This window comes from Aquarana catesbeiana, linkage group LG03 (assembly GCF_042186555.1).
Source record: "Aquarana catesbeiana isolate 2022-GZ linkage group LG03, ASM4218655v1, whole genome shotgun sequence".
In the NCBI taxonomy this organism is placed as follows: domain Eukaryota; kingdom Metazoa; phylum Chordata; class Amphibia; order Anura; family Ranidae; genus Aquarana; species Aquarana catesbeiana.
Genome location: NC_133326.1, coordinates 600860103 through 601004281, shown reverse-complemented (window position 1 = coordinate 601004281; position 144179 = coordinate 600860103). Strand labels below are relative to the sequence as shown.

Sequence of the window (144179 nt, the reverse complement as noted above, 5' to 3'; positions counted from 1 at the left end):
AAGTCTGAGAATAAAAATTATAAAATAGACATATATTTATAGAAAATGCAACACATTCCGCCCTTGATTTTTTCTCTCAGATTCCACACAGAAAATCACTTCATTACTAACAAAACTCATACTAAACATGAATTTGTCTTGAACGCAACCTGCTCCCATATTTCTGCCAATGAAAAGCTGTTTCAGTCTTTAGCAAAAAAGTTAATTAGAAAGTTCATTAGAAAGTTTTTCAGAAACAAGTCCAGGCTTGTAACAAAGCGGATTATTTGTGCCTTCAGCTACAATCTTTCCTCTAATTGGCTTCTTGAATGGATCTCTGACTAACACTTTGCCACCTGCCTGCATCCAGTTATGACCCTCCCAAAGAATATTGGAATAGGGAGTAGAGGAAATATTCCGATATTTCCCAGAAGATCATTGCTGTTTATTTTGGAAGGTTTGATGTTATAGAGCCCCAGTTTCCACTCTTGCTGAGAAGTATCCACTAACCAGTCAGTGTTCCAGCCACTGTCTTGAAGCTCATCTGCCAATGTAAATATAACTTCAAACCTTCCAGCCAGATTCCCTCTCATTCCTAGATAGGCTTCAGCTTCAGATATGTCACTCTTGGTTTCTATGTCATGGGAAGCAGTAACATGGTGCCTGTTAAGCCCTGCTCTTTTCATTTTTTTGTTTCATATAGTTTTTAGATCACACCCCCTTTAATACATGTGGTGAGTACTACTAAATTTCTATCCTGAGGGATTCCCATTTTTTCATATTTTCTTGGTCTACACATTTTTTGGTTTTTATACCATTTATGGTAGAGTCCCGTCACTCTCTTTACTGGGAGTCACCTGGATTATAGATTTTACACCTGATGTGTATATTTGATATACTATCAAGGTGTATTATCTCTCACTTCGCCTTTCCCTCCCACTTTTTCCCCTTAGACTACCATTTCCTATATACTGGGATATGGATATTATGTGTTTTATACATGGATTATAATTAATATATTGAGTGAAGCCTGCAGTGAGGGGGGATCCTATCGCCTTCTTTCAATTTTGTGAGGAAGGTTTTATACATAGTCCCTCCCCCAATACAGATTCCCTGAATTTTATGTGCCGCTCTGCATTTTTGGATTGTGATTTGATTTTTGTGTTCTTGTTTATGTGGGTAGAGATACACTCCCTAATATGGCTTTCCGAATTGACACTGAAATGGAACAAGAAATTAGAGCAGTATTCAGCAAGGAGGAACAAAATGTTCCTAAACGTCAAAATGAATTTAGACAACTATTTAGGAAACACAGTAACTTGACTATCAAACATTAAAGAGAAAATGGAATATTATAGCATTGGAGGCATATTTAGAAGCACAAATGATACCACGAGGACGTATCATACCCGCTGAACATTTGCACAATGATCGATTTCTAAAGATATGGATTGATGAATCTGTTAAACATGGATTACATATGATAGAATTGATTATTCAGGAAGAGAAAGTGCAATTACAGGAACTTGAAATCCAGTTACAGGATAGTATCAAGCATTTGGATGAATATAGAAGAATTTGAGAAATTTAATGAAAGGTTAAAAAAGGAAGTTGAAGAATTCCAAAAAGAACAAAAAATAGGGAAACAGAAAAAATTCCAAAGAGACACAGTTGACTTTGAAACAGGAAATATACTGGATCTGGAGAGAAAGAGAGGAAGAAGCAGATCCCGTAATAAATCACGGAGACAAAACAGTAGGAATAATAGCCAGGAGCGGGAAAAAACAGTCACTTTTTTAGAGAAAGCACAAAAAACAAAGGAAAATATACCCAGGTGGACAAATCTAGAAGAAAAAGACGTAGGAGAAAAAGAAAGAGAACCACTACCATCAACACACAATCAGAAATCATCTAAAATGGGGAATTCTACTTCCCAGGACAACAGGGTGACAACAAGACTCCAGAGAAGCCAAATCTAAATGTCATCAATCTCACTGAACATGTGCTTAATCCTGACCATTTGTCTGTGTTGAGTAAAGGATTGGGGTTCTCCCCATGTAATAAAGGGAATTCCTTTGAAATATACAAAGATATATGTCTCTTTCTCAGACGGATCAACTTTAAGCTCATGTTCTTTGGAAAACAAAAATTAACTAAAAAAGTAAATCAAGAACAAACTTTCTCGGAGATGGAGGAATCCCAATTAGTTGATTACTTTGAGGGAAATATGTGGATTGATTCTGAGATGCTGGATGCTCCACCTACATCAGGCCTAGCTAATAAATCACAGAGGTTCCCTAGTTTTACCAATAACAAATATTTACAGATGTTCTTGGAGGCAACTACAGATGACATACGAACCAATAGATGGGATAAGATAGAACCAACTACTGATAATCTCTCATTCAATGAAAGGAAGGCTCTTCAAGAGTTAAAAACCCTACCCAACTGTATTATAAAACCTAGTGACAAGGGTGGAAATGTAGTTTTATGGTCTGAAAGTGATTATTTGGAGGAAGTCTACAGGCAACTAAATGACAATAGTTGCTATGAGAGATGGCCTGACAATCCCTTCCCTATACTTGTTGATGAAATCAACTATTGCTTAACCAATGCTCCGAAAGTTGGGTTACTTAACCAAAAAGAATTCTTATTTTTTCAAATTACTCAATATAATATACCAACTTTTTATATCACACCTAAATGTCACAAACATCTTAAAAAAAACCCTGGGAGACCCATTGTATTGGGGGTAGGGGGACCCCTTGAAAAAATTGGTAGATATATTGACCAGAGAATTAAACATCTGGTTAGGGAATTACCCTCTTTCGTACAGGACTCTGCTGATATACTACGAAAATTAAATAATATGGAGATCTCTGATGAGTGTTTATTGGTAGGTATAGACGTGGAATCCCTATACTCATCGATTCCCCACTCAGTGGGGATACATGCAGTATCCCAATGGTTGGATACTAGACATCCACTGGCAGGCTCACATAACAAATTTCTAATAGAATTATTAGAGTTGGTCCTTAACAATAATTATTTCATCTTTGAAGGAAAATTTTACCGACAAAAACGGAGAGTAGCAATGGGAGCATCCTGCGCTCCATCTTATGTTTGCATTTAGGCTGGTGGGAGAAAGAAGAGGTCTATCAGCATCCAGCCTTCCTCAAACACATTGCCATTTGGGCAAGATTTATTGATGACGTCCTGGTGGTGTGGAGGGGTACTATCTTGGAGTTTGAGACATTTATCAATGAACTCAATAACAACACCAGAAATATCTTTGTCACCTATAAGATTGACAGAGATCAAATTGAATTTTCGGATCTACTGATTCGTAAGAAGAATGGTAGAATTGTGACAAGCACATTCAGAAAACCTACAGCCGGGAATACCCTCCTCCACGCCACCAATCATCATTCCTGGCCCCTTATTAGGGGGATCCCAGTGGGTCAGTTTCTGCGGATTCGCAGGAACTGCTCAAACTATAGGGATTTCCAAACGGAAAGCAAGGACTTAACCCTTAGATTCAGGAAAAGGGGATACCCCAACTCCATTATAAAACAAGCCAAATTTAAAGCGCAGAGAAAGCGGAGGGAAACTATTTTGGGACTAGAGCAAGATGAGGAAGAAACAAACAGAACCCCACAAGAGAGAATAGGACTGGTGACTACATATGGCACCCACTGGAATCATTTGAAAAATCTACTAAGCAGGCACTGGCATTTGCTTATGCTTGACAACAAGTTAAAACATATTTTAGGGCCCCGACCTAATCTGATAGCAAAACGAGCACCAACAATAGGTGATGCGTTGGTCCATAGTGAATACACTCAGAAGAATAAAAGTCAATCTAGTTTATCATTCATCCCACAAATGGAAGGCATGCATGCCTGTGGGCATTGCTCGGTATGCAAATTCATTATGAAAACTAACACATTTAGGGATTCCACTGGAAAACATGAATTCAAGATAAAACCGTTTGTAAATTGTTCCACAATGTATGTTGTTTACCAAATTGTTTGTCCCTGCGGGAAGATTTACGTAGGAAAAACAATAAGAGAGTTTAGAAAAAGACTGGGTGAACACATCTCCAGCATATGTACTAAGGATGATAAATCTCTGATAGCAATTCATTTTAGAGACCATCATGGAGCTAAACCAATGGGTCTCAAATGCATGATTATCCACAAACTTGAGATATCAAATAGGAGAGGAGATTGGGACAACATGCTATTGCAAAAAAAAGCCAAATGGATCTTTTTATTGAATTCAATGACCCCCAGGGGATTAAATATAGATATGTCCTTACAGTGCTTTCTTTAGGAATCTATTAAACTACAGCCCCCTCTTGTCACTGTATTCACTGTTTGTCTTGTTACTCTTATTATCTGTTTTCTGTTTCTCGTTGCAGCACTTTATCAATGGTAGCTATACCCCTATTCTTCCCATTAAGGATATCTGTATAGATCTCTGTTCTCCATGTGCTGTATCAGCAGGTGCAGTGCTTCAGTTAAATCTTTTTTTCTCGCAGAGATCATGATGTCTTCAATGTAGTGAAACACAGAGAATTTTAAATGCAGGATACTTAAATCTCGGGCAATCAGTCCAAAACAAATTTTGGAGAATGAAGGTAGCCTTGCGGAAGGACAAGAAAGGTATACTGGCCGCCCTCCCACACCAAAGCAAACTGGTCCTGACACTCTGGGTCTATCAAAATCAGAAAGAAGGCATAAGCAAGGTCTATCACAGCATGATGTTCTTCTGCCTCTTTAGCAATTTTCTCAATGATTGAGATCATATCAGGTACAGATTTCAATGGAGGTGCCACTTTGTTTAGACCTCTGTAAACCACAATCATTCTATAGGTTTCTTTACTGGAAACACCGAAGACGAGAAAGGGCTCAGAGCACATCTAAGGATTCCTACTCTCAACAGTTTCTCTGTGGTCTCCAGGAAGTCTGTACTGCTTGAGACAGACTACCTTCTCTGGTGGAGGAATGAAGACAGGGGTCCATTTTGCTTGACCTCTAAACACAGCCTCCACTGCCCTAATCAGATATTCTTTATCAGGATACCCGAATGTGAATGTACCTTCCCCATTGAGTCTGAATAGACTGACCTTGAAGTACATCTATTCCAAGAATATTTTTGCGTAACTCTGATATCAAAACATTTGTCCAAAATTCTGCTGGTCCCTTGCCAATAGCCAATTTCACCCTTGTGCTAACTTCTGGTATGGTTTGCCCTCCCAAACCTTCTACATGAATCACTTCTCCTTTGTGATGGAAAGGATTTCCTTGCAAAAGTGTAACTTCAGCTCCAGTATCAACTAAAGCCACCACATGTGTAGGAGAAGATAACTTCCCTCACCATACAGTGACAGGTGCATAAGGACGTCAGTCTCCTGCTGTCATTGTCCTCACTACTATTACATTAGACCCACCTTCCTTTCATAAAGGATAAGGAAATTCCCAGTCCCCATTTTCTTAGTCTCTCTCCCCAGGATGAAGGGATTTGGGTTTGGGTTCAGGTGTAGTTTTGGGAACTGGTTTGGGGCTAACAGGAGGGATCTGTTCTGTTTCCTCTAAATCTAGGCTAATGTTCTCTTCACTAGAAGTAGTGTTTCTAACTCTGACAGTTTTCCACACTAACTGTTTCCTCTTCAGCAATTCTTCAGTAGAAATCCCATCTATCTCATCTTTAGGAATTCCTGCGCTTTAATAGGACCACCCACATTTTTTTCCTAGCGATAACTAGCCTGGTTTTCTTTTTACCTCCTGTCTTCTCTCCCACATTCACTTTCTTATTTTCAAAATATTTATTGGATTTTTCAAAAAAAGAAGTCATATATCGTACATTCGCTGAATCATAAATGCACATTGGTCATATCACATACAGTTAGACCCCTGTGGGGTAGGTATTACAAAAAGAAGAAGTATCACAATTGAAACACAGACAATAAAAAAAGAAATAATAAGTGTGAAGGGTTAGGCTCCGGACTGTGGTTTTAACAGATAATCTAAAGGAACAATACCATTTACCACAGGAAAGGAGCTAAAGAGAGGATAAATCTCTGGGTTAACCAAGGGGCGGCTGTAGGCGGCCACGGGGGTTCCGACGGCACCCCAAAAGGGAACTCACTGTGACCGGCGAAACCTCCTTTGGCCCCCCCCCCGATGCCCTGTAAACATTGCTGAAAAATAAACAACCAGCTAGAGAACAACATTATAGTATTAGAGCCCCTTATAGCCGGAACCAACAGGGAATAAGAGTGATACTAAGACCATCTGACTGTCTTATTCCAAGAGGGAATAAGAGTGATATTAAGACCATCGGACTGTCTGTGGTTCGGAACTTTACGACAGCTGAAAAGCGAGAAAGAAAAGAGTATAGAAAAGAGAGGGGAGGGAGGGAGAAAGAAGAGAGGAAAGGGAGCCAGCCCGCGGGGAGGCGCCCCGCAACCCCGTAGCAATCAGCTGAGTTGTGGATGCACACCCGGAATCAGGGAGATGCCAACGAAACTTGCCCAGGGTTCCCAAGTAGCCTCAAACCGGTCCACTGAGTTGTCTAGAATGCTAGCCAGCTTCTCTTGGGCCATGATCCAGGAAATTTTCCGGATCGTCGCCTTAAGGGAAACTTTGGGTTTCTTCCAAGCCTTGGCTATGGTGAGCTTAGCGCCCAGGAAAATAAAATGTATGAGTTTGCTGGCAAGCTTCGGGACCCTGGGCAAATTGTCATTTAGGAGAGCCATCGAAGGTGTTTTCGGGATATGGACCTTGGTGATTTTCTTTATCAGGAGGAAGATCTTGTTCCAGAATGTCCTCAGTCTTGGGCACTCCCAGAATATATGGACCAGTGTGCCCCTAAGTAAACATCCTCTAAAACAACCAGGGTCAGCCGAAGGGAACATCTTGGCTAATCTGTCAGGAGGTAGATACCACCTGGTAAAAACCTTGAGACTAGACTCTATCATGGAAATGTTCTTAATGCCCCTGTATGCCCTGAAAAAGGTGGTCCTCCATTTATCAAGATCCCACTGCATAGACAGATCTGCTTCCCACGCGAGCATATATGGGGTCTTGGTTGACTGGTTGGCGAGTGACTGATATATGACGGAGATGCCTCCCCTCTGCTCAGAAGACCCGCCGCACCAGAGTTCGTAAGGCGTGAATGAGTGGGGGGCCAATTTTTCCTCCCCGTTGTGGGCAAGGAAGTGGCGGATTTGGTGAAATCTGAATCTCTCCGAGGTAGGCATCTCCAATTTGCTCACACAAAAGGCCAGGGTAATAGGGCCTAAACTCGTATAGAAGTGTCCGATCCGGTACAACCCCTTGTCCAACCACCAACGGAATGCTTTGATGTCTAGACCTGGAACGAAGTCCGGGTTATTAAATATGTGAGCAAGTGGGTGGCAACTGGAGATCAAGCTCCGATTGTTTCTTAGAGAGTCCCATAATTTAAAGGAATGAGAAAGAGTTGGTGAGAGAATCGGGGGGCGTTTTCTAGGAGGGACCCACATTAGGAAGTCTAGGGTGTATGATGGTACAGCCTGTCTCTCTATTTGGATCCAATCTGGTTTTTCTGTCTTCCCATACACTATTGAAAGCTGGGCAAGTCTAGCCGCTTGATAGTACCAGAAAAGTTGAGGGAGACCTAAGCCCCCCTGAGATCTAGACAAGTATAAGGTATTTTGTTGGAGTCTGTGCCCCTTGTCTCCCCAGATAAACTTGATGATTTTCCTTTGGAATGTAGTAAGATGGTCTTTTACAATGCTTATCGGGAGGGCCCTGAAAAGGTAGAGGAGTCTAGGTAGTAAGGTCATTTTAATTGCATGAACTCTACCTAGCCAAGAGATCCCTCCCTTAGCCCAATTGCCTAGGTCTGACTCCAGTTTGCGGTAAATGTGAGGGAAGTTGGCCGAATAGAGTAGCTCTGTTTTCGCGGTGAGCCTGATCCCTAAATAGTCAATAAAAGTGTCGCTCCATCTAAACTCAAAGGCATTCTGTAGGGAGGAGACCACATGTGGTTTGAGGGAAATGTTCAGTGCGGATGATTTGGAGTAGTTTACCTGTAGGCCCGATATCCGTGAGAACTCCTTTAGGAGTTTGCACAGATTTGGTAGGGAAGTGATTGGTGATGTAATGAATAAGAGCATATCATCGGCGAAGAGCCCGCATTTGTGGATTTGTTCGCCACATTTCACCCCAGAAATATTGGGATCCGATCTGACTGCGATTGCAAGGGTTTCAATCGCAATGGCGAAAATTAAGGGAGATAGAGGGCAACCCTGTCTAGTCCCTCTTGCTATAGATAGAGGTTTGGAGTAATGGCCTTGTAAGCGGATTATTGCTCTTGGGGTGGAGTATAAGGCTTTTAGTGTCCCAAGAAACCTAGGGCCGAATCCCCATTTCTCCAGTAAGGAGAAAAGATAAGGCCACTCGATAGAATCAAAGGCCTTATGGAGGTCCAAGGAGAGGAGGAAACCTTCCTGTTTCGGTCCCCCTTCCCAATTCGATTGGAGGATGGAAACAATGTCTATTGCTCTTCTAATTTGGTCTGGTCCCTGTCTCCCTGGTATGAAACCAACCTGGTCCTTGTGTATAAAGAGATTAATAAAAGATGAGAGGCGGTCGGCCAGGATTTTGGTGAGGATTTTGAGGTCATTATTAATCAGGGAGATCGGCCTGTAATTTTCAACTTCCTCGTGATTTTTGTTTGGTTTGGGGATGACCGAGATAAATGCAGTGTTCAGTTGTGTGTCGAGGGGATTACCTGTTTTAATGGAATTGAAAAATTTAGCCAGGTACGGAGCTAGGATTTCTCCATATTGTTTGTAGTAAGGGACCGAGAGGCCATCTGGCCCTGGGGCCGATCCGGGCTTTAAGCCTTTTATAACCGTCCTTACCTCCTCTACTGAAAAGGCTCCTTCCATTAGGTCTCTGCAATCTGTGGAGATCGAAGGGATCTGCAGATTGTCTAGAAAGGCCGTGGTTAAAGGGCCCTTCCCTGTTTGTGGGGATTTGTAGAGATTTTCATAGAAATCATGGAAGGCTGACATTATTTTACTGGGGTTCGCCGTTGGGGGATGACCTGCGATTCTAAGTTTAGGGAAAGAAGAGGATCGGAATCTCGGGGTGAGTTTGGAGGCTAGCATGGAGCCGAATCTGTCCCTTTGGCAATAAAATTTGGCTCCACTCCACCTGATGTTTTTCTCTGCTTTGGCCGTTAAGGTGAGGTTCAGCTCAAGTCTAGTCGCATCTAACCTTTCTAAAAGGACCCTGTTTGGGTGTTTTTTGTGTTCAGCTTTTAATGTGAGGAATGTTTTTTCAAGTCGTTGAATATCTATTAAGCGCTCCTTTTTGTATTGAGTCGCGATCCTGATTAGGGTGCCTCTGATGGTTGCCTTGTGGGCAGCCCACAAGGTCTCTGGGGAGATATTGTCTATGTCGTTAAGGGTAAAGTATTCTTTAATGGAGTCAGCTATCTCCTTACAGTAGCGGGGGTCAGAGAGCAGGGATTCGTTTAGTCGCCAGTAGGAGCCACCTCGTCCCGAGATGACGTTTCTCAGGGTGAGGAGGACCAAAGAATGGTCCGACCAGGCTGTGTCCAATATTGTGGCTTTTTTGGAGAGGGGAATTAATGAGGAAGGAATCAGTATGTGGTCAATCCTGGCGTAAGATTGGTGGGGGGCGGAGAAGTGAGTGTAGTCCCTACTTCTGGGGTTTAATTCCCTCCAGATGTCTATAAGACCATGAGTATGTAGTAGTTTAGCTATTTTAGTGCTTAATTTCGTGGGGCGCGTGAGCTGGTCCTTGGGGGGTCTAGTTTTGTCCAATCTCTGGTCAAACGCCACATTAGAGTCTCCTCCCATAATGACCTTCCCTTCCAGAAGGGGTTCTATTGTACCGAGGAGTCCCTGGAAGAAGGATGCTTGACCCTTATTCGGGGCGTAGTATGAGATGATTGTGTATAGGACTCCTTCCAGGGTCCCCTTCACCACTAGAAATCTTCCCTCCGGATCCTTATAATCTGAAATATAGGAAAATTTGCTATTCTTGGAAAATAGGATTGCCACCCCCTTAGTCTTGTTAGGGGCATTCGCTAGGAAAAAGGATGGATAGTACGAGTGGAGGAACTTTGGGGTGTACCGGATGGGAAAGTGAGTCTCTTGAAGAAGAACTACATCGAGTCTTAAGGATTTATAGTGATCCAAGGCCAGTCTCCTTTTTCTAGGTGAATTTAGTCCCTGGACATTGTGTGAGGCCACCTTGAGATCAGTTCCTAGAGTAAGTGCGTCAGACATCTGAGCAGAGGGGAGGGGGACTCAAGATCAAGCAGTCACTCACCAATGGAAGTCTTCCATGCGTTTCGGGGCAAGATACGTATTGGGCGTCTTCTGTGTTTATCTCTGGGGGGCGTGAGGCTCCTACCCGCAGGACGGCTGGAAAAAAGAAGGGGGGTGAGAGGAAATAAAGAAAAGAAAAGGACAAACAGACACATAATAGCAATAATAGTAACAACATGGGTCTCAAAATATGACCCTTGGGATCTTGTGGAAAATTTCCCACAACAAACCCAAAACAAATCTTCAGTCCAGCTGGGAGGCCGACTGAAGTCCCAAGTCCAAAGGACACTTAGGTTCTTTAGAAATGGGAGGAGGCACATGGTATCCACCCCGGACCCTATCTTTATCACTGTAAAACATGGAAACATACACACTAACGTTAAAGTGCAACTGAAATAAAATTCAAACAGCCCTTAACTCATGGCACTACTTGCCAGGTTAAGTGGTACTATACCTTAATATTTAAATGAAAAAGGAGAACACCCCACCCGCCTCAGCACTTCCACCTCCCTCCCGACCCCAAATATGAGATGTCAGGGATCCTGGATGACCCTGGTTCTACTTTGTAGAGGGAGAGAGAAAAAAAAAAAAAAAATTGTACTTTAGGTCATCATTAGCTAGACATATGAGTAATCTTGCCCTGAGCTAGAGCGGGGTTTGGAACCAAGATCCCATTATTACTCAAACCAATCTACAGTCCGCTTATGCCTAAAGTCCCGGCAATCCGAACTTCTTCCGGGGAGCGTCTGAGTCCGCTGGACAGTTCCGCTGAAGGGAAGAATGTAGAAAATCTGGTGATGGCCGGGTACTTTCTATTCCCTGTGGGGGGGGGTTTTCGTTGTGGAAAAATAGTGCTATGAAGTGCATTGAGGGGTGTAGTTCTGAAGATGGGCTTATCAAGCCTTTGAGCCGTGGTGGGGTGTGGAGCTCCAGCTCCGGCAACTGTGTGGACCAGCACCCCGAACAAAAGTCCCTGCTGGGACATAGAAAGGAGAAGAGGCCAGCCTGGCCTTATGATGGTTTTCCCTCCTTGCTCCTCTTGGACGTATTCTTATTCCATAAGGGGGAGACAGGACTGCCTGGTGGGGGGCGTTTTGTCGAGCCTGATGAGGATGCAGAAAAGTCCATTGGGGCTTCCTGTGAGATGAGTTTAAGGGAAAGAAGCAGTTTTTCACCTTCTGGGAAGCTGGAAAAGGAGTGGGTTTTACCCTGCAGCGTGAATTTGACTGCGAAAGGGAAGGTCCAGCGATATTTAACGTCCCTTTGTGATAGGTTCAAGAGAAGAGGTTTCAGGGTTCTGCGTCTCTGGATAGTGGAGGGTGCTAAATCCGCGAAAATCTGGATCTGATGGCCCCTGTGTTGCAGTTTGGGGTTCTGACGGGATTGTCGCATGACTTCCTCCTTGGTCGCAAAAAAGTGTGGTTTCACAATTATGTCTCTGGGTGAGCCGTCTTGTCTGGGGGGACCGAGGGATCTGTGAGCCCTGTCTAATTCGAGACGCTGGGAGGGGATATTAGGAATGATTTCAGAGATAATGTCCTGAACCGTGGAGGGAATATCCGTGAAGGTTTCAGGGAGGCCTCTAATTCTGAAATTATATCTCCTGGACCTGTTCTCGAGTTCGTCTATCCTGGAAAGGGCCACATCTAGTTGTTCCTGAACAGACTGAAGGTGGGCTGCATTTTGGTTCGTTTTGGAGACCGTGCACTCCACTTTTTCCTCTATTGCTTCTATTCTCGAGCCTATATTTGATAGGTCAGCTTTGATAGTGTTAGTGATCTGGTGTGCTGTGGTGGCCAGACCTTTCTCCAGCAATGAGGAGAATTTAAGAAACATTTCTTCTTGCATTTGGGTTAAGTCATTTAATGAAAAGCCTGAGGGCTGATGAGCTACCCCTGAGAGCTGGGCCTGTATGGGGAGGGCCTGGGGAGACAACTCCTGGAGCGCCATGTTTGTGGAGCCTGTGGAGGCCTTTGCAGCGGCCTGAGGTTTCTGGGAGCTCTGATAGGGAGACTGAAGGGCCGGTGAGGGCCCCTGTGTAGCCTGGGCATAAGTGAGAGTCGGTGGGGTAAGTACTGGCCTGTGTTCCGGAGCCTTGGGGTGCTGAGCCGCGTGTGGCTGTGTGGATTCCGTGCTGGCGGCCATCTTGGGAATCCCGTCCGCTCCCGCCGTATCGAAAAGCGGGCCGAGATCTCTCCTCACCGGGGGGCCGGACATCTCCGCTGGCTCCTCGGAGGGTCCCTGACACGGGAGAGTTAGCTGGAAGCGGCGGGGAGGGCTGTATTCGCCGTAGTGCGGCTCTGCGGTCCGGGGTGGAGCGGAGCTCCTGGCTCAAGCAGCCATATTGGAACTCCCGCGCATGCGCCGACCCCACATTCACTTTCTTTTCTGTTCTTTTCTGCTTGTTTTCTTCCTGTCTGGCCTTGACCTTATCGACTGCCCTGACAGGTTTTGTTTAAAGGATAAGTTCACCTGTGTTCACTTTTTTTTTTCTAAATTACAGCTCCCCTATGTACCAATAGAGCATTCATGTACTTTTTTTGCAAAAATATCAACGCTTTCCATTAATTCTACATACACTTACTTTACTTGTCCTTATCCATGTTTCCAGACATATCCATTTTGTCTTACTTCCTGGTCAGACTATAGGTTATGACATAGGAAGGAGTTGACCAGCTGACCTCATTAGCACACACCCTGCATCATCCAACCACCCACTCCCAACTGCAAGTTTGTTAAATGAAATGCAATCAATCAGTGATCACCCTTCTCACTAAATACACAATATAAAATAAGATTGCATAGTGTATGGCCATCTTTATACAAGTACATAGAAGGGAGTGGACCAAAACACTCAGCTGTTAAGCCCCATTCACATCTTTGCATAGCGGGAACTCACATTCCCACGTGCATCTTTTTTTCTTGTGAGGGGAGAGGCGTTTTGGAGCATTTTCACTCACTACGCAAAAAGAAGCCCATCCATCTGATTGGGCTGCCTTGCGCGTAACAATCACCCCAAAGAAGCTTCAGAACTTTTTTTCAGAGCGGAGCTTGCTGGGTTTTTTACTGTGATTTTTGGTGCAGCGCATTTCTGAAATGCAAGGAAGCTCACAGATGTGAATGGAGCCTCATTGTTCATCAGCTTAGAGAGCAGAGCAGACATAAAGAGTTCCATATCTGGACCCATCCATTCTTGAAAGGTATTTAATCCAGTTACACAACCCATCTCACGTAACCTGGAAATATTGTCATGTATTGTTTTCCATGAGTAGGTAATTTCCAGATTAATAGGACTTACGTATACTCAGAATATCCCATCTCTCACTAGGTCTAACAGTGAAAAATTCACAGTAAACAGTTCTCTTGGGAATCCATCAGGAGGGCTGGTGAGTGACATGCACAGACCTGAGAGGACTGGGAGGATGCAGTCTGGGATGGGTGCAGAACCAGCGGTGTGGACTGTGGAGAAGGGCAGCCAGGAGGGCTGGCAGGACCTGGAGATGGGTTACTGGGCTCAGTAGCCACATGTAGGACAGCTAGCACCAGAGACTTTCTATTTTCTTGCTACACTATAGAGGCCCGTGGTCCCTGCCTGCAAAGGGCAATTGCTAGGGCCTGGCTGAGCCAGTGTCAAGCCTGACCACTTTGTGCTAGCTGTGCCTGAAGACTATAGAGGAAGTGATGTGCAGGAGGAAAAAGGAGTGAAGATTAAAGAGGAAGCTCCTTTTGTATTTTTCTCTACCTTCAGATGCACAATTAAGTGTTTGGGGCTTGTGAGGGTATACTGTACTGCTGCACTATTGTATTCTTTACATCAGGTACTCTGCACAACAGCTCCAGGAGATGCAAGTCCTGCTGTTCTACAAAATCCAAGCCTGGGCAGACCTGAGTGGAGACTGAGATGACGAGGTCGGCCTCTCTTCTATCTCCAGCCTAGGCCCCACTAGACATGAAACAGAAGGCGCTATAGGACAGGAGGAACATGAGGTGTGGGAACTTGCAGCAGTTGATGTGGTTCCAAGGCAGCAGGATAATCATCAGACCAAGAACCGTAACCATGCACAGTAGTTCAGTTGTGGTTAAGGAGGCACTCCACTTGTGGTGCGGGGCCAGGGTGTGTGGCTGGTCAGAGCTCTCAGCAGACTTGCAGCAGGAATGTTTATCGTGGTACAGAACTGCAGCAGCAGACAGCCAGGCAGACAGGCGGTAAGTCAGGATCAGAGACAGGGGCGTGGTCATCGGATAGCCAGGGTCATCAATAGGCGGGCAATGACGTACCAAATCAGGAGCAGAGCCAAAGTCAGCAACGAGCCGGGTCAGGAACTAGCCACAAGACAGAAGCAGAATCCGAGATCAGGTCAGGAGAAAGCCGGGTCAGCAACCTAGGGAACACACTAGAGGTACACAGGGAAAGCTGAAGACCAGTCAGCATAGAACATAGGCAGACACATCCTTAACTAGTCTGTCTGGCCCCAACATACAGTATATCACAAATGTGAGTACACCCCTCACATTTTTGTAAAAATTGTATTATATCTTTTAATGTGACAACACTGAAGAAATTACACTTTGCTAAAATGTAAAGTAGTGAGTGTACAGCTTGTATAATAGTGTAAAATTTGCTGTCCCCTTTGCTGCCCTGCTGGCAACAAAAGTGAGTACACCCCTAAGTGAAAATGTCCAAATTGGGCCCAATTAGCCATTTTCCCTCCCTGGTGTCATGTGACTCATTAGTGTTACAAGGTCTCAGGTATGGGAGGTCGGGAGCAGGAGTGTTAAATTTGGTGTTATTGCTCTCACTCCCTCATACTGGTCACTGGAAGTTCAACATGGCACCTCATGGCAAAGAACACTCTAAGGATCTGAAAAAAAGAATGGTTGCTCTACATAAAGATGGCCTAGGCTATAAGAAGATTGCCAAGACCCTGAAACTGAGCTGCAGCACGGTGGCCAAGACTGTGCAGCGGTTTAACAGGACTTGCCATGGTCGACCAAAGAAGTTGAGTGCACGTGCTCAGCGTCATAACCAGAGGTTGTCTTTGGGAAATAGACATATGAGTGCTGCCAGCATTGCTGCAGAGGTTGAAGGGGTGGGGGTCAGCCTGTCAGTGACCATACGGCGCACACTGCATCAAATTGGTCTACATGGCTGTCGTCCCAGAAGGAATCCTCTTCTAAAGATGATGCACAAGAAAGTCCGCAAACAGTTTGCTGAAGACAAGCAGACTAAGGACATGGATTACTGGAACCATGTCCTGTGGTCTGATAAGACCAAGATAAACGTATTTGGTTCAGATGGTGTCAAGCGTGTGTGGCAGCAACCAGGTGAGGAGTCAAAGACAAGTGTGTCTTGCCTACAGTCAAGCATGGTGGTGGGACCACTGCCTTGCTAAAGAAGCTGAGGGTAAGGTGATGGACTGGCCAAGCATGTCTCCAGACCTAAACCCTATTGAGCATCTGTGGGGCATCCTCAAACAGAAGGTAGAGGAGCACAAGGTCTCTAACATCCACCAGCTCCGTGATGTCATCATGGAGGAGTGGAAGAGGACTCCAGTGGCAACCTGTGAAGCTCTGGTGAACTCCATTCCCAAGAGGGTTAAGACAGTGCTGGAAAATAATGGTGGCCATACAAAATATTGACACTGTGGGCCCAATTTGGACATTTTCACTTAGGGGTCTACTCACTTTTGTTGCCAGCGGTTTAAACATTAATGGCTGTGTGTTGAGTTATTTTGAGGGGACAGCAAATTTACACTGTTATACAAGCTGTACACTCAGTACTTAACAATTTAGCAAAGTGTTATTTCTACAGTGTTGCCACATGAAAATCTATAATAAAATATTTACAAAAATGTGAGGGGTGTACTCACTTTTGTGAGATACTGTATATATACTGTATATCATTTAGTTAGGATTGCTGGATGGGGCACCGCCACAGACCCACTCCCATTGTGATTAGACACAGCAGGAGCTGATCTGCTAGACTCCATGTCCGCTGGCCAACACCAATCATTAGGCAGAGAGCCAGAACGGCGATCTTCCTATGTAAACAAGGCATATCGCCCTTCTGTCAGTAGGTAAGGCATTGATCCTGTTTTCCTGCTAAGCAGGAACATTGATCAATGCCTTCCCATAGTAAAAGCACCTCCCCCACAGTAAGAAAACACTGGTTAGGCATACAGTTTACCTTTTGATCACCCCTGATGTTAATCCCCTCCCAGCCAGTGTCATTAGTACAGTGACAGTGCATATTTTCAGCACTGATCACTGTATTAGTGTCACTGTTCCCCAAAAAAATGTCAAAAGTGTCAGTTAGTGTCCGATTTGTCCGCTGCAATATCGTAGTCCCACTATAAGTCACTGATCGCCACCATTGCTAGTAAAAAATAAAAAATAAATAAAAATTCCATAAAAATATTCCATGGTTTGTAGACGCTACAACCTTTGCACAAACCAATCAATATGCGCTCATTGGGTTTTATTTTTGCCAAAAATATGTGGCAGAATACATATTGGCCAAAATTGATGAAGAAATTCGATTTTTTTTACATTTTTTTATTGGATATGTTTTATAGCAGAAAGTAAAAAATGTTGTTTATTTTTTTTCAAAAAGAGTACAGAGGAGATCAAATACCACCAAAAGAAAGCTCTATTTGAAGGGAAAAAAAGGACATACATTTTTTTTGGGTACAGTGTCACACGACCGTGCAATTGTCAGATAAAATAATGCAGTGCCGTATCACAAAAAATGGCCTGATCAGGAAGGGGGTAAATCTTCTGGAGGTCAAGTGGTTAAAGATATATACATATGGTTTGGTCCCAGTTTCTTGGTGTAGCTACATATATCTGGTCCCCCAGCTGCTGATTCCTGATACTGTAAATATTGAGGTGGCAGTGTTTATTTTTTTCCAAGTCCATACTTCTCTTCTAACTTTGATAAATAGTAACCTGTGGGTTACAGTGCCATCTGTAGGAAGAGGACTCTAGGTACAAGCAACCAAGGTAATGGCTCCATCTAGTGGCCCAACCCCTTATCTGCCTAGCATCCAAAGAGGAAGAATCTATGTTACCCAACTTTTTTTTTCGAAAGACCTTGTTGTTAGATCTTTTATCATGTAACTGCCTGGAAGACAGATGGTATATCCTAAATCCTTATAGTCTCCTCAGTTCATTCTCGTGGCAGAGATTATGATTCACCATGACAGTCATGCTTTATCATAACAGTGGTAAACCTGCACAGTGCTTCCTACTGCGCTGGGAACTACACATGACAGATGGTTGTGACCTGTCTGCCACAGTGCTCAAGTTTCAGGCTGCAGAACACTGGTGTGCTATGTCTGTTAACCGATTCCATGCTCCTTAGGAATGAGTGTGCTTAATCAGATACAGGGCTGTGCTGCATTGGGTGTACTCCCTATCCCCTGTCTGCGTTCCTTAGTTATTGCTGTCTCTGGGGCTGCTTTGCGGATCCCTGGATCCCTCATTCCCTGTGTTGCCTCAGTACTGGGAGAATGAGTCACCATAGGCCCTGCACTGGGTCCAATTTCTGGGACAATGTGGCCATGACCTCCGTTTTTTGTTATGGTTATTTTGCCCTCTTCTCCGTTTTTTTCTTGGCTTCCAAAGAGTGCACAGTGGGATAAGGAAATGGACAGAGCCTGTAGCCTCATGGCCAGCATCCCTAATAGATTGTAGTGGTGGGGAAGTGCTTGAAAGGTGAGTTGTCCTTTCAAGAGAACACGTCTATTTTCCTTGAATGGAATAATTATCAGATTCACCAAACAAATGAGCTTAGCTCTACCCCCTGGCTATTATTTTCACGCAGCAGGTGTTTGTCTCCCAGCTGGACTCCTGTCAGCTCCATCTATCTGATATTTGAAAAAGTCAACGCTGGAGTTCATACATAATACTCAGAGTTAATTTATTGAAAATCAAGTGGTCCAGTATACAACAGAAAGCTACTGCATTTTGGCTTACGAAGCCTTACTCATAGCTCAGAGTTAAAGCGGGGTTCCACCCAAATTTTGAACAATATCTGTATGTATTCTCTTCCTTGCCTAGATGCTGACATGCCGTTTAAAAAAATGTAAATCACCGTAATTACCTTTTATTTTTCTATTCTTCTTTGTACTTCCTGGTTCTCCTCCCGTGGGAGTAGGCGTGCTTCTAGCCTCTCCCAGACTCCTGGGAGCTAGTCTCAGGCTTCCCAGGATGCCACTGAGCATGTGCGGGAACGAGCGGTGAATGCTGGGAGCACAGCATTCACCACATCCAGGAAATAAATGCTTGTGGGCTTCAAATGCCCACAAAGAAGATGGAAACCGCCTGCAGTGAATAATATAAGTTATTCTTTCCGACGAAATCTGACACAGGCGGACATATTACACACAATATGTGAGTATGTAATGCTGAGAAGAAAAGTTTGTGAATGAACTCAAAAAAAAAAAAAACGATAGTTAGGTGGACCCCTGCTTTAACGGCTATAAACTGGAGCACTTTATTTTTAATGAATAAACTGCGGATTATGTATGGACCCCCATGTTGACTTTTTCCAAACATCAAACATCATCCAAAAATTCTGATTCTTGCATAAGTCCACTGGTGACTGGTTCTCTTTACTGTAAATGTAATGTAACTCAAAATACATACTCACTAAAATAAGCTATGGATTAAAAAAAAAACATATTTCCTGGTCTAAATGCTACAGGATTTAATTTACATTTATTCCCAGGAGCAGGGCAGCTATAACACACATGAATCAAAATTAAAACCAGTGTCACGATCAGGGGTCAGGCTTGAAGACCAGTTGCTATAGCAGTAGTGGAACTACCACTGACCAAGTAGGATAGGTAAATGACACGGTGAATGACACGGGCTCATCTGAGGTGCGGGGTCTAAGTACTAACTGGTGTTCATCTGAGCTCCTGATGGTGGAGATGGATTTTGCTAGCGTGTTAGTACCAGGTCGCGGTCCTCGTAATCACCCCACCAGGAGGTGAGCAAGCTGTAGTCCAGTAGCGGATCAGCGGGTAGGGATCAAACAGAAGCATAGTTAGTAAACAAGCCAAAGGTCAATAACGAGTAGTTGCAGTTTGGGATCAAGCAGAAGCGTATCTGAGGAACAAAGGTTGATAACAAATGGTATCAAAATATGGACGGCAGCAGGGAAGACAGAAGCGAAATAGTGGCTGGAGATAGCACAATAATCTGGCAAACAGGAAGTGCAGAGACATGGCTTAAATCAGGAGGTTCATGGGAGGAGCAAGGAGTTCAAGAAAAACAATGTTCAAGACAGGATCATTCAAGGAATTGTCCAGGGAACTGTCCAGCATTCCAGGTAACTCAGCAAGAAGAGACATTTCCTCACAAAGCAGAAGTTTTGAGTTCAAACCCAGGCCCAAACAACCAGTATCTACTTTTTTGAGAAATTTTCTTTTGCTACAAAATGCAATCTGCTGGAACTAGCAATACTGCAAAAATTCAGGTACCATTTACCTGTGACAATCCATGAACTGCTTTCTGGGCACCACTCTGGGAACTCCTCTTTATATAAAGAGGGATCTCCCTTCATCCCCTCATGGAGTTAAGTTGTGTAACCAGCTATTTAACTCGCCACTATGAGAGCCTTACTGACCCCTGAGGATGTGGCACTAGACTATTGTATGGTGGCTAAGCTTCATGTAGGGCATAGATGCTTGTGCTCTGTCAGTATTGTTGAGTGTGTTGATATACCTGACAGGTCCCTATTACAGTGCCTTGAAAAAGTATTCATACCCCTTGAAATTTTCCACATTATGTCATGTTACAACCAAAAACGTAAATGTATTTTATTGGGATTTTATGTGATAGACCAACACAAAATGGCACAAAATTTTGAAGTGGAAGGAAAATGATAAATGGTTTTTAATTTTTTTACAAATAAATATGTGAAAAGTGTGGCGTGCATTTGTATTCAGCCCCTCTGAGTCAATACTTTGTAGAACCACCTTTCTCTGCAATTACAGCTGTAAGTCTTTTTGGGGATGCCTCCACCAGTTGTGCACATCTAGAGAGTAATATTTTTTCCCATTCTGCTTTGCAAAATAGCTCAATAGCTGTCAGATTAGATGGAGAGCGTCTGTAAACAGCAATTTTCAAGTCTTGTCACAGATTCTCAATTGGATTCAGGTCTGGACTTTGACTGGGCCATTCTAACACATGAATATGCTTTGAACTAAACCATTCCATTGTAGCTCTGGCTGTAGATTTAGGGTCGTTGTCATGCTGGAAGGTGAACCTCCGCACCAGTCTCAAGTCTTTTGCAGACTTATCTAAGATTGCCCTGTATTTGGCTCCATCCATCTTCTCATCAACTCTGACCACACCTTTATCCCTGACCTGTCTGATATGTTCCTTGGCCTTCATGTTGCTTGATGTTTGGTCACTAAGGTCCTCTAACAAACCTATAAGGGCTTCACAGAACAGCTGTATTTAAACTGAGATTAAATTACACAAATTTGGACTCTATTTACTAATTAGGTGACTTATGAAGGCAATTGGTTCCACTAGATTTTAGTTAGGGGTATCAGAGTAAAGGGGCTGAATACAAATGCACGCAACACTTTTCATATATTTATTTGTAAAAAAAAATTAAAACTATTTATCATTTTCTTTCCACTTCACAATTATGTGCCACTTTGTGTTGGTCTATCACATAAAATCCCAGTAAAAGACATTTACCTTTTTGGTTGTAACATGGCAAAATGTGGAAAATTTCAAGTGGTATGAATACTTTTTCAAGGTACTGTAAATGTGCCCCCGACTTATTTTCGAACATAGACTAGAATGACAAGCTCTAGAATATCTTTTTTTGTCTTCCTAATATGTACACTTTTTCTTCACTTACTTGATTCTATTTTCACCACAAGATGTCACTGGAACTTCAAATGACAATGTATTTCCACTGTTTTATTTGAATACTAGAAAATATTTATCTTTTGCTTCCCAAATATACAAATATACAAAAAGTCAGCTTAAAGGGGTTGTAAAAAAAAAACCTTTTGTGCTGCAGCACCCCCCAGACCCCCCCCCCCCCTTTTCTTACCTGAGACAATCGCTCCAGCGACAGGGACGAGCACAGCAGCTCCAGCCACACTGTCTCGGGTTCTCATTGGATAGATTGATAGCAGCGGGAGCCTTTGGCTCCCACTGCTGTCAATCAAATCCAGTGATCCGGGAGCCGGGGGGAGGGGCCAAGTCCTGCTGTCTGTGTCAATGGACACAGCAGCAGGACTCGGGAGCATGCCCTTAGAAAGTGGGGGACTCGAGAAGCGGAGGAGCCAGGAGCACCACAGGGGGACCCCAGAAAAGGAGGATCGGGGGCCACTCTATGCAAAACCCTTGCACAGAGGAGGTAAGTATAACATGTTTGTTATTTAAAAAAAACAAACAAAACAAAAACTAACCTTTACAATCAACAATTAAAGGTAGTGCAGGTATAATAAGACCCAAATCTAGGTAAGTTGTAAATTCTCCCATGCAGTGAGGATGTGCCCACACTGCGAGACTTAACTGCTTGTTTTTGTCTAGGGGGCATGGAAAAGTAGATTCAGTTACCCAATCCCCCACTCCTTCACGCTACTAGATTGGGAAAGTAAATCTCCACTCCGTCATGCTGCTAGTCCCTACAATGTCTTCTACCCCATGTTCCAGTGACCTAAGGTCCCCCTGATGATATCAAAACCAATGCAGGCTTAATAACCCTGCATTGGATGTGAGGATGCAGAGGGATAGTTCATCACCAGAGTGTGGGGATTGTCATCTATCAAAGGAGTTGAGGATCAGGTAAGTAAAACCCCTTTTACTCTCCCCTAGACCTAAATGAACAGTTAACCCCTGCATTTGGGGTGCAGCAGCAGTGCAAAGTAGAATTTTCTTTTTTTTCCGGAGTTGGACTTTAACATGTATTTGTATAAACCATACATTTATGCCTTTTTTTTTTTTTTTTTTTTTTTAATATGCTTGATTGTTGCCAGCTGTCAGTGAGCATGTGCAAAACTTGAAGTTATTGTATCAATATAGTATGAGATCTGTGTCAAGTGAAAGTTTATAATGAGGTAGAGGAAGACAAGCCCTGTGATGTGCCATATAAGAACCGGTGGTACAAACTTTGAAATAAATAGATGTGATTATGGAAAATATAAAACCTAATATAACCTTGTAATAGCAGATGCTGCAAGGTACCTGACCATACCCTGACTAATTAAACCCCCACCCCCCCAAAGATCCCTGATTCACAAAATATGGTGAATAAAGATCTTAACTTCAGCTCCCATATTTATTCCACAGTGCCATGGGAACATACATTGAATTGCAGAAAGAGAAGGATGCTTGAACTCCAGTTTGGAGATCAGGTTAAGATTTGCATAAAGCACACTGCTAGGGCACAAGAGGCACATTTTCCTTCCATGTACATACCACTGAATACCCTGCACCCAGCATGTTTAAAGCCCAAAAATGCACTAATCCTATTGAAAATTAAGATCAGCTTTTAAAATGGTATTATAATGTATGTAGCTCTACTCCTGTAGGAGCCGCAGGATAACTGTCCAAGTCTTCCCCACAGGCTTCTCCCCACAGCCAGGAACAAAGGCTCATTTGCTCATTTCTAAAATAACCAGTCTAATGCCGCGTACACACGGTCGGACTTTTCGTCTACAAAAGTCCAACGGACGCCGACGGACTAAAGCTGGCTGGTAATCCGATCGTGTGTGGGCTTCTCCGGACTTTCAGCAGACTTTTTCAGCCTCAAATCCGACGGACTTTAGATTTGAAACATGCTTCAAATCTTTACGTCGTAACTACGACGGACCCCGAAATCCGCTCGTCTGTGTGCTAGTCCGACGGACAAAAACCCATGCTAGGGCAGCTATTGGCTACTGGCTATGAACTTCCTTATTTTAGTCCGCTGTACGTCATCACGTACGAATCCGTCGGACTTTTGTGTGGTCGTGTGTAGGCAAGTCCGTTCGTTAGAAAGTCTGCTGCAAGTCCGCCGAAAGTCCGCCGGAAGTCTGTCGGACAGGCTGTCGGACTTTTGTAGACGAAAAGTCCGACCGTGTGTACGCGGCATAAGGGATGTTGTTTTTGTGGTTTTTATTTTTGGAGAACTTGGATAGAGTTGAGGGTAGTGGTGGGATACTCCCAAAACAAGAACTATATACAACTGAGGACTTAGGTATTCTTCAGGATAAGCATTTTTGAAGTCCAGGCTTGAAACAAACAGTAGACTTCAGCTTATTAGTACTTAGAGCCACAAGAGCAGAATCCCTTTAAGAAGGAGTTTAGGTGGACAAAGTTCTTCAGGACACCAGCACCTGACCAGACCCACACCTGACTATGTAGTACCAGAGGCGTAGCTAAAGCACAAAGATCCACAAGATCTCTTAAGTGTCTGTACTCACAAGGCCCAGGACAGCCTCCATCCTATTTCCAAGCGAAACCTTCATGTAATATCAGACAGATATCAGACAGATCCCCTCAGTCAGCTCCCTTTAGCTCCTGAGTCTCAGCATTCAAACTCCCTCAGAACGCCCACCTGAGGCATCGCCCACAGCAGCTTCTGCCTGAGCCCCTCAGGCTGGACTGATCCACTCCGGGAAAAAACCCTGAGCTCCGTGTGCTCACTGAACATACAGTATCTCACAAAAGTGAGTACACCCCCCACATTTTTGTAAATATTTTATTATATATTTTCATGTGACAACACTGAAGAAATGACACTTTGCTACAATGTAAAGTAGTGAGTGTACAGCTTGTATAACAGTGTCAACTTGCTGTCTCACGTGTGAATGGCCAACAGGTGTGTTAAATTTGGTGTTATCGATCTCACTCTCTCATACTGGTCACTGGAAGTTCAACATGACACCTCATGGCAAAGTACTCTCTGAGGATCTAAAAAAAAGAATTGTTGCTCTACATAAAGATGGCCTAGGCTATACAAAGATTGCCAAGACCCTAAAACTGAGCTGCAGCATGGTGGCCAAGACCATACAGCCGTTTAATGGGACAGGTTCCACTCAGAACAGGCCTCGCCATGGTTGACTAAAGAAGTTGAGTGCACATGCTCAGCGTCATATCCAGAGGTTGTCTTTGGGAAATAGACGAGGGCTGCCAGCATTGCTGCAGAGGTTGGAGGGGTGGGGGGTCAGCCTGTCAGTGCTTAGACCATACGCCGCACACTGCATCAAATTGGTCTGCATGGCTGTCATCCCAGAAGGAAGCCTCTTCTAAAGATGATGCACAAAAAAGCACACAAACAGTTTGCTGAAGACAAGCAGACTAAGGACATGGATTACTGGAACCATGTCCTGTGGTCTGATGATACCAAGATAAACTTATTTGATTCAGATGGTGTCAAGCGTGTGTCGCAGCAACCAGGTGAGGAGTACAAAGACAAGTGTGTCTTGCCTACTGTCAAGCTACTGGTGGTGGGAGTGTCATGGTCTGGGGCTGCATGAGTGTTGCTGGCACTGGGGAGTTACAGTTCATTGAGGGAACCATGAATGCCAATATGTACTGTGACATACTGAAGCAGAGCATGGTCCCCTCCCTCCGGAGACTGGGCCACAGGGCAGTATTCCAACATGATAACAACCCCAAACACACCTCCAAGACGACCACCGCCTTGCTAAAGAAGCTGAGGGTAAAGGTGATAGACTGGCCAAGCATGTCTCCAGACCTAAACCCTTTTGAGCATCTGTGGGGCATCCTCAAACGGCAGCTGGAGGAGCGCAAGATCTCTAACATCCACCAGCTCCATGTCGTCATGGAGGAGTGGAAGAGGACTCCAGTGTCAACCCGTGAAGCTCTGGTGAACTCCATGCCCAAGAGGGTTAAGGCTGAAAAATAATGGTGGCCACACAAATATTGACACTTTGGGCCCATTTTGGACAATTTCAGTTAGGGGTGTATTCACTTTTGTTGCCAGCGTTTTAGACATTAATGGCTGTGTTGAGTTATTTTGAGGGGACGGCAATTTTACACTGTTATAAAAGCTGTACACTCACTACTTTACATTGTAGCAAAGTGTAATTTTTTTAGTGTTGTCACATGAAAAGATATAATAAAATATTTACTAAAATGTGAAGGGTGTACTCACTTTTGTGAGATACTTTATACAGTTACCCAGCATGCTATCAGAACCTGCCTGTCTAGGACAGGCCAGGGCTTCATCAACATCCATGCTGCCATCTGCATAGCCCTACTCCTATCATCCAGAAAGCTCTCCAGTTCCCTGGATACAGAGAAAGCTATAGGCCAGACTGGCAGCAGCTGAACACACTGAGCAGCTCTGACTAGTAGATTGCAGCTTCATTGATTACAGTGATCAGAATATGCTTTTGCCTATTAAACCAATTACAACCACACTGACTCCAGAGTGGCAATCAAATTTACCAATTTCAAAAACACAACTAATACTAACTTATCTAATTCCTAGCACCTACCTAGGATGGTGCACATCTATATAAATGTATCTAATGAAATGCATTTGCCATTTATTTTAGAAATACTATCTGAAAACATATGTAGCACCCTCTAGTGTGCTACTAGTGTTAGTGCAGGCAAGTTTATTATGGCTCATGGTTAGTTTGTAAGTCAAAAATTGGGTCAGGGTTACTGCCGATCAGGCTGGATGGCTCCACAGAGGCAGGTCTCTGGTACCTCCCCCTGGATCTGGAAGTTTGGAGAAACTTCTAGAAGTTAGTGGGCGGAGGCCAGGAGAGCTGATTTTCATACTTGAGGGAACTTGGCAAATCCCCAGACAGAATGTATTGGCAGGGTGACTGAGTCAGCCCTAAAATATGGTGGGGCAATGTCAGCAGGGGAGTCAGGTGGAAGATGGAGTGCTGAGGAGTCTGACAGTGGCCTAGGAGGGACCCCTGGCTCTGGGGGGTAGGAGCTACGCCTCCAGGCTGGGCTTGAGTTGGCTTGGGAAGATCCAGATAGCATTACGATTTGGAAAGGCATTTTACCTAAGGAGCAGCAGGGAGCAAAGAGGACAGAGTGGGTACATAAGCACACAACCAGGGATTCAGAAGGGGAAAGATTGCCACATATAGCAAGCTTTAAGGAATACAGTGTTGTGCTTAACCCTTCCTATCCCTTGCCCTGGGAGACCTTCAGGGCAGCCAGGTGGGCTGGTGGACAAGCAGCCAGTAGTTCCTGCAGACAGTAGAGCTGGGAGCAGTTCTACAGAATAGGGGAGATACTCCTATATGCAGCTTACAATGTATTGTGCTATTTTCTAAGGGGGCTGACAGCTCCTAGTCCTCAAGAGACTTTTGCTTTTGACCATTAAAGACTGCTGAAGGCCAGGGGGGAGAACAGTCCAGTATCTTGTACATAGGAAGGAAGTTGTCCCCATCCATTGTTTCAGTCAATGTGGGCATCCCATAACGCCGCTCCTAATAAACTTGGTCATAATCCCACCCCTCATAAAACAACAAAACTAAGCTCAAAGACTCTTTCTTGTGTCTGGATGCGAGTGAAAAAACTATTATTGCCTGGCTGTACAGGAGTAGGGGGTAGTGCTGCACATAAAAAGGAGGATTGGATACTGATAGCTTCTGTTTGCATTTTATAGTCAGTAAAACTCAAATAATTTGAAGGCAATATTTAACATTTTCCTTATATTTATTTACTGCAATAAAATATACTTCAATTATACTGAAATGCAGAACTATTGAAAAGCTATTATCTGCATTGTTTTGTGTAGTCACCCTTAAAGCCCAACTCCACTTTTAAGCTTTTCTTGGGGCTTTCCCCACAGATGCACTTAAATCCACGGTCATCTGGCATTCTGGGCATAGTTCAATAAAACCTGAGCCTACTCATTGTATATACAGTACATCACACATATGCAACAGTACCTGTAACTACACTCTACAGAGTGCATAATGCACAGGGTGCAGAGCTCAGGAGTGCGTAACTTACAGACCACTGCACATAATGCAATAAAAAATTACCCCCACTCACCAGTAGAAAAACAGCCCTAATCTCCCCCTTCCCAGCTTAATCTCTGAGTACAGACCATCACAGTACGGACCTTCCTTAGTAGAGACCCCCCCAGCCTAACCTTTTGGTACAGACCTCCCCCAATATAGATCCTCCCTCCCAGCCTAACCTTTCAGTTCAGTTCCCTCAGTACAGACCCTCCCAGTACAGACCCCCCCAGCCTAACCCTTCAGTACAGACCCCCCCCCCCAATATAGAGCCTCCCTCCCAGCCAAACATTCAGTTCAGTCCCCCCAGTACAGACCCTCCCAGTACAGACCCCCCTCCCACCCTAACATTTAAGTACAGACCCCCCCCCCAATATAGAGCCTCCCTCCCAGCCTAACCTTTCAGTACAGACACCCCCCCTCCAATATAGAGCCTCCCTCCCAGCCAAACTTTCAGTTCAGTCCCCTCAGTACAGACCCTCCCAGTACAGACCCCCCCTCCCATCCTAACCTTTCAGTACATACCCCCCCCCCCAATATAGAGCCTCCCTCCCAGCCAAACTTTCAGTTCAGTCCCCTCAGTACAGACCCTCCCAGTACAGACCCCCCTCCCATCCTAACCTTTCAGTACAGACCCCTCCCAATATAGAGCCTCCCTCCCAGCCTATCCTTTCAGTTCAGTCCCCTCAGTACAGACCCTCTCAGTACAGACCCCTCCGAATATAGAGCCTCCCTCCCAGCCTAGCCTTTCAGTTCAGTCCCCTCAGTACAGACCCTCTCAGTACAGAGCCCCCTCCTATCCTAACCCCTCAGTACAGACCTCCTTTAGTGAAGATGGTTCAGTGAGGGGGGGGGGTCCTCCCTTTGGCTGTGTCCTGTGACTAGAGCCGAGGAGGAGCCTCCTCTTTGCTCTGAACTGTCACTGTCAGACAGGCAGAAGCAGTGATGCAATTCCTATGATACTAGCACTATAGCACTCCTTCTGCCTGCCTGCTGAACAGCAACAGTTGTATGGTGCAACCCAAAAACAATTGCCAGGCAGCTGGCCAGCACACCCCATAGGTATGTCATTGGTCAGCAGTGGCATCAGACGGCTGGTTCAGGCACATCTGCATTGCTGGATTGATGGTCCTCCACACCCAGGAATGAGGGACATATACTCACTGCACCCTCCTGCTGCTGCTGGGCTGGTTCACTGTACTGCTGTACTGAGAAGTTCTTACACATCATTACATGAGTAAATGGAAGTCGCGGGGTGGGAGGTAACTTTGTGTCCAAAGTATTAAAAGTTGGGTCTTTAACCAAAACTGTTATACAATCTAAAATCCTGACCAATACCCCATATTTTTTATACCCTTCAATGCCCAAAGTAACCTTTAGCACCTTTCTGATCCCAAATGACACCCTAAAAATGTCACTGTCATTCACCAACTGTAATCATTATTGTTAAAAATTACACAATCATGCCCTTATGTGATAGCACTAGGGCCTAGTGATTGACAATTTAAGTTACAAGCACTGCATTGGGGTAGAGGGGAGACAAAGAAAAGGGCCATATAAATGTAATCATGTGTTTTTGTATTGTGATGTACATGATCTGATATATATATATATTTGCAGAAATGTCTTTTCTTTATCATGTCAGAAATACCTAAAGTCAAGTAAACAGGTAAAAAGATTTATTGACTATCATTTTTAAGCTGATATAGGAAGGAATACTCTGTAAATGATGCGCTTTCTCCAGTCCAAAACTGGAGAAAAAAATGTAAATGGGTAGAAAAAGTAGTTATTGACCATATTGATCAGTCAGGTTTCATTTGTTATCCTCTGGAAATAAGCAATATGGTTGGTCATTTTGGGAAACAGCTCCACATTTTATTCTGTTTTTATTACCTCTAGTTTTTATAAGTAGATTATTTTAATATTGTAGTCCTGTTTATTGAAATGTATTCATTACATCTGTTGTCAAACTTTGGAAATTGATTTCCTGTAGTGCCACTGCAAGGCCATGAGAGGGCAATGTGCGCCTTACTGAATGTAATCTGCACAGCTAGGCATGGCAAGGACAGGTTAATTTTTGTTTGATAATGTTGAGCTTCATGCATTAAACCTGGAGGTGAGGAAAAGTACAGGCATGGCTCACAGCAGCCTTTGTGTTTTCTGCTTTCATTGTCTAGCCTACACTGCAGCAAAAGCTGCTGAACTGTTATGCCCTGTACACACGGTCGGACATTGATCGGACATTCCGACAACAAAATCCATGGATTATTTTCCGACAGATGTTGACTCAAACTTGTCTTGCATACACACGGTCGGACAAAGTTGTCGGAAAATCCGATCATTCTGAACGTGGTGATGTAAAACACATACGTCGGGACTATAAACGGGGCAGTAGCCAATAGCTTTCGTCTCTTAATTTATTCTGAGCATGCGTGGCACTTTGTGCTTCGAATTTGTGTATTTTTATAGCAAGCTCTTAAACTTTGTGTGTCAGGAATTCCTATGGAAAATGTGTGATGGAGCCTACACACGGTCAGAATTTCTGACAACAAGGTCCTATCACACATTTTCCGTCGGAAAATCCGACTGTGTGTACAGGGCATAAGAGAATCTCTGTGCAGTTCTTCTCTATCAGTGGTTCTTAACTTGAAAAATATATAGAGCCTTAAAGAGGAGGTCCAGCCCCTCCAAGAAAAATTAAACGTCAACAGCTACAAATACTGACTTTTAATATATTGACACTTGCCTGTCCAGGGAGCCGCAATGTCAGCACCCCAGCCGATCTTTGGATCAGCTGTCGGGTGCAGCCGCCGCCATTCCTGGTAAGGGAGCCCGGCATTAAAGCCTTTCGGCTTCACAGCTGATTCCCCACTGCGCATTCTAATTGGTCCAATGGCGGAGGAAGAAGGATGACAGGTACCTGTCCAAAGGTGGCAAATGTGGCACCAGAGGGGGGGGAGAAGACAGATAAGCGGAAGTTCCACTTTTGAGTGGAACTCCGCTTTAAAGTGGATGTAAACCCGAATTTTTTTTTTTTTTTTTATATCATACTGTAGAGTATAAGATTTCCTATCATTTGAGCCCAGTTCTTGCCACACAGAGTTAATCCATCTCTGAGCAATCCTCTTTTTTATTGTTCAGTGAGATAAATCTTGACAAACTGAGAAAAACTTTGTCAAATCCTCCCCCTTGCTGTGAGTGACAGGTGATTTACATATCTCATGCACTAGCCTAAGAGGCATGCATTATTTTTGAATTCCCTCCCCCACTCCTTTCTTCTCCAGCTCTCCCAGGATTGGCTGCTCCACACCTCAGCATGATTTGGCATGCTGAAGTCATGTGGTTACTTTCCTGTCTTTTCACTGGATGTTAGAGATCATAGCAGAAGTTCAGTGTTAGAAATACACAGGAGAAAATGCATATTGACAAGGGGAGTGTAGAGGTGGGTGGAGTCTACTGACATCATGACTCCACCCACCGACCTCCAGATAACAGACCCACCCACAGAATCTGCAGTTTTTCCAGTCTCATAACAGACAGAGGGGAGACATTTGACAGGTAGATACATGCAGGAGACATGTATATACTTATAGATAACCCCTATGGCAGTAGTTTAGAAAGGATGACATTGGGTTTACATCCACTTTAAGTGTGAACCCTGACATTTCCAGAGGGCTGCATAATGGCAATGCATTTTTGTGTGTTGCAGTCCATTGCATTGAAATAGGCAGCCCAAAATGAATGGCACTATCACACCAACATTCAAATGTTGGCCCTGCTGCATTTTGTGCTGTGCACCACGACAGACAGAAGAGAAATTGGGAAACAAATGAGCCCCATTGTTGTTATCAGTTGGTAATAGTAACTCCCAGCACTGGTGTCAGTGAGTGCGTGAGATGGTGCAGCGTGATGCAGCGGCAGAAAACACATAGAGTCCAGGTACAATAACACGAATATATTATGACAGAAGTCCAGTAATACAAACAGTCCCAGCAGAAAAGCAACCCGACTGGGAGCGCTCACAAGTTGTAACAGCAAAGCATCAGTAGAGTGATGGACCAAAGGTGCCGACAGCATCTGTCTCGAGGAGCAGAATGTTGCCTGGCCAGTCTGCACCCAAATGGGAAGGCTTCCAGGAAGGATGATGTGTCCCTGTACTTTCTCTACTCATTCGGAAACTTTTCCTGATGCTAAGCACTGTCCCTGACAGACGGGTGACCTGTCCCTACTCTAGCCACTGGCAAAATGCATGCCAAACCTGGGAGCCAGGGTCTTAAATAGACTCTGCCTGACCCAAGATGCCCGCCAAAATCACAAGGGGCGGCAACCATCCAATAGGATAGCTGCCTCCCTGTGACCAAGGAAACAGTAGAGGAACTAGGTTCCTCTCGACTTTCTCCTCTTCCTGCATCGCCGCTGTGGACGAGTGCCATCTGCAGTGGAGAAAGTAGACTGTACCCACCTACAGGTGCAGCAGGAAACCCCAACATTGTTTTCAATGACTGCAATATTTCCCATAACATTGGTGTCAATGACTGCAATAATAATTCCCAGCCCTGGTGTTCGTGGGTGTAGTAAGGACCTCCCAGCAATGGTTTCAATGACTGCAATAATATCCCTGAGCAATGGTGTCATTAGGTGGAGCAAGAAACCCCCAGCATTGGTTTTGATGACTACAATAATAAATAATATTATTTAACCCCCGCCACCCTTCTACATTATAAATTATTATGCATTATATTGGAACCCCTCCTCATTTTGTTTTTTCAGTACAGGGCTACCTTGACACCTTCCCACAGTGTTAAATCAGGCAACGTGACAGCATTAACAGGTCAGCACATGTACCTGACTTGACACTTATGGACTTCTTGCTTTGGGGCGTAGTAAAAGATATCGGTTCTAAGAGGAAGCTCCGACACAGTGGGCAGATTGAAGGAGTTCGCCTCACAAGAATTTATGTAAATTGATGCTAACCGGAATTTTTGTTTTGCTGTAAGTCGAGGATAGGATCCAGTAATATTTCAATGTCGATGGAGAGCATTTCAAGCACCTAAGAGATTAAACATTGTCGAAGTGTCAGGGATGGGTTTTAGTGATGTTGCAATAAGAAACTAAACATAACGTGATCAGTACTCTATAAATAATTTTTGCCATGTTCTCAATACCTGTAAAGTAAATTAAATGCTCACAAAAGGAAAAATAAATTAATACAATGAAAAGAAATGCCACGATCCGATCAGTATCGTGTGCTTTTGGCCCACCCTATATAAATGGTTCTTCCTCTTAACATTTTGTCAAAAATTTCTTATGGAGAGTAATAATCATAATTACTATCATCTCTATGTCATACTCCTGGATTGTACTTCTTATATGGAAATCTGCTAAATCTGAAATGTTAATATGTTGTCTTTCACAAAGGTAATTCGGAGTTCTGCCTTTTTCCTATAGCAGCCAGGAGGAAACAGAAAGTGGAAGAGAAACATGGTCCTTATGTGTGAATGAAAGCTATTTGTAGAAGCAGGCGCACAAAGCCTACAAAAACAACTAGACGTTTGTGTAAATGGCTTTTTAAAATGCTTGAGAGCGTTCTTTTATAACATGAAAAAGGTTTGATTGAGGTAATAAGATGTTTGAACATGTTCTATTTAGAGGAGAAAACTTGTGTTTGAATAGCTAGTGAAAACTGAAAACCCTTTACCTAAACTGAGCCCACTCAAGTTGTGCCTGGAGCTATGCCTACATTACCCCAATGAAAGAATGAACACGGCACCTACCCAGAAATGATGGTGTAATGGCAGGTGGCTCAAGCAGGTAAATTATAGTATAAACTGTATAAACCAAGACACCTAAGATTATATGGATTATTACCAACTGACTGCCAATATACAGGTACAGTAGCATAACAGGTAAAAGCTAACTCCAGCTTTCAGGCCATGTTTTATGTTACACCCATGTTTAAGGTGTTACGTGAAAATATGTTTAGAGTCCACAGCTCCCCACCCTTAAACTGTCCCACCACTTCCTTATAGAATCTGGGAGTTTTTATACCCACCAGCTCTTGTCAACCTTGAATTTGGCATGGCTCCACTCACACAACTGTGTCATCCATTTAAAGAGAGTTATTAATTAAAAAACTACCATGTGCCACTGCAGCAGAGGGACTCATAGTGTTATGGAAATGATTAAGAGCTCCAATCGAGCTCAAGGTTATCTGCTGCTGTCTCTAATTTGAAAAGTGTTGATATGCATGCATATAAAAGTAAACACACTGAGACACGCTCAGTTTCGTTACTGTTACACTTCTAATTTATTCAAGGCGGTGTTAATGTTTTATACACACAAATACGTCATTGCTATGTCAGTCTAATAGGTACATCTCATTGGTCAAGATAGAAAAGAAGATGGATAATTTTCATAACGAGGTTTGGCTCTCTTTGTTCTTATCTCCAGTTCCGCGTTCTTCTGTGTGTGGGAGGTAGGGGGTACACGCCATTTTGAGAAAATATAGGAACAGAGCAAATCTGTATACTTATATAATGAGTAAGGAGAAAAATATGTATGCACATAAGAAAATAGACATTTTCAGATTACTATTATTATTATCTACATCACATTCCTTCACAATCCCCCCTAAAATGACTATTTTCTCTTTTCTGTCCCTAATACTAAAGGTCCTACTTTTTAGCCTGGCCCTTCTCCTCAGCAACTCTTTTAGGCTGTATATAGAATTGGGCAGCAACTGTTCACTTCCCTCCTCGATACAGCTGGAGAGGTGCAGTCAGGCGCTATCTATCCCTATAACCCTATAGGATTGTGAGATTATGGACAGGGAGTGATTGTAGAGGAGTGAAGGGTTTGTCATCTTCCATCATAAGGGGGTCCTCTTCTTCTTGGTGGAGAAATATAGGTGTGCTATTGTCTACAGCCTTGCTCATTAACTTTTTTACAAAAGGTAGAATACAGCATATAATCAGGGCTAAAAGATCCAGGATTATTAATACCGTTACCCGTATCTGGGCGAGCACCTTCTGCCACCCACTCATCCAGCTAAAATATTGATCCCATGGGTCTGTGATACCTGAGTTCTTCTTCAACTCTAGTGACAGATCTTCTAATTTCTTTATAGCTAAAGTAACCTTACCATTTGGGCCAGTATTATCAGGAATGTATGTACAACAGGTTCCCGGTTTTTCCTATGATTTTACAAAACACCTCCTTTCCCCACTAGCACCATGTCTAAGGCCATCCGGTCCTGGAATGTCATGTAGGAAGTGGGGGCTAACTGATCAGAAATTCCCTGGAGGGCATCTTTAGTGTAATTTACAAATCTCTGTTGGTTATAATATGTGTAGTGTCAGGTCACCTAGAGGCTGGGTGACAGATGCACACCGTTGGGATCAGGAGTGCACCGCAAGGTAGTAGACCCTACGGCTGACTGCTGCGGATTGTACCCTGGGAGGTTCAGGAATCAGGTCTACTGGATCACTGACACAGATCCCACTGGGAGCTAGAGCATAGATTCCCCAGGGCGCGGAGTCTAAGAGCCAGCGGGTGTTCACCAGAGCCTCTAGTGGTGAGGATGGACTGCGCTGCAGTCTGGCTCCAGGTCGCGGTCCCCAGGGTCTCACAGCTCACGCTCACGGTAGACTACAGGAGATGAGGAAGGAGGGAGCTGGCTGGAACATCAGGGTCACAGGCAAACAGGGATGGTCGGGAACAGGCCAAAGTCGGTAACAGGAATCAGATGTAGGAAACACAGCAAGTACACATAGAGGCTAACACACAGTGGTTGATCAGCACTGCTGGCTTGCAGTGCACAGGTTAATATAGGGTTCCCTGATAGGGCCTGGGGTGGGGTCATGCTTAGAGGGGAGGTTACAAAAGCAGTCAGGTGAGGGTCAGCTGGTCTCTAGAGATGAACACATGGAGACAGGTATGCTGATCGACAAACTCTATTGCATAACCATGACATGTAGTTAATCCAATCTACATTCTTGCTGACAGTTGTTATGGGGATCAAAGACTCAAAACCAGCTTTTACCAGATCCCTGGCTTTAAACTCATCAGGGACCCCCCTTGTAACCCCTATGACATGTATGTATACATGAGGATCAAAGCTTCCGGAGAGAGCTGCTCGCTTCCTCCTCTGACTGTGTGCTGGGTCAGTGTATGTATCAGGGGTATCTTTGGTTAGGATATGGGGGCTTTCTATTTTCATCTTTTTTGTCTAATGCACTCTGTGGTCGCCCATTCTGGCCCTGTGTTCCAACCCACTGGCCCCCACAGAAACCACAACTCTGTCCCCAGTAACTGTCTGTGTGGCATACATATATGTCCTTACCGTCAGGGATATCACTGTACCAATGGCATCACCATGAAGGGTCAAACGGACAAGGTACTATGTCACAGTAATCTAAGGTAAAGGTGGTCACATGTGTACCTGAAGAGTTACACCAAAACGTAATTATGTTATCATTTTTGTGATGGCCACCTCCTGGGCCCCTCCCCCCTAGATCAAACAGAAAAAGGATATGCAGCACCCGAAAACACGCTCTCCTGCAGTGATAAGCGTGCATTCAGGTGTTCTTCCTGGCCAACTTGACTGAGGTGGCTGTGGTCAGCAAAACTTGGAATGGACCATCATAACTTGGCTCAAGGATCTCCAGACAGTAGTTGGTGTGTTCCTGTATCTAATTCAGGATCTGGAATGGAAGAAAACACCTGGACATGCATTCAGGTTAATTCTCGTGATAATGTGGTTACATAATTAGTCAACACATCAGACTGTAACTGTAACTGTTGTGGAAAGTAACAACCAAGTCTGGGAGCTGAACCAAACAAAATTTCATAAGGGGATAGGGCATGTTTCCCCCCGGGGGTGTGTCTGACACTAAACAGGGCAATGGGCTAACTGTCTGGCCAACTCATGTTAGTCTCTTGGGCCATCTTTAACATCCTGTTTTTAGTGTCCCATTCATCCTTTCTACCTTCCCGCTACTTTGAGGGTGGTATGGGATGTGTAGTGCCAACTGAACCCCCAGTGCTGCCCAAATCTCTTTAGTAAGGGTTGTTGTTAGGGCTGGTCCCTGATCTCTCAATATCACCTCTGGGACCCCAAATCTACATACTATCTCACTCAGTAATTTCTTAGCTGTGGTCCTGGCAGTCATGACCACTTCCACTAGGGCGTATTCGAATCTGCCACTTCTTGGCACTTGAGAATGATCAATTTGCATCCTCTGGAATGGGGTATAGGGCTTTTGCCAGGTGCTTCTTCTGTGCATTCTGGGTTACATTTGGTGCAGATAATGCATGATCTGCAGAAGCTGTCGGTCAGTGGAGTAACTCTTGGTGCAACACTTGTTGATAAGAGAGTTCATAAAAGTCTTTGTCAAGTGGGCAGCTCCATGTGCCCATTGCACCACGGCTGGGTACATACTCCTGGGTAGACAAGGCTTCTTGTTGCACTCGAATAGTCCATTTCTGAGAGTTGTTCCTCTCCGTTTCCAGCTTTCCTTCTTATCCGGACTTGCTGTTTCCTGTAGTTCTTTTAGATAAACTCTGTCCACTGGGAAAGTCTGTAAGGTAAGCACGGGGTGGTCTTCTTCTACCACCCTGCTGTCCACTTCCCGCGGACCACCAGCTGTCTGTTTGGCAGCTGTATTGGCTCGATGATTGCCTTAAGCTTCTTTTGAGTTCATTTTGTCGTGTGCTTTTACTCAGAATAGTCACTTGGGTTGGGAGAAGCAAGGCATCAATCAATTTTTCACAGGTGTTCCTGCAGCCATCAGGAATCCTCTGTCCTAGATAACACCATAATCATGGGCAATGCTGAAAGCATATCTTGAGTCCATGAATGTTGGCTCTTTTTCCCTCTGCCCATTTACGTGCTGTAGTAAGTGCTTATAGCTCTGCCTCCTGTGTAGACATCACCGGTGTTAAGGCTTCAGCTTGTAGAACAGTGTTTTCAGTGGTGACCGCGTGTCCTGTGCGGTCACGGGGGTAACAAGTCAAGACTCTACTCCTCCTCCTCCTTTCCCCCCTCGAGAAGTGGAAGAAGGGTGGTAGGGTTCAGTGTTTGACAACTTAATAGAGTAATGCTGTCCAGTAGGAGGGAACACAGGAGTCTCAAGTGTCTGGTAGTGGACAAGTGTTTCGGCTGGATCTTGGTTGAATATGGCAACAACGTCATGGGGAACAAGCAGAACGAGGCAGTGTCCGAGGACCAAGTTCAAAGTTTTGTCAAGCAAGTCTTGTGTAGCAAATCCAGCTCGCAGACACAATAGGCCTCCTCTTGCTACCGCATCCAGCCGACAGGAATAATATCCTATGGGGCGTAGGCTGATGCCGTGTGATTGGGTGAGTACACCTGCAGCATGTCCCAGACGTTCGGATACAAAGAGCTTGAGCGTTTTGTCGTAGGCTGGGAGCCCTAGCGCCGGGGGTGGCGCACTCAAGGGTTTCAAACTTTAGATATTTCTTCAGGAGACATCTGGAAGGGTCTGATTGCAGAGCATCAGTAGGAAGGCTTCTGGAATCCATGCTCTGCACTAGGAAATTAGTCCAAGGAAAATGACAGGTGTTGAGCACCACTGCAATTTGGGCTTTGAGGCTCTGCAGCCCTGGTTGGCAAGATAGCACAACAGGCTTTCTGAGGTGACTTCAAGAGGGGGTAAGTCAGCTGCACAAAAGAGAAGGTCATCAACATGTTGGAAGAGAATCACTTCCGGGTGTTCCTTTTGTCATGTGTCAAGGATGATAGCCATAGCTTTTGCAAACTGGCTTGGAAAGTTCTGTGCCCCTTGTGGCACAACTGTTTAGGTATGTTGCCGTTTCTTTCCGTGGATGAATGCGAAAAGGTACCAGCAGAAGGGGTGAGGGTGGACACTGAAGAAAACGTTTGTAAGGTCCACCTCTGTGAGGTATTTTGCAGTCAAAGGCATCCACAGTAGGTACCTGGTTCTCTTTTTAGGATTCTCTTCTTGGGGTTATTGTGGTTTCCGGGGCAATGAAGCGCCCTCTTTTAGCTTGACTGAAACTGGTGGCACCTTTAAGTTACCGTTGTCTCCCGGTCCTGTGGACCATAGGCACGCAGGGATTCTGTCAAGTACTTCCTGCAGTATTGAACTTGAAGTTTTTTTCTTCATTAAGTGTCATCAGGAGAGGCAGAGAACACAAAGCAGATGAGTCTTCTAAAGATAGGGGAGTATGTAACTTCACCCCCCTTCAGGCGTGTCCTGATTGAGGCCTGTAGTCTGGACAACACATCAGCTCCTAGTAGATTCAAGGGACATGTAGAGGACACCACAAATCTGGCAAGCAAATCAGGAAGTGGAAAGGAAAGAATTATTAGGCAGGTTCACCGCTCTCAACACACTTTTGGCTGCACCCCTGTCAATGAGGAAAGTGGTAGGTTTTTCGTCTGGGACATCTTGGGGCTCTGCATTCTTTTTTGAAGTGACCCCGTTTCCCACAGTTGTAACAGGTGATCCTTTCCCTGGTATTGGGCAGTGGTGGTGGACTAGTGTAGGTGGGATCTTCGTCATGGGTTACCATGAGGGGCGTTGGTTTTTTACCTTTTTGATTTTCTATACCTCTGGCCACCAACAATAAATCAGACATTTTCATTGAATAGTATTCAGGGCGGGCCACCATCAGGCCTTTTCTGATATCCTCTCTGAGCCCTGAAACAAAAGCAGTTGATAACATGTGTGTGTGTGCCTTTATGAGTCTAGCATGATACTTCTTCACAGACTCCCCTTTATCTTGGGTAATATCTTGGATTGTGGTCTTCTGATCCGTCAACTTCTCCTTTGCCCAGTCGTGGAGTTGTGCACAGAACTCCACGCCTGAGGTGTAGGAAGTGGCACTTGTCAGGCAGGCATCATTGAAGGCCATCTGCATGACTGGCCAAAAGACATATCCTGCTTTGATTTGGCATAGGCTGATCAAGTCTCTCCAGGCAGCTGAGTAAGTTTCTTGTATTTGCACTATCCTGTGGTAGAAGGGAATTGGCTGCTTCTCTGGGTCAGGCAGACTTGTCACTAAGGCCGCTGCTTGTGATAGAGTAAAAGCGACATACATCACTGGTGCCCCTTCTGGTAACCGAGACTGTTGTTGGGGCGGGGGCTGACAAGAGGCACTGTTCTTTACGATTGCCAGCATGTGTTTGAGATCCTCTCGGAACTGAGAGTCTGGAGCCGGATTGGGGGTTAAATCAGTGGGTGGCCTTGCTGCCTGCTGTCGGGCTTCCCACTCAGATGCTTCTTCATCATTAACATATCCGGCCTGGGAATGTGATGCTCCCGTATTGGGGAAGACAGGTGTGTGGTATGAACCATCTTGGTTTAAAACAGCGAGGGCTGGGTACAGGCTGTTTAAGCTTACTGGGTGTACCAAGATGGCCGCCGGCAGGAAGTGCACTGGACTGGGTAGAAAGTGAAGGCATGGGTGCACTAAGATGGCCGCCGGGCTGAGTTGTCACAGTGGGTTGTGCTTGGGTAGTGAGAAAGGAGTGGTTGTTAGACGGAGGGCAGTGCTGTCCCTCCCCTCCTTTGTTTCAGGTTCCAACATATTATCAGTTTTGTGATAAACATACATAATACAATCGCCATCTTTCTTAACTTCCTTTATCCAATTTTCTTTATCACACAGGATTTTTCTCCCTGTCTCTTCAGCAACATAACTTTCACCATTTCTTTCAACTTTGTTAACTATTTCAACATCTTCTTTGCAATATCACTTTCTTTTCCTTTTTTTAAAAGAGAAAAATCACTTTCTTTTTTCTCTCGTACAACCAAGGGGTTAATATTTTTCTCAGCGTTCTTATCAGCAAATTCCTTCGGTGTGGGCACATAAGACTAATGTACAGTTAATCTCAGAACAAGAACAAACACATCAGGGGTAGTGAGGAGCAACGGCCCGCGACCCAACAGATCCCCCGGGCAGCCCCCCTCCCCCTCTCGTGTATATCAAACAATAAACCACAAATACAATCACGACAGGACATTACACCTGCCACTCTTCGAACTGCAAAATTTCAGCAGGCTAAAATGACCACAAGGGCAGACCACCCTGCAAAATAAACACGTTTATAGACGTTTGCCACAAGGGAAACAATCTCATGCCAGAGGCCAAAAGCTCATCTGGAGATGAGACTACCCATTCACACATGTAGCACTTCAGGCTGCAAAGCCAGCAGCTGAAATTCCCCTCAAAGGTTCGTCGAACCTAGAGTAACAAGTCTACAACGTTTGCTACACGGGAAACAATCTCATGCCAGAGGCCAAAAGCTCATCTGGAGATGAGACTACCCATTCACACATGTAGCACCCTTAGACTGCTGAGTTTCGTAGCCCAAAGAATGGCAGACAGTGAACAAAGAATACAGTCAGCAGAAACCCATTGGCAGGTTCGTTAAAACAACCTCAGGCGAGGAAATACCTGCCTCTAAAACAGTCTCAGCATACCGACAGAATCCAGCCGTCAACCGAAAGATAAGAGAGTCGTACAGTGGTAAGAATATCAATCAACTCACCGGTACTGTTAGGGCTGCGCAAACCCCACTCTCATTAATCAGTTAACGCCCGAATGCTTATCGTGGTATAACTTCGACCGTAGCCTGAGATCCCGGGTTTCGGCACCATCTGTTATGGAAATGATTAAGAGCTCCAATCGAGCTCAAGGTTATCTGCTGCTGTCTCTAATTTGAAAAGTGTTGATATGCATGCATATAAAAGTAAACACACTGAGACACGCTCAGTTTCGTTACTGTTACACTTCTAATTTATTCAAGGCGGTGTTAATGTTTTATACACACAAATACGTCATTGCTATGTCAGTCTAATAGGTACATCTCATTGGTCAAGATAGAAAAGAAGATGGATAATTTTCATAACGAGGTTTGGCTCTCTTTGTTCTTATCTCCAGTTCCGCGTTCTTCTGTGTGTGGGAGGTAGGGGGTACACGCCATTTTGAGAAAATATAGGAACAGAGCAAATCTGTATACTTATATAATGAGTAAGGAGAAAAATATGTATGCACATAAGAAAATAGACATTTTCAGATTACTATTATTATTATCTACATCACATTCCTTCACAATAGGGCCTAATGGAGCACTTCTTATGACATGGTGTACATGCACACTGTCCCATCAGTACTCACCTGAGCTGGAAGAAGGGTCAACAGGTACCAGAGCATTGCACATGTGATCTACTGATATAAATAAATGCCCAGTTATTATTTTTTGCAATATTGGTGAATTGTTTTTTCCGCAAAAGGTGGAATTCTCATTTATCACATGATCTTATTATTATTATATTATGCTCATTATTATTTTTATGTGAACACACTAACACTGTTTTTAAATTAAATTAAAGCAGACTTCACATTTTGGAACTAGAATAGTGCAATGTATAATATTTTTTTTTATTTAGATATGCCTTAAATAACATTCTGAGGAACAAATACAAATGTCAGTCTTAGCAATAAAAAACATTTACTGGTCATAACAGTCTGTAATGAGTCAGTGTACATGTACGCCATCCAACACTAGGTCCTTATACAGTATGGGATCAGTAGTTTACAAAAGAAAGATAACATTTGTTTTGCTTTTTTGTCTCATAGGAAGTATCAAGGACACTGCATTTCTGGCAATATCTACAAGTATAGTTGTTCTGTATCTGTACTTGCTTAAAATATTCTTAGCCTGAAAAAAAAGAATGCAGCTACCACATCTCCCAAGGACTGGGAAGCTACAATATATAACTTCTTTGTTCTTAGCTTTAGTGTTCCTTTAAAATTACTCTTTAAAGGATCTAACGTTGGTTACAGAGGCCTTGTCAGGATATAAAGAAAACCCTAAAAGAAGGTGTCCTGCACTAGAGAGCTCTTATACTTCCCTCTCTGGTGGCCTGTGCCTCTTATCTTCACTCTGTTTCAGCATTGCAATCTCCCTCAGTTTCTCCAGCCGGGGCACAGGTATTCGACACACCCAGAAGTGTCGAGTGGAGTGGAGACTGACGGGGACTGCAGAATAGAGCAAAGGAGGCGAGTATAAGATTCTATCTATCTATCTATTACAAGGCACCTTCTTTTAGGGTTTTCTTTAGCCACTTAAGGACTGCCCCACTTACATATACTGTGGCAGGGTGGCCTTTAAGTGCAAAATCACGTACCTGTATGTCATTTTTTTTTCTTCGGGTCTGGGGCGCACGCACCTGCTCCCATTGTGATTGGACACAGCGAGAGCCAATCAGCGGGTCCGGCGATCATTCCGAGAGAGGCAGAGCGACGGTCTGCCTATGTAAACAAGGCAGATTGCTGTTCTGCTAGTAAGGAAGACAGAGATCTGGTGTTTTTATTAAGCAGGAACACGGATCTCTGTTTTCCTACAGTTAAACCATCCCTCACACAGTAATGCCCTGTACACACGATCAGACTTTCTGATGGAAAATGTGTAATCTGAGCTTGTTGTCGGAAATTCCGACCTTGTGTAGGCTCCATTGGACTTGTTCCATCGGAATTTCCGACACACAAAGTTTGAGAGCTGGATCTAAAATTTTCCGACAACAAAATCTGTTTGCTTAAATTACGATCATGTGTAGACAATTCCGACGCACAAAGTGCCACGCATGCTCAGAATCAAGCAGAAGAGCTGCACTGGCTATTGAACTTCATTTTTCTCGGCTCGTCGTACGTATTGTAAGTCACCGCGTATGTTTCCGACCAACTTTGTGTGACCGTGTGTATGCAAGACAAGTTTGAGCCAGCATCCGTCGGAAAAAATCCGATGGATTTTATTGTCGGAATGTGCGATCGTGTGTACAGGGCATAAGGAAGCACTCCCAGGGAACACATTTAACCCTTTGATTGCCCCTGATGTTAACCCCTTCCCAGTCAGTGTCATTTGTACAGTGACAGCGCATTTTTTTTTAGCACTGATCATTGCATTGGTGTCACCGGTTCCCAAAAAAGTGTAACTTAGTGTCTGTTTTTTTTTTAACCAAAAATATGTAGCAGAATACAAATTGGCATAAATTGATGAAGAAATTAGAATTTTTACATTTTTTTATGGGATGTGTTTTATAGCAGACAGTAAAAAATATTGTTTTTTTTTTTCAAAATTGTCTTTTTTTGTTTATAGCGCAAAAAAAAAAAAAAAAAACACAGATGTAAGCAAATACTACCAATGTTTGTGGGGAAAAAACATTTTTTTTTGGGTAGAGTGGCGCATGACTGTGCAATTGTCAGTTAACGCAACGCAGTGCTGTATCGCAAAAAATGGCCTGGTCAGGAAGGGGGGTTAACCTTCCAGAGCTGAAGTGGTTAATTCTGACAAGGCCTCAAACCAAAGTTAGAACAGTGGTTTTTGATCTTATATGCAGGGCAAATTTGATCATAGCAGAAGCAATGGCCAAAGTTCCATAGTAAACACAGTACTTTTAGATAACATAATGGATACCTATGCACATGCTTAGAGCAGTCCAATTAATATGTTATAACAGTATGAGGTAGGATTACTGCATATGTCTGTACATCTTCTCTATGCAACTACATGACTATGCAGCTGTAGGAGTTTACAGCTGTATTCCTTATTAGGGTTGCCACCTTTTCTACAAGCCAAACCCGAACACTTTAGCAGCGCACAGCAAATTTTTTTTTTTGTAGTACAAAAAAATTCATTACCTCTGTGTAATGCAATGTCCCCCCTTACATCAGAGTCAACAGCGTTTCCCTTTAAATCTGAATCGACAGAGTTCTGCTTTACATCTGATTCCGCAGCGTTTGTTCCCCTTTACATCTAAATCTGCAATTTCCCCTTACATCTAAATCCCCAGAGTTCCTCTATAGATTTGAATCTGCAGAGTTTCCCTTTGCATCTGAATCCACAGAGTTGCCCTTTGCATTTGAATACGCAGATTTCCTCTTTGCATCTGAATCCACAAACTTCCCTTACACTGTAAGGGGGGACTCTGCAGACGCTGATGTAAGGAATAACTTTGGGGACTCTGATTTAAGCAGGAACACTGAGTACTCTGATGTACGGAGGGGACTCTAATGTAAGGGAGAACAGTGCAGACTCTGGTACCAGAGCCCCTACTTAAATCATAGTTCCCAGCATTCCCCTTTAATCAGGGTTTCCAGAGCCACTCTTACATCAGAGTCTGCAGAGTTCCCCCTTTAAATCTGAATCCACAGTGTTCTCCTTTACATCTGAGTCTGCAGAATTTTCACTTACACTGTAAGGGCGAGCTCTGTGTAGTCTACAGTAAATGGGAACTCTGATGTAAGGGGTTGTCAGGAAAGACATGGGAATCCTCGTATGGAGAGCAACAAGAATACCCCTGGCTGTGGTCGTGTAGCTGGCGTGCGTGTGACTGTGCATCTGTTCCTGTATCTGATCCTCTGTTGCCGACCCTTGCTAAACCTGACTCTGCCTAAACACTGCACATACTGACCCTTGACTTGCCTTTGGACTATTCTTCTGTTTGCTCCCCTGGATTATCTTCCTTGCTGTTATTGAACCTGGCCTTGCTCCTGACTATCCCACTGCCTGTTTCTGTATCTTGATCTGCTCAAATGTTTGCCAACCTGGACTGTCTAACCTTGTCTTGACCTGCATACCTGCATCTCCACCTGCTGACCTGTGCCTGTGCCCAGCCTGGTCCTTCCACCTGTGTGCCCCTATCCAGCCTCCTCTGCATGTTGCAACGCACATCTGCACTTGTAGGCAGAAGACTTTACAGGCACTTGTGCCCCTCTGTGCTCTGGCGATTTCCTCTTACATTAACAGGGCTATTAAGCCAGAGCTGTAAGATAGGCCTACCTCTGCATTTCAGACTCCATCTCCAGGTACATTACGGGGTGCTCTGGGAACCCTGATTAAAAGGGGGCTCCGATGTAAGGGGGAACGCTGTAGACTTTGGTGTCAAGAGGGACATATAATAATTAGGGGGGGCATGTGTTTGTAGGTGTGGCATAGCAATAAAAAGGAAAATGCGGCGCGCAAAGCGCACCGCGGCAAGGAATGGGCGTGGTTTACGTGAAATAGTGGGCGTGGCTTAACTGGGCGTGGCTCAAAGGGGTGTGGTTAGAGTCTGAGATGAATGAGGGATGGAGAGGGAAAGGGGGAGAGAGGAATGAAGGGACAGCAACCCCAGATCCTACACAACAATAGAAATATGTGTATTCTAGAAAGTTTAACAATCAACAGATAAAGATACTCCAAACACCTGGTGTTAGCGCTTCAATCATCCCAGCACCATGATTGTTATGGTGTCAGGATGATTGAAGCGCATTATTACTATTATACATTGTAATATAGAATGAAATCATTCAACTCACCAGAATCCAGAATCAGTGGGACCCCTCAGCGTGTCACCTGCCACCAGATGCCATCAGGTGCCCCCAGCAGAGTCCGTCCTTACATCAGGTGCCCCCAGAAGCAGAGGCCCTCCTTACAGATCTGTGTCCCTGGCAGCGGAGCCCCTCCTTACATCTGGTGTCCCCAGCAGCGGAGCCCTCCTTTACATCTGGTGTGCCCAGCAGCGGAGCCCTCCTTTACATCTGGTGTCCCCCAGTGGAGAAGCCCCCCTTACATCTGGTGTCCCCAGCAGCAGAGCTCTCCTATACATCTGGTGTCCCCAGCAGCGGAGCCCTCCTTTATATCTGGTGTCCCCCAGTGGAGAAGCCCCCCTTAGATCAAGTGTGTCCCCCAGTGGAGCAGCCCCCCCTTACATCAGGTGTCCCCCAGTGGAGCAGCCACTCTCCCTCAGCAGTGGAAACTCTCAGGTGTCTGAGAAGCCCCCCTTACATCAGGTGTCCCCCAGTGGAGCAGCCCCCCCCGTAGTTCAGGTGTGTCCCCCAGTGGAGCAGCCCCCCCTTAGATCAGGTGTGTCCCCCAGTGGAGCAGTCCCCCTTAGATCAGGTGTGTCACCCAGTGGAGCAGCCCCCCCTTAGATCAGGTGTGTCCCCCAGTGGAGCAGCTCCCTCTTAGATCATGTGTGTCCCGCAGTAGAGCAGCCCCCCTTTAGATCAGGTGTGCCACCCAGTGGAGCAGCCCCCCCTTAGATCAGGTTTGTTCCCCAGTGGAGCAGCCCCCCCTTAGCCCCCCCTTAGATCAGGTGTGTCCCCCAGTGGAGCAGCCCCCCCTTAGATCAGGTTTGTCCCCCAGTGGAGCAGCCCCCTTTAGATCATGTGGGTCCCCCAATGGAGCAGCCCCCCCTTAAATCAGGTGTGTCCCCCAGTGCAGCAGCCCCCCTTCCCCAGCAGCGGAGACTCTCTAACAGGCAACCGGCCGGGTGGCTGCCAATAGAAATTGAGCCGGCCGGGAGGCTGCCCATCCCTCCACCCTGCCCCGCGCCACAGGTCAATTTCTATTGGCAGCCACCCGGCCAGCGTTCTGGTCTTCTGCAAAATGAAAACAAGGATTTCCCGGGACATTTCCCGGGAATCGCGAAAACCGGGAAAAGGGTCTGAATCCCGGGAATGTCCCGGGAAATTCGTGACAGTTGGCAACTATGTTAGAGCAAATTTATAAAATCCCCAATAACCTTTGAATATAATTATTTAGATATCCATGTTAAATCTAGATTGTTTTTCTAAGTCGCCTAACAATATTAAATTATTTTCAGGTAGGTGCATGCTTGTCTTTTTTATGTCAGCACATTGTGTTTTACTAATATACGCCTTTCACATGCTGTCTTGAAAAGCTATTAACCTGCCGTCTGTATGTATGACATAAGGTCAGCTTTTGTTTTCCAGCTGAAAGTGAAGCAGATGCTTCTGCAGCCCCACATGCCAGGGGATTGTCTTTGAAACCTAGTCTGTTTGTGGACCTTCATCCAAGCCATCACATAAACAAAATTATTGAGGTGAGGAAATGCTTGCTGTAATAAAGTGAAATTTTTGTTCCTACCAGTGAAGCTGAAATCAGGTTTGCAAAGACATTTCCATTGCTGTATAGCAACAGCAGGATTATTAACACACTACAGAACAAGCCTGGAATGAAAAGAGGACCTTAGGTGGAGGGTGAACATGACTGGAGACAGCTGTAGTGGGTGCACAGGATGTTGACATGGGAAGTGTTCAGGAGAAAGGAGAAGGGGAGTTTTTGGATTGGTCAGGGGGAGGAATGTAAAGTTAATTTTGACCCTGCAGAGGGGAGGGGGTTAGTCATTCATGGGGCAGCAGAGGCAGTGAGAGGTATAGGTAAGGTTTTTTACTGTCAGCATGGAGACCTTTGACGGCCTTATAGAACAGCTTAGGACAGCCGCAGAGGTGCACGGCAGGCAGTGGCTGAATTCTCAGCTCACGGTGTTGCTACAGGGGTCATGGCAGGGCTCAGCTCCACCAGCCCCCTTAACAGCGCGCAAGGAGGTCTCGGCCTCCTGCGCGTTTTAGACCGGATGAGACCCCTCGGGTGACCCGCCAATCCAGGAGCCCAAATTCGGACCCTCCAGCGCCCAGGAATGGCTGCTGCTGCTGGGAGGAATCCCCATCGTGGGTGAGCATCCCCCTCCATCCGCCTCCTTCTACAAGGGATCAGGACAGAGCGGCGCACAAGGCAGGGCATTCCCTTGTGTCTGGCGGCGCTCGGCATGGACAACTTGCATTTACTGGCGCTGGCTCCTCCCCCCAAGCGGCTGCGGCCATTGCTGGGGGAAGCAGAGTTTCCCATGGAGTCGGCGTCGGTGGCGGACTTGCGCCTGCCAGCCGGCAGCGTGCTCAACAAGGGAGAAATGCAGGAGTCGGCCGCAGTGCACAGAAGTCGCGGGCCGATGACATCACGGACGTGCGACTGGGACCTTCTACATACTCAGCGTCCCCTGGTGGACAGGAGGACCAACGAACGGAAGGTGAACTGTCAGATTCCGGATCGGATGGGCCTGGCGTGGCGCCAGTTTGGGACATCTGCAGGGATCCGGATCAGCGGCTGGTCGGTCGGTTTCCCCTGGGCAGCCTGGTAAGTCTCTGTCTATTATTGTCAATGTGCCTGTTATGTCTGTGTCCCACCCTCCCCTTGTTAGTTCCCCTTCTGGGTTATTGGTGGGGGGGTCCAGTTAGATCCCCCGCTGGGATGTTTGTGGGGGCTGGGCCTGTTTTGGCTGCAGGAGCTGGGCCTGTGGGGACTATGGGAGTGCTGCAAGCGGGCTTCCAGGGCATGGGCGCTGGTGACATGCTTGTACAGCATTTGCTGGCTGTGCTCTTAGGGTTTAGGGGTCCTGGAACAACCACGCCTGGGGCTCTGCTCTCCCCAGTTGCAGCATGGACAGTGGGGGGGTGGGCCGGGGGTGCTACGGCGCTGCCTGGTGTCCTCCCAGTGGTGGGGTCACCTCCGCCACCATTGTCTGGCATGGCGGTTTCGCTATCGCCGGAAGTGGTGGTGCCCACGCCTCCACAGGCGGTGGTGGCGGTTCCGCCGGCTACTGCGGTGGTGACAGGGCCGTCGCCATTAACAGTGGAGTCGTCAAAGGATGGGGTTCCTGTGACGGTGGCGTTGTCTTTGCAGGTGAGTACGAGTACAGTTTTTGGGGTTCCCCTGGCTAGAGAAAAAACGGAGGGCCCAACCACAGTCCTGAAGTTTTTGGGTATCATAATTGATACTACACTGATGGAGTGCAGGTTACCTAGTGATAAGCTGGAGGATCTTCGATCGACTGTGGCTACGGTGGCTAGGTGGTATAAGGTTCAGCTGAAGGAGCTGCAGTCCTTACTGGGAAAACTGAACTTTGTGTGTAAAATTATGCCAATGGGGAGGGTCTTTTGTAGGCACCTGGCAGCCGCGACTGTGGGAGTCAAGGCGCCACATCATTTCATTCGGTTAAGTCAGGAGCATCGGGCGGATCTGCAGGTTTGGGATTCCTTCTTAGACAAGTATAATGATAGGTCTTTTTGGTAGGGGCTGGCGGTTCAGGTGGCTGAGCTGGAGTTGTTCACGGATGCGGCGGGGTCGGTAGGCTATGCTGCTTATTTCAACGGGAAATGGTGCGTGGACCGGTGGCTGGTGGAGTTGGCGGGGTCGGCGCTAGTGCGTAACCTCATGCTGTTGGAGTTGTTTCCAATAGTGCTTGCGGTGGAACTGTGGGGCACGGAATTCACCAACCGGAGAGTTTGTTTTCATTGCGATAACTTAGGTGTGGTACAGGCCATCAATTCCCTGTCGGCTTCTTCTTTGCCAGCAGTGTGCCTGCTGCGACATCTGGTGTTAATATGTTTACGATTGAATATTTGTGTGTCTGCTGTACACATCCCGGGGGTGGAGAATGAGGTGGCTGATGCGCTTTCTCATTTACAGTGGGAGAGGTTCCGTCAATTGGCACTGGGAGCGGAGTGGCTGGGAGTCCCGTGCCCCAGGCACATGTGGGAACTCGTCTTGATACCGTGATGGCTTTGGTGTGGCGCTCGGTAGCGGACACTACGTGGCAAGGGTATGAGCGGGTATGGCAGGAATGGCTGGAGTTGGTGAGTGATGTCGGCGGTTGTTCCAACTAAGAGGAAAGGCTTCAGGTACTTCTGTATTTGCTGGGTAAGAATTGCGCAGAAGGGGTGTCGGTTGCCGCGGTTAATAGGAAGGTATCGGGCCTTGCGTTCATGTTCCAGCTGAATGGGGTGGAGGATGTCACGAAGGCGTTTATAGTGCGGAAGGCTTTGAGGTGTTACTGACGGGGGCGAAGTAATCCGGATTCCAGGAGGCCAGTGTCGTTGGGGATGTTAACTAACCTGGTGAGTAAACTGCCCCAGGTTTGTTTTTCTTCATTTGAATCACAGCTGTTCAGGACAGCTTTCATGTTGGCCTTTTTTGGGACCTTGAGGGTGGGTGAATTGGTGAGCCCCTCGAAGTCGGTGGTTGGGGGTCTGGCACTGTCAGATGTATCAGTAGCGGACGATTCGATTATGTTGGTCATCCCTAGATCAAAAACTGATCAGTTAGGTAAAGGGGCTAAGGTGGTGTTGGGTGCGGTGACTGGGCTGGAGTTATGCCCGGTAAGGTTTATCCGGGAGTGGCTAGGAATACGGCCTTCCGGTGGGTTTCTCTTCTGGTACATGACAGTGGTTTCGCGGTTTTCGCGATATCAATTTGTGTCCGTGTTCAGGAAGTGTTTAGTGGCAGGGGGTTTCTCCCCTTGCGACTACTCATCTCATTCAATTAGGATTGGGGCAGCTACGGAGGCGGCAAGGTGGGGTGTCAGTGACCAGATCTTGCAACGGATTGGTCGCTGGGAATCTCAACAATTCCAACTCTATGTTCGCCCTCATTTACTTTGAAGGGTTGTGGGGAAGGGTCTGGGGGTGGAGCCTGGGTAGATGGGTCCTGTCTGGTGTTGTTTGTAATGTCTTTATGTGGTGTGGTATGTTAATAAATGGGTGGTATGAATGAAGATTGGTGTGTGTGTGTTTATGTTTCCCTTTGTGTCTTTCTGTCTTTCAGGCCCGGTGTGCCTGATATGGATCAAGGGGCACTCATACGTCTATTGGGGAGCAAGTAGGGCCTTGGTCAGTTAGACATCAAAGAAATCCTGGACAGCCGTACTCCAAAAATATTTGCCTTTATTCAATAAAGTGTCATCCTCAGCTATGACTAAGCACTCTGTGTAGTTCGAAACGCGTAAGCTTTGTTCCACTTTGCTGTGACCTGTATTTTGGATGACACTTTATTGAATAAAGGCAAATATTTTTGGAGTGCGGCTGTCCAGGATTTCTTTGATGTCTAACTGCTACAGCATTGGCAGCACCTGGACTTCTAGACTGAAGGAGATGCCTCTTACTTTGATCTGACCCACCTGGAGTGGTGATACTCTCTCTCTACAAGGGCCTTGGTCAGACGGGAAGGAAGGCAAGGGAGGAAGCTTGGGTGCGGTGGATTGGGATTCCGGGCATGCTGTGGGCCCGCGTCCATGCTGTGGGCCCGCGTCCTTCCTGAAGTGCAGCGGTACGCTAGGCTGGATAGGCCCCCGGATGTGCTGTTGTTGCACGTAGGGGGTAATGATTTAAGTATCAGGTCCTTGAGGTATCTTATTCGGGATGTTAAATGGGATTTCTTACGTTTAAGATTAGCATTTCCGGAGACAGTGGTGGTGTGGTCAGATATGATTGGCAGGGCAACTTGGAGGGGTGCCCGGTCTGTTGAGCAAATCAACAAGACCAGGATAAAGGTTAACAAGGCTGTGGCCAAATTTGTGGTTTGCATTGGTGGATTGGTGGTCCGCCATTTCAAGTTGGAACAGGACATTGGTCTGTACTTAAGGGCCGATGGGGTACATTTGTCAGCCTTCGGGATTGACATGTGGTTCCTGGGGCTCCAGGATGGGCTACAGCAGGCCTGTCGGCTGTGGTGGGCCTCCCATACGTGAGGTGGTCACCGGTGGGAGTCTGTGACATGGGTCTCTGGTTCGTGTAGGTTGGAATGGTGGAAGCTAAACATGATATGGTGTGGGGAGGGTTGACTTATCTCGGTATGGTACCCTCCCTAGCTGGCAATAATGGGCTACCGGTCATCGGGCTGCAGTGGTATGAAGGTGGCAATGGTTCGTCCCTGTGCTAGTGGGATCATGGCTAGGAGCCAAGGATACTGTGGTGATGGTGATGCAGCCGATGCTGTAGATATACCTTCCTTCACGAACCTCAGACAGAGCAGGAGTTTAAAAAAGTTGAGGTTTATTATAAGTGTTTTATATATATATATATGTATATATATATATATTCAGACCCCCTTAAATTTTTCACTCTTTGTTATATTGCAGCCATTTGCTAAAATCATTTAAGTTCTTTTTTTTCCTCATTAATGTACACACAGCACCCCATATTGACAGAAAAACACAGAATTGTTGACATTTTTGCAGATTTATTAAAAAGGAAAAACTGAAATATCACATGGTTCTAAGTATTCAGACCCTTTGCTCGGTATTTAGTAGAAGCACCCTTTTGAACGAATACAGCCATGAGTCTTTTTGGGAAAGATGCAACAAGTTTTTCACACCTGGATTTGGGGATCCTCTGCCATTCCTCCTTGCAGATCCTCTCCAGTTCTGTCAGGTTGGATGGTAAACATTGGTGGACAGCCATTTTTAGGTCTCTCCAGAGATGCTCAATTGGGTTTAAGTCAGGGCTCTGGCTGGGCCATTCAAAAACAGTCACGGGGTTGTTGTGAAGCCACTCCTTTGTTATTTTAGCTGTGTGCTTAGGGTCATTGTCTTGTTGGAAGGTAAACCTTCGGCCCAGTCTGAGGTCCTGAGCACTCTGGATAAAGTTTTTGTCCAGGATACCTGTACTTGGCTGCATTCATCTTTCCCTCGATTGCAACCAGTTGTCCTGTCCCTGCAGCTGAAAAACACCCCCACAGCATGATGCTGCCACCACCATGTTTCACTGTTGGGACTGTATTGGACAGGTGATGAGCAGTGCCTGGTTTTCTCCACACATACTGCTTAGAATTAAGGCCAAAAATGTCTATCTTGGTCTCATCAGACAAGAGAATCTTATTTCTCACCATCTTGGAGTCCTTCAGGTGTTTTTTAGAAAACTCCATGCAGGCTTTCATGTGTCTTGCACTGAGGAGAGGCTTCCGTTGGGCCACTCTGCCATAAAGCCCCGACTGGTGGAGGGCTGCAGTGATGGTTGACTTTCTACAACTTTCTCCCATCTCCCGACTGCATCTCTGGAGCTCAGCCACAGTGATCTTTGGGTTCTTCTTTACCTCTCTCACCAAGGCTCTTCTCCCCCGATAGCTCAGTTTGGCCGGACGGCCAGCTCTAGGAAGGGTTCTAGTCGTCCCAAACGTCTTCCATTTAAGGATTATGGAGGTCACTGTGCTCTTAGGAACATAAGTGCAGCAGAAATTTTTTGTAACCTTGGCCAGATCTGTGCCTTACCACAATTTTGTCTCTGAGCTCTTCAGGCAGTTCCTTTGACCTCATGATTCTCATCTGCTCTGACATGCACTGTGAGCTGTAAGGTCTGTGGCTTTCCTAATCAAGTCCAATCAGTATAATCAAACATAGCTGGACTCAAATGAAGGTGTAGAACCATCTCAAGGATGATCAGAAGAAATGGACAGCATCTGAGTTAAATATATGAGTGTCACAGCAAAGGGTCTGAATACTTAGGACCATGTGATATTTCAGTTTTTCTTTTTTAATAAATCTGCAAAAATGTCAACAATTCTGTGTTTTTCTGTCAACATGGGGTGCTGTGTGTACATTAATGAGGAAAAAAATTGAACTTAAATGATTTTAGCAAATGGCTGCAATATAACAAAGAGTGAAAAATTTAAGGGGGTCTGAATACTTTCCGTCCCTACTGTGTGTGTGTATATATATATATATATATATATATATATATATATATATATATATATATATATGGTTATATATATTTAAATTGAGTTTATTTTTATAAAAATTGTTATTTGTTAATAAAGGGGCCGGATGGCCATTTAATCCAGAAGGTGTGTGGTGATCATTTTAATAAGTAAGGTAAGGCAAGTAGTGGAATGGGTTTTGGTTAAGGGGAGCATACAAAAATCAGCTATACACCAGTCATGTAAGCAATACACCTAAGCCAGCTAAGTAACAATTTATCAGTTTATTAGAAACAAAGTTAAAAGGCCAGCCAGGTTGAGACCAATCGGTTTGAAGCTTCAGTATGTTTCCAAGTACAAATACTTGAACTCTTTGCATCATAAACACTGAGTTTGCAAAGTTCTTGTTACCACAGTGCTCTGGTGTAAATGGGCCCATAGTCTTTAGATGCCAGCATACCTACCTATAGTCAGTTAAAGAGGAACAAAACTCTGAAAGCCAAGCAAAAGAAGAAAGATAGAGGGCAAAAGACTAGTCACCAGTATTGCCTGTGTTCTCCTAGCTGCTGATTTTACTTTTATTACTGAATTACCATGCCTTGTTCTGTACTCTTTTTCCCTGTGTAGACATGTGCGGTTCATTTAGTTCCAAATAAATATTCGGACACATTTTTTGTTATTTGTATATATCCGAATTCCTGAATTACAGTATAAACAAAGTTTACTGAATGCTCCGAAAAACGAAACAAAATTCAAATGAAATTCTAATTGAAATTCAAATAGAATTTTACCAAAAGATTTACTTTTTGTCCCTTCTGAAAAGCAGTGTACTTTAAAGTGAAAGTGTATGCTGTGACCAAAGAACCGTTTAATTTCATACTGCAGATATATGCAGGAGTACCTAGATCCACTCACATACCATAAAGTGCACTTCTTTTCAGAAGGGACAAAAGGTAAATCTTTTGGTGTACTGCTTAGGCACAATTACAATTTCTAAATGCTTTCTATAACACAATGAATCTTCACTTTTTAAGTTCAATTCCACTAGGTTTATTTTATGTGACAGATGGACAGGCTGTTACCGTGTTAAGATGTTGAGGTGATAGATGACATTAGGAGAGCCAGTTCTAGAGGTGAAAGTGTGCCACAGGTAGCCCAGCGCAGGAGTCTGATAGGTGACAGATTTTGCAAAATATAGGAAAGAGCAGTTTTTCAGTCAGTTTTTTTAGGGATGCTGATCTCTACATTTAGTCCAAGTATTCTTTAAAGGCCAGATAAACCACTTGCCGGAGGCGCTATATCAAAATGACAGCTATAGCATGGTCGGTCAATTCTGGGAGAGCGTCATATGCTGTCCTCCTGTGATCACACCCCCCTGCACGCTCGCTGCGATGCGGACTGGGCGCGCTCTGTGATCGCTGTGTCCTGCTGACACAGCTAATCACAGATCGGGGTAAAGAGCCAATCACAGTGGCTCTTTATCATGTGATCAGCTGTGTCCAATCACAGATGATCACAATGTAAATACACTTGTTTGTTATTGGCATTCCTTTCCTTGCACTGTCACAGCGCAAGGAAAGGAGAGAGCCGGTAACTGGCTAGAATGAAAGGGAACATTTGCACTGATAATTAGGGCACTGATCATCAGTGTCCTGATAATCAATACAGCCCCAACAGTTCCCATCAGTGATGCCAGTTAGTGCCCATCAGTTCTGTAAATCAGTGCTAATCAGTGCTGCCTTTTAGTGCCCATCAGTGCTGCCTATCAGTGCCCACCAGTGCTGCATATCATTGCAGCTTCATCAGTGCCCACCAGTGCCGCATATCATTGCAGCTTCATCAGTGCCCACCAGTGCTGCCTCATCAGTGCCCATCAGTGCTGCCTATTAGTGGCCATCAGTGCAGCGCACATTTAAAAAAAAAGTGTTGGTCTTTTTTTCATTTGTTTAATTAAAAAAAAAAAAACAGTGGTGATTAAATACCACCAAAATAAATCTCTATTTGTGTGAAAAAAAATATAAAAATTTCATATGGGTACAGTGCTGCATAACCACACAATTTTCTTTCAAAGTGCGACAGTGTTGAAAGCTGAAAATTGGCCTGGGCAAGAAGGGGGTAAAAGTGTTCAGTAAGCAAGTGGTTAAGATTAATATTTAAAGTCTAGGCTAAGGCTCCTTCCACTCTTTACATGAGGGTTTGGTGTGATGTGCGACCATACCTCCCAACATTTTGAGATGGAAAAAGGAACACCTAAATAACTAAAGTATGTAGGCATAGAACACACCCCCTGCCACGCCCCCCTGATGGAGAATTTTACAAAAAAAATATTTGTTATACCCTCAAGTGCTTTTTTTTACCACTTCTATTCCTCTTTACTGGCTTTGGAAATTTAAAAATGCAGTAATTTAGAAATTGGATCAAAGGTTTAGCACTTGGAAACACTTTTCAAAAGATTACAAGTGCATTTTATATACAACTTTATAGATCAGGGCAAAATGAGGGACAAATGAGTAGGAGAGAGGGACAGGGGGACTTTGTTCCAAATCAGGGACAGTCCTTCAAAATCAGGCACAGTTGGGAGCTATGAGTGTGGCTCTTGGGACTTCTTTTCCTTCCCCATTGACTTCTATTGAGCTTAGACGAGCTCTTTCCCTGCCTGCATTCCTAGTGGTTGTCAGCATGTAAGGACCTACTAGAGCCTGAAGCAGCACCCTTAATTTATTTGTATGGGGTCATATTGTAGTAGTTAACATACAATGCATTAGGGCAGCCCATTCATTTGAATGGGCTTCCTAGTGCACTAAAACACACTAAAAAAGGTGTATGTACCTTGTTTTTTTTTGTTTTTTTTAAAGGCAGTGCACCATAGCGCATGGTATTTTGGGTTGCCAATATGAATTAATGGCACTGCAGCATCAGAACACGCAACACACACATTTCCGTAATGCATGCATTCCTGCAGTGCAAATATGTGAACAGTATGACACTAGTTAGCAAAGCCTGTGATATAACACATACTGTACAAACTCAGTGGTAAACAGAGCCAAGGGAAGAAGACAAAAGAGATATTAACACCAACATCATCATCATCATCAGTGTTGTTTCAGTGCTTGCATACTAGTTATCTTATGTCACAATGCTACAAGAAACCATTGAGAAAAATCACAGTCACCAAGCATTTTTGTATTGGCATACTCCTAGGAACAGTCTGAGGCCTTGGAATGGTCCTTGGAAAAATGAACACATTACATTTTCTTCAATGTTTTGGCCCCTATGGCTAAACTAGATCACATCACAGTAAATGAAATGAAAGTTCTCAGAAATCCAAGGACAAAGCAAAGGTATTAAAATCCATTACCATAGTTTCAACAAAGCAAATGGAAACCCTATCTCCTGTCTAGAAATACTGTCACAGCACAAGAAATTTCTGTTCACTGGGATAAATCTAAACAGAAGAAGAAGAATTCCTCTATGGAGACAACAGAGAGAGATAAGAAAAAAATAGCATAGAAGTTACCAATATTGCCTGTGCTAAAAGTTCCATATTTCTATTCTCACCCTGACCCATTCAAATAAAAATGACAACACAAAATCTCACAGAGTCAAACAAAGGCAGGAAAGGGAATTTCCGTCTTTGTACTGTATTTTCAGAAGACTGGAGTCCCCCTGGAGCTTATTTCAAATATGTGTATTCCTAAAAATCCAGTAGATAACAGTGATACAGTGGAGGCAACTTAGGTTTCTGCAGTAGATAATGATATCCCAGAAAACAGCAATTGTTCACTTATATTATCATCTCAAAATATTCTGCTGACACTTTTTGTGTTTGTAGCTTCCTCCCAGCAGCTATTGATAAGTAATTTCCCACACTAGGGGACCTATATCGTCTCTGCTGAGAACCCTTAAGAGATATTCATTCCAAGCGCTGGCTACTTGTTAGACCTACAGCCCTATCAGGGAACTCTTGGTCTGCTAGATACAGAAAACTAACAGGGTTCCATCTGCTGTGGTTGACAACCTGGTCCCTTCAAGGTAGGGCCAACCACTTGGACTCAAGGCCTGCTACTAAGTAAATGGTGCAGACAGGAGACCCATCTCTATCAACATGCTGGCTGGCCCAACTCACAAGGGGATCACTATCTCTCACTGAGAACAAGATTTCCCAGGTATAAGCCACCCACCTTAGTGGGCAAGGAAGAGATTGAATCCATATTCTTTTCTGTTCTGTTCGAAATGTGAACCAGCATAATTCAACATAATTGATAATAAAGGAGATAATAAAGGAAACTCTTCATGGAGGAAGCTTAGTAATCTTTTCTTAGTTGTATAAAGTTCAGTCCCCTGCCCATGCTTCCTTTAACAAATGTTCCCCAACTCCCCTGATCTGACTCACTCAGAGCTAGGGAGAAGTCCAACTCCAACATTCTCCAGAAGGTAAGGCTGTAATCCAGTGTACTACATGGCCTCTGCTATTCAGACCCTCTTCACACCAGATGCGTTGGGGCTATGCTGGCAGCTATTTTCACCGCAACCCTAGCGCATAGACGTGCCAAATGCCTTGTTTCCTATGGAAAAGTACTTTTTTTCCACACAGTGGGCTGTGAATAACAAAGACATCGTAGAGAATAGAACTGTTTTGAAATGTCACACTGTCAGAAACCATGAATCAGACTGAGACAGAAGTACAGTTAAATCTCACTTGTTTAATAATAATAAAAGACAAACGGAGTAAACGTAGTCAAAACATAGCCAGAGTTCAGGAACCGGAACCGATAGACAAGTCAAAACGTCAGGGAGCCAGAGATGAGCGTAGTAGAACAGCAAGCAGGATCAGGAGCCAGAAGGAATGTCAGCCAAGTAAGTCTTTAACAGGAACACAGGAGAGTGTCTCTAGAGATGTGACAAGGCTAATGCACAGATCATCTGAGCTGGACGGCTTAAGTAGGCAGGACTGATGATCAGGATATCATCAACAGGTGAGCCACTGTGGAGAGATAGGAGCTGGCAATTAGCCGACAGCTGAGCGGCCAGCTCAGAGAAGGAAGGGCTGAGCCCAACCCTGACACACTCCTAACATTTCAATAAAGTTCTGTAAAGAGCAAAGGGTTGATGCTTTGGCACTGTGTCTCCCAGCACACCCCATGCTGGTGTGAATGAGCTCTATTCGTAACAAACAGTTAAAGGGCTTTTTAAACCAGCCATCACGTACTTCTTTAGTTGCTTGTATTTTAATGAAGTAATTCATTCTCAAATATCCTCAAAGATCCCAGCAAAGACTTCTAAGTTGTGACCTACCGTTCTAAGATTTTATTGTCTCTGTTGTCAACATTGAAACCATTTTCTCCACAATGCCTAAAGATTCAGAGATGAATGAGGGTTTGTTTTAAAGTATCACAACTTTTCCACACTTGCCTAAAATGCTTGCAATGACACATCAGGCCGTGAGGACACCACTGGCCTCCTTAGTACATAATGGTATCTTGGAGATCAGCAAAGATACTTTTATGTCATAAACAAAGGGCACATTGCTGAAAAGAAATGATTATAACACAACAAAGCATTTATAGTCTAATACAATATTTAAATCAGCACAGTCTTCTGATAGCACATCGAGGGCTGAAACAACTATCATCTGCTGCTGAGAACACCCCAGGTCATTGGGATATACAGTTACTAGGAACAGATCAGGTTTCATCACTCAAATTGAAGGTTCAAAATACATGTAAAAAGGCAAAGCAAACTGACTGGGATCAGGTTTTATGTCCAGATACCCATTTCTTTCATGTTAGCTGCAAGGAAAAAAATGACAGATGTGACTTCCAAGAGAACAAAACCTTTCAGACTCTCAGACATTCCTTAATGGTGCATCCTATTGTGGGCCAATGACAGATAAATCGATATTGGCCTCAGATCCTAAACATTCCAGCACTGATGGTTTCACAGAACAAAATATTGACAGTAGAATAAAAAAATATCATACTTTAAAGTCCAAAGGCACTGACATAAAAAAAGTTAGGTATTTCAGATCCCTCAGTCTCCACATTTCAGGAGCAGCACAAGCCTAAACCTCTGCCGGGTTAGCCCCCCCCCCCATATCAAAATTTCTGAAAAAATCTTATGCAGTTTGTTAGATCTTTGTTAGATCAGGTTAGATCAACCGTTGTTTGCGTTAGATCTCACACAGAAGAAGCAATATTAACAGTTATTTGCTGGGGGGCTAACCCGTCATCAGCCCCCCCTTATCAAAAAATTGACCAAACAGCTATTTTGGAAGCAATTTGTTAGATCCGGTAAGATCAAGTGGTTTTAACGTTAGATCTCACATAATTGGAGACTTATTAAGTGATTAATGAGGGGGTGCTGGCCCCCCCTTATCAAATTTTCTGTCCAAAAATCATTCAGGCTAATAGATATTCGTTAGATCCGGTAAGATCAAGTGTTTTTAACGTTAGATCACACATCATTTCAGAGATATTCCACATCAAAATAGAGATATTAGGTGGTACATATGGACGGGCTGGCCCCCCTTATCAAATTTTCTGGCCAAAAATCATTCAGGCTAATAGATATTAGTTAGATCCGGTAAGATCAAGTGGTTTTAACGTTAGATCTCACATAATTAGAGACTTAGTAAGTGATTAATGAGGGGGGGGGCTGGCCCCCCTTATCAAATTTTCTGGCCAAAAATCATTCAGGCTAATAGATATTCGTTAGATCCGGTAAGATCAAGTGGTTTTAACGTTAGATCTCACATCATTTCAGCGATATTCCACATCAAAATAGAGATATTAGGTGGTACATATGGACGGGCTGGCCCCCCTTATCAAATTTTCTGGCCAAAAATCATTCAGGCTAATAGATATTCGTTAGATCTGGTAAGATCAAGTGTTTTTAACATTAGATCACACATCATTTCAGGGATATTCCACATCAAAATAGAGATATTAGGTGATACATATGGACGGGCTGGTCCCCCTTATCAAATTTTCGGGCCAAAAATCATTCAGGCTAATAGATATTCGTTAGATCCGGTAAGATCAAGTGGTTTTAACGTTAGATCTCACATCATTTCAGAGATATTCCACATCAAAATAGAGATATTAGGTGGTACATATGGACGGGCTGGCCCCCCCCTTATCAAATTTTCTGGTCAAAAATCATTCAGGCTAATAGATATTCGTTAGATCCGGTAAGATCAAGTGGTTTTAACGTTAGATCTCACATAATTAGAGACTTATTAAGTGATTAATGAGGGGGGCTGGCCCCCCTTTATCAAATTTTCTGGCCAAAAATCATTCAGGCTAATAGATTTTCGTTAGATCTGGTATGATCAAGTGTTTTTAACGTTAGATCACACATCGTTTCAGAGATATTCCACATCAAAATAGAGATATTAGGTGGTACATATGGACGGGCTGGCCCCCCTTATCAAATTTTCTGGTCAAAAATTATTCAGGCTAATAGATATTCGTTAGATCTAGTAAGATGAAGTGGTTTTAACGTTAGATCTCACATCATTTCAGAGATATTTCATAAAAAATAGAGATATTAGGTGGTACAGAAGGTACATCCATCTTCAACCGTCTCTGGATGGTCTCTGGAACCTTCTTTGCATGGTTCTTCAGCGGGTGCCTGTAGTCTCTCCTCACACCTCCGTTCACCTCCCTGCCTCATGGTGATCTCTCCTCAGACCAACAAGCTTAAGTCTTTAGCTAGCCCCCCCTTCTTGCAAAGCAGGCTGGGCTTGGTAGTTCCACCCCCTGTAGAAATCAATAGGGCTGTATTGTGGGCCGTGGTCCCTGCCAATAGGGACACAGGAAGAGGAGAGGGAGGGAGAGAAATCCCCCACAGGGACTGACAGGTGTGCTCTCCCTCAGTGAGTGCCTGTGTTAGTGTCTATTCAGGAATGACGGTCGCTGGCAGGAATGGCGGGAGGTGCGGGACCATGGGTAATAGAGTAGCCCCCACTACACACTCCCCCCACCAAAGAACGTTTGGTCCACCAAAGGAGGTAAACTGTCTATGACCTGTTACATGCTTTTGATATACACACGGAAAAAAAAACAGGTTAGTGTGCACAGGAAACCATACAATTTACAACTGCATAAAACCCTGGCAGAGGAACATCCCAACAATTAGCATAGGAGGGGAGGTTAACTGGAATGGCCCAGCTAGATGTGCCAGGATCTGAGTGTCAGAAACCAAGAAATCAGGCCGAGACAGAAGTACATTTAAATCACACATGTTTAATAATAAAAGTAAAAAGAACAAACATAGTCAAAACATAGCAAAAGTTCAGTAACCAGAACGGATAGTCAGCCAAGCCAGAAGTCAGGGATCAATGTAGTGGAACAGCAAGCTGGATCTGGAGCCAGAAGGGATGTCAGCAAAGCAAGTCTTGAACAGGATCACAGGAGATTGCTTCTGTGATGTTGACCAAGGCGAAATCAGAGATCCTCTGGACTGGACGGCTTATGTAACAGCTGAGTAACTGTGGAGAGATAGGAGCTGGCAATTATCCGACAGCTGAGTGGCCAGCTCAGAGAAGGAAGGGCTGAGCCCAGCCCTGACAGTGAATTGGGATTGTCCACCACCAAATCTGCAGTGGAAGGGTCAGTTTCTTCAAGAGTCCTTTTTGCAATGAGAACGACCTCCTCAGAGCTTTCACCCAAAGTATCATATATTAGTCTTTTGGGTGGGTGAATAACCCTTCGCTCTCTCTGTTCTTTAGGTTTGGGGGTTACAGGAACACTGGTCTCTTCTTCTTCCTGCATATCAGCTTCAGCTTCCTCAATGAAGGAGGGTCTTCCAACTCTTCAAAAGGTGGACTTTGTGGTACAAACTCAGGAGCCTCTGGCCTGAAAGTCACCTCAGTCACCTTGGGAGGAGAAGAAAGGGGGGGCGGGTGGCAGGCCCTGGCATTTGAGATGGCCACAGACAATCTTTCTCTTCATCCTTGCTGTTTTCATCTTCAGCAAGGGGTACAGAGTGAGATCTAATCACTGGCTGGGATCTTTGAGAGGCCGTGGGTGTGAACTGTAAATCTGGCTGTGGTGGCACATGAACTGCTTCTGACAGAGGCAACAGATGATTGTGATGCTAAGTCTTCAGCAGGCCTGTGCTTCCCTCTGGCCGGATTTGATATACTGGGTGTCTGGGCAGATGCTTGCAAACGACATAGGGCTGCGACTTTCAGCAGTTAGCCAACTTGTGCTTGGCGGTGCTATTATAAGCATGCACAATAGCCACTATATGCTTGCTCCAGTGCTGCTTTTGTTCTGTCAGGGCATTGGCTCTCCAAGGCCTTGAATGCCAAGCTACAGGGAGGGTCCTCTAACTGGTCCCTCCACAGGTCTTTGACAGCTTGGGCAGAGCTTCATCCCCGACTTGGGTGACATTGCAATAACATCTGGGGACACCTACGGCTGACACTCCAACCTCTTCGGTCCTGGATCCTACTCCAGGTGGATGTTCTGCTCCTTGACATAAGGCTCGTACCCTTCAGGTGTCAGTTGGGCCTATTCTTCTGGAGGGTCTCTGGAACAATGGGGCTTTCTTGACAAAGCATCAGCGTCTTGTTTCCTGACCCCGGTCGATACTTCAGGCTGAAAATAAACCCTGATAGAGCAGCCAACCATCTGTGACCCGTGGCGTCCAACTTGGTGGTAGTGAGGATGTAGGTGAGAGCATTGTTGTCGGTCTTGATCACGAACTCCACTCCATACAGGTAATCCCTCAGCTTATCCACCCACTTCAAGGCCAGGAACTCTTGTTTGTGCATGGGATAGTTCTTCTCGGTGGGGGCCAAGTTCCGACTCACGTAGGCAACAGGCCGTAGATGGCAGTCATGTTCTTGATATAGCACCCCACCTAACCCATCTCGACTGGCTTAAAAGTGTAGCTCGTATGGCCTGGTTGGATCTTCATAGGCCACAACTGGAGCGGTTGTTAGGCTTCACTTAAGCTGCCTAAAACCTCTTCACACTTCAGAGTCAATTGTTCCTGAATGGACTCTCTGGGTTTTCTGGGCCCTCCAGCTGGTCTGACAGGCTTCGCCAGATCAGGGTCAGCGTCTTAGCGAATCCCTTGACAAATCTTTTGTAATAAGAGCAGAATCCCAGAAATGACCTAAGCTCAGTCACGTTGGTAGGCCTCGGCCCGGAGGTCAGTGGCCACTTCATCAGCAGACACAATGTGACCAAGATAGTTGACCGAGGGTTGATAAAACTAGCACTTTTCCAGAGACAGCTTCAACCCTCTCACCATGGAGTCTCTTAAGGACCTTCTGCAGAAACCTTTCGTGCTCTTCCAGGGTCTTGCTGAAAACGATGATGTCGTCTAAGTACACCAACACCTCGATCAGTTTCATGTCACCCACGGTCTTCTCCATTAGCCTTTGGAAGGTGGCTGGGGCACCAGACAGGCCTTGATGCATACGGTCAAATCCAAAGATCCCCTGCGTGGTAATGAAAATGGTCTTCTCCCGATCCTCAGGGTGCATGGGGATTTGGTAATACCCACTCTTCAAATCCAGCATGCTGAACCACTTCGCTCCTGACAGGCTCTGCAAGGCATCTTCTATCCTTGGGGTGGTATATTGGTCGGGAATGGTCCTTAAGTTCAGCGTCCAGTAGTCAATACCCAGCCTCAGTGACCCATTCTTCTTCTGTACCACCACTATTGGGGAAGCGTATAGACTCTGGGACTCGGATGATACCTGCCCTCTTCAACTCTGCCAGTTGTTCATGCAGATCCTCCAAGTCCCCTAAAGGAATCCATCAAACTCTTTTCCTGAACGGCTTATGCACTCGAAGAGATGGATCTGGTATTGGGCACTTTTTGTACACCCCACATCAAATTCACTCTTGGAGAATGCAGCCTGCCATCTCAGTAGCTGAGTCTTGGCCCTTTCTTTCCATTCAGGCAAAAGGGAATATTTTTCAGATAGAGCTCCTCCACAGAGATCCCATCCTTTGCTCCCCTCACCAAATCAGACGGCGGGACTGGGGTGGCCAGATTCACTTGTCCCAGCAACATCTGAGCCGGTATCTTCACTGGCGAAGCTGTTATGTTGCGGACACTAACCAAGATCTTCCCATGACTTCTTTGCAACCCTTTGGTTGAAACCACCTTGGGAATTATCTCCACTCCTATGTCTTCTCTCTGTCCATCTGATTCAAGGACAATGAAAGGGCCTGCTTGCTTCCAATTTAGCTTGACAGATGCTCGTAAATAGGCCACTTTACCCGGCTGTAACACCTTCTCACACTGGTCCAAGCGCCAGATCTTTCCCTTCTGTTTTTGTACCAGGTGCTGGTAGGCTTGTCTCAGCATGGGGTGCAAACTTGTAGTTGAAGTGCCCGGCTCCAGAACAAGAGGTGTCAACAGCCTTCTGACAAGATCAGTATTGGTCTCTATGATGAGAGAACTCTTACTGACCCCTGGTGGGGGTGAGGACAGACCACTGCCTGAGTTTCAAAAGTCTCGGCTTTCCCAGCCATGGAGGGATCGAAGGTCGGCTTGACCGGTAGATAGCTATCATAGGGGAAGTTCTGAGTCACAATGCCCCATATCTGTAGCTCTTCCAACTTCTGCAAAGGCAGGTGCTTGAGGTGCCTGTCATAGAAGTCTCTGTAGAGAAGAGTCACTTAAGCTCCAGTATCCAGAAGGGCCTTGGTGTAGACTCCCTTTACTTGGATGGGAACAACAGGAGAAGGTCCCACCAGCTTGTCAGGGAGCATGGAGGAAGTGGTGGCCCTGGCCTGTTCAGTGGTTTGTATCCACGCTCCTCTGGAGCCTGGCCCGGGAGCTGAGAGGGGGACCTCAACGAGGAACACCGGACCGCACACACCAACACCCTGCAGTGGAGGGGACTTCTATAATGTAGGAAATATATAAAATGTATCTATGATGATACAAGTAACAAAAAACGAGATGATATAAGCTGCAGATATCACCAAGGTGATTGAAAAAAGCACCTGGAAGATTACCTTGAAAAATGCATGTGATGTTTGAAACCACATAAATGGGAGAGGATCAAGGTTGCATGGGTTGTATCAGTACCAACTCTGAATACCATGAAGCAGGGAGTGAGATGCAGCCCCAGCATTGAACGTCAGCTCCCCCTCAGCGTCACGCAGGCACGACACAGTGGAGCAAAATCTCGGCGAACGCCAGAGAAGCTCACCACATGTCAGCCCAGCTGATATACCGGACGTCTGTGTGTGTGACGCCCAACCAAGGAGGTCACATGCACAGTGCCGGGGGCGTGGCGCCGATGCAAGGTGGAAAGATCCGCCCAGCCACTCACCCCCAACCCTGTGGAGGGGAGGTAGGAGGGCGGACACCAGCATGCATCGCAGATGGAGGTGCTCATGATTGTAGCCCATCGCTCTCTTATGGCGGATTCCTACTGGGTCCGGCCGTAATTCAGCATGCTTGATATGGAACGTCCTTTGCACTGACAGTTCACATACTTTGATCTTTTACTACTTTATATATTTTTTTACTCCCTGTGGCCAGACTGGGTCTGTGTGACTCATTGTCGGTGGGTGGGCAGATGTCCTGTCTCCCGGGAGCTGCGATGCATGCTGGTGTCCGCCCTCCTACCTCCCCTTCACAGGGTTGGGGGTGAGAGGCTGGGCGGATCTTTCCACCTTGCATCGGCGCCACGCCCCCGGCACTGTGCATGTGACCTCCTTGGTGGGGCGTCGCACACACAGACGTCCGGTATATCAGCTGGGCTGACATGTGGTGAGCTTCTCTGGCGTTTACCGAGGTTTTGCTCCACTGTGTCGTGCCTGCGTGACGCTGAGGGGGAGCTCACGTTCAATGCTGGGGCTGCATCTCACTCCCTGCTTCATGGTATTCAGAGATGGTACTGATACAAACCATGCAACCTTGATCCTCTCCCATTTATGTGGCTTCAAACATCACATGCATTTTTCAAGGTAATCTTCCAGGTGCTTTTTTCATTCACCTTGGTGATATCTGCAGCTTATATCATCTCGTTTTTTGTTACTTGTATCATCATAGATACATTTTATATATTTCCTACATTATAGAAGTCCCCTCCACTGCAGGTGTGTGCAGTCTGGTGTTCCTCGTTGAGGTCCCCCTCTCAGCTTCCAGGCCAGGCTCCATGGCTCACCCCTGGCTTTGTTTTGTCGCACAGTCCCAGTTTTGGCTATCATGTGAGTAACCCTTTTTGGCATGGCCCATTATGCCCAAATTTCCCCCTTTTCTGCTGATCTTGTTAGACCCTGAAACTATATTGCTTTTCTTACATTTTTTATAGAATTTAGATGCATCTGGCTCCTGAGGAGTGGATTGAAGTTCATGAAACGCAGCGTCGGGCCTACCTTTGATGCATCAAACACACATTGACCAATTTTCAGATGTTTTTTTACTTCACATGACTTTTATCTTGCTTGGGGGATTAAGATGCATAATTGTACCTACCCATGTCCTATGGTTGTATATACATAGCTTTATTGTCTATATGCGATTTTTTTATATTTAATGTATGCAATGCTTTTTTATGCCATGTTGATCATTGGTCCTTAATAAACATACATATGTTTGCACCTCTTTGAGTGGGATTGGGCTGCATCATGCGCACCTCATTCAAAGTCCCAACCTTCCCCCCTCTTTTTCTAGTATGGATATACGTGCATCGTTACCAAATATCCATAATATCCCTGTAATTATGGATAATCAAACATTAAAATCACTTGATCTTACCGGATCTAATGAATATCAATTAGCCGGTGATTTTTTTTGGCCAGAAAATTTGATAAGAGGGGGTCAGCCCCCCTCATTAATCACTTAATAAGTCTCTAATTATGTGAGATCTAATCTCATCCTTACGTACTACCACCTAATATCTCTAACGTTAAAACCACTTGATCTTTCTGGATCTAAGGAATATCTATTAGCCTAGATGATTTTTGGCCAGAAAATTGCACGTGGGGGGGCTAACCCGTCCACATGTACCACCTAATTTCTCTATTTTGATGTGGAATATCTGAAATGATGTGAGATCTAACGTTAAAACCACTTGATCTTACCGGATATAACGAATATCTTATAGCCTGAATGATTTTTGACCAGAAAATTTGATAAGGGGGGCCAGCCCGTCCATATGTACCACCTAATATCTCTATTTTGATGTGGAATATCCCTGAAATGATGTTAAAACCACTTGATCTTACCGGATCTAATTAATATCTATTAGCCTGAATGATTTTTGGCCAGAAAATTTGACAAGGGGGGGCCAGCTCATCCATATGTACCACCTAATATCTCTATTTTGATGTGGAATATCTCTGAAATGATGTGTGATCTAACATTAAAAACACTTGATCTTACCAGGTCTAATCAATATCTATTAGCCTGAATGATTTTTGGACAGAAAATTTGATAAGGGGGGGCCAGCCCCCCCTCATTAATCACTTAATAAGTCTTTAATTATGTGAGATCTAATGTTAAAACCACTTGATCTTACCGGATCTAACAAATTGCTTCCAAAATAGCTAACTGTTTGGTCAATTTTTTGATAAGGGTGGGCTGATAATGGGTTAGCCCCCCCCCCCAGCAAATAACTGTTAATATTGCTTCTTCTGTGTGAGATCTAACGCAAACAACGGTTGATCTAACCTGATCTAACAAAGATCTAACAAACTGCATAAGATTTTTTCAAAAATTTTGATATGGGGGGGCTAACCCGGCAGAGATCAAGCCTAATTATATTCAGAGCAAAGGATGTCCTACTTTAGGCCTTACACAATTACTATTTTACTAATATAGCAGCCAGGAGCGTGTTTACGTTTATAGAGCAGGCAATGATCACTTCCACAGCCCGCTAAAGGTACTGCCCTCTTTCCACCTAACTGCCCCAACTATGCACCCCAGGCTTCACTGTCCCACCTGCAGAGCCCAGACCAACATGGTGGGTGTCTGTGGGTGGAAAAAGGGAGACCAGTGAGAGTTAATTTACTGATTTCCTTTGATTGATGGGTATTACTGTACTTTGCTTCCAGGTCCGGCTGTCACTTTCCCCAGCTGCTGTGGCCAGAAAAGAAGCTAATGGAGAACAACCTGTGCTCCTATAGCTTCAGTGGATAGTAGTTGAGACATCAGGGATCCCCCCCCCCGCAGTAGTATGCCCTGCCACCCACCCTAAAAGTGGTGTCCTCTGCCACCTTCATATAATCCCCCCCCCGCACTTGGTGCCACAGGTACTATACTTCCCCCACTGTAGTGTCTTCTGCTCCTTCCTCCCCACACACGCACATGGTAGTGTCCTCTGACCCCCTCAAACAGTAGTGTTCTGTGCCCCCCTAAAGCAGTGTCCTCTGCCCCCCCATAGCAGTGTCCTCTGCCATCTCACTCAGCTCTGCAAGTGAAGGGAGAACGTTGCCGGCAGAGACTGGGAGAATGGCTCGGCAAAGACCTGATCGTGAACTACCTGTTGGCTTCTCGCGATCAACAGGTAGATCATGATCGGCGGGTTGCCGAACTCAAGAGGGTGCTACGTTTTTTACAATCAACTTTTGCTGTACCAAAACTAATGTAATAGGAGGACCTGCCTAAATTATCCTAACAATTTGTGTCCAAATAGGCAGGCCCTTGTACTACATAATTGTTGGTAGTTTTAAAGGAGATTGTACAATCGTATTGTAATGTGTGGTGGGCTTAAGGCAGTCTAGAGCATTTTTGCAGCAACACAACTTAGGCCTTAGATCTGCAGACGGTTGTCACTAAAGGTCTATCTGCTAGATTTAAAAAAAAAATACTTTTTCAATGTAATTATTTTTCATATTGTTTTTCAAATGTGCTTGTCATAGCCCCAGTGTAAAAACATCTTATCACATCTATGTGATATACAGTATACCTCACATATTTCTTCATTATTTAGTTTTGTGTTAGCTCCTTTTGCCATATATAAAGTGGTCCTAAACGCCAATGTTTTTTATTTAAAGTGTCTTTAGAACCTTAAGAAGAGGAGGAGCCAGGAGCACCATTGGGGAACTTCAGAAGAGGAGGTTCGGGGCTGCTCTGTGCATTTCTACAGAGCCTGTAAGTATAAATTTATTTGTTATTTCAAAAAAATAAGACTTTAGAACCATGTTAATACTATCCCAGCATTAGGGTAAAAAACCCTACTAACTGCTCCCCCCCATCCTTAAACACATCTCACTAGGGGAGGCCCGTCCATTAGGGGAACCTGAGTGCCGCCCCCTCATCCATGCATCCGGCCCCCATGCAGGATGCCGGATGTATGAATTCCAATGGGGGTGTGTGTTTTTTTGAAGCACGCGATTAGCACCACAGGCTCTAATAGGCTTCTAAAAAGGGTGGGCTCGGGTCGCAGGGCACTGTGAACTGAGCCCACCCAGTTGTGTAACAATAGCAAATAATTATTCTATTTTCACACTGATTCTCCTCCCATCCAATCAGGAAGTGGGTGTGAGACCTATTTCCCAATTGGCCGAAAGAAGAAGCTTTCCAATTGGCCACCAAGGAGGAGGGAGGAGACGGAAGCTATCAGATGCCCATGGAGGAGAGCAGAGGAAGGGGAAACCGAAGCCGCCCGTGATGCCCGTCGTCTGTCGCCCGAGTGAAGCGCTGCCTGCTATAGATGGGGTAAGTGCTCTGGCTCATTAGTGTGCCTGTACAGGTGTTCCCCTAGCACCCAGCTTGCTGGGGGGGCACTTGGAAGAAGAAGCTGCAGACAATGCCGGTGAGGGGCGATAAATAGGAGATAAGGGACATTCTCTATCATTGCACAAAGCAGGCATGTATAACATCTTTTTTATTTTAATTAAAAAAAACATTAGCCTTTAATATAACTTTAACTTAATTACACAACGTCTGCAGCTCCAGTTACTGAAGGAAATGTATCACAATGCCCCAAATGTCTTTAGAGCACATTTTATTCCAGAGATTTACAAGGCTTTTTTCAGAATGTTAGGGTTGAAGTAACATACAAATAGGGCTTTTGTGCAGAATTTGCATGTTGCGTTCTCTCCTCTGCAGTGTAAATCAAGGTGCATAACATTTTAGTCCCACACAAAGCATTTTAATAGGCTAAGAGAAAAAAAAAAGTTGGAGTATCGATTTTCTGCACAAGATGCTGCTTTGAAATCAAACAAAGGCCCTTTGATTGGTGCCAATAAGTATACGCCTTTTCTTCCCCCGCTGCAGAGTTATAACGCGTCCATTGCTGATGTGGTTTAAATTCACTTCCTCCACAGCACATTCCAAAATTGAAAATAAAGCATGCCACTGTAACACGTATTTCTTTCTTAAAAGATAACAGTTTGGAGATTTAGATTCCCAGGGCAGTCATAGTTATTTGTTCTGTAAATCCAAAGTCTTGCTCTCAATCACAGTTTAAAATGACTTATTTCTGAACGAAGTAGCAGGTCATGAAGTTGTAAAAATGTATTGGTACAGTACGTGTCGTGCTAATAATTGCACTAAAAAGGGCTTATGTGTAAAGGAATGAAAAATATTTCACTGAGCTAGCTAAGGCCACCAAGAACACATTTTTTTTGGGGTGGACTTTGTACAAATTAGACTGCAGTCTCCATTATTTTCAGGACAACACTCCATACTGCATTGTGGTGTCACTGCAACTGCACAACTGGCTTCGATCACGAGTACTTAAAATGTGTCCAGACTATGGATATTGAATTATTTACATATTCTTAACAAACAGTAAAGGATCTTTAAAAAAAAAAAAAAAAAAAAGCTATTCCTGACTTTTCTAGCTGCTTGTACAGTGAAGTAATTCATCCTCAAAGATTATAACAAACAGGGAACTTCATAGAGTGTCTAGGAAACTCTTTAGAATTGTGTTGTGCAGGTGATATATTTCTGTTGTGCTGCAGTGCAGCAGCCAATGATTGTTTTATGTTGAGTGGGCAGAGTCAATGGGTATTAAGAAACACTAGTTCCCTATCAGTTCCCTGTTTATGTGATTGATGCCAGGCAGTGGGAAGTTCCATAGCCAATGGACAGCCTGCTATTGGCTCGAGAATTTGCCCACTGTGTGCTGTCAATCACAAGGCGAGAGCAGACCTGCCTCAGCTTCCTTATCATGCTACGCCCACTGTCAGCATCACTGGTGTCTAAGAGGCTGTCAGCTGTGAAGGTGCCAGTGTCCTTAGCAACCAGTGACAGGTGGGGAGAAGAAGGGGTAGCAGTGGCAAACATGCCTCCTGCTACACAGCGTACAGAGAAAGGCACTAGGCCTGTCTCTGTACACTAACTTACAGTTGGTCTAAATTGCCATCAGTTTTGTTAGGTATGAACTGGAGGTAATTATTTTTTAATTTGGTGCAGTAAAGGTGTTACTAAAACCAATGCCCTGTTTTCACTATATCTGGTCTCCCACAGTACACAGAAAATGGAAATGCAATAGTTTTAGTAAAAATAGGACCCCTGACCCTCTGTCTGGACAGTGCTGATTGGCCCTGTGCTGATCACATGCACTCTCTCAAGAAAAAAAACTGTTCTATCAGGACATGGGGGAGGATCAGAGAAGACAGGATCAAACAGCCTTTTTACACAATGTAGAGGATTAACCCCTTAGGTTCCACAATGAGTATACCAAGCATGCTTTACTGCATATACAGACTGATTTTACTGTTGTGGGTTCAGTAATACTTTAAGAACTCCCTTAAACTGCTGCACAGTTGTGTAAACCTACTTAAATTGGCAACAGGGTTTTTTGAATCTGGCGCAAGATGTTTTAAAGGGTCATACCTCCAGAAAAGTAAGAAAACTGTTGCTAATGATTTTCCCTAAAACACTCTAAAGTCAGGTTTCAGTCAATTTCTATCAGCTTAGAAACACCTATGTGCTTACATTAGAGGGGTGTCAGGCTGCCAAGATTCTGGTGCAATAGAAAGTAAGTCCTTATGCACACGGACGTTTTTACAGCTGCTTTTTTGACCTTTTTTTGCAGCTTAAAAAGGCCTGTCTATGTTAGTCTATGGCTTCATGCCCACCTAGGCGTTTTTGAGCTGCAAGTGGCATAGGCGTTTTTAAGCTGTAAAAAAACCCCAGGACCAGTGGGTTCTGAGAGACGTTTTTCAGCTGTAAAAACGCTCTAACGCTGAAAAACGCTCAAAAACGCTTAAAAACGCTCAAAAACGTCATTCACCAACGTTTTTTAGCGTTTTTGATCCATTGAAAAAAAAAAAAAAAAAAGTTAAAAAAAAAAAAAACACTCAAAAACGCTAACGCTCAAAAACGCTCAAAAACGCTAAAAAACGCTATTGCAAAAACGCTGAAAAACGCTGAAAAAAGTTTAAAAAAATCACTGCAAAGATACTGGCGTTTTCATAACGTTTTTTTAACAGCCTGTGTGCATGAGGGCTAATAGAGAAAGAGCTACAGTGCCTTGAAAAAGTATTCATACCCCTTGAAATTTTCTACATTTTGTCACGTTACAACCAACACGTAAATGTATTTTATTGGGATTTTATGTGATAGACCAACACAAAGTGGCACAAAACTATATAAGGCTGCTTACACAGGGGCTGTGTATAGTGTTTATGATTGGAGAGAGATTAAGCAGGGTATTTAGTGGATTGAGCATGCAGTCAGTGTAGTATATATTATCATACAGTGTAGAGTATATAGTGCAGTTAGTGTAGTGGATATAATCATACAGTGTAGAGTATATAGTGCAGTCAGTGTAGTGTATATAATCATACAGTGTAGAGTATATAGTGCAGTCAGTATATTGTATATAACACAGTGCAGAGTATATAGTGCAGTCAGTGTAGTGCATATAATGCAGTGCAACATATATAGTGCAGTCAGTGTAGTGTATATAACGTAGTGCAAAGTATATAGTGCAGTCAGTGTAGTGTATATAATACAGTCTATTGAAGTGGTTAAGGGGAACCCTATAACAGAATTAAGAAAAAAAACGGCATGGGGTCCCCCCAAAATTCATACCAGGCTCTTTGTGTCTGGTATGGATTTTAAGGGGACCTCCACGCCAAAATTTAAAAACAAATTGGCGTTGGGTCCCCCCAAAATCCATACCAGACCCCTATCCGAGCAAGCAGCCTGGCAGGCCAGGAAAGGGGGGGAGCGAGGGCCCCCCCTCGTAAGGCATACCTGGCCACTTGCCCTCAACATGGGCAGGGTGCTTTGGGGAAGGGGGCCTCTTCCCCACAACACTGGCCGGTGGTTGTCGGTTTCTGCGGGCGGGGGCTTATCAGAATCTGGAAGCTACCATTAACAAGGGCCCCCCCTATGTGAATGGGTAGGGGTACATTGTACCCCTACCCATTCACCAAAAAAGTAAAAACCACAAGAGACAGTTTTTGACAAATCCTTTATTAAAAAAGAAATGTCCTGCGATGTACATCCACGTCAATCACGCCGCCCGATGACCTGAAAAATAGAAAAAATGAAAAAGGTCAGCCTTGATGGGAGGCTTCATGGAGACTGCTGTCTATTCCCTTTGGCTGTTATATAGGCAAGGGCGGGGTCACCCAATGACGTAACCAACTGACCTCACCCCCATCTGACTTCATGTGAAGTCAGAAGGGGCAGGGTCACTCGGTTACACAGATGCGCCACTTTACAGGCAGACTAAGGGGACTCCCAGGCATGATATTTAAAGGAATATTTCATTTTATTGTTTCACTTTAACCACTTCCCGACCAGCCGCCGCAGTTTTACTGCGACAGGTTGGCTCCTCTGGGCAAAATGACATAACTGTATGTCAGTTCGCCTTTTGACCACTGGGGGGGCGCACCTGTGCACCCGCGGCACCACGCCAGAGCCGATGTGAGTACCTGGCAGGCGCGATGACTGCCAGGCACCCGCAATTGCTTGTGAGAGAGTGAGAGCCAGGATCTGTGTGTGTAAGATCCTGTTTTTTTCAGGGAAGAGGAGAGAGATGTGTGTTCATACCATGTATGAACACACATCTCTCTCCTCCCCTAGTCAGTCCCAAAAGTGTCCAATTTTTCCGCCGCTATATCGCAGTCCCGATAAAAATCGCAAATCACTGCCATTACTAGTAAAAAAAAATAATAATAATAAAAATGCCATAAATCTATTCCCTATTTTATATAGACGCTATAACTTTTGCGCAAACTAATCAATATTTACGCTTATTACGATTTTTTTTTACCAAAATATGTAGAAGAATACATATCACCCTAAACCGAGGAAAGTTTTTTTTTTAATTTTGGGATAATTACTATAGCAAAATGAAAAGATATTGTGTTTTTTTTCAAAATTGTTGCTCTTCTTTTGTTTATAGCGCAAAAAATAAAAACCACAGAGATGATCAAATACCACCAAAAGAAAGCTCTATTTGTGGGAAAAAAGGACGTCAATTTTGTTTGGGTAGAACATTTTGCCTATTTGAGGTGTTCTGATGCGGACCATGAATCCAGAATCTACCCAAATGACCCCGATCAAAAGCTTACATACCCCAGTTCTTAATATCGTGAAGTCTTTTGTGGTATTTGTGGATTTTATCTTTATCTTCTCAGATGGTAAAGCTGCCCATTCCTCTTGGCAAAAAGCCTCCAGTTCCTGTAAATTCTTGGGCTGTCTTGCATGAACTGCACGTTTGAGATCTCCCCAGAGTGGCTCAATGATATTGAGGTCAGGAGACTGAGGTGGCCACTCCAGAACCTTCACTTTATTCTGCTGTAGCCAATGACAGGTCAACTTGGCCTAGTGTTTTGGATCATTGTCATGTTGGAATGTCCAAGTAGGTCCCATGCACAGCTTCCTGGCTGAAGAATTGAAATGTTCCTCCAGTATTTTATTGATAACATACTGCATTCATCTTGCCATCGATTTTAACGAAATTTCCTGTGCCTTTGTAGCTCACACATCCCAAAACATCAGCGATCCACCTCCGTGTTTCACAGTAGGAATGGTGTACCTTTCAGGCCTTGTTGACTCCTCTCCAAATGTAGCGTTTATGGTTGTGGCCAAAAAGCTAAATTTTGGTCTCATCACTCCAAATGACTTTGTGCCAGAAGGTTTGAGGCGTGTCTCTGTGCTGTTTGGCGTATTGTAAGCGGGATACTTTATGGCATTTTCGTAGTAATGGCTTTCTTCTGGTGACTCGACCATGCAGCACATCTTTCTTAAAGTGCCTCCTTATTGTGCATCTTGAAACAGCCACACCACATGTTTTCAGAGAGTCCTGTATTTCCCCTGAAGTTATTTGTGGGTTTTTCTTTGCATCCCGAACAATTTTCTTGGCAGTTGTGCCTGAAATTTTAGTTAATCTACTTGACCGTGATTTGGTTTCAACAGAACTCCTCATTTTACAATTCTTGATCAGAGTTTGAACACTGCTGATTGGCATTCTCAATTCCTTGCATATATTTTTATATCCCTTTCCTGCTATATCCCAGTTCAACTACCTTTTCCCGCAGATCCTTTAACAATTCTTTTGCTTTCCCCGTGACAGTGCAGCACTGGATGAAAGATGCAAGGGTCTGTCAGGACTCGTTGACCTTTTATACACACACACTAATTACAAGCAAATGGTTTACAGGTGAGGATGGTTACCTTTAATAGCCATTCAATCCCCTTTGTGTCAACTTGTGTGCATGTTATCAGGCCAAAATCACCAGGGTATGTAAACTTTTGATCAGGGTCATTTGAGTAGTTTCTGTTGCCATAAAGATTTAAAAAGAGTTATCGTGTTTCGTGTTATCATTCATATTCTCTGAAAAATAACCAAAAAATCATAAATTCTGCCAGGGTATGTAAACTTATGAGAACTGTATATTCAAAAAAGATATCTAAAAAATTGTGTCCATACATCAAAAAAGTGAAAAAAAAAATCCAATATAACTTAAATAGTAAAAATAGAAATGAAGATAAAAATAAATGAAAAAACAGTTCAGTCCAATTATAACTTCAACACCACTGTGTCTATCAAGTATTGTGCTCCAGTATGACGAAAACACAGTGCTCCACCCAAAGTGAGATATTCAAACGCACTCACCAGAAAACATTTGGACACAGTGTGACCATTAAGCATGGATATATAAACGTGAACCTCTCCAATCAATCGATATGCTAGACTTAATCCAATTGAACTCCTGTCTCCTTTCCCTGTACCAGGCTCTATAAAGACGGCTCCACCAATGAGCTACAAAGAGGCAGATAATCGTGTAATACCATTTTTATTTATAAAGCATAGTTAAAAGCAATAGTTATTGCACTCACATGTTTGCAGTAACAATTAGGCATCAAATAATATGCAGCTCTAGAACGATAGTGTCCAAACTGTTCCTCTGTGACAAGCAGCTTGCGTTCCATCTGGAGTAGTAGCTAAACCCAGAGGCTCCTTTGTGTGTGCGTCTCAAGCCTCTCTTCAAAGCGTGCTGTAGTAGATGTCGAAATTATTAAAATATTCGTGTGCCTATGCGCCTGTGAACTGTATTCGCCCATGGCATTAGCCTTTTGTAAATCAACCCCAGTGTGTATCAAGCAGCTGACGGACCAATAAAAGTCTCAGACTTCAGGTAACCTCAGACAAAAGATAGCCTCAGCAATTGCACCAACCACATATCTTTTCTGACAGGTTTCCCGTCAGGTAATAAAAAAATCAGACACATAAGAATCTGTTTGTGTGCCCTTGCCTAAAGGAATTACCATTTTTGTTTTATTGTACTACCTTAAATAAATATAGTTGCAATGTTATAGGTTTAGCTATGTTAATAGTTTGGACTTTTTAAATCATGTATTTTGCAAATAGGCTCTTGGGACTAAATTAAGCAACTGATATTTTTGGGCACAAGTAGATAATGTCAGGTGAGAATGTTAAAGTTTCTTTGTATGGGTTGTGTGGCAGCTTTATAATTCCTGTCTGGAATGAGTAATAAAGGGAGGTAATTACTTTTTTTATCCTTGACAAGTTTGACTTCTACATCTAGCTATTACTGTTCTGTAATTTAAAGTGAACCTGTGTCCAGATTATAGATATTCAAATATTGAAATATTCTTAACAAGCAGTAAGGGAGCTGCAGGTATGGTTAAGCTGTTTTTTAAAAATGATTTTTAAAACAACGTTAGGCAGCTTATTTCTATCGTTAAATAGAAGGTGAAGTTGGGCCTTAACAGCAATTGCCTTGATAAAGATCTTCCAACGTGAACCACGCCAAAATACAAAAAGCACGCCGCTTAAAGTGAACATGTTCACAAACCTTTTTCAGGTTAATGTTTAAAACTGTTTAGTTAAAACGCACTTAATCCTTTAAAGCACGCATGTCAAACTCAAAAGAAGCAGAGGGACAAAATCTGTGAAATTAATCTTCAAAAGGGCCACATTATGTCTCTTGAAGCCACTCCTACTCAGTTCCAGAAAAAAAAAGATTATATCACTTTGGTGTAATTATGGTATTAATAATTAAATTTGACAACATTGTGTCCCAGAGAAAAGGGCCGTAAAATATTTCCTGAACTTTTAAGCTGCAAAATGATGAAATGTAACCATTATCAATTTGAGAACAGCTGGGGCTTCATTTAGTTTAAATACTTAAACACGCTTAGGGCCAAAAATAAAGAGTGAGAAGGCTCCATGCAGCTCAGGAAACATTAGTTTGATATGTCTGCCTTAAAGCTAGATAAAAAAAAAAAAACAGTTGGGGCATAGAGGGCAGCAGATAGAACCACAGCACACAGCGCATCGGACAATTTTGGAAGTGTGCCTGATTCAGAATTTTTTTCAGCCAGCTTAGCTCTGCAAAAGAGCAAAGATCAGAGCACAGGCAGCGGGATAGGTAAGTATTAACTGTTTTTTTTTTTTTAATGGCTTGGTTTTTAAAACAATAGCTGCTTTAGCATGCCTGCTGTACCAGCCCTCCCTTATAGGAAATACCCTGGACACCACACCAGAGATGAGCTGTAAACCAGCTCTCCACTGCCACAGCCGCTGACAAAACAGGCCGTGGGTACAGCCCATCAGGATCCGATGTTCATGGTTGTTCCTATGAGAGGGGTGGTAGGAGGGAAGAAGTGAAAGCTTTTTTTTTTTTTTTTTAAATAAACATATAAAGGCTTTTAAATAAACAGCAAGTTCCCAGTTTCTGCACCAGAATAGTCTGTTGACCATAGTACCTATATTGTGTAGCAACAGTTCTGTTCTTTACCTGGTCTGAGTGAAGCCAGCTCAAATTTTCTAATCTCTGTGGCTTTTTTTAAGTGAGAATCTATTGCATACACCGGGCTAATGACAGATTTAGATATAAAAAATAATGCCAGTTGCTGTTTTACCTCAATACTTGGCCACGTTTTTTTATTGCAGTGGCCAGGACGGGGTGGTGATGCAGTGCAATTTTATTTAAAATGGTAACTTAAAAAATGAAAATATACATTACAGTTTTACCAACTCATTTGTAATTTTAATGTTCATGCAATTTTGCAATCATCTTTTTTTTTTTTAAATAAAAAAATAATATTGCTTTCTTGTATTTATGGCTACCGAGGGTGTCCTGTATGGTGTATATGTACCAAATGACCCCAGAACTGTCCTGCTCATTTTTCTATTATTACAGCACCAGGACTGACAGGGACTGATCAACTAAGTAGATGAAGGTATGTAAGTATCTTGAAGAATGTAGGTAAAGTAGGTTGAGGGGGCACAATTACAAAATGGGTTGTGTGGATACCAAAGTATATACAGTCTATACTATATCCAAAAAATAATAAAGGACTTTGAAATGATAGACTGAAAAGTTTTCTAACATGTTTTATAGCAAAACTATTTTCAGTTCGAGAAGCTGGGAGAGGGAAGTAAATGAAAAATATCATGTTGACAAATCCCAGCAGAGATATCACTCTTTCTTACACCGACTGTACTGTATGTATACTTGAAATGTATGTGTAGCCTTTTTTTTTAATAGAACAAGAAATGGTTAAAGCCTACAGTATATCAAGTTATTTTTTCATCTCTCCACTGGGGAGATATAACTTTGCTTCCTGGAGATTGAAAAGGAAATTCCCATTTTAGACTGCTGTAATCGTAACATTTATCCCTATTGGATGATGTAATCTCATCTTTTGCTCTGGGGACAATATTTTTAGATTTCCCCTGAATTTTCGTTTCATTAAAATGGTCAGCAGGGCCAAAACTCTCATAATTAGACTCGGGCGAACTGCTCAAGCTCCTAATGTCTCTGAACTCACCATGTACTTTTTTTTTGACAATACTTTTTATTAGATTTGAAAAAGAAAAAAGAATAAAACATACGAGTCTATTGGTCATACCCAGGCTCAACAGGTCACGAGGGCCAAACTAACTATACATAAACATCTATCGATCCACCCCCCCCCCCAACCCTCCTCCCACTTACTTGTGCAACGCGCCCTTCCACACATAGTAGGATAAAGATATTCCCACTGACCATCAATATCAACATGAAGGTGATACTCCAGCCTCCCCCCACATCATCTATCAGATGTACCTTTTAACCAGCATCCCCTCTAGTTAAAACAACTCTAATGAGCTATAGAGCATCTCATCCAACAGTGGACGAATCCGCCAGCCACCCCTGCCAGATCTTGTCAAATTTGTTCTAACATCCCTGAGTCGCATGTGTTGCTTTGTAGAAAGGTAATGATTTATTGATTATACCCTTCCAAAATGCAAGTGACGGTGCTTCTGTTTTTTTTTCCAGTATAATACAATTGATCCGTGCAAAAACAAGGTAATAGATAAGACCGTCTTCTGTGTCCTTTTTGGTACCAAATACTCCACTAACCCCAGAAGGCAGACTAGGATGGTTAAAGTGATCGGGACCGACAACTTTTGGTCGACCATGGCGAGGCCTGTTCTGAGTGGAACCTGTCCTGTTAAAATGCTGTATGGTCTTGGCCACCGTGCTGCAGCTCAGTTTCAGGGTCTTGGCAATCTTCTTATAGCCTAGGCCATCTTTATGTAGAGCAACAATTCTTTTTTTCAGATCCTCAGAGAGTTCTTTTCCATGAGTTGCCATGTTGAGTTTCCAGTGACCAATATGAGAGAGAGAGAGCGATAACAAATTTAACACACCTGCTGCTCCCCGTTCACACCTGAGACCTTGTAACACTAACGAGTCACATGACACTGGAGAGGGAAAATGGCTAATTGGGCCCAATTTGGACATTTTCACTTAGGGGTCTACTCACTTTTATTGCCAGTGGTTTAGACATTAATGGCTGTGTGCTGAGTTATTTTGAGGGGACAGCAGATTTACACTGTTATACAAGCTGTACACTCACTACTTTACATTGTAGCAAAGTGTAATTTCTTCAGTGTTGTCACATGAAAAGATATAATAAAATATTTACAAAAATATGAGGGGTGTACTAACTTTTGTGAGATACTGTACAACTATATGAGGGACAAATGAGGAGGAAAGAGGGACAGAAGGACTTTGATCCAAATGAGGGATAGTCCCTCAAAATCAGGGACAGTTGGGAGGTATATCTATACCATTCACTAGAAAATCTAGGGAATCTAGAATGGAAAAGGACCTGGGGGTCCTAGTAGATGATAGGCTCAGCAATGTATGTAGCAGTCCCGAGCCTAATGGTTACATCCAGAGTTAGGGAGAGCTGACATCCTTCAGTGTAGAGTGGGTTACCAGGCATGGTGGGTGTAATGCAAGATGAACAGGTTGGCGCCAGACCAAAAAGTGGCGCCAGCCACTTTTTGAATGCAAAGAGATTTATTGTGGGAGAGAGGGTTACTGTGGGAGAGAGGGTTAGGGCCAGGACACCCTTAGGTGGATGAAAAGATAATTAGTAGACTCCGAGACTTCTATATGTGGACAGCTATACAGGTGAAGGCCTCCAGCCAGACAACACTTCAGTATAGGTAGGGCGCTGTCTCCTATGGCAGCAATCTTGTAACAGTCACTAGTGGTAATGATGTTCCACTATTTGTAACACGAATAGTTCTCCTTACCCCACACTCACTCACTGTGGGTCTTCACTCACCAAGCTCCCAGTCTCTCTCTCACTAGACTTCAGATCCACTAGCCACTAGATCCCCTGAGCTCTTCCACTTTTGCACTCATTATCTTCCTTAAGCGTCACCCGTGCTTCCTTGCTGGGTCCCTGGCTAGGCACTCACAGATACTCCTCAAGCTTCACCCCCGCTGACATGTTAGGTCCCTGGCTTGGCACAATCGTCACCTTTGCTGTCCCGCTGGGTCCCTGACTTGGCACTTGCTGACATTTTCCCACTTCTTGACCATCCCCTGCTGGCAAGAAGTCTGCACTGGTACTGGCCTCAGCTCACTCGCTGTAGTCTCCGGTAGCAAGGTGGATGGTCTCTTATTGGCGACAGCTTCCCCTCCACCCCCCACCGCAACTGGTTCCCCGGCCAGCAGAACCGTTACTTCTAGTTTGACTACAAGCCTGCAGTCCCATGTCCCAACCCTATGCTGCTCTCCTGCTTCTGGATAGGCCCTCAGACAGCCTAGCAGCCAGATGTCCCTGGGATAGGCCTAAGGCTTACGGCCTAGGAGCCCAGGGCAACATAACACACGTCCAACCAGACAGCCATCCAGGTGGCACAGAACCCTGATCACCTGACTCCACCCAAATAAATAGGCTATCCCAGCAGGCCAAGGAACTCAAGAAAATCTCTGCCCATTGGCTGAGACACCACATTCATTCATAATCTGTCCTTGCCATGCCTTTGTCTTATCCAATGTCACCAGATACCGGCCACCTATTGACTGAAGAGAGAAGTGCAGCAATTGAAGAATTAGAGGGAAATCAATTGATCTAACAATTGGCCACAGCAACTATCGCCTGGCAACTAAATTTAATAGCAGCCCTGCCTAAACATCAGGGTGCTATATCTAATAGTTGGGTATTAGCAAATGCCATATCAATTCTAGTTGAAGATCTATGAGTTTTGGACAAATGTAAATAGCTTCTCACCATTGGGTTCTTCCTTTGCCACAGCTAAGTCCGAGCGGCTGAATCAACTCAGGCCAAGAGCTCAGAAGATGATGCTCTAGTGGGATTAGAAGAATCCAATACAGAATCCAGAATTGTATTGAAATCTCCCACCATCAGCAGAGGGAGGTACATGAAGGGAGCCAATTTACTAACAAAATCATACAGCAGTTGTATTTGCAAAGGAGGTCAAGAGTAAACGTTAACCAACGCCATCTTACAGGCGTAGATATCAGCAATTACTATTAACTACCATCTCCCTGGATCAGAAACAATTTGATGAATGGTACTAGGCACAGCCTTACTTTTCAGTATAGCAACCCCATAGGTAGAGTAGGTAGCATGGAATGCTTTAGAAATCCAAAGGCAGCACAAGGCTAAAATCCTATTACCATCCAGGTGTGTTTCTTGCAGAAACACTACATGAGGTTTCAAGGGTTTCATGTATTGAAACATCAGGGCTCTCCTACATTTATCATTTAATCCCCTGATGTTCCAGGAGATTGCATTAAGAATCGACACTGTCATCAGGTAATTTGAAAGTCATAAAACCCCCCTCCAGAAGAGAGGACCACCTTCGGATCCCCAATATCCAGGGAATGCTGCCCATGAACAGCACAGTATTTGAGAAATAGACGGTTGCACAAATTGAAAACCAACCCAACCCCATATAAACCAACCCCTGCTGAGATGTAAACTGAACTCTAAACTAAACACGCAACATTAGCCCTTAACTAGTAGTATAACAGAGAACGTGTCCCCAACAGTTTCAAAACCGATCTCCACCATCAGGAGCTCTGGTGAATACCGGTTAGTACTTAGACCCCACCCCTTGGGTGAGCCTGTGTCATCCCCCGGGGTGACCTGCTTGTATACTTGTCCTGCTTGTCAGTGGGTGCCACTGTATTGCTATAACTGGCCTCCGAGCCTGACTTCAGACTGTGACTGTTAAAGTCACTAGTTTTTAGCAGAAAAGTAGGAGTGCGGGGGGAGGTTAAGAAGTTGATCCAAGCAAACCACAAGTCCTGGCAATTCCTTAAACTTTAGTCGGCTTCGGCTAGTAGTACCACCATTCTCATAATGCTGTTTAATTCAGCCACCCACTCATTAATTGGAGGGATAGTGGTAGAATTCTAATATCTAGGGATCAAGGCATGACCTGCTAGGATTAAAAGCGAAACAGGCCTTTCTTTAGGTTTTTAATGGACCCTGGTTTCATTGACAGAAGTTTCTGGCCATGTTCTGCTTGTGATCACATGGCTCAGTTGAAATATAGACTTACAAAATGGTCTGATCCTGGGACAGAACCACCATAAGCGGAGATGCGTAACACATCACCGACATCGATCTAGAATTGACGGGATTATCTTTTGAAACATGACAGGGGTTTCAGGTAATCACCCAAGAAAAGGATGCTATAAAGTTTTGAAATAACGTGGGGGCAGTCTGTTTTCGAGAGGCATAAGCCCACCAATTTGGTCAGGTCTCATTGATTTGAGTTTTTCATAGAAATGTAGAAGAAAATAGGAGCCACTGTCCATGACGAGGCAAGAAAGATGTTGTAATCTCTGGTAAGGTTTTGATTCCCTTGGGTCCAATGGCTTGTCGGATAGGGAGGGTCTCGCATCCTACCATTATAAAGGGCCTGTGCAATGTGTCCCAGTTGGGAACTCTGGGTTTCCCATGATCAGAGTCATTAAGCCAGGATGGGAGGAGATGCTGTAGTTTAGTGTAGTGCTGAGTCCCAAGAGTGTAAACGTGTGTGATGGGGTAGGCAGTTGATTGGGTGAATCCATGGAAGTAAATATAGAGGTAGCAGTGTTATTTCTTGTTCTAAACTAACTCATAGTTTGGATTGAGCATGGTGGAATTGTTCTAGGACTCTATGTAAACCTGCTGCTTTGTGGTATAGTTCAAGATGTGGCAAACCTGCTCCCCCATCAGCTTTACATTTAACCAACATCTCGTAATGCAGTCAAGCTAGGAAGCATGGCTATTTCGGCAATAGTGATCATGATGAGTGGAAGAAGAGATTGGAGACCCAGATCGGTAGGGTTTGAAAAGTGTAAAGGAACTGTGGGAGGATGTTCATTTTGAGGATGGACATCCTTCCTAGCCAGGAGTGTTTTAGGGTTGACCAGATCTATGGTCTGGGTTGGGTAGCTGTTAAAATAGGTAGGTAGTTTAAATCGTTTAATTTGCCAAGTTGTGTTGGACTCTGTACCCTTAGATATTCGATTGAGCATTGAGACCAGTGAAAAGGAAAACTTTGAGGAGCGTCTAGGTGTTGAGGGGCAAGGAGATCTGGAGGAATTGAGATTTAGAGGCATTGATTTTAAAATTGCTGAAGAAACCAAATTGCTCCAGTTCCTGCAGTACAGAAGGGAATGTGATTTGAGGATTGGAGATATAGAGTAACAGATCATCTGCAAACAGACTGAGTTTGTATTGTTCGCCCTTGATTTCAATGCCACAGATCATGTCACTGAGCCTTAAAGCGTTTGGTAGATGTTCCATGGCAATGATATAGAACAGTGGGGAAAGGGGACATCCCTGGTGTGTTCCATTGGAGATAATTACAAGGGCAGATAAAAGATCATTCATGAAGTTTTTGTTTTACATGTGTGGGGATCCACTGTGGTCTACTGTCAGCTGCTAGTATCACACTGCAATGTAAAATTATGTATGTCACTTCCTGACTTGGGGGTTGTTGTGACAAGATCCTGGAAGAAGGAAGTGGAGAAAGAGAAGGTCTCAGCCACATGTCCTGTCCATGCTACTAACACCAGATCAGAAGAGATGATTATGCAATTCCAATAGTTTAACTGCAGCAGCCCATAGTTCCTTGAGTGTTTTGCTGAATCCTTATGACAAACCGAGTATCCGTGTCCTATTACTATCTCACATGCACAGTGCCAGATAATTAAGACTGCATTACAGCCTGTTTGGGTAAAAGCTGGAGGGTCTTCTCATCACTGCAGATTTTGTCTTCTGGTCTCCAATACAAAGACAGACTGCATCGTCCTCAGGGGTCCCTGCAATGGGACTTTGCTACAACATTCACCTGGAGGCCTCTCTATAAATAATTATATATTTTCAGGTATAGGTACACAATTCCATCAGGACTCCTATTGGACCCTTTGCTAATAATATCTGTTTATACATTGAATGTATGCACTGTTATTTATCTTTACTTATATAAAGCTTGTATTATTTCTATATTGGTGTGCACCTTTATGCTTATGGTTAATTGTATATGCTGGTTGCAGTAGTCTACTGCTTCCAATTACTTTGATTAGATTACTGGTTGATTTCCCAGGAAGTGAATCTCCTCTTCTGTTCACAGAGGCCCAGTCCTGGGTGAAAGCACTGCCAATCAAACCCACTCCTCCACTTAACAAAGGTTTTGGCTCTTATTTACCTACAGGTTTAGCGCAATATCCTGTCTGGGGAGGTCCATTTCTCATAGCTCCCCCCACCCAAAAAACAAAAACAAAATAAAGAGGGCTACACATGGCATACTAAATGTTTCCATTTTGAATGTGATTGTTTTAGAGAATGTTACATTTTTGAAAAACGGAGCTCATTGAAAACCCAAATTCATAATTTTAAATGTAAATTGGATCACATATGTAGCTATACCAAATGAAATTCTTATTACAAATGAAAACTTCAAAAATGAAGTCTATGGTCAACATTGGAGTCCTTTCCTCTTATGAGTAGGGACTGACCTTTTTTATGATAATTTTAGAAGGTATTTGAGCATTTATCATTCATTCATAATTTCATATTGTGGTCTTCTGATTCCAAGTTTATTTCCTGGCTATTGACACAGGTTTTCTGCAGCTGTTCCTTTCCTTTGTTATTGATTTCCCTTTGTCTTTAATGATCGTCCTCATTATTATTTCTTTTGTGGAAGACATCTTAATTTACTTCAAAATGTAAACTCAACCACCATACAGCTGTAGCCAATAAGAGAACAGCTGGGAATATCATGTTTTTGTCTACTCAAGGAACATATTACAAAGGAAGCAGGGACCGCATAGAAATATCTATTTACAATTGTGCTTTATATTGAAATTTTTATTTATATTGATACACTGGTGCACTGATTACTTCCTTGCAGAATATGGATTATGAATAATCTTTGGATTGTCTATGAATGTTCTCATTTATGCACATGATCGTATTCCTAGTACTAGTTAGTTATATGTAAAGTGGTTAGAAGCCCTTACATATACCCACTGAAGTGACAAACCTCAGGTGACCTCTTTCACAGAGATGAAACAAATCACATTCTGTGTGGTGGTAGTGGTGTGGGAGTCCTGAGATTCTGTGGTGTCTGGATAACCTGTCAGATGTGAGTAAGGCTGATGGCAGAGGGAAGGGAGAGGAAAGAAAAATCACACTTGGTGCTTTGGATTAAGGCTAGTACCCACACTATAGAGGGATATACTCTATACTCATTTCAGAGATTTATAACCACTTTAACTGGACATGTTCTATAATGTTGAAGATGTTTCATCACTGATCCAAGTAACTTCCTCAGATATAATGAGCATATATAGAACATACCCCAGACTTTATAGCCACACTGGTTAAATCACAATGGAAGGGAGGTGAACTGGTAATTCCTAAGAAAAAGGGACATTGTTTTGATGGAAGTGAGGTGCACATTTTGGACACTTGACTTTGAGGACAACTGGTTCACAAGAGACATGAGTGAGGCAATCTACATTAAAGTGGAACAGCTCTGCCTAAACAGGGGTGTTTGCCTTCGACACCATCTGGCATCCACATATAATGCCGTTTTGACATCTCTGCCCTGAGGGTTTGACAACAATTCACACCTAAATATAATCTGAACAATTATTTCATAAAGTAATTTTATAATATGGGTTTTCCTAAAATGCACCATATCAAAGCATAATTGAAAATACTATTGGAAAAGTATGGTTTGTTAGTTGATATAATTTTTATGTGTAATACCTTTCCTTACTTTTCATTTCAGTTTTCTTGTGCAGTAATTTATGTAAAAAAAAATCCTTTCTGGAACACTGTCTCTGCAGAAGACATATCTGGAAACCTAATTTGAATATCCACTTTCTTATCTCTACCCATTTTAAAGCACTGAGAGGAAACCATTGTTTTCCAAGAGTTCCGAATCCTACAGGACATTGCCCTGCAGTGTCCGCATCCCAGAGGCTGTCCCGCAGGATCCAGGACAATTTACAGGATGACAGTGAAACTAGCACTATATTTATTCCAGACAACTTACACCTATAATTTGGGGCTTATTTTCCTCCCACTATAACAATTGATGGCACTTATTTTAACCTACTGACACTAACCATATGGGGCTTATTTTCTTCCTACTGACACCAACAGTTTGAGATTATTATTCTCCACCAAACACCAATAGTATGGGACTTATTTTCCTCTCACTAATACCAAAGATGGGTATTATTTTTCTTTCCCTGACACAAATATGGGACATAATTTTCACCAAATGACACCAATGATGGGACTTATTTTCCTCCAATTGACATGAATGAAGGGACTTAATTTATCCCACTAACACTAACAATATTGGGCTTTTTTTCTTCCTACTGACACCAAAGATATGTTTGTTTTTACCCCCACTGACACCAACAATGGGGTTTATTTTATCCAACTAACATCACTGATGGGGCTTATTATTATTCCTATTTTCACAAAATGATAAGATGTATTTTATTTCATTGACACCAACAATGGGACCTAATTTTACTCCCAATGACCCCAATAGTGAGACTTAGTTTACTGACACCTTCTCTTTATTGTATTCACAGGCCCTATTTTATCAAGGACATAGCAAATCATATCATAGGGGAAAGGTGTGCCCCAAACCCTCATAAAGCCACACCCACTTTATTGGACACATGCATTTTTTAACCATGCTCCTATGTGCCCAGTGAGTGGCACACTTCATGCTTTGCATATTTATTCCCTTCGAGGTGACCTTCCTAATTGTTTTTAAATGTTGGCAACTATGAAGAAACATCAGTTGTATGTTTACTACAATAATGTGGCTACTACAATAATTCTAACAATTCTAATAGAAAATCATGCCATTTATCTTTCATCTTCCTCTGTGTACAAGTACTTTTAGATGTTATAACAAGAGGAATGGCATACTGCACTTTAACCTGTGTGCCTATTGGGGGATTCAATATCACTAGTTTTCTGATGACCATTGCCACTGGGACCAAAAGTTATAGAAAAATCCAAAGTTTTGAGCTGTCACCAGAAGAGTAAAAACTAGAGGTGAAAACTTTCAATGGGAAGACTTGTTCCACTGACAACTGCCCTCTCAGTTCTTGATATGTATACAAAAGCAACCCCCCCCCCCAGTGGCGTGACGTCACTCGGCTGGAGGCGTGATGGGAGGAGCGGCGAGAACTACTGCAGCCTGCAACCACGAGGAGCCAGGCAGAGCCGCCGAGGAGGAACCTCAATACACCGGTCCGTGACTCACAGAGAGCCAGAGACAAAGTCAGCGAAGCGATCATTCACATTTCCAGGTAAGGAAGCAAGCAGCAGAGCTAAATTAAGCTGATGCAGCCAGTGATGCCATACGGCCGGACTGCAGTCTGAAGAAGAATATGAACTGTCTGTGACTGTGATTTTTGTAATATGCAGCATGGCGAGGGGAGGGGGGTAAATGTCCTGCACTGTAACTGCTGTATTAATGTCCTGCACTGTAACTGCTGTATTAGGCCCCTTTTACACGATCGGACCGTTCAGGTCCGCCTGTCAGTTTTGACGGCGGACCTGCACGGGCGCTCCATGCTAGTCTATTGAGCGACAAATGTCAGTGGAGACATGTCCGCTGACATCCGACCTGATCCGATCCGCTAAAAGCAGATGGATGCCCCTACGTTCAGATACATCCCTGGCAGATCGGATCGGGTGAGATCTGATGAAAACAGACATGCTGTCCGTTTTCGTCCGATCTCTCCATAGAAACCAGCGGCGCTCGACAAGCCCCTCCCTGCTCAGTGAGCAGCGAGGGACCTGTCATCTGCCGGCTCAGCGGAGATCAATGGAGAGATCTCCCGCTGAGCCGGCAGACCGAGGCGGACTCCGTGGAAGCGGATCCGCCTCGTGAGAATGAGGCCTTAATGTCCTGCAGGCTGCACTGGTCATAGTCACTGATGAATGAATTTACTGGTCACAGATGTATGAATTTACTGGTCACGGTCACTGAGGAATGAATTTACTGGTCACTGAGGAATGAATTTACTGGTCACAGTCACTGATGAATGAATTTACTGGTCACGGTCACTGAGGAATTCATTTACTGGTCACTGATGAATGAATTTACTGGTCACGGTCATTGAGGAATGAATTTACTGGTCACGGTCTCTGATGAATGATTTTACTGGTCACTGATGAATGAATTTACTGGTCACGGTCACTGATGAATGAATTTACTGGTCACGGTCACTGATGAATGAATTAACTGGTCACGGTCACAGATGAATGAATTTACTGGTCACGGTCACAGATGAATGAATTTACTGGTCACGGTCACAGATGAATGAATTTACTGGTCAAAGTCACTGATGAATGAATTTACTGGTCATGGTCACTGATGAATGCATTTACTTTGTTGTTCAAAATTAATATAAGCTGTTGCCTGGGTACTGTGCCACATGAGTGTGGTAATCTGTTGTTCAATGGAATTAGTTTTTTTTTGTGGGGGGGGGACTGTTTGCAGGGGGGGCCCATACAACATTTTGCTATGGGGCCCTGTAATTTCTAGTTACGCTCCTGACTGTACCCCATATGCAGGCATTTTTCCTAGGAGTTTTATGGTATTGTGGAATTCTCTATAGGTCTAATAAGCATTGATCTTTGTCATTGGCTGGTCCTATGCATTTTGTAATATAAAACATTATGTGTACAGTGAAATACTTGCTTGGTTTTGTTAGCGAGATCACTGTTTGCAGTGCATATTCTAACAATGACATCAAAGGTGTTAACTATACAACAGTTCATAGAATCAAAGCAGAACAGTTGGTCTAATGGAGTGACTTTGTAAAGAAGTGTAGATGCCTTGTATTGTTTCTGTGACAACAGTGATCGGCAAAACTATACATTATTTATTAACAATTAGGAATAATGATTTTTTTCTTTAAGAGGTAACTCTTTTCATTATTATTGAAATAAATGGCCCTTTTAGGCAGACTTCTTAATCTCAATCTGAAAGCCTTTGAGAACAATCCATTTCTGACACAGCAGAACCTCTTTGAAATAGTTAGCATCAGGGTGCTTGTTGGTGCACAGCTAGGTGATTCCCTTTTACTGCTTAGTAATGAAGGACTGAAGGGAAGGATCATCTGTGTTTCTTCCTGTGGAGATCTTGTCATTAGAAATGCTAATAAGAGTGCAGGCAGCCTTGAGGGACACACAATGCCAGCTCATGAATACCAAATGAGCACATCGCAATCAGTGTTTGGGGAATTAGTACTGAAGGAATTTGTTACCAGAGAACATACTGCTGCTTTATTTTGATGGAAGAGAAACAGTTACCATATTAGATGTTCACCCTTTCCGAAAAGAAGCAGCCATACAAGGAATCAAGAAGTAGATGTGTTATTTGTACTTTTACTGCACTCTGTCAGTGATGTCAAATCTTAACAGAAGCTTTTTCTGGAAATGTAATGAGATGGTTTGAAGTTGCACAGGGGAAAAGACATTGATGTTACAGAATCTTTACCTTCCATCCAATATTGATCCAAAGTTCCACGCTGTTGTACAGCAGAAAGTCTGAGAAACAATATACTTGTTAAGACAGCCTTTCTCAACTTTTTAAATACAGAGGAACCCTGAAAATAACTTTCTTGCCTTAGGGAACCCCTACTAATAACTACTATATTTATAGCTCACGGTACATTAGTGTGATGGCCAGTAGGAAGAATGTTCCTTACATTTGTGTTCATTAAGAAGAATCCTTCCAGAGGTGCGGAAACTGCTGGGGTTACCCTCGAGTATTTCTTGCTATCTGCCAATCCAAGGCAACCCTATGTTTCTCCCATCCACTCTAGACAAAGCCTTTGAAAAATGGAGCGCTAAGGGTCTTACCAACATTGCCTCAATGTACCTTAATACCCCTGGAAAGTTTAAATCCTTCCAAACCCTATCAACGGAATTCTCTCTACCAGAGACACGCCTTCTTCCACCACCAATTGGTCAGTTATTTACGCTCATGCTACGGACCTGGGATGGATCACCTCCAAAAGTCCTTTATTGATACTGAACTACACAGAGAAGAGTCCTCCATTTCCAGCCTATACTCTCACCTTATTGCCCATCAGACTGCCAAATTTCATCTTAAACCATTCCAAAAATGGTCCCAAATATTTGAGGATGAAGACCTTTCGGAGAAAATCCTTAGAGGATACAACCAAGTACACAAACTTACCATATCCGAAACATGGCGTGAGACGCAATTCAAAATTATCCACAGGGCGTACTACCCTTTTCGTATCAACAAGGCGGAACCAGCCCAAGAGCAGTGCCCCTGGTGTTCCACACCACGCCCAACACTACTTCATCGCCTCTGGGAATGCCAACACATCATTACATACTGGGACTCTGTACTGAACTTTATCTACAAGATCACTAAAATAAGGATCCCAAGACATTACCTTATATGTCTATTCAGATGTGAACTACCCTTATCCACGCCACCAATAAAGAGTCCGCTTCGCATCTCCCACTGGATGCATATTTGCCTCCTGGTGGCCCGCAGGACTATCATGTCCCATTGGATCAAATCAACACCGCCAAATTTACCGGTGGTGAAAAAAGCCCTCTTAATGCTTTTCTATCTGGAAAGATTAGACACCATCGTACTGAACTTTCGCTCCACCTCACGATTCTTCACGAGATAGTGGAAATTCATGGAACGCACGTTCACCCAAAAGGATCTACAGAATCTCATGCAACCTTTCTGCTACACTGATTGGTATCTCAAACGAGACCTTACAAACTCCCTAGGCAACCTTAAATGATCCAATCTATCTGACCCCTCTGAGTTTCTGCCGCCCTGAACCATGAAAACAAATCTTTGAAGCTCCTTGACATCTGTGATTTTTCCATACCTTCACCTGTAAACTTCACCCACCGTCACTTATACAGCCAGTTTAATATCCAAGGTTACTATTTTTATTTTTATACTCTAAAGGCACTAAGGTTTGTACTGTCACATCATCCTGATGCTATAATATTGTCATACAGGTAATTACTGTGCTACTGATTTTTCTCTATGTTTTAACGTGACTGTATATGAGTCAAAACTCATTTACCATGTACTTATGTAAAAAACCCAATAAACATTTTACAAAAAAAAAAAAAAAAAAAAAGAAGAATCCTTCCTTTGCAGATAGCTAAAAAGAACATTGGTGTAAGTGGTTACGTATCTGAAAGTCAAAATTGCTCACTGCTGAAGGAACCGTTAGCAACCTCTGGAGGAACCCTAAGGCAGTCTTTCTCAACCTTTTTTCAGTCAAGGCATCCATTAAAAATTATGGGCAGTCTTGAAACACCCCATTCTAAAATGTAAAATCTATTCTAATAGTTTTACATAATGCAACAACATCCACACTAGTAGGACACCCAACATTAGAGGTTATTTATTCTTCCAAAACAAATTAACTTTTGCAAACTGGTACTGCCTAGTCTTCCAATGTTTCTCTTCTCCATCACTCAGCTAATGAGACCAGCGCTGATGGGGAGGGGCAGGGGAGGGTCAAACAAGGATGCTATGCAGGTGACTGACATCAGGTTGTAATGAAAAACTGTGGCTTTGCCCAGGCACCCTGGTTGAAAAGGCTGCCTTAGGGTCACAGAGAACCCTGGTTAAATGAAAGTGCCCACTGACAAAGAAATGATCAGTCTATCATTTTAATGGTAGGTTTATTTTAACAGTGAGAGACAGATTACCAACAAAGAAGATTTCTGGCTCCCATGTGTCTTTAATAACGAGCTGAGATTAGGAGCACTCTCTTAAAGAGAGTGCTTCTAATCTCAGCTTGTTACCTGTATAAAAGACACCTGTCAACAGAAGCAATCAACCAATCAGATTCCAATCTCTCCACCATGACCAAGACCAAAGTGCTGTCCAAGGATGTCAGGGACAAGATTGTAGACCTACACAAGGCTGGAATGGGCTACAAGACCATCGCCAAGCAACTTAGTGAGAGGGTGACAACAGTTGGGTTTATTCGCAAATGGAAGAAACACAAAATAACTGTAAAGACTGGGGCTCCATGCAAGGATTCACCTCGTGGAGTTTCAATGATAATGAGAACGGTGAGGAATCAGCCCATAACTACACAGGAGAATCTTGTCAATGATCTCAAGGCAGCTGGGACCATGGTCACCAAGAAAACAATTGGTAACACACTAAGCCGTGAAGGGCAGCGCAGCGCCCACAAGGTCCCCCCGCTCAAGAAAGCACATGTACAGGCCCGTCTGAAGTTTGCTAATGAACATCTAAATGATTCAGAGGAGAACTGAGTAAAAGTGTTTTGGTCAGATGAGACCAAAATCAAGCTCTTTGGCATCAACTTAGCTCGCCTTGTTTGGAGGAGGAGGAATGCTGCCTAACATGGAGGAGGAAACATTATGCTTTGGGGGTGTTTTTCTGCTAAGGGGACAGGACAACTTCACCACTTCAAAGGGACGATGGACGGGGCCATGTACCATCAAATTTTCAGTGAGAACCTCCTTCCCTCAGCCAGGGCATTGAAAATGGGTCATGGCTGGGTATTCCAGCATGACAATGATGACAATGACCCAAATTACACGGCCAAGGCAACAAAGGAGTGGCTCAAGAAGAAGCACATTAAGGTCCTGGAGTGGCCTAGCCAGTCTACAGACCTTAATCCCATGGAAAATATGTGGAGGGAGCTCATGGTTTGAGTCACCAAACATCAGCCTTAAAACCTTAATGCCTTGGAGAGTATCCGCAAAGAGGAGTGGGACATAATCCCTCCTGAGATGTATTCAAACCTTGTGGCCAACTACAAGAATGGTCTGAACTCTGTGATTGCCAACAAGGTTTTTGCCACCAAATACTAAGTCATGTTTTGCGAAGGGGTCAAATACTTATTTCACTCATTAAAATACAAATCAATTTATAACTTTTTTGAAACGTGTTTTTCTGGATAGACTGATCATTTCTTTGTCAGTGGGCAAACGTACAAAATCAGCAGGGGATCAAATACTTCCTTCCCTCACTGTATGATGATTAATAGCATGCACATCCAAAACCCATCTGCTCTGCAGAGCCACGTGTGCCTCAGAAGCCACTAGCTGGCTATCTTTACTGAACAGACCAAGCAATCCTTTTTATAAAATCTTAATTCAGAATTTATAGTTACAGCTATTTTATTTTTTATTTCTCTGTTGCTGTAGCTCTGGTTCAATTTCTGGGCTTTTGTTCAGAAAATGTACATAAGAGAAATGCTTGCTTAGGAGTTCTGATGTCAACTGGTTTTGAATAAAACATTTTTTTCTTTTCTTGATTCTTTTGTCTTAACCCTTCTCTTGGGCAGCTTTCTTGCCCACAGGAAATACTGGTTAGCACATTACAGATGCTTTGGATGAACAGGTGATAATGTATATTCATAATGATTGTAATTTTAGCTTATAGGAATTGTTCTGAAGGATTGACAGATCTTTGTTTTATTAATGCAATGATACACAAGATCATGTTGTCCCAGGCCATGTGCCTGCTGAGTATAACCCTTATTAAAAAAATATATATACAGTGGGGAAAATAATTATTTGAGCCCCTGCAGCTTTTGTAAGTTTGCCCACTTACAAAGAATGAAGGGTCTATAATTTTTATCATAGGTGTATTTTAAATGATAGAGACAGAATATCAACCAAAAATCCAGAAAAAAACACATGATACAAATGCTATAAATTGAGTTGCAGTTCAGTGAGGAAAATAAGTAACTAATCCCCAAACAAAACATGACTTAATAATTGGTGGAGAAACCCTTGTTGGCAAGCACAGAGGTAAGACGTTTTTTGTAGTTGGTTACCAGGTTTGCACACATCCCAGGAGGGATTTCGATTCTCTCTTCTTTACAGATGTTCTCTAAATCCTTAAGGTGAAAAAACTTCTGACATTGACTGGCCCCCCAGCAGCCCCATTTTACTCACCTGACCCCCTTTGATCCCTCGGCAGAGACACGCTATACCTCTCTTCTGCCCGGGGTTCTTGGCTCTTGATTGGATGGATTGATAGCCATTGGCTCCCGCTGCTGTCAATCAAATCCAATGATGCGGGCACCGGGAGAGGGGCTGAGTCCTACATTCTGCGTCTTTGGATGCAAATGCTGGACTCGGGAGCGCGCCCGCAAGGTAACCCCCTCCAGGGAGAGTGCTTCTCCTGGGGGGTTATACGATGTGGGGAGGAGCTGATAGTGTAGCTGGGGGACCCCAGAAGAGGATGATCAGGGCCTCTCTGTGCAAAACGAACTGCACAGGGGAGGTAGATATGACATGTTTGTTATTTAAAAAAAAATAAAAACAAAGCTTTACAATCACTTTGAGTACACATTTAACAGATGACAAAGGATTCCCAGAGCAATATGGGTTGATAAAGATGGAGCATAGAGGAAGCTCTGTGATTTTTGGGTGCTTTGTCGAATTGAAACTTCAGAAGGCGTTGTCTGCTAAAAGAGGTGGCTCTGCTGTGACACATTCGCTTGTGTGTATACATTTCAGCTTGAGCTGTTAACTCTGTAAACAACAGATGTCTTACACCAGAGGAAACATGCAGCCTAAATCTCCCTTAATAAAGTAGGAGCTCTGTTATGTAAAACAGCATATTACTATTTTGATAAAAGCATTCTAAGCATAACAAGTTTGTACACACTAAATAGTTTTGGTTGAGTTTTATCTCAAACAATTTTCACATTGTTCTGCATAGTTATCATTCTGGCGATACAACTTTCGCTTTTAACACTGCCCTTTCATTTCTCTGGATAAGGTAAGCATTATCTTGTAGCTAAAAGGCAGCATTGTAACTAAAATGCAGTATTAGCATTATTCATATTTGCCCTGTCTTTTTATAAAAGATACCCTTTTGCTGTTATAGCTGGAAATATTAAGATGGCCCTCTATAGAATACATAGTATGAATATATTTTCTAGCCCTTCAGAACTGTTTGCTTTCTTATTCATTGAATATTCATTCAGTAGATACTGAACACTGCATTAAACAGAAATACAGAAAAACAACTAAATATCCCACTTATATACATACTGTATACACTTTTTTAATGGTTGTAATATTTTCAGCTTTGTAATTCATGCACTGCATAGTCAAACAAGTGACGTTGTATACGTTTTTGGCGCTGAAAATCTTGTGCTTGGGTTCTCCGCACCCGATGAGGTTTGCAGGTCCTAAAAGCTAAAGAAGCATGACACTCTATGGGGTGTGTAGCGATGCAATTCATTTAGCACTCTATGTACAAGTCCACATACCTGTGCTTCAGTGCATCTTAATGTATAAGAAGAATACTTATCTGTCCGGCAGGTAGTGACTCCAGTCTTTGCTCTGTTGGTATCTGACACTTTAGGGAGTTTTGAACTCGTGTCACCTGCTGCACACTGTTGTGCAGTTGCCAACATCTACATCATTTCAGGACACAGTTTTGATGTAGGGGCCGGCAGATGAAACCACATCATGTGGTGAGTTACTGCTTGTGTCAGTTACCATCAACGGTCATATTTCTGCAACAGAGATATGGAGCCCTGCACCCTGAAAGATAAGCATTTTTCTTCTACTTCTACAGGGGCCTTGTATTGCAACCTATTTTATCTAACAAGAAGATCTCTTTAATCCTTAATATACTGAACTGTTCTCATCAACACTGATGAGTGCCAAATGCTACTAGCACTGTGCAGAATGAAATGGTTCCAAGTGTTGAACCCAAAAGCTTCAACACATGATATGGCCTTATTTTTGGGTTAAGCTTTGCCATTTCTAATGTTACTTTTCTACTTTTGGTCTGCTCGTCCGGCAGTAAATCTGTAAATATGAGTCATTGTCTGTCAAGCAGATAGATGACACATGAAGCTGTGCAGGGCAGAAAACCGAATGTGATCCCTGTATTAACCCCCAATGGGGTTCTATCTGGCAATCATAGGCATGGTGCATTCATAAGTATTCAGAAGAAAAGGTAGCCGGCAACTCCAGAATCCAGTAAAATGAATAATCTTTATAGCTACATATAGGTGGATAAAAACAGCTGCATGGTGCATTCATAAGTGTGAAAGCACCTTTAAAAATGCATAAAGTTGCATTTTTGATAGATTAACAGAGGGTAATAACTTATAACCCCTGTCAGGTGAACTTTTTGCCATCTGTCTCCCATTGGTGTTGTTTCCCAAAATCAGGCCAAAACAGAAAGTGAGAGGAAACCCCTGCAAAGTGAGGGAATTCCTGGTTCTCCTCAGGGTGAACAGAACTAGTATTTATTCCTTTTCTGGGGACAACCCAAATGTAGGTTTTTTTTCACCTTCATTCTCAATCACAACAGCAAGCAGAACAAATAGAGAGGTTGAATCCCCCTAATGGGGACACACCAATACAAACTTCTCAGGTGTTCTAATTCCTCTCTACCCTATCCAAAACTGAAAAAATAACTTTTGTCTTTAGTCATACTTTAATTTGTCCACTTCTGTCTGTAAAATTGCCTTCCGCATGGATTTAGATTATACATTTGAGATGTAATAATTGATACTTCCACAAACAATGGCTCCAGTTGGCCCCTGGTGTAGCTGCACTTAAAATATGAACAGTTGTGATATGAGGTCTCACAAATGCTGCTGTCACGTGAATTTTAGGTCTAGTCTGGACCCAACCAGAAAGACCCCAATTCCATTGCCATGAATCATTCTTTCTACCTTCAGCTCTACAGGGGATTTTGTATTACATGTATTGCTCGCAAACACTACTCTTTTGTGAAGTGTCTGATTTATTATGTGTGTTTCTGCCTTGCACAGAAATTTCCAATAAATTATTGGGTGCTTTGTGAGCAATATATGGAAGCAAAATGCAAACTGACAGCCACTGAAATTAAGTCATTAAATTAAAGCACAGGCAACACATTCTGGAGCTTGGTGTCTGCATAATGATAAACTTTGCTCTGTATAATTCTTCACAATGAAGCCTTCACTGTATAAAGTACATTGATGTGGTCACAGAGGGCTGACTTGCACAGTCTTGCCTGTTATTTTTCACCAAATACAGCATTCTTAAACAAAAGCATTATGTGACAGTCTAGCTCATATATGCTACATATGTAATGCAGTAATCTTCCCTAGAGGACAAAGAAAGCTTTATTCACTGTGTCTTAAATCGTTTATGGCTATGGATGACCCTTCAGTATTCCAATCCACGGACAATAGGCGCAATTCAAATAAACTCTAAATGGGATAATATGCCAAGTGATTATTCATGTACCAATGACAGCAGATGCTCCAGACCTGTTTGCCTTATTTATTGTGTTACCATTTAAGACTAGGCAGACGGGCTGAGTGTCCTTATGATTTAATCAACAATCGCTTCACTTGATGAGAATCTATGTTGAATGCGTTGCCTGAACTCAAAATGGCTGCATAGAGTGAACGCTTCGAATGACAGACCTTAAAAGCATGCAAATGAGTTAAGGTAGCTGAAATAATTTAACTGACAGTCAGAATGACCTATGCATACATGTCGTTTAGTTGAAAGGCTGAGATTATCACCACTGTAACCGTTATATACTGAGCAGAAATGATGAAATGATGAAATGCAAGTCAACTGATTCTGAATGGTAGAACGCTGTGTTCCCTTCAAAGACTGCTGTGGTAATTGATTTATAATTATACTCCTTCTATATTTTCGATGTTTAGCAATCAAATTTGTGTTAGTTGGACAGTATTGTGGTCTTTTCAGTAACTTTCAGCTTATGCAAGCACTTCAATTTCATAGTTCTGCACCTCTGTTAACAAAAATAACTTATATTACTACTATTTTACCAGCAGGAAGAATAACGTTCCATAGTGTTAGTATACCATTTACTCTTTTGTTGGAGACCAGTGATTTACAACTCTCTATGGGGGCACATTGAGAGGGAAGTTCAGGAATTATAGCAACCAATCAAATTCTTTCATACTCATACCTGTAGCAGAAACATTTTCTTTTTGTAGAATTTACTGGTTACACATTAAAGCTGAACTCCAGGGAAAGCAAAAAAAATGCTACCTTGCAGTGAGGCTGACCCTGCACTACAAATGTTAAATGCTTGTTTTGTTCTAGGAGGCCTTAAAAGCAGTTTTACGTACTGAATCCTCTATTCCAACAGGCTAACTCTAATGCCCTGTACACACGGTCGGATTTTCCGATGGAAAATGTGTGATAGGACCTTGTTGTCGGAAATTCCTACAAAAAAAATCCGTTGTCGGAAATTCCGATCGTGTGTACACAAATCCGACGCACAAAGTGCCACGCATGCTCAGAATAAATTAAGAGACAAAAGCTATTGGCTACTGCCCCGTTTATAGTCCCGACGTACATGTTTTACGTCACCGCGTTTAGAACGATCGGATTTTCCGACAACTTTGTGTGACTGTGTGTATGCAAGACAAGTTTGAGCCAACATCCGTTGGAAAAAATCCTAGGATTTTGTTGTTGGAATGTCCGATCAATGTCCGACCGTGTGTACAGGGCATACGAATGGCCTCTTTTTCCCCATGCTCTGCCGATTGCAGGTCCTCTAATGTCATAAAGTTAAATGCAGAGTCCTACATTGGACATGGGGAAGTTGAGAGATAGTTCACCGCTGGAGCGAAGGGGAGTAGTGGAAAGTGCTGGCTGGCATGGGAGCAGAGGATCAGAGAAAGCTGACTAGCAGGCTTAATGAAACATCACCATCCACTCAAATAAGGTGGTTGGAGGAGTTTCATCTCAAACTTAGTTGTCAAGGTTATATGTGGAAAAAATTAAGAGTGTATCCTTGTATATGTCCATTGCAGTTTTTTTTTTTTTTTATTGGAAAAGAATGTAACAAAGAAGGAAGAATATGATTAGGGATGTAAGAAGGAGCAGTTAAGAGAGAAGTGGAGTTAGGCTGGATTCACACCTATGCAGTTTTAGTGCTTTTTGCATTTTGCAGATTTGCACTACAGTTCATTTAACATGGTTTCCTATGGAACACGTTCTGTAGTGCAAACCTGCAAAATGCAAAAAGCACTAAAAATGCATAGGTGTGAATCCAGCCTTAGGCTCCATTCACACTAGCGCGTTTTTTGATGCATTTTGCATTTTGCAGAAATGCATGGGAATTTTTTAACATGGGTTCCTATGGAACATGTTCACATCAATGCTTTTTTGTATCTCTGCGTTTTTGGAAAGGGTCGGGGACTTTTTTTCATGCAAAAAGCAGCGTTTTGCATGTAATGGATTTCAATGGACAAGCATCAAAAACGCAAGTGCACCGTTTTTGCAGCGTTTTTGCAGCGTTTTTGGTGCGTTTTTGGTGCGTTTTTGCCGTTTTTTTTTTTTTTGTAATTTTTTTTTAAGACTGTAAAAAAAATGAAAAAAAAAAAAAAAAAAAAACGCAAAACGCAAATCGCGGCAAAAACGCGGCAAAAACGCTACAAAAACGCTGCTCAAAAACGTGCCAAGCATGAAAAAAAAACCTCCAAAAACGCTCAAAAGCAACATGCATAGGTGTGAATCGAGCCTAAGAGAGGAGAGGGAAGGAGGGAAGATGAGAATGGGTATGGAAGGAAAATGGAGTAAGGGGCCCTGGAATGGAGGCAGACTCATTGGGGTTGATTTACTAAAACTGGAGAGTGCAAAATCTGCTGCAGCTGTGCATGATAACCAATCATCTTCTAACTTTAGCTTGTTCAATTAAGCTTTGACAAAAAAAAACCTGGAAGGTGATTGGATTCTATGCAGAGCTGCACCAGATTTTGCACTCTCCAGTTTTAGTAAATCAACCCCAATGTGCCCCCAGCACACACAATACCCCACTCCTTGCAAGGAGTAACAAGAAAGAACCCCAAGACCAAAAAACATTCAATCTATTTTTAGTGCCATAGAGAACTAATTGGTGGGTTACGTTGTGCTGGTAGCACTACACTGAATGGCTGAAGTATATTCAGTGGAAAATAATAGAAAACTTTACATTGGATCCAGTAAAACCATATTTTCCTAAAAGAATCAGATTTGTCCTTAAAGTGGTTGTAAACTCCAATCTCTCACTTGTACCTACAGGTAAGCCTACAATAAGGCTTACCTATAGGTACTGTAAACATCTCCTAAACATGCTTAATTTAGGAGATATTTACTGTATATGCAGCAGATGACCATAACCCGGGTGGTCGTCCCTTCAGAGTCCTATGCCGTAAATGGTGGCCCCCCGCACATGCGCGGTAGTGACGTCATTGCTGCTCCGGCCAGTCACACAGCCGGAGTTCGCGGACCCGGAAGGAAGATGGGTGAAGATGGAAGCTGCCTCCAGCAGTGACAACGCATTGCTGGAAGGCTTTGTTTTCAAGAAAAAAAGTCACCCAGCGGGTTACTACCGATTTAAATGGAGCTGCTTAGAAAAAAGAGTCACCCAGCGGGTTACTACCGCTTTAAATGGAGCTGCTTTGCTCCGCGCAGCATGGGATGCATGAGTGTATCCCCTGCTGAATCAGAGCTGAACAGGATGGATATCAGTTTTTTTACATCTGTGCCTATTCATTTTGCTCTATGGGCGGCTGTCTATCAGGCTACCATCGTTCAAAATTCTGTTTTTCTATATATGAACAGAATGCGTAGCTGTTTGGCTAGCGTTCAGCTGTAAGTAATTTGTATACTCCTCCAAGCATTGGAAATCAAGTCAGAGAGACCATGTGGAAACATAATGATGAATGTGCTCTTGGCTTATTTGTGAATTGATTCTTTCATTTCAGAAAATACATTAATGCATCTTAACCAGTAAGATCAGGCAAAGGGAGATCTTTTTCCAATAATCAGGAATCCATTGTTTCTTTGTGACTTTTTAGAGGTTTTGACTTTTAGAGAGGAAAAAAGTATTAAAATAGTGGTAGGGTGTAGGAGCTTCAATCATAGGCAAGACCATAACAGATGTAATAGTGTTCCTTTCACCAAGATTAAAAATATTTTATGCTGATGATCTTGTGTCCACTAACAGAGAGCCATTCGTAGCTGTTTTCTGGACCCTAAAGCTGATTAAGCCTATACAGTGCCTTGAAAAAGTATTTATTCCCCTTGAAATTTTCCACATTTTGTCATGTTACAACCAAAAATGTAAATGTATTTTATTGGGATTTTATGTGATAGACGAACACAAAGTGGCATGCAACTGTAAAGTGGAAGGAAAATGATAAAGGGTTTTCAGAATTTTTTACAAATAAATATCTGAAAAGTGTGGCGTGCATTAGTATTCAGCCCCCTTTACTCTGATACCCCTAACTAAAATCTAGTGGAATTAATTGCCTTCAGAAGTCACCTAATTAGTAAATAGAGTCCACCTGTGTGTAATTTCATCTCAGTATACAGTAAATACAGCTGTTCTGTGAAGCCCTCAGAGGTTTGTTAGAGAACCTTAGTGAACAAACAGCATCATGAAGGCCAAGGAACACACCAGACAGGTCAGAGATAAAGTTGTGGAGAAGTTTAAAGCAGGTTTGGGTTATAACAAAAATATCCCAAGCTTTGTACATCTCACGGAGCACTGTTCAATCTATCATCTGAAAATGGAAAGAGTATGGCATAACTGCAAACCTACCAAGACGTGGACGCACACCTAAACTGACAGGCCGCGCAAAGAGAGCATTAATCAGAGAAACAACCATCCACAGGGATCCACAGCTCAGGTGGGAGAATCTGTCCACAGGACAACTATTAGTCGTGCACTCCACAAATCTAGCCTTTATGGAAGAGTGGCATGAAGAAAGCCATTGTTGAAAGAAAGCCATAAGAAGTCCCGTTTGCAGTTTGCAAGAAGCCATGTGAGAGACACGGCAAACATGTGGAAGAAGGTGCTCTGGTCAGATGACCAAAGTTGAACTTTTTGGCCTAAAAGCAAAATGCTGTGTTTTAACACTGCACATCACCCTGAACACACCATCCCCACCGTAAAACATGATGTTGGCAGCATCATGTTATGGGGATGCTTTTCTTCAGCAGGGACAGGGAAGCTGGTCAGAGTTGATGGGAAGACGGATGGAGCCAAATACTGGGCAATCTTAGAAGAAAACCCGTTAGAGTCTGCAAAAGACTTGAGACTGGGGCGGAGGTTCACCTTCCAGCAGGACAACAACCCTAAACATACAGCCAGACCTACAATGGAATTGTTTAGATCAAAGCATATTCATGTATTACAATGGTCCAGTCAAAGTCTAGACCTAAATCCAATTGAGAATCTGTGGCTAGACTTGAAAATTGCTGTTCACAGACACCCTCCATCCAATCTGACAGAGCTTGAGCTATTTTGCAAAGAAGAATGGGAAAAAATGTCTCTCTTGAGATGTGCAAAGCTGGTAGAGACATACCCAAAAAGTCTTGAAGCTGTAATTGCAGTGAAAGGTGGTTCTACATTAACAGGAAACAAATTGTGTTTTTGTAGTCTCTATTTCAGCTGCAATACCAGTGTGTTGTGCCGCATGTGAATGACAGCTCCATTCATTGTAGAGATGAATGAAGACTATCAAATGTTGTGACAACTGAAAGTGACAGATGATGATCTGTGTAGTTCTGATGCCGTTCAGCACTTATGTGAATGATTATCACTGAATAAGTGAGTTTCAAGGATCGCTTAAATGCAGACAGGGTAGGGGCTGACCAAATATACTGGGGAAGGGAGTTCCAGAGGATGGGAGAGGCTCTGGAGAAGTCCTGGAAGTGAGCATGGGAGCTTTGTGCATCTCGGCGCCGCTCGTTCCTCTCCTCTGATCGGCACCAATTTCAAAAGACACAAGGCTGAAAAGACTCAAGGCTGAAAAGACACAAGGCTGCAATGACACAGGGAGGCTGCAATAATAACACAGACTGCAAAAACACTGAGAAGGCTGCAATAATGACACAAGGTGCAAAGACACTGGAAAGGCTGCAATGACACAGGCTGCAATAATGACACAGGGCTGCAAAGACACTGGGGAAGGCTGCAAATGGACACTAACAAGGCTGCATTGATGGGCATTTAAATGTAAGTTTTTTTCCCTTAAACTTCCCTCCTAAAAGTTTTTTTCCTTAAAATTCCCTCCTAAACTTGGGGTGCGTGTTATACGCCAATAAATACGGTATTTTTAATTTTATACAATGGGGTAGGGGAAGCCAGTGAAGAGATTGGCAGAGAGGACCAGAAGTCATGGATCAGTTAGTAAGGTGTATTGATTGACAATCTCCTGGGCAGTAAGCAAGTTGGTGGGTGAAGGCAGTGGGAGGTGAAGTAAGGAATTAAGGGTAGAAAAGAGTGGACAACGTTTGGATGAGAGGGTTTTGATGAGAGCCAGACCTCCCATATCTGTCAGACATGGCCATGTAAGTGGAGGACCAAATCCGGTGCACGTTGAGCTTCTTATCCCTACAGAAAAGAACTCTTGGCTCAATCTACAATGTATTAAAAAGCTCTACAAATGTTTTGTCAATTGATTTAACACAGACACTACTGGGCTTGTACCCATTACAGCAGGTTAGAAAATGCTGGCTTAGCTTTCATGCACATGGGTGCATTTGCCTGTGCAGTGTAAATACCTTTCTGGTGTAGGTGAAGTCCTGGAGCTGTGTACAGCCACCAAAGACATGAATGGGTGAAGGAGGCTTTACACAGTTATGCACTGCTATTATGCACTTCGCCCATTCATATCTACGGGGAGCTCTGTGAAGCTCCAGGACATCATGGGCACCAGAAATATGCAGCATATTAACGTTGCATGAGTGAATGCACCCATGTGCATGGAACCTTAAAACCCGAAACCGGTATCCCTTGAAATGTTGTCACTTTTCAGCAACATTACTAGAGTGTTAAGGATACACTTTCCTCCCATGATGCCTAACCATCACTCTACCACATATTAATACCCGAATAACCCACACAAGACACTAATTGGAGATTAATGGCCATAGCAGCTCTTTATTAACAAAATATATTGAGTAAATAACAGAATAACATTCAATACAATATGAATAGAGTCCCGGGGTCCTTATAGGCGTATACTTAGCTGAGTACCTCTGTAAACCTGTAAGGTCCAGGTCCCGTAAAGTAAGGCTCCAGCCGCACAAACTGACTTAGAGACAATTGCACCAGTAATTGCAGATACTGTCATGTTCACTGCCCCTGAACCATACAAAATAAGGGTGCCATACCTAGGACAGGTCCCCACCAATTTACATTTTACTGTACCGACCACCTTCAAGGACCATGAACCCTACCAGCTGCTATGACGATACATATCATCCTGAAACAATCCACACCAGAAGGACAATAACTATTGAATAAAAATAAAAGGGGAGAGAGGGTGGGAAGATTTCCTGATGGCATCTATGATCCAGCTGAAATCTCTCCAGGGGCCTTCCTGTTGCTTTCCTGTTCTGACTCAACTACAAGGCCATAAGCTTTATCTCCAGCGACATATAGGGCTTACATGACCTAGTGATCTATTTATCTCTTGCATCAATTTAGACAGTTTAACTCGATGAATAAACTCACATGTTGAGGAGACAAATGATGAAGCCTTTTGAATGTTCCGTTTAATGAAGGATACTCATAGGTAGAAAAGTGAGGATGTTGTTAGCCACATGGAAAGATGATTACAGCATGGTGGAATATTGAGCAATTATACCAGAGAGAAGGAAGGGAAGGTGATATATAGAAGTACAGTGGGAGAGAGACTTCAGCTTAGACAAGAGAACACAGCTTAAAGACACTAAGTAATAATAAGCCAAATAGTGCAACACAGATGAAATGATAATAAATCACATAGTGTAACACAACACTTCCCCTGAAACTCTCCTTGTTTCTATCTGACCCACCAGTCAAGTATCTACTCCCGACTCCATATTTACTTTAATTAACTGAGTCATGTAGTGCTTACGTGTGTGTCTCTGCTTTTTACTCCGGACCTAACTTTACTAGAAAACAACATTAAAATTGTACAGTCTATCATTGTAAAAGGTATTCTAGAGGCTTAGTGTGCCTTTAAGCAATGTTTATCTATCAACAGATGATTCAAATATCAGCATATGACAGAAGGCTTTATCACCCCATTCTATTTTTTATGTGATTTAGCTTGGCTTTTCTTTAATGCCAGCACAGAAAAGTATCATTTATACGTAACTTGATTCTGGCACCATAGCAACTATGTCTTCATATCTGCTTCAGATAAACATAGAAAAATCATTTGCACAGTGTCGCTTCTATTAATAACATTTGGGGGCAGAAGGTTGTTTAGTGAAAGTAGGATTGTTTCACAAAGTACGTTCTGTCACAGATCAGTACAGAGCTGTCAGCATAGAGCTGCTTGATTGTGTTCTGAAATGGTTTCACAGCTCCCAGGATGGGACACTCTGATTAATAATTTAACGGCTTTCCTGTCACTTTGCCGGTGGCATTTACTTCACTGAAATCCTTAACCCTAAGAAGATATGTTTACTGAATTTCCACGTGATCCATTCACCAGAGCAAAGGTTTATTTTATGACAGAAGAACTCCCCCTGGGCAGCAGTTACCCTATTCCTTCTGACCCCAACAATAGAAATTGTATATTTTTCCTGGATTAACATATTCCCATGCTATCAGCTTAAAGTGGTGTTCCGGCCAAAATTATACTTTTTAAATAAAAATACCCCTATAATACACAAGCTTAATGTATTCTAATAAAGTTAGTCTGTAAACTAAGGTCTGTTTTGTTAGTTTATAGCAGTAGTTTGTTATTTTATAAACTTACAGCAGGCCGTGGCCATCTTAAGTGTGGGCATCTGAAGCCAGACTGTATTTCTTCCTGGATCTCATCCTTGCAGATCTCACACATGCTCAGTGCAGCACAAGCAGTTTAATAGGTTTCAGGTCAGGTTTCCATAGCAACGGCAGTTTCAGAGGAAGTTGCCGCCCCTTCCCAGAAGGCATTGCAAACAGGTAATGATGCGATGGGCCACGGCCAGGGAGGAGGAAGTGAAAAATGAATACAGCAGATATACAGTAGGTGCTGAGAAAAAAAATAAAAAAATATCCAATTTGTTTACAGTGCACAGTTTAGTGAGGCATGCTGAAGAGTTGTAAAAGTGGGTGGAACTCCACTTTAAAGATATGGAAATAGTCTGGTACATTTTTTTTTAATTCAGTTATGAAATTTGTTCCTCTTAACAGCATACTATTATTTGTCCCAGACTATCAAATGATGAAGCAACATACCATCAGGCTCCCAGTTCCAGTTTTTTTATTTCATTCACAGCATTGCTTAAAGAGAAACTGAACACTAAGCCTGAAAATAGCTGGCAGAGGACTACTAGTCATCAGCAGGGCCATCTGCCGTCCCTCCCCCTAGGGGCATGGGAGCATGGGAGAGTGGGTGATCAGTGTGCGAGTGGGGGGAAATAACTGGAACCAAACTTTTGTGGTTGCCCCTGCAGCAGCTAAAAGCCAGCTGCAGAGTAAGCCACAAAAGATCATTTCCAGTTATATCCCCTACTAACTACAATGATCACTACTATATTTCCCTTGCTGCTGGGGCCCCATGTGTGCCCCCTCCCCCCAGTGTTTCTGGCTTCTCTGCTCTCCTCTCCCGCCTGCAGTAGCAGGGAATCCTCAGGATGGTAAGCTGTGTTTACTATGCTTCAGTTTATGAATGTACAGGAGCCTTTGTCTCCTGTTCATTCATCTGCAGTGCAGTTGAGGCTGCAGAAAGGAACTGGGGATTGTGTTTGCGCAGTCCCTTTCTCTATCTCAAAAGTGAGACTTCAGACTTCAGGGGTCTGTTTAGACCCCTGATATCTCACCAAAGACCCCCCCCCCAAAAGCATTGTGAAAATGTATAAAATTATTAAATTAAAATTAATAAATTTAAAAAATGTAAAAAAAAATTGTAAAAAAATCTGACTAAAGTTTTTAATCAGACTAAAAATCTGTGCCCAATATGTAGCACAATTTAGCCACATCTACTGTTTGCTACAAGCCCCTCAGGTCACCATCTCGCTGGTAGGGGCCCCAGTGCATTACTTTGCCCAGGGGCCCATGATGCTGTTAAAGCGGAGTTTTTTTTTAAAAGTCAGCAACTACAAATACTGCAGCTACTGACTTTTAAAACATGGACACTTACCTGTCCAGGGCGCCCGCGATGTCGGCACCCGAGGCCGAACCGTCTCTCAGTCCTCCGGTGCTGCCACCTCCATCTTCGGTAAGGGAATCAGGAAGTGAAGCCTTGCGGCTTCACTTCCTGGTTCCCTACTGCGCATGGGCGAGTCGCGCAGCGCAATACGGATGGTCCCTGCTGTCTCTGGGACCCGTGTGTTTCCCAGCAGACAGCGGGGGGGGGACAGGAAGTGGCGTAAATAACCGCAGATTCAGCGACTATCTATGCCGGAAGTGGGTACAGATACCTGTAATATACAGGTATCTGCACCCCCCTCCCCCCTGAAAGGTGTCAACTGTGACACTGGAGGGGGGAGGAATCCGATGAGTGGAAGTTCCACTTTTGGGTGAAACTCCACTTTAAGGTTGTCCTGGTCATCAGTATTACCTGTGGTTTCTCTGCAGATGTTCTTTCCCCATTATTGATTAGTAACTTACCATGCTTTGTTCTGCACTTTTAAGACTGAAACACTACACCAGCATATTCTCTTGTGGTTGGAGAGTTGTAAAAACAGGCAGTTGAGCCCAGTTTTCACCATATCCCAACTGGCCATCCTTAAGCTACAAAGGCAGCTGGACAGAGTTGAATACTTGCTGTGGCTGCTGTACTATGCTTCACCATTCAGTAAGAATTATACCCCCTGTCAACTCAATGGGGACGGGCTTCCTAGGCGCCCTCTTAAAAACGATCCACCATGGATGCTTAAGTAAATGAGCCCAAATAAAGTTTCTGCTAAACCAGCTGCTGACAAGACCTGTGTCTGTAATTACATTGGTTAAAAATGAACATAGTTCACTCTCCGTTTCAGTCCTTAGACACAGTTTCCATTTAAGACCTGAAAGGGGCATATATGGACACCAAAAATGTGTTAGTGTCTTCTCTTTGATCTTTGATTTGACCCTAGAGTTGCCACCTCATCCCTTTAAACCTGAACACCTTTGAATTACACAGGTTCCGAGGCTAATTAAATGCACATAAGGCACAAAGTGAGTTTAATTACCACTTTAATCAGCCACAGAACCTGTGTAATTAATATGTGTTCGGGTTTAAAGGGATGAGGTGGCAACCATATTTGACCCTATACTGCAATAAAATTGTTTCTGGACTAATAATCAATGGCACTTTAATCTTAAATCTTCTATTTTGCGCTACAAACCAAAGAACCCATGGGAATAATCTGGGCTGTAGAATCTGCCTTCCTAGTAACCAGACAACCTGTACTAACCATTAGAATTTTTATCAATGTGACAGCCCTAGGGTCCGACACTAGTTATCCTTTATCCCAAGCATTGTTCTGAACCTTCTCTCAGTGTGAAGGCAACCATCTTGGTAGAGGCAGGACTTTCCCTACTCATTTAAGAACCTCCAACAAGGAAAACAGTGAGCAGAGCAGTAGTGAAATTACCAAATCTTACTCCAAGTCTTGTGAGACTAACAATCAGAGGCAACAAATTCTTTGATCTCACACTGCAGATATTCGGGTTGTGAGGCTGTAGGCATGGGAGTGCCCAGGCATAGTCACATGCCAAGAAGTACATTGGTATTTCTTAGCAGGCATGTCAGACAAAGGGTTAAAGTAATTTGTGTATGGCTTAGTCACAATGATTATTTCTGGATGTTCCCTCTAACATAGTAGATCTTCACTTTATAAATTCAGGTCCACTTTATTGTGCAATGAATGTAGTTAAATATACATATATAGGTACCTGCAATACACACACTGGGCAAACTCACTACGCAGCAGCTAGAATTTAGTCAGTAAAGGACATCAATGAAGTCCCAGTAGTTAGGGTCTGATGGCTGTGTTGCCTTTTTATTTGATTGTCCTGGAGTGTTGATGGAATTAGCCAGGCTGATATCTAGCACTATGCTTGTTTATGTTGTACAATTTATGTTCGTTTTGCTCATCTGAATTCTAGGATGGTATTGTTCTCCGCTGTGTGTTTGACAAGGTTGTCAAAGGGACATTAGACGCACTGTTGAATTTTTTGTTGGAAGTGAATACTTTTTGCATACACTAACCTGAGATTTTTTTCCTGTTGACCTTTTCTTTCTTTGATTATTGCAGATTTATATTTCTGTTTGTGACTCTAATGCCGCGTACACACGATCGGACTTTACGGCATATTTGGTCCGGCGATCTTTTCGATGGACTTTGTACGCTAGGTGCGCCGAACTTTAAAACGGACGGACCTGGACACACACGATCACTCTAAAAGTCCGATGGTTTTGAACGTGGTGACGTACAGCACGTACAACGGGACTAGAAAAAGGAAGTTCATGCCCCACTACGCCACCCTTTGGGCTCCTTCTGCTAATCTCGTGTTTATCTCGTGTTAGTAGAAGTTTGGTTAGAGACGATTCGCGCTTTTCACACTTCAGCTTATTTCGATCGTTTTCTGCGGTCCAGTTTGTGCTTGTGAGGTTTGTATCTGCTTTTCAGTGCTTGTTGGTCAGTTCGTAACCTGCCTAGCAGGCCGTTCTGGTCCGCTCGTTCCTGATTTTTAGGTTGCTCTTCATAGGCCTTGCTGTTCTTCAGTGCGTTTGTTCTAAATTTGTTTGTTTGACCAGCTGACCATTTTGAAGCCATGTTGCGTGGACGTACTCGTTCTTGAGTTTGTGCTGCGTGGGGACTTGGTGTTGGGGTTAATACTTTGACCCGAGTCCAGTCCATGAACAGGGCGAGGAGGAGTTCATGGATGAAGAATTGGTTGTGCCAGCGTGACCAGTTCTCGCACATGCCTTTGCTCCGTGAGATCCGTGAGAATAATCCTGAGGATTTCAGGAATTTTCTCAGGATGACGGACCCCGTTTTTGAACGTGTGCTGGCTATGCTGACCCCCTATATCAGCAGGCAGGATACCTGCATGAGGCAAGCCATCACTGCGGAGCAGAGGCTAGTTGCCACTTTACGTTACTTGGCGACTGGGAGAAGTCTTCAGGACTTGAAGTTCTCGACAGGCATCTCCCCCCAGGCTCTGGGGATCATTATCCCAGAGACCTGTTCTGCTATTATTCAGGTCCTGCAGAAGGACTATATGAAGGTAAGTTTTATCCTTTAACATTACATGATATGTATTTAATGTTTGCTAATGTATTGTCTAAATGTCCTCGTTACCTATTTACCATGCTTTGAATATGCTGGGAATGTCCCCTTTATCTTCATGCATGCCTTTGTTTTACCTTAATAATTTTTGGGCCTACATGCATATTTCCCTTCAATAACCTCCCCACCATGCAATCCTGGGTCCATTTATACCTCTAGCCTATAGTCCTTTGAACAATGTATATTGTCAGCTCCATTGTACTGTTTTACCCTCACCCACCCCCTCAAATGTTTGCAACTGTCAGGTGTGTTCTTGGCCCCAATTAGTACCCCTCCCCCACCCCCTCAAATGTTTGCAACTGTCAGGTGTGTTCTTGGCCCCAATTAGTACCCCTCCCCCCACACACAAATTGATCAATGGTCCATCAGAGGGGGTGAGTAATCTTATAATTGGGCCTTATTTTTTTTTTTTTTTCTAAAAATAACACATATTAATAATGTTCAACTGCTGTTGTTCAAGAATGTTTTTGTGTAATCTGATATCCAAGTTATGTTTAAAAGTACTTATATTTTTTTTTTTCTTGTTTGACTCCACAGTTTCCTTCAAACACACAGGAATGGCAGACTGTGGCCTCCCAGTTTGCTGACCATTGGGACTTTCCCAACTGTGTCGGGGCGATCGATGGGAAGCATGTCCGCATTGTGCCACCACCCCATTCGGGGTCTTATTTCTACAACTTTAAGGGGTTTCATAGTGTAGTTTTGATGGCGGTGGTCTCGGCACAATTGGAATTTATGTTCGTGGAGGACGGAGGAGTCTTTGCACAGACCGAGCTGTGCCAGCGTCTCCAGACTGGTGGCCTGGGATTGCCACCTGATGACCAGAATGTGGACTCCCCTAAGTTTCCATCGCTGATGAAGCGTTTGCTCTCGGCGTGCACTTGATGAGGCCGTTCCCCCAAAGGATACTCACCCCTGAGAGGAGGGTATTTAATTACCGGCTGGCCAGAGCAAGAAGAGTTGTGGAGAATGCCTTTGGGATTCTGGCCAGCCAGTTCCGTTTGTTCCTCTCCGCAATAAATCTAGCAGAATACAAAGTCAATTATGTGATCTTTGCTTGCTGCCTTCTGCATAATTTCTTGAGACGTCATTCTTTGACATATATAACTTCTGTTGGGCCTGAGGCCGGACTTGGTGTTGATGAACCACTCACAGGCCTGAAAAGTGGCCGTATTAGCTTGGCCCCCCAAACCACCCATGAAGTGCGTGACAGATATGTCAATTATTTTAATGGTGGGGGGGCCATTGCAATGCAACAAGATCTGTAAGATTTTTTGAAAAAAAAATAAAAAATTTGGCAACAATCTCTTGTTTTGATTCTTGTTTGCATTTAGTTTGGTCTGTCTCCTAGTGCACTTGTAGTGGCAAGTGCATTTCCCTTTAGTTAATAAGGCCCTTTGTCACTGTAACCACACAAAAAAATAACAAACTGTTATTGATAAATAATAAGCCATACACATTGTAGTAGTAAAAACATTTTACTGTGTGCACATTGAAAGGTGCATTTTGTTTGAACTTGTTTTTTTTTTGTTAACAATATTTTTTGGAATTTTTTTAGTTTAGGCATATTTGCAGAAAATATACATTGTTTACAAAATTTGGCTTGACAACAGAGTTTTAAAAACCATAAGAACAAAAAATAACCGGAACTTACAAAGTTCAACATGTTAATAACTAGACGTGCACACTGAAATATTTTGTTTCAGAATTTCGTTTTCGTCTGAAAAATAAATTTATTTAGTTACTCCCGCAATTCGTTTTTATTTATTTCGTTTTTCGTTAAAAATTGCATTAGTCCGAAAATCCAAATTAAGGTCGAATCTGTCATTGAAGGCTTATGGTGTCTGTCGAATGTTCAAAGAAGATTCGGCAGAGCAACTAAACTGTACAACGTTGTATAGTTTACCTGCTCCGTCGAATCTTCTTAGAACTTTCAACAGACACCATAAGCCAAAGTACGTGTGTACTTAGTTCTAGCTATTTTACTGCTCTTCCTCTTTGGTTACAATCAGCCAATAACATTCATCATCATCATTATTTTTATTTATCTTTTCTCCCCTACGTCGAATCTTTTCTCCCCTACGTCGAATCTTTTCTCTCTATGTAGAATAATCTTGGACTATTAGAGTTAAGGTTAGGCACATTCGACCACAGGTTTGATGGACACAGATTGTTATTGTCATCATCATGTCGAATCTCCTATCTATATCGAACTGTTGTAGCAACGAAAATGAAAATAAAGCATTTGTTAATGTCGGATCTTTCGTTTTTCGGATTCTGCACTTTTGTTATCGTTTCTTAAACCGATAACGAAAATACCTGAAATTCGGACGAAAATACTTTCGGACGAAAACGAATGCACATGTCTATTAATAACGGTGCTGGTGATGTCACCCATGTAAAATAAAAAAATTGCAGATGCTCACAATTTCTCGTGAAAAAAGGTTCAAGTCAACACGTGTCTCCCATCAAGGGGGAGCAATGGACGTGTTTTGTGTGTGCAATCCCTTTGTTCCTCTCACAAACTAACATTATTCTGATGAAGGGGTTGCAAACACAAAACAAGTACATTGATATCCCCTGATGGAAGATAGCGCATGATGACACACCGTGTGCATCTGCAAAATTTTTACATTATAGTATTTAGCAAGTTAAAACATTTTAGAAAAATAAAACTTGACAATGAAATGAAGAACATGATTGATGTTTTTAGGCAAAAAGTTATTAGATTCTGCCCAAAACATCAATCATGTTCTTCATTTCCTGTTGCATGCTGTCCAGCCGATTTCTCATGCTGTCAATTTGGTCACACATTCTATCAATTTGGCCATTCCACACCATTATCTGGCCAATGAGTCTTTGTGCACTCTCTGTGCTAAATGGCTCCGCCGCTTGGCCTTCCACAACCAGAACATCACCTAAAATTTGTGGATAAAAAATTATTGTAAAATATGCACGCCTAAATAGATGAACTTAAGCTGGGGTGTCAGTCACTCACTTGGTGGGGTGGAAATATCGTACACTTACTCCACCTCTCCTTCCTCCAGCTCGTCGGGTGGGCGTGGTCTTGGGCTGGGGCTTGGGGTAATGTCAGCTTCAGGCTGGTGACTTGGGGGGGTCCTGGGATCCTTGGACTGTTGTCTGAGTCTTTTCTCCCCTATGATAATTAAACAAAAGGTATAGTTAAAACACAGTGATATTTCAGTCTTGAAAAAGGAATATGAAACGTTCGTTAGAAGTTGTGGACAATTGTCATTTTTCGGCACCAAAAATTTAGAAGACAGGATTAAAATTCACTATGCCCAAAAATGCCAAAAAATACACATTTTCATGCAAGTTTCACAGATGCAGAGACCTCAAGTATCCCCTGGAGCCCCTATGTGTATTACCCCCCAAAATTTTCTCGGGTGTCACATAGTACACTAGTGCTCGTGAGTCCAGATGTGGAAACAGCTGCTGTGTCCTGTCCTTACATTACACTGAATCATTATTGAAGAAGCATTATATTTTCAAACACATCTACACAACATCACCACATTTTTGGAATACAACAAATTATCAAGACCTAAATGTATGTCCAAAACCTGTACCATGGTATTTGGCGAAAAAAAACCCATCATTTTCTTAGTATCATATGTTTTTTCAAAAGAACGGTCTTTACGAACGATGCTGTATAAACGAAAAGCATATGGATCAGCATGCAAGTTAAGTATCTCATTCGGAACACACAACAAGTACTTACTTTTTTAAGCAGCTTCTTTATTCGCCAATATTGTTCATGCTCCCTACTTTTGAGGTCAGACCACCGCTTCCTCAATTGTTCTTTAACCCGTTTAGTGCCAAATTTTTGCTCAAGAGCGGTGACAACTGAGGACATTATTTTGCCCTTCCACATATTGGGTCGGGTGTACGGTCCTTTTTTGCCATCGTAGTCCTCCCTTCTCAATATGGACACCATCTCCACCATCTCTTCAAAGGCCATGCTGGTGGCCTTTATATCTCCTCTTGGATCTGGATGGTTGTGGCTCCGCGCTTTCCTCCGCGCTACTTGCAGATAATCTCTCCGCCATCTTTCTCTGTATCCTGCCACTGCGCAATGAAGAGTGAAGGGGCGGGGACAAATCGTACTAAAGAACGTCAGGGGCGGGCGACGCAGGCGTAGCATGACACATGCGCAATGTATATAAAGCTATTACACTGGCCTACGTATGTCCGAGCGGAAGTAGCGAGCGTCAGAAACAAAGGTAAGATTAAACGTGGGTGTGTGTTTGGTGAATGTGTTTGGTGTGTGTGTGTGTGTATGTGTGTGTGTGTGTACCCTAGATTGAGCCAAATATAATACTGGGAGTTTGGACTGACATTACAGTTTTTATCTTGTGTCTTGAATTGCAGCAAAAATGAATCCTTTTAAGGAGGAAGAATTTTTGACACGTTTTCTTGATTTGTATCAAGAAAAAAGAAACCTGTGGGAGGTCAAGCACCCATTGTATTTTAATAGAGATGTAAGGAAGGCAACACTGGGCACACTTTTGGAATTTGTGAACACTCGAGTCCCCCAGGCAGACCTTAAGTTTGTGGACAATAAAATTGGTATCTTGCGCAGGCGGGAACATAAGAAGATCCAGGAGTCGCGCAGATCGGGAGCAGCAGCAAACCAGGTTTATGTCCCCAAGCTGTGGTACTACCAAAAAATGCGATTTCTGGATGACCAGACAGAAGCAAGGCAATCACTTTCAAGCCTTCCCTCCACCCTTCCCTCCACCCTTCCCTCTAGCCTTCCCTCCACCCTTCCCTCCAGGCTTCCCTCCACCTCCACCCTTCCCTCCACCCCAGCTGATGAGTCCCAAGAAGAACTGGGCCCTTTCATCCTTGATGAAGTGGATGCACCTGGTTCAGCCAGGTATACTTTTTTGGTGAATTTGGGATTGTGTAAATATTAATGATGTAAACCTAAAAATTTTTGAAGTGCTTCACCAAAAATGACTTCATCACAATTATTAATATGTAGACATATCACTAAACAGTAGTGGCCAAAAATATACTTCAAATATTGGTGAGCAGCTAGAATAATAGTGGGGTCAAAAAGATAGCCTTTACTATTGGTTTATAATTATATTTGCAAGTCATGAGCTGAAAATTGTGCGTGATTGCGTAAGCAAAAATTACAACTACAGGTATGCAGGGAAGGCTCCACGGAAGAGTCGAAAGTGATTGTCTGGCTTCTGTCTGGTCTGACTTCTGACTGTGCTCCCTGTGCTCCCTAGTCGCAAGATACCAATTTTATTGTCCTCTAACTTGATGTGTGTCCTGGGGGACAAAAGGCTTCACACATTCCAAAAGTGTCTCCAGTGTTGCCTTCCTCATTTCTGTTTTGACCAAAATAAATGGATATTTTTGTTACCTTACATTATTGACTATGTGTTTTGATTCAGAAAGGACATTTGGTTTGTGAGTAGGCAGGTACAGGTCAAAAAGACTATATGTGGGTTATTTACAAAAGGCTAAATCATTTTGCAATTCAAGTGCAAAGTGCTATTGCAAAGTGCACTTGATAAATTGCACTGCAAGTGCACTTGTTGGAAGTGCAGTTACTGTAAATCTGAGGGCAAGCTCTGAAATGAGGGGAAGCTCTGCTGATTTTATCATACAATCATGTGCAAGAGAATTTTTTTTTTTGGGGGGGTTCCTTGCATGTGCCCCTCGGATCCACAGCGAATGCACTTCCAAATGCTCTTTCAGGGCAATTCCAAGTACAATTTGGACTTGTAGTGAAAAATGATTTTGCCTTTTTAAAATAACCCCCCTATGTCTAATTAACAAGGGACACCAACCTCATTAAGGTTCATTAAAACAATAAAAATTATTAAGGTTATTGTGGTAACTTGAAACTCAAAATCCAAAAAAAAAAAAAAAAAAAAAAAAACATTTTCTATAATTTAGCACACATTGTAAAATCTATATTGTTAAAATCTGTAAAAAATAAAGATGAGTCCAAAAAAAAAATTGCTACTTTATAATTCTGGAGATCTGGCTTTTAAGAAATATCATATTAGTCATGGCATGAGGATAAATCATGAAGAAAGTAGTTTGTGAGAACTCTGTGTGAATATAAGCAGCAAAACAACTTGCTTCTCGCATTATAAAGAAAAAAAAGAATGCGCTGTATTAAAAGATCACAGAAGAAGAATGTGCTAGCTTCAATACGAAGGCTAGTTTTACCAGACCGAGCGCTTCCGTCTTGTACTTGCTTCAGAGCATGCGTCAGTTTGGGTCCATCGGACTAGCACACAGACGAACGGTTTGTACGCTAGAAATCAGAGTCCGTCGGAAAGATTTGAAACATGTTTCAAATCTAAGTCCGTCAAACTTTTGAGAAAACAAAGTCCGCTGGAGCCCACACACGATCGAACTGTCCGACGAAATCCGGTACGCCGGACCAAGTATGCCGTAAAGTCCGATCGTGTGTACGTGGCATAATGTGGAAAATTTTACTCTATGACATGGTACAAGAAGTGAAAGGTATGGGCTTCACAAAGACAGACAAGTAAGGCCAGCAATTAAAATATTGCCAAAGGCTCTAACACTTCCTCACACTACTAAAAATGTTTTTGTCTTTATCCTTGTCCCCGTTTGAAAGATTCCATAGGAAGTGAGGGAAACTCTCTAGAACAGGTATTCGAATGGCAATAATAACCTGACAAAGGTTCTAACTTTTTTCCACACCATCCACAATTAAAATTTGTGGCTGGAGTTGAGCTTTATGCATTAGCTATTAGTAATGTTATAATAAAAATGATTATAAAAGCATATAATATTTGCCCATGTATTTATTTATTTATTTATGAGCAAACTGTGCTCCCTTTCCCCTGGTATTTAGTACCATCCTTCCCTTTTCCACTTGACTTCTGTAAGATTTACCCCCCTTCATGACCAGGCCATTTTTTGCAATACAGCACTGCATTACTTTAACTGAAAATTGCGCCGTCATGCAACGCTGTAGCCAAATAAAAATTATCCCCACACATGGAGATTTCTTTTGGTGATATTTGATCACATCTGGTTTTTTTTTATTTTTTTGTGCTCTAAACAAAAAAAAGACAGACAATTTAAAAAAAAAATATATATTTTTTACTTCTGCTATAAAACATACCCCATAAAAATGTCTTCATAAATTTAGGCCAAAATATATTCTGCTACTTATTTTTGGTAAAAAAAAATCCCAATAAGCGTATATTTGTTGGTTTGTGCAAAAGTTATAGCATCTACAAACTATGGTATATATACTGGAATTTCTATTTATTTATTTACTTGTAATGGCGGCATTCAGCAACTTATAGCGGAACTGCGATATTGTGGCAAGCAGTCTGACGCTAACTGACACTTTTGACACTTTGTGGGAACCAATGCCACTAATACAGTGATCAGTGCTAAAAATATGCACTGTCACTGTACTAATGACACTGGCTGGGAAGGGGTTAAATATCTAGGGTGATCAGAGGGTTAAATGTGTGCCTAACCAGAGTTTTTGTGTACTGTATGTGCTGCTTTTACTAAGGGATCTGATGAATTTTCTTTCCCTACATTGCAGGGAAAGAAAATCCATCACATCCCTGCTGGCAGAACAGAGCTCTGCCTTATTCTGTGTCTCTCCTCGCTGATCAGTGGGTGCCAGCGGACATCCATTGGCCAGCGCTCACTAATCGGCTTGTGCTGTGTCTAACCGCGGCGCGTGCCCCCTATCTGGATGTGCCAGATCACATACTAGGAGAGCTCTGCCGCCATGTACCTAAGTTATGCAGTCGGCAAGCGGTTATAGTAACTTCCACATACCAAACACCAGTGTTTCTCAACCTTTTTTCAATTAAGGCACCCGTTAAAATTATAGACAGTGTCAAGGCACCCCATTCTAAAATGTAAAAAACTATTCTAATAGTTTTACATAATGCAGCAACATCTACATGTAGGATATCCAACGTTAGAGGTGATTTATTCTTAAAAAACAAATACACTTTTGCATACTGGCACTGACTAATAAGTATTCCTATGTTTCTCTTCTCCCTAAATTTCTCTCCATCAATCAGCTAGGGTGATCCCAGTGCTGATGAAGAGAGACAGAGGAGGGTCAAATAAGGATGCTGTGGAGGCAACAGACATCCTCCATATCAACTGAGGACATCATTGGTTGTTAAGATGCCAGTGTCTAGGAAGTCATAATGGTGCATAATGAAACCCCAAAGGCAGGTTTGATCCATCTGCTGGCTTGTATACAATTTTTGATAAATTTGTAGGCATTTTGCCAAGGCACCCCTGAAGAAACCTCAAAGCACCCCACGGTGCATGGGCACCCTGGTTGAAAAAGACTGCCATACACCATACCATAACATACAGACCAGTAAATGCTTCAAAATGTCCTGAAGATCAAATTTGGCTTACTGCACTTTCTCGCAGTAGAAATGGCAAAAAAAAAGCATGTGTATAAGGCAATACCAATTAAAACCAATCAGATTTTAGCCTACTAGCAGCACCCAATGCATGGTTTCTGGATGCTAAGGGTTACTGTTCTTTGTTCATAATTGTTTGGAAAAAATTCCATCTCATTGCTTCTGGACATCTTTTCTTGGTGGGAAACAAAAGTTTATGAAGGATTATAGCACTGTGCTTCCTTCTATCTCTCAAATGACAGGAACACATTTGCTGTGATAACATGAAAGGTACTTCTTCTACAGCCGATTGATGTTTTATTTAGCTCAATAAAGGTAATAAATAGGTAAAACATTGCAAATTGTTTTTATGACTGTCAGTGGTTTGATATGAAAGTGCTTTTTGCGTTATTATAATACCTTTCAGTTTGTGTATTGATGATTAGCATATCCACTCTGAAACAGTGTTGTCACTTTTGTCGCTGGAAGCTTTCTTATTTCATTTACAGCTCCTGTCATACAGTGCCAGTAGCGTATCCCATTATTCTTTTAAGTCACTCTGGGATATCAGCATGAAAAACAGCACCGACGCTCTTCAAGACCAGGAAGGTAAAAAGCACAAAGCAGAGAGAGTGGCTATTTTATTGTCATTTTTACAACCCACAGAGGTGTCCTGACCTGGAGGCACAGGAGGAGCAAGAGAGGACAGGGGGAGAAAACTGCTGGGCAAGTCTCCAGGAGTTCCAAAGAGGCAGCCAAGTGAGCTGGTGAATGTTCACACAGTTGGGAGGACTGGGAGGCACGCCTGAGAGGACTGAGATGCAACAGTCTGGGATGGGTGCAGAGCCAGTCTGAAGGATTGTGTTGGCATGGGCAGTGGAAAGGGGCAGCTGCAGCCAGGAGGGCTGGCAGTGCCTGAAGAGGTGGTACTGGGAGCAATAGCCACATGGACAGATAGCACTGGGACTTTCTATTCTTTGCTACACCATAGAGGCCCATGGTCCTGCCTGCAAAGGACATCTGCTTTAGGCCTGGCTGAGCCAGTGTCAGGCCTACCAATCAGTGCTAGCAGGTCCGAGAAGTGCAATCAAGTGATGTGCTGGGGGTGTATATAGCTGGTCCCAATTTTGACTGTCAATTATCTGGGCATCTGATAAGTTTCCTATCCCTATCCAAGTTAGATTCCCCTCAATAAAATACAAAAAAAAAAAAACAAGTGCAAGGACTGGTTTCATGTCTCTGAATGCTTGAAAAGTGTGTGCCTGGCTGGGCAGGGTAACAGACGGACTACTACACTCAGCAACCCCTACGGGGGGTACAGCTACAGACATTTAGGAGTATTTTTTTTATTTCTCTTTTGCGTTCAACGTATTTGTACGCACTAACTAATTGAATTATCTACTCAAGTTCTATCAAATGTTCGGAAACAACTTATATTATACCTACAGTACTTCCATGGTATAATGCACTAATTACTGTTGTAAAGAAAATGGTTCAATCAGCGCAAAAATGAACAAATCAAATAATCAATGCAGGTAGCACAAAAAGATCATCACATAATCCCAATAGAGTATTGAAAAGCAAGGTGTAGCGCATGAAAAACTGATGAAACAGTTCAATAAAAGTCCAAAAGAAAAAGATGAAGAGGACTAAAGATCCCAGCACACCAAGAGACTTCCACGTGACAGGCACAATTTAGGAAACAATGGTGACAGACCCTCCACCTCCAGAGCACTTGCTTTGCTCACCTCTATTAATGGACCACTGAGCTAACAAATGGTCAAATGCACAGGTCCCAAATCAGGGTAAAGAATGTGGATATAGCCAGGAACTCCACTCGATTTTCCCCGGGGCGTGGCAGCACTCTGGATCTCCTCTCACCCACCTGCCACTCTGTTCAGTCAGAGTGAAGCCACTGCCTTGGGTGTCAGTGGCGTGTCTATCTCTTTTACGCAAGCCGACTGCGCGGCTCACTGATTGGCTAGGAGGTGGAGGCGGTAGGTGTGAGAAGATCCGGAGCGCTGCCATGCCCTGGGAAAATCAAGTGGAGCTTCTGGCTATATCCAGATTCTTTACCCTCATTTGGGACCTGTGCATTTGACCATTTGTTAGCTCAGTGGTCCATTAATAGAGGTGAGCGAAGCGAGTACTCTGGAGGTGGAGGGTCTGTCACCATTGTTTCCTGAATTGTGCCTGTCACGTGGAAGTCTCTTGGTATTTGCTGGGATCCTTAGTCCTCTTCATCTTTTTCTTTTGGACTTTTATTGGACTATTTACTGTTGTACTTGTCCTAAAACTTGTTTAAATAAAAAATTGATATATAAAAATATTGACAATCTTCACTCAAAAATTCTGTAAATATTGGCTTTGAATATCCAATCATGTGAAAAGCATCTACCTATAATTGTATACAGGAACTTGCTTTTATAGTGACTGGATAATAGAACTGAATATTTACACAAACTTTTGAATGAAGATTCTCAACTTCTTAAGTAAATCAGCCTCATTGCGTTCTATCAACTCTGAGTACAGAGGTCCACCAGAAGTTTAATTTCCTGGTTCCTTATTTTTACAAAAGGCTACATCAAGTCACATTTACAGGCAGTACCTTCTTGGTGAAATACATCCAAAGAGATTTTAAAACTGGAAGCTCAAATCTTGGCAAAACACTTTAAATCAGTCTAAGGCTCGATTCACACTAATGCGTTTTTTGATGCATTTTGCAGAAATGTGGGGAAATTTTTTAACATGGGTTCCTATGGAACATGTTCACATCAATGCATTTTTGTGCCTCTGCGTTTTTGGAAAGGGTCGGGGACTTTTTTCCCGCAAAATGCAGCGTTTTGCTTGTAATAGAATTCAATGGACCCGCATCCAAAACGCAAGTACCGCGTTTTTACCGCAATTTTACCGCGATTTTGCAGCGATTTGCATTTTTTTGGTGTCTTTTTTTTTACACTGTATATAGCTGGTTGCTAAGGAGGGGGCCGGGAAGCCGGCCACCGCGTCCTTAACAACCGATGTGTCATCAGCTGTCAGCTAACTTCCCACTCAATGTAAAAAAAAAAAAGTCGGCTAAAAAAAAAATATTGAAAAAAAACAGCGTGGGGTTCCCCCCCCCCAGGTCCATACCAGGCCCTTGGGTCTAGGATGGATTCGGAGGGGACCCCCCATGCCAAAATTAAAAAAAAAATTGACTGGGGGTCCCCCCAATATCCATACCAGACCCTTATCCGAGCATGCAGCCCGGCAGGTTAGGAAAGGGAGGGTACGAGCGAGCGCCCCCTCCTGAACCATACCAGGCTCTGCTTGTTAAAGGGGGCTTCCAGATTCCGATAAGCCCCCCACCCGCAAACCCCGACAACCACCGGGCAATTGTTTTCGGGAAGAGCCCCTTGTCCCCATCAACATGGGGGCAAGGTGCTTTGGAGTGGGGGACGCAGAGCCCCCCCTGCTCCAAAGCACCCATCCCCCCCATGCTGAGGGCATGCGGTCTGGTATGGTTCAGGAGGGGGGGCGCTCGCTCGTGCCCTCCCTTTCCTGACCTGTCGGGCTGCATGCTCGGATAAGGGTCTGGTATGGATTTTGGGGGGACCCCCACGCCATTTTTCTTTTAAATTTTGGCATGGGGGTCCCCTCCGAATCCATACTATATCCAAGGGCCTGGTATGGACCTGGGGGTGGACCCCACGCCATTTTTTCTCTCGATTTTTTTTTTTAGCCGGCAATTCTTATTTTTTTACATTGAGCGGGAAGCCCACTGACAACTGATGACTCATTGGTTGTTAAGGACGCGGCAGCCGGCTTCCCGGCCCCCTCCTTAGCAACCAGCTATATACAGTGTAAAAAAAACGAAAATTGCTGTAAAATCGCTTTAAAAATGCAAGTCAAAAAACGTGGCAAGCACCGCAAAAAGCACTGCAGAAATGCTCAAAAGCAACATGCATAGATGTGAATTGAGCCTAAATGGAGCAGGAGATGGGTATTACAGGTTTACCACAGGAAGTGATGGGAAATGCAAAAGCAAATTTTAGTACTGTAGATTGAAGCTGGCCATGGGTTGCGTGAAAGAAAGTCGTTTGATTTCCCCATCATCTCAGTGAGTGTTGACGGGGCAATCCCCCCCTCGTGGAGCTATTGTGTTCTCCCGGCAGGGGGAGCTGTCCAAGCCAGGAGAACATACAGTGATTATTGCTAGTGCATATTGCCACTGGCAATAATTGCATGAAATCTCCAACATTCTTGTTGTACCTGTACCCAAGTTGATCAATCGGTCGGTCAACTTGGGTACATTTGGCCTGCCCATTTTTAGAGGCCTAAGGAAGGAGCATGAATGCTCCAAAAACGCGTAGCCACGCCCCAGCCGCATTACTAGTGATGTCACATCCGCCTCCCGTCCGCCTTCAGTCCTGTACCCGCAAGACTCCGGGTTCTTACTGGGGATACCTCTCCAGGAGCCCATGTATGGGCTTTCCCCCTTCCATCTCAGCGGGAGTCATGCTGCCTGGATGCTAGGGAAGCAGAGGATAAATGAGCTGCATTTGTACAGTTATCCTATGAGTTACTTAAAGCGTTTGTTAACCCCCCAAAAAAACAGATCCTGTTACCTTAAAGCATGTTATACAGTACAGTGCTTGTGCTGTGTAATTTGCCCCCCTGTATTACCTGTAATACCTGTCTGATCCTGCCAGTTTCTACCCTCCCCCCGTACGCTGATTCTGATGTATCAGGGCTGCTGAGCTCTGACACGGGAGTCAGCACGTGCCTCCGTCATACCCAGCCCTGTTCTGTATCTCCTATGTCCTCTCGCCACTCCCCTCTCTAAGTGCCCGCTTGTGTCAGTGGCTGCCCCCCCCGCTCCTGCTGCTCTCATAGTTAACATTAAAAGCCCCCATCCCCTCTGTATTGGAAGTTCCCCTGTGTTATATCATAAATATGCTTATCTGTACTGATAACACAGCGTCTTCCTACGATCACATGACTCCTCAGCTCTCTCTCTCCTCTCCTCCCTGGCTGACATCAGCTGCAGTGCTCGGCCCCACCCACTTGAACTGTCAGCTAGGCTGAGGACAGGAGAGAGGAGGCAACTGATCACAGGAAGACGTTGTGTTAGCAGTACAGATAAGCATATTTATTATTTATTATTATTATTATTATTATTAACAATTTATATAGCGCCAACAGTTTACGCAGCTACGCAGAGGGGAGAAAAGAGAGGGGATAAAAGAGAAGGGAGGGGTAAGGACAAGGAAAGGGGGGGGAGGGGAGAAGGGGTTCTGGGTTGGAATGGACGCCAAGCCATCCAGCATCTCTGCATGTTACATCTGTTCTACATTCATGAACCAAGAAGGTTTAAACCCTCTTCAAAGCGGACAAACAGATTCCATAATCTCCACATCTCTGAATATTTTTCTTGTTTATTTTGTGCTGAAAGTGTGAGAGTCTCCATTTTATTGATCTCTTCCACTTTATGAAGCCAGCATCCGACAGTGGTGGGTGCTGAGTTTTTCCAATTGAGAGGAATACAGGCCTTAGCTGCGTTTAGCAAATGTCGCAAAATTGATTTTTCATATTTCTTTACTGGGATAGTCGAAACCTGTAACAAAAAGAAAGCTCGGTCATCTGGGTTTTTTTTAGTCTGTGAATTTTTAGATGGCTGCTTTGGCTTGGTATCTTAATAAGTCTGACGTCTGTTTGCAAAGGGATAGGAGGTCTCTTTCAAGCGCCGGTGTTGGGGTGTGTTTATGTTGGGCCTCCACTTTGTGGATGTTGTTGAGAAGGGATGAGAGCATCTCCTCTCGTTGTCTTTTGAGCCTCGATCTGTGTTTGATGAGGATACCTCTGATAACTGCCTTGTGGGCTTCCCATAAGATCCCTATATCGCAGTCAGGTTGTTTGTCTGGAAGTATATATTCAGATCTTTTTGAATATTCTCATCTACTTTCGGGGTCTGCAAGAGGCTTTCGTTTAACTTCCAGAATATAGACCTTGAAGAGAACAGATCTGAAAGTTTGTACGTTAGCTTGATTGGTGCTTGGTCTGACCATGTTATCGTATTAATAGCTGAGCTTTGGACAGCCTGTAGTTGTGAGTGTGGGATTAAAAAATAGTCTATGCGCGTATAGACTTCGTGAGGAAAGGAATAGAAGGAGTAGTCTTTTTCACCTGGATGCTGTAAACGCCAGATGTCAACTAGTTGGGCTTATGAAGGGATTGCGCCTGGTATCCAATTGTTTTCGGATACCAGGAGTAATGGAGGATGAGCCTGAGGATGTATCTACATTGGGAAGTAGCGGAACATTGAAGTCTCCCCCTAATATCAACTGACCTGCGGAAAATTCCAAGAATAAGTCTAACATGCGGCTGAAAAAAAGGTCCTGGTCATTAGGGGCATAGATGGTGGTAAATGTCATTTTGGCCTCCCTCAGCAACCCTTTGATTATTATTATTATTAAACAGGATTTATATAGTGCCAACAGTTTGCACAGCGCTTTACAACATGAGGGCAGACAGTACACTTACAATACAAATCAATACAGGAGGAATCAGAGGGCTTTGATGAACATGAAGCGGCCTTCAGAGTCCGCTACGGTGTCGTGGCAGGTCCAGGGAAACCTATTTGTCAACATAGGAAGTTTATCGTCTCTAAAGTGGGTTTCCTGGATATATGACACATCTTTATGCGAGCGTTTCAGATCATTCAATTGCATTCGTCTCTTTTCGGGAACATTTAGCCCTTTGGCATTAAGCAAAATTATCTTAACAGTATCCATCTCAAAATAGGATGAGGGAATTGACAAGGGGAAAGTGTGGGGGGGGGGGGAAGAAAAAGTAGGAGGTTACAGTATCCGAAGGGGTATGGAAAGAGTAGAAGTGAGGAATTGGAAATAAAAAAAACAAAAACAAAAATATACAAGTGCTAAATCAGCAAGTAGGTTCAGGGGGGGTGAGGAGGGTCGGGTCGCGTGCACATAGACACGGCCCCTGAATCTATAATGGAAAAATATTGCCAACGGTGCACTCCAACCAACGTCGGTGTTGGGGGAGTGCATCAACCTAAGTGGGGGAGGGGGTAGACAGGAGCCTAACAGGAGTGGCCCCTACATATCTCACCCAGCCTGGCATCAAACATCAACAACAGCACTGGCATGCAATATGAAATTATACATTGTCTAAACAGTAAAAGAATAATAGGCCACCAGCACATCCGTCGTTCAGGGGTTTTACCCAAATCAGGGGGCAGGGGCAGAGAGGGCTCAGTCCAGGGGGCGCCACTGCGTCCAAAGGGGAGTAACCAATAATGTAGGGAGGTCGACTATGTCGAGTTAAAATCCCAAAGATCCTCATCAGAAATATTAAGGCTCAGGTGCCACAGAGGTCGCCAGGTAGAAGACCTCACCTATAAGATAGGTCTCCAGCACAATATAGCTTACTACCCGTGCGTCCTATTTCTCCCGTTAGTTGTGTCTTCGTATCGCCGTAAGCACCTCACATCACCCCCAGGTAGACTCCGCCATAACTCCAACAGGACAAGTCTCATCAGAGGCCCAGCCCGCCCTCGTCAAACACACAGGAGGCTGTCAGCGGAGGTAAGGGCAGAAATTCAACATATTTCATAGACAAAAGCAGTGTTAGGATTCCCATATTCTGGCTTGATGTGCAATACATATAAATGTGTAGCAGACATTGCCCACCCCTCAGAACAGCATGCAGGCTAGGGTTGCCACCTGTCCGGGATTCACCCGGACAGTACGGGTTTTGAAACATGTGTCCGGGTCTCTGGCCGACCTGAGACCCGGGCACATTATTCAGACCCGCCGGTGGCTCCCTGTGCGGCGTGCCTTGCCTACACAGGCGGCCCTCTAATTAACTTCCCCGACAAATCATAGTAATGGAATGCCGCAGTTGTGCGAGGTATCTTTGTTCCCGCACGCCGCCCGTGAGCTCCACTTTTCATGGCAGGGCAGACCCGACATCTCTCCCCGCTGTCCCCAGCTGCAGGACACATACACAGTGCAGAGAAAGTGCTGTGGAGTGAACCCGCCCTTCCTCCTCCTGCTGTGTTATTTTCCTGTGTACACAGAGGAGGAGGAGGGGAGGAGAAGGCTCACTATGCTGCCGACAACGCTGCTGGACAGAGATCATCTATCAACTAATCCACAGTGAGTCTTCCAGAGGATGGGGGGCATGAACAAGAGGGTGAGGGGGAAACTAGCCTACAGTTCACTTTGAGTAATGGGGGGGGGTATCTTCTAGGGGGCACTTTAATACCTGTGCTACAAGGGGGCATGGATATGAAATCCAGACCCCTTAGCACATATCCTCTCCCCCCAATATTAAAGAGATGTCTGCCACAGAGCGGGTGGCCCTTGGCACCCCACAAGAGATGTGGAAAATTGCTCCAGGTGCCCATACTATACTATACATGCCCAAGCAAGTTAGTGGAGCAAAGTGTGGATTCCAGGTAACAGGGCGGGTTCACACTATAAAATACAGGAACGTGCTGTGCGTTCTGTGCGATTCATATGTGACCCAGGTGCAATTTCAGCCCAATTATGTCTGCAGTCTCTGACCATCTCCTGTATCATGTCTGCAGTCTCTGACCATCTCCTGTACTATGTCTGCAGTCTCTGACCATATCCTGTATCATGTCTGCAGTCTCTGACCATCTCCTGTATCATGTCTGCAGTCTCTGACCATCTCCTGTACTATGTCTGCAGTCTCTGACCATCTCCTGTATCATGTCTGCAGTCTCTGACCATCTCCTGTACTATGTCTGCAGTCTCTGACCATCTCCTGTATCATGTCTGCAGTCTCTGACCATCTCCTGTACTATGTCTGCAGTCTCTGACCACCTCTTATATCATGTCTGCAGTCTCTTACCATCTCCTGTACTATATCTGCAGTTTCTTACCATCTCCTGTACTTTGTATGCAGTCTCTGACCATCTTTTGTATCATGTCTGTAGCCTCTGATCATCTCTTGTATTATGGACACACAGTCTCGTAGTGTAATATAGGATGAAACCAGAACCCCCAAGCTGGAGCCCAGAGATGACCATCTGACTGAGCCCTGCATGGTGCACCTGAGTGGTGGTCAGTGACAGTGTAGCAAGGCCAGTCTGAGGGGGGATCACTGATGTAGGGGGCAGTGAATGCAGTAGGGTAAAGGGGCACTGATATAAAGATTACCTCTTATATCAGTAACCCCCACCTTACCTTAGTGCATTCACTCTGTGGAGGGTGCCCTATAGTGACCAGAGTCCTCCCCACATTAGAGTTTCCATTTTAAATGCAAGTTGGAACTCTGTGGACAATTAAATAAACGTGAACTCTGATGTAAAGGGGAATGCAGTGGACTCTGATATAAGGTGATCTCGTCACCAGAGCCCCCCCCTTACATCAGAGTTTCCCCCTCTTACATCAGCGTTCCCCCCTTACACCACTCCCCCTCCCCACCATACACTATCGATCTATCGATCGATCTATCTATCTATCTATCTATCTATCTATCTATCTATCTATCTATCTATCTATCTATCTATCTATCTATATACCAGGAGACCTCCCCCCACCCCCCCAATATTACACTGGGAGGCTCCCCACCAAACATTACACACTACATATACACTATATTGTACATTACACACGCCTGCACTATATGCAATTGTCTACATCCACTGTTCATTGCTGCGCGTGCCGCATTACTACTCCCCAAGGGCACACAGAGGTGTCCCAAGTATTTTACAATCTTATAATGTATGCTACAAAAAAAATGCCAAGCCCCGCTGAAGTGTTCGGGTTTGGCTCGAAGAAAAGGTGGCAACCCTAATGCAGGCCACAATGTGCGGTGTGTCGGCAGGGGTAACTGCTCCCAGTGTCTCACCTAACATCAACCAGACAGTTTCACAGTTTGCTGTAGTACCGTCTATAGCCACCCAGCAGAAACATGTAGTTCAAATATTAAGGCACTAAGACCTCCATTAGGGTGTACAGGCTTTGTCAGCTCTGCTAGGGATGGATGGATGGTTAATAAAACAGTGGCCGAGGATTGTGGAGGACAACAATGATTGCTCACAGTAATGGTGAAATCACAGGTCTCCCTGTTGTTCTCAGGCAGTGTGAAGAGTGCAGCTTAGTTAAACAGGGAACCCAGAGGGAGGCATGTAAAGCGGTGGTATGGGGATATGTGCCAGAAATTGTAGCAGGGGTAATAGTGATGCAGACTGGCACCACAGACTCATGCGACCATAAGTAGGAGTTACCTGCATCTTTTATATAGGAGTACATACTGGATAAAGGTGCTTCAGGGTGTTATCCAGAAACTGTTGGAAATGTAACAAAGAGCATATCGGATTCAGCTGCTGTAGAATCTCAGAGAGACGGTGGGGTCGACAGAGCTGGTCAGAGGGAGAGCGACTCTGTAGAGTTGCCGGCTCGGATCATGTTGGTTTTCCGGTGAGGGCGCCCAGGACCGTCTCCGTGTCCACTGCGGCAAGGCTTGAGAGGTCAGCCAGGGTTTCCCCGAGCCCGCGTGCCCCACTGGCCAGGGGAGGAACATCAGCCAGTTCTGGACGGATACAGGGTTTGCTTCCATGAACGTAAAGAGAGCGCGCGGGTCTCCAGGTGTGCGCAGTGTAAAGGAGCGCTGGTCCCTACTGAAGATGGCCGAGAGGGGGAACCCCCATCTGTATGTGGTGTTCGACCGCCGGGCAACATCCAAAACCGGACGCAGCATAGCCCGACGCTGCAAGGTGGCCCTGGAAAGGTCAGGGAGTATTTTGACATGTGCACCGTCAAAGTTCAGTTTCCCGAACTCCCATGTCTTCCTAATGCCACGTACACACGATTGGAATTTCAGCCCGCAAAAGACCGATGAGAGTTTTGCATGGGAAAATGCGACCGTGTGTATGCTCCATCGGTCTTTTGCTGGCGGAATTCCAGCCAGCAAAAGATTGAGAGCATGCTCTCAATTTTTCGGTCGGGAAAAGTTCCTATCTGAAAATGCAATCGTCTGTGGCAATTCTGACACGCAAAATCCCTACGCATGCTCGGAAACAATTCGAAGCTTGTTCAGAAGCATTAAACTTCATTTTCTCGGCTCGTCGTAGTGTTGTACATCACCGCGTTCTTGACGGTCGTAATTTCAGCAAACTTTTGCTTGACCATGTGTATGCAAGGCAAACTTGAGTGGAATTCAGTCGAAAAAGCCATCATATCTTTTTCCAACGAGAAATCCGCTCGTGTGTACGCGGCATAAGTACAGTCTCCTTGTGCATCTACCTGTGCAGCCTGCAGATCATGTCTCTCGGCCTAGCAGGGTCATTAAAGCGGGGTCCCAGGACTCTGCGGATCCTGTTAAACTCCACATGGTTAGGGAAGGCATCTCCGGAGACCCTCTGAAAAATGGCGGTTACTGTTGCAGCAAGATCTTCGGGGCCTGTCGCTTCAGGTAAACCCCGGATCCACAGGCTATTCTGCCTACTCCTCTCTTCCATGTCCTCGAGATGGCGCTGCAAGGACACTGTGACATCCATGTGGGCATCCTGCAGGGATACCAGTGCTGTCACCCGTTAGATTAGGGTCGCTATAGAAGCTTCCACGGTTGTCAGTCTGCTGGAGAGGGATTGAACGTCCTTTCTGACCACCTGTATTTCCTTGCAGTGTTTCTCCTCCAGGCATCCAATGATAAGTTGCATATCGGATTTAGTCGGGAGGGACTGAAGGAAGGCTCTGAGTTCAGCCTCCATCTGAAGGGAGCAAGGTTGCACCGATGGGCTCCTAGAGGCAGAATGGAGACCCAGCAGGACGTCTGATATGATTCTGAAGCCGAAGAGGCAGCCGGTGAGTCCGGGTGTGTGTGTGGACCAGAGGATGTAGGTCGAAAGCCATGTGGTTCCGCCATCTTGTGTACCGGGGAGGCCGCCTGGGAGCCAGGGAAGTAACGGTCAATAATGCCACTGGCTTTGCTATTCTTAGCTGCCTGTGTGCCACCCTTCGCCTTGCACTTCCTGACCGAGGGCATGCTGCAAATATTAATGCCTTATAAGCCGGGCTAGGTGGGTGCAGGCTGGGAGCTCAAGCTACATGCGTCCACCTGCCGCCATGTCCAGCCTTTTATTATTATTTTTACTGCTGCCTATGTCTTGCTATCCATTGTCCACCGCACCCTTCACGGAAACTGTAACGTTTCCCCAGCTTTCCAAAACTAAACTAAAAAAGCTATTTGGTTGGAGATAGGCATTAAAAGATGTTTAAAAAGATACACTTTTCTTTTTACAATACTGAAATTACTCACATGGTTATAATGAAGACAGCTTCACCAACATGTCAGTAAGTCTAAGGACATGATAGGAGTTACATCACTGAACAAAAAGCAAATAGGAATTTGCAATCAAGTTTTCTGATTTCCTTGCTTGTACTGCATGTATATACTATATTTTATTGGGTCATTTTAATAAAACTGAAGTTTCACTTTTAGTGGCCATTTAATACAGCAGTACATCCTGGTGTAAGTTAACTACAGCGTCCAAAATGACAGAAGACTTTTACCTTCCAGGTACAATAATTGAATCAGGAGTTGTACTTCAAGAAACAAACTATTTTTTTTAACTTTCTCGTGATCGCAGTTTTATTTTGTTATTTACTTGCATAAACAATCCATGGGTACTATGGGACGTATGGTAACAAAATTACTATTTTAATTCCCGTTATTCGAGCCAGTCATTTTTTATTATACATCAGCAGACACGCTGACACAGAATCCATTAGCTGAATTTTGTTCCTACAGTTAAAAGTCATGCACAGTTCTACCTCAGTCATGCATTTTTGTTTATTCCATTTAGAAGGAAAGCCTTTCTGCTAGTCTTGTCTTTTCATTACCACCAGATGTAATGGCTTTTTATTCCTGTCCTCTCTGCTCAGCATGTATGCCCAGATGTTCATGTGAATTGGGATTAGGGGTGAGGTTTTAATAAGGAACAGAAGTAGCTCTGCACGGGTGAAGAAAATGAGTAGGCAGGAGGCCCAAGCACTGAAGAGCTCAAATCTGAGTTCTTCTTGCTTTCTGTAAGGTCCATCAATGCGGTAGCCTTCTCTGGTGCATTACTCTTTATCCACACTGCTAATATAAACGGAGATTAAAATAGCTACATTTCCCTGTCCAGGACAAACTGCTTGTGATAATAGTCATGAGACACCCCTCATGGATTAATTTTCCTTAAGTTTCCCTGTGGGTGATGTGACCCGTGATTCATTTCCTCTCACATTACATCATCTGGGCACGCTAGCTAGTGCTGCTTGCTTTATCTACTCAAAGCTTTGAAGCTGCAGTGCCATAGCCCTCTGGTACTTCATACAACAACACAAATCAAATACAGTTAGAATTAAGATAAAAAGCTATCTTTACTTACTAGTTTTTTTAATGATGTAGATCCAGAACTTGGTGATCTAAATATCTGGCTGTGTCATACAAAGCTGTCTTTGATCAGGCAGGGAAGAAAGTGGAGTGTAATCTGGATACTTTTGTACCCTCTTCCTTTTAATTTACTACTTTCTACTTAAAAGCATTTTTAATAAACCTTTTTTTTCTTTTGTACACTAGAATTTGTTGATCGGGCTCATTCTATAAAGGACAGAAGAAATATTAAAGGCCATCCAAGAGTGTTATTTAAGCTTTCTGCGGTTACTGGCAAGATAGATCCTGTATAATGACTCTTTATATCTCACACATCTAATGACTACAGCAATGAGATCCAACAGCAGTCTTACGGATGGTGCCTTGCTCATCAATGGATTCTCCACAATGTAAAACAAATAAATAAGAAAAGTGCGGGTTGACTAACTCAAACATCACCTAGAAAAAAGGGACTTCATAGGCTCAATATGGGAGACCACACAAAGAAATATAAAACATACATTTATTAATATACATTCAAATACTTGAGTTAAAACATCAGCATGAACTGCCTCTAAAGGATCCAAATATTGACAGAAGCGAAAATAAATGCTCTACTAGAGATACCGGAAGTTTATACATAAATAGCATATACAGCAAGTTAATAAATATTGATGTAGAGTCTTTATGCATTCAGTCACCAGGTCAATGTTTCATCAGTTCAAGGCTTCCTCAGGACTCAATATAATAGTGGGAAAGCACTATATATAAATAATAATACAAACATCAATAACGGAGCATCGTTTATAACAATAATACCAATAATTATATAAAAAAGCTCACATCAATATGGTGGATCACAACGCGTCCATTAGTAAAGCCTGGGGGCAAGCACAGGGGCAGCAGAACGATGCCCTGTGAGTCTTCCATATTGATGTGAGCATTTTCATATAATTATTGGTATTATTGGTACCATGCTCTGGTACTGATGTTTGTATTATTCTTTGGTTTGAATTAATCAGTCCTCACTTTTCTCATGTTCTTATTCGGATACGGCTTGGGAAAGTCAAAACCTGTTTTCCTTTCCAAAACAATCAAATAGTTTTGGGTCCTTCTTTCAGACAGTAATACCTTCATTATGTCTTTAAGGAAGTAGATAGGCTACTGCGGGGAATCCTGGCTCCTTCAATCCCTATGTTGTCGTTGCATGTGGCAGTAACTCCTGCAGTCTTCCACCCATGAGTTCCATTGACCACCAGAATTCCATTGATTGGGAAGTTGAAATCAGGCAATAAATTGCTAACTGCATTACAGCTATTAAATCGGAAAAGTTAAAAGAGTTACAGCAGTTTCACCAAAAGCTACTGGAATTTTCTGCTGGGTTTGATCAGGACAGTTTCCCATCTCTTTGCAGTCGATCAAAGCCACCATTTTATTTTTCCATTGCTTTGCAATTTTGGAAAAAAAATGAATGGAAGGTTTGATCACTTTATCAAATTGCCATGTATGGCCAACTTAAGAAATAAAAGTAGCAGAAAGTGTCAACATTTGTTCCCAGCAGAGCCTGAAATGTACATTATAGTAGAGTTGGCCTTATAATTAACCTGAAGTCACCTATGATAAAGTCTGACTTCCACTTTACTACCACATATATCACTGCAGGTACACTTTCAGGTTCATGGAAGCACACCCCTCCCAGTGTTTTCAGTTTGCTTCTTTGCATTCTACTTGGGAGCACAGCCTGTCTGTCCTCTAATGGTCAGATTTGTGCTGACACACCCCTCTCCACAGCCATTCATTGGGAAGACCAGTATACTGCTGTTTTCTGCCTCCTGCTGACATCCCCCCTGCAGCTCTCTAAGTTCCTTATGCAGTCAAGAACAGAGATCATGTGATCACTTATGAAAAAAAAGAAAACAAAGGTATTTATAATGTTTTTATACTGTATATACACAAATGTTTGCCTTGCATTTCTATTTTAGACAGAATGGGTTGTTTTACAAAGTAAGGGATCATATATACTTTAAGTCTTTAGGAGCCTATAATGTGAAAATATTGTGTAAACACAAAAAATAAAGGGCATACAGTATTTATAAATCTGTGAATTTGACATTCACCAAGCATTAATTGCAGGTGATCTTCAAGGTGCATGTGTTTTAATGACAGTGATTGATTTACCACCTGTAAGTGTTTGATGAAAGCCACTTGTACTGCTTTATAAATATGCCCCTAAGGGGAACTTTAAGTATAAATATGTACCTGTAAACCAAAATCAGCACTGACTTCACGCATGGGTAGGGACAGACTGCTAAAAATGCCTATGTTTAGAGCTTCTTAATACTTCCAAGACAGCACAGTAATGATAACTAGTGCATTGCTTGGATCAGGCAGAACCTAGGACCAGTCTCTTATACCTACAGAGTATAAGGTGAAGTGTACCCGTAGATGTTGACTTTAATAGGTATGTAGGTACACCTCTTACCTGAATCTGCTTATACCCTCAAATTCCCATGACACTGTGAGACACACAATGGTAAAAAGCATGGAAACTGATTCAGCAGTTGCTACTCTCTGAAAAGAAAAGAAATAGTTAAAGCAAACAGAGCAACAGGTGTAGCACCCTGCCCCAGTGTGACAATATTTTCATTTTGGCTCTGCTGTACTCAGTGGAGCAACAATCTATTTTCTAGGTCTGGCTAGGTTTCCCTAAGCTTGTTGGTTGATTGCTCCCGTCTGCCTGTGGAAGAAGCTTCCAGAAATAGAGTAGGAGAGTTAGCCACTGAGCTATGAATATTTATGTGACCTCAGCCAATCCCTGGGAGCTGGTGCCCATAATGGGCCTGGAAAGAAGATACATTTTTGGGTAATCTGTTCAGCGATATCATCTCCTGGGGCTGCTGTCCTTGGGAGGCAGCCTGTGTTCTGAAGAGCTGTTGCTAGGCCTCAGCATCTGCTTGGCTGAGGAAATAGAAGAACTTGGACTAAAAGACATTTGCTAGAGGACACTAGCTTAGGAAGCTGGGATGGTTAGTACCTCTTTATTACTGAAGAGTGTCACATGAAAGATGGTTGGCGACAGCTGTCATTATGAGTAGGACCTTTGCCTAGGACTCCAGGTGTTCATGTGCTATGGGGGTTGAATGCCAGAGGTTGCTGCAAGGTCTGGGACCACTCATACAGAGTCTCAGATTAGCTGGCTATCCCAGCTGGCTCTATCTTTAGCAAAGGCTGCTGCTAAAGTATTTGTGCATGATAACCTGTCTTCCTGTACCCATTTTGTGTTTCGGAGTATCCTGTACCCTCATCCTTCTTTCATGTTTAAGCACTGCAATAAATCTACAAAACGACATCCCTTAGCCTGAACCTGTGTTTGTTGGGGTGCTTGGAACTTATGTCTGGGTCTGGCAGCCTCTGAACAGGTAAGAGAGTCCTGGGTGATTTCACAGTAGTTGAAAATGGGGTGACTCGATGGGGACTGTAGCTTACGAATGTTTTTGCAAATGTGTGCAGACTAAACCCCTGTTTTCAATGAATATTGTTAGACAGGCCAACTCGGTTGGTCACAGGCTGGTTATTAAGCTGAGCCTGGAAATTTCTTTGGTTTTGTTTGACATACGTTGTCCTTCCAGAGCTCCTTGCTGAAAAGACCAGTTATAGGTGGGGGCAGTAGCCAGTTGTTTGTACCTTTTAATATATTGGTCAGGCAACACACTGACACCTTTGCTGCCATAGTGCTATGTGCTGGGTGTTCAGTGTGCCCCTGTGTCTTTAAGGAGGGGTGGGCTCCTTCTAGGCTCACCTGCCCTCTGCCTATCCATTAGAATGCATGTGCTTCCATTGTAAAGACTCTCAAAAGTTAGCGTTAAGACTACAGAAAATGTAGTGCCTTGACGGGGCCTGTAGCTTATGCATGTATTTGCAAATGTGTGCAGACTAATCCTCTGTTTTTAACGCACACTGTTAGACAGGTCAATTTGGTTGGTCGCAGGCTGGTCGGTAAGTTGAGCTTGAAAATTTCTTTGGTGTTATTTCTCAGTAGCCCCTCTGGGCTACATTTAAAGTGGAATCACGGTGGGGGCGTGGCTTGACGCATGGAGCTGGCAGACGGGTAGTGTCTCAGCTCCCGGATCCCTCGGCTCTACAGGGCTTCTCCACACTGCAGATCGCCACCTGAACAGACCAAATGGGGAAAGATAAGTACAAAGAGCAGAACGGGACAGGAGGATCCCATCCTGGGGGTGATTTAGGGCACTTTTTCACCTGTTCTTCGGCCGCAGCACAGCGTCGGCCGGAATCCAAGATGGCACCGGCACCTCCATTCCCGGCCAGCTCTGAGTCAGCCCTGGACTCCCTTACTAGCTCCGAGGCATGCCACCCCACCCCTGGGACACTGTATCGCCCTTCTAGACACTCCAGGAGCCACTCAAACACATCCCTGGGATCAGAGGATGGATGGGACTTGGAATCTCAAATGAGATCCCTGCACAGTTACATGCGCTCTCTCCCCACAAAGGCTGATTTTGAACAATGTGTTAAACGCATTGAAAAAACATACAAGCAGGAGATCTGAGCTTAAAAAGAACATTGGGGCCTGTTTTGAGGACATAGAAAACACCACTGAAGGCCTTCATGCAACTGTGCAGTCACATGAGGGAATACTTAATACCCATACAGTCCTGCTGCAACAACTAGCATACCAGCAAGATGACATTGAAAACAGAAACAGACAGAACAATATCCGTGTGCACAGAATCCTTAAATCCGTGGAACCCAAAGATTTAAAGGCAGCAGTGACAGCCATCTTCAATCAGTTGTTGCAATTAACCCAACGATAACCACCTTGAACTTGACTGGGTTCACAGGACCTCTGGCTCCAGGAAGCCTGACCCCTCATATGTACGTGATACCCTGTGCAGAGTGCACTTCTATAACACCAAAGAATCCATTATGCGTGCTGCCAGCACTCAGGACTCTATTCTCTTTAACACTACCCCCATGAAGCTTCTACCTGACTTCTCATGCCAAACTTTAACCATGCGGAAAGCTCTGAAGCCCCTCACACAACTGTTGCAATCTTGGCAGTTAAAATACCAATGTCGCTTTCCCTTCCAGCTGCGAGTTCACCACGATGGCAAGACTGGCATTTTCTGCACTCTCTGAGACCTCCCCACGTTTCTCGGCACACTGGACTTGTTTCATGTCTCTATCCTGGACTGGCCCTTCACACCCACCACCCCAGGACTGCCACATCTATCTCAGTGGCACAAACAAAGCCGCAAACGGCGACCCGGATCCTCCTCACACAAAGATCCCAATGATTGATGTTCATTAGGCCACTGGCCGTTTGTTCCTCCTCTTTTTCAGTGCAGGACTACCTCCTGCGTTAGCTCAGTCTAACCCTCACATGATTCACCTGCTGTTCTTCCCTTTATTGAATACCTTCCATAAGGTTGCTATTTTTATTTTTATACGGAAAGACTTTGCCACATACCCACGTTGGGACTCTTCCACAGAAGGCACTGGAATGATTAACTCACAATACTCCGAAGTGAACTTACCTCTGTTCAGCAGTCCTGTCCCCTACATCCCCCCCCCCTTTTTTTTCTTTTTTTATCCTGATATCAATTCCCCTGTGAACCCCATCATTATCGCTTATCGTTTTGCACATTGGACTCTAACTTTTGATTCCCAGGGACACATGCACTTCATAATGCGTGAATGCCCTCCTGGCAAGAGCATACGACATCTATGTTCCCCCATGCTATGTTCTGTTTATGTGTTCTATTTTATTGTTCATAACCTCTTTCCCCATGACAGGTTAGTTTGTTCCTACCTATATCCTGCCCTGTGGAGCCCGGGACCCCGGGGGCCCCTCCATGCCTCCCACTAACCCCCCCTTAGGCATACTCGGTGCACGTTCCTGTATACTGTATGTACACACTTCTGACCAATTGGTGCCACCTAGTGGCCTATTCATGTAACTCGGATTTTAAGGGCAAAATTATTAGAAAAGGGTTAAAAAAGTAGATTTTTATTTATACAAAATTTAAAAGGACAAATTTATACAAAAAACATGTGCACAGACAAGTACAGTTGAAGAGTGTTACAGAAATGACAAAAATTATTAAATCCAACACGTTTCGAAATAATTAACTTTTATAATCTTCTTCAGGGATAAATTTTTGCCATTATCTGAAAGGCACAAAATGTAATATAAGTATACATATACTTTACATTTTCCATAGCATACATATAAGATCCATGCTATAATGCAAAAAAAGACTTACAAAGTAGTAATTGACATAAAGGTTTCCAATGGATCATCAAACATCCACCCGATCTGTATAGGTCTTTTATCATGCAAAAGAACCCCCAGATAACAGAATCCAAAAAGAGGCGCCAAATTGAAACAAGCGGCGAACCGCTTAACTAGATTGAAAGGGACGGTAATGTAGAATCTAGGAAAGAGACACACAGCATGTGGTAAACATATGGGAAAAAAAAAAAAAAAACCTTACATAAAATGTAGGGATTTTTTCAACGTTCCAATCAGGAGATATGTGATGAGCAATACTTCAAATACAAGGACAACGAAAATTGAACGACTCCAGATGAAAATAGGGAGTCCCAGCCCTAGAAAGAATTAAAAAAAAAAAAGAATTATGAAATGAAAATAAATAAGCTGGGAAAAAAAAATGATAAGGATAAAAATAAAAAATATATATAATATAATAAATATAGAAACCTGACTTCTGAACAACAAAATGCCTTACAATCCTTGAAGAACAATTTAGATATAACTATTAAGGGGTCCGATAAGGTCGGCAATATTGTGTTAATGGACAATCCAAATATGAGGATATGTGTTTGAAAATCCTCAACAATCAAAAATGCTATCAAAAAATCTTAGCCTCTTTGGCTGACAGATTCAACCAGGAATTCTATCGACTGGTCGATGAAGCCTTCACCATGGGAGTTATTACGGGTGAGTTACTGGACTTTATACGTACCAGACATCCCCGTATCCCTACAATGTATGCACTCCCTAAGGTGCACAAAGATTTACACAATCCCCCTGGCCGCCCTATTATATCTGGCAACGGCAGCATCTCAGAAGGCATTAGTCAAGTGATTGACCAACATCTCAGACCCCACGTCCTAGAATTGGCATCCTATACCAAGGATACCATCCATATTTTACAAGTCTTAGAGGATTTGGTGATCCCCGATTCAGCCATTCTAGTGACCATAGACGTTGAGTCATTATATAACAGCATACCACACGACCTGGGGGTAGCTGCTGTCAGTCGTGCGTTACATCAAAAGGCAACAACTGAATGGAAATTTAACAAATTTATACTTGAGATGCTTGACTTCATCCTCCGACACAAAGTGTTTTTGTTCAGGGGTTCCCACTACATCCAGGTACAGGGTGTTGCTATGGGGACGTGTTGCGCCCCCTCATATGCAAACCTGTACCTGGGGGAGTGGGAAAAAGGATTTTTGACTGATGATCAGCTAACCATATACACTGAACATATCATTCTATGGCAAAGATACATAGATGATATTTTCTTGATATGGAATGGCCCAGAAGACATCCTAAAAGGTTGTCTAAAAGCGATGAACCATAATACTTTGAATTTGTTTTTCACTATGTCCTATGATCACTATCGGATTAACTTTCTATACATTACCATATATAAAGACAAGAACGGCAAGCTTGCCAGCAGACTCTACAGGAAGGAAACTGCCGGCAATACTCTTTTGCATGCCGACAGTTTCCATCCTGAAACCCTTTAAAAGATCTATACCTTTCAGCCAATTCCTACGCTTGAAACGCAACTGCACCACTATGGAAACCTTCCAATGTGAGGCAGATAAATTGAGCGAAAGATTACTCACAAGGGGATATACGAAATCCTCCCTAAAAAAAGCTTTCAACCAAGTTAAAGATCAGGACAGACATGCTTTAATTTTCAAGACTAAAATCCGCAAACAGGATGATACAGCAAGGATTATCCTGCGCTTTTCCAATGAACACAATACTATAAGGAAGATCCTTACAAAACATTGGTCAATTTTGACCGATGATCCTATTTTGGGGAACTTTCTCACTCCAAAACCCCAGATTATCTTTAGGAAGGCAGGTTCCTTAGCTGATTTACTGACTCAAAGCGAATACAAGGGGAATCAAAGACGGGACCCCTGTAAAACCTGGGGGACTTTCCCCTGTGGTTCTTGCTCTTTTTGTAAAGTCATTGGTAGGAGAACTTCTTTTTTATTACCAAATGGCAAACGCTTCCAACTTAAGCACTTCGCTAACTGCAAAACTCGGGGGTGGTATATTTGGTACAATGTCAATGCGGGGCTTTCTATATTGGAAAGAAACGCCAAGAATTTGGACAACGTGTCAGTAAACACCTGCAGAGCATGCAGATTGGCAACCTGTATCTCCCCCTTGGCAGACATGTAGCCAGGGGGCATGGATACAGGATGCCATCTGTAAATTTCACTGTTGTGGACCGTATCCATGTCCCCATTAGAGGTGGGGACTGGAACAAAACCCTTTTACAACGTGAAACATGATGGATCAGGCATTTAGATGCCACCACCCCACCAGGCCTCAATGAGGCAGAGAGCTTTAGGCCCTTCCTCGATGGCTTCAGTTCTGGAAAAACAGATTAAATAGAATTTGACATATTCTCTCCCCTATGCCTTCTTGAACCCTTTTTTCCTTTCCCTTCTCTCATCTTTGTTTTCTCCTGTTCGGCTTAGCCAGCAGGTGAATAGCTGTAATGATGATATCTATTGGGGTAACATATACATAGATATAAAAAAAGTTTTTTCTTTTTACATTCTGTGGATGAGATACGCTCTTTGTAATCACATTATGTAAATGAAATAAAAATTCTTTCCTTCATCATTTCACTATAATATCTTTTTGTTGTTTATTTTTTATTGTTTCTTTTTTGACGAAGTGGGTTTCCCATGGATCTTTGGATCTCATCCACCCCGGTCTGTGGTCATATCGTGCACCCGGCACAGGGGGGCCCCCACCATTTGGTTGGGGGCCTTCTCTCCTCCCTTGCTGTTCAGGGTGCCCTTGGCGCTTCTTATCAGTTTATGGGTGGTTTTCCTGTGTCGGGGGCTTTTTAATTTCTCCTGTTCGGGGGGATTCATTTCCCTTTTGGATTTTTCCCTCTGATGTCCCGCCCTTAGACTGGATCTGGGTTATTTCCTTCCTACCCATCCAGTTCTAGAATGAGATGGTCTTGATATTTTAAGATCATTACAACCTAAAGATGCTTTTATAGTTTATTGAATTTTTTGCTACATACTTAGGCAGGAACCACTGTTCTATTTGTTGGACACGTCCCGTGTTTTGGAGAGATGGAGTGGAGGTTAATTGTACTTCCCTCGGATCCTATGTGAGACGTTGTACTGTGGCGCTGTCAGCAATGTGTGTTTCTTTTTTCCTTTTTTTCCCATAGACGGTAAGGGGATAGGCGTGGCTGGATGCCGGCCTTACTCCCTTTACGTCGTGCTGCTGACTCACGCCGCCCTTCTACGAGCTGGGCGGAGGGAATGACGTCACCGCCGTCATTTGATGCGGCGTCGTTCCCCGACGCTCGCTGGGCAGCACATAAGGACGGGCTTTATAAGGAGAACGCCAGGAACCCCTGAGCCGCCAGTGTCATCCTAATAACTCTTGCTTTGAGGATCAAGACTGCAGTGTGCTTTTATTTCTTTAAACAGAGGGATTTTCCTCCCTCTTTGGAGCTGGTTCTGTGGATCCTGGGCGGTTTTTATGCTCAGATACAGGGGAGACACATAGCATTTTTGTGGTAAGTTGCAATTATGACCTTTTGATTTATGTATTGACTTATTCATGCATTTTTTATTATCTGAGATTTTGTGTTTTTTTTGAGAGGTTCTTTTTTGGGGGTTCCCATATGATTTTTTATTTATTTTTTTTTTCATGTGATCTTTTAACCATTTTCCCAATTGGTTATAAATATAGAGCTGTTGTATATATTTTTGAACCACCTAAGACCTCTGATCTTCATTCTGGGAAAGGTTCCCCTCATGTCATCCATCCAACTCTCCGTGTAGTCCCCTTTCATTCATTATTTTTTAATATTTTTTAATATTTATTATATTATATATATTTTTTATTTTTATCCTTATCATTTTTTTCCCAGCTTATTTATTTTCATTTCATAATTCATTTTTTTTTTAATTCT

The 144179-nt window shown here is 43.5% G+C and overlaps 1 long non-coding RNA gene across 1 annotated transcript; it reads left to right on the top strand.

The window, feature by feature from the left end:
- The first annotated feature begins 47082 nt into the window (after positions 1 to 47082).
- On the top strand, positions 47083 to 121848 carry LOC141134660 (uncharacterized). Its single transcript, XR_012243263.1, has 4 exons — positions 47083 to 47195; positions 69604 to 69700; positions 70082 to 70267; positions 121204 to 121848. It is a non-coding gene; the product is annotated as an uncharacterized lncRNA (long non-coding RNA).
- The last annotated feature ends 22331 nt before the right edge of the window (positions 121849 to 144179 follow it).